Genomic DNA, 117,690 nt, shown 5'->3' on the forward strand with positions numbered 1-117,690 from the left:
TCACCATTCACTTGCATTGTATGGACCTACAGAGCTGAAATATTCTTCAAAAAATCTTCATTTGTGTTAAGCAGAAAAAAAAAGTCATACACATCTGGGATGGCATGAGGATGAGTAAATGATGAGAGAATTTTCTATTTTGGGTGATCTATCCCTTTAAACTGCCCAGAAGTTGAGGCATGATCAACTTCATTCTGTTTGTTGACTGAAACCACATACTTCCAGTTATTTGCTAACTATACTGGTTTGGTATGCATTAAAGATTAAGATAAACCATTAACCATAATATTTTCATGTTATTGTTACATCAGACCCAGATATGTGCTCAATTTTTGTTAAACCATGTTAAAATGTAAGGTTGCTTCATAAAACTAATTAGAGAATGGCCCATGATGTAACAGTCTACAAAAACTGTGAAGGAACAGATACAGCCAAAACATTAAAATACAGTATAGGCAACACCTTTTTTACACTTCAGTAAAAGGTTTTCCTATTATAAATGACAGGTTTTATAAGCAGTTAAAATTGTTATCTCAATAGAAACATTATTCCAGCATCTTCCTTTTAATAAAACAATTGTTTGAAGTTAACTGGAATTTGATGTGATCTCTTCCCCACAAATATCGTTTTAACAAATAAAGTAAAAGAAACTACTTTTAAAATACACAAATGTTATCGTAATATTAAGATGTTCTGAAAACACTGAAAGAGCTGAGAATATTATCTTTTTTATAATATTATATCTTGTAACAGAAATGTAAGAGGTTCTTGGCATTAATATAACAATGTTCACTTTCTTGTTGGTCCGTTTTTTTTATTTAATTTTTTTATTTTCAGTAATTTTATGGGGACTGTTTGGAATGAAATTACAGCATGACAATATTGATCATTCTCATATATATATATATATATATATATATATATATATATATATATATACACACACAGGGTTGGGGAGTAACGGGATTACGTATTTAAAATACAAAATATAAGTAACTGTATTCCACTACAGTTACAATTTAAATCATTGGTAATTAGAATACAGATACATTCTAAAAGTATTTAGATTACTGAAGAGATTACTTTGCATTTTATTGTCATTTGTTTCATTTAATATTTAGTCCTTTCAGATGGAAAACATTTATACATATAAATGATGCGATCCAAAGTGCATTTGAACAGCGGTGAAACACTTTCTTATGATGTGTTACATTCATACGAGCAGACAGAGAAGTAAGTTTGAAGTAAGTTTGGAGCAGAAGAAATAGAAATAAACCTTGTGTAAATTGTCAGCTTTATGCTAAACTAAAATGTTATTTCTAGCCATTTTACATGCACATGTTATCAGGCTCGATCATATTTTTTTATCAAGAAAATTCACGTTGGATCATAATTTCCTTTTTTCTAGTAAGACCTTTGATATTAGGGCAAAAATCTTATTCTTGATAATAATTTTTGTATTGTTTTCCTGTAAAAATATCTAAAAATCCTTAAAACAAGATCAATTTGATTTATCTTGTTTTAGAAACAACACTGCATAAGATATTTAGGTTTTTCAGAGAATGTATTTTTAACGTGTATTTTGGCAGAGTTTTTATAGTCAAAACAAGTGAAAAAATCTACCAGTGCTGAAGAAGTAATCCAAAGTATTTAGAATACGTTACTGACCTTGAGTAATCCAACAGAATACGTTACAAATTACATTTTACAGCATGTATTCTGTAATCTGCAGTGGAATACATTTCAAAAGTAACCCTCCCAACCCTGTATATATATATATATATATATTCCTTATACAATCAACATACACAATCTACAATGGAAGGCTCTGCACAAAACAATATATATAAATAGAAAAGAAGAAAATAAATAAATAAAATAATACCATCAAAAAGTAGAATGACGGGGGAGCTTTTACAACAAATGATATTTTACAATAAATCCAATAATTTTAATGTTTATTTATATTTCATTCTTATCAGGGCTTCTGTGTCTTGTTTTAATTCATTCTTAAAAAGTAGGGGAGATATAAAAAAATTAAAAAAACGCATTTATGGATTTCATATCTTTAAAAGAGAAAGTAACATCAATCACATCTTTTTCTATTAAACAATTCTGTGCTCTTTTTTCCATTTGTTCCGTAAGCTCAGAGGAATTAGAGTTTACAAAGAGCATTTTCAACATTTAATTCCTATTGGTCCATAACGTGTCATATTCATGAAAGCAACGTCATCAAATCCCGCCAATCAGCGATAAATTCCGAGCCGTTTCTTCCCGCCTCTCTCACAGGAGCCTGTGTCCTGCCGCTGCGCTCACATGACTGGTCTGTTTCCACAAACAACAACAACAACAACAACAACAACGTTTGCAGCATGTCTGGAGTAACTGCTTACAACATAATGGGAAGCTTTGAGCGTTGCGCACCACTCTGTATTTACGTGGCGTTTGCTCGCGCGCTGCGTCGCTGATCAAGTCTCGTGCAGTTCTGACGATAAAAACCGTCGCCTCGCTTGACAGCAAGAGTTATTACGTCACAGCGTGGAAACGGGGTCAGGTGAGCAGTTTCTGAAAGCAATAACAGAAGCTTTATGAACTTGTCTTGGTGGATATTCTGTATTTTATGGTGACACCTTAGCATAAAGCATCCTAAAGCGGCTGTACATTGAAAAATGTAGCATATACTTATTAGACGTCAAAGATTTTGTGACAGCTGAGGGGAGATATAATCAATAAACTGCTAGTCATGTTACTGCTATGGCACTTTGAAATGTCTGTAAGTGATTAAGTATTAAAATATAACATTTCTTTCACTCTAGGGTGGTAAACTTTCAGTTTTGATTTTTGTGTTTACCTCTTCGAGATGGCGGGGGGCATTACAGAGACAGGGGAGCCTTACTCACCTTTTGTAAGTATTCTTTATAATCCTGAATTTATAAATGTTAACAGACTGAGCAGTACTATTCTGTACATAAACTACACAGCTGTATGTGAATGAAAAAGTACTATGGTGGTACAATGAAACTGTCATGGGTAATATCATGGTACTGAATAATGACTATATTCATATTAAAGTATTAGTTCACCCAAAAATGAAAATTCAGTCATTGTTTACTCACCCCTGTGTTATAACCCCGAATGACTTTCTGTCTTTTTCTTAACACAAAGGGAGAAGTTGTGAAAAATGTTGTGCTCATTGATTTCATACAGAGGCAGTTTATGGTGACCACCTCTTCAAGCTTCAAAAGGACAAAAAGTATAATTCAGAAGTCTAATAAATTATTCCATGAGATTCATGATTGTTATGAAAGCTTACGATAAGGTTTGGTGTGAAACAAGCTGAAATCTAATGTATTATTTAGTGAAAATGTTCACTGACCGATGATCTCCTGTGCACGTTCATGATAGGACACGAGAGCAACAGTTCATGCAGCACCCTCGTGACACTGGGGCGTTAAAACGAAAATTCGTTTATCTAAAAACAGGTCTGTCACAGCGATAGGGACAACAGAACAGAACACAACACAGCTGCACACAAAACAGAGAATGGAACTTACTAAACATGTCTGAAGAGTTTGTAGTCGGAAGAATTGGTGCATTTCTATTAATTTCGGCGAAAACAAGCGATCGATAAAATGTAAAGTCACTCGTCACTGTTGGTTAGGACAAAAACTCATAGAAAATATACCTTTTATCGCATGTCGTTTGCCGTCAGGTTAGGACATGGTGTGACTGAGGCTGCCTGTAGCCTCTTCTATGTTTCTGTTTGATTTCCGAGTAATCCGTTCAAAAAATAATAATAAGGCTGGGCATAGAAATGCATCAATGTTTTAACTACAAACTCTTCAGACATGTTTAGTCAGATCTGTTCTCTATTTTGTGTGCAGCTGTGTTGTGTTCTGTTGTCGCTATCGCTGTGGAGGATCTGTTTTTAGATAAACAAATTAGTTTTCGCTTGAACGCCCCATGTCGCGAGGGAGCTGCGTGAATTGTTGCTCTCGTGCTCTATCATGAATGCACACAGCTGATCATCGGTCAGTGAACATTTTCACTAAATTATACATTAGATTTCGGATTGTTTTGCATCAAACCTTATTGTATGCTTCATGGAATAATTTATTAGACTTCTGAATTATACTTTTGCATTCTTTTGAAGCTTGAAGAGGTGGTCACCATAAACTGCCATTTGTATGACTTCACTGAGAACAATTTTTTCACAGTTTCTCCCTTTGTGTTAAGAAAAAGAAAGTCAGTCATATAGGGTTATAACAACTCAGGGGTGAGTAAACAATGACAACATTTTCATTTTTGAGTGAACTAATTCTTTAACATGTTATTTAAATAGTGTTCCAAGGTACATGTCATGTCATGGATGTGACATGTTTTTGTGTTGCCTGTTTGCACTCTAATGAATGTTTCATGAAATAATTTGAGATTAGAATAGTAATTCTTCAATAGCAATGTTAGACACAGTCTGACATACTCATGTAAGTCTCCTTGCACCCCGTTTCAAGCTTTGATAATCAAAATAATGCAAGTTAACAGTTGTCATAAAGGCTCAGTGTGCTTTTACCTAACTGTCATGTGATTTTGAACCACATACTTTGTGTTACTCATTTAACTGCCACTAAAGAGGAAATGGGATCACGCAAGTGACTGGGGAAGCTTACAGAGTCACAAAAGCGGAGTGAAAAGGTGATGTTTCCTGCAAAAAAAAAAAGTGTTTCACTGGCTTAAATCAGCAGAAAACAATGTATGATCTAGACATGAGTGTTTTTAGCTTGTTCAGTAGCTTGAACTCGTATTGTCAGCTGGGAATATGAAGCTTAAAGGAATATTCCAGGTTCAATACAAGTTAAGCTCAATTGACAGCATTTGTGGCATAATGTTGATTACAACAATTTATTTAGACTCGTCCCTTATTTTCTTTAAAAAAAAAAAAAATTTGAGATTACAGTGAGGCACTTACAATGAAAGTGAATGGGGCCAATTTTTGTAGGGTTTAAAGGCAGAAATGTGAAGCTTATAATTTTATAATATCACTTAGGTTACATTAATTCTTCTGTTAAATCTCGTGTATTGTTTAAGTTCAGATTGTCATATATACAGTCATTTTAGGGTTTGTTGTCATTACATCGTCATGGCAACAAAGTTGTAAAATTGGCTATAACTTTATACAGAAAAGGTTAGTAAGCGATTTTATCATACTGAAATCATGGTAACATGCATATTGTTTATGTCTTGTGGCTATCATTTTGAAACAGTGAGTATTTTAACATTTACAGTTTGGCCCCATTCACTTCCATTGTAAGTGCCTCATTGGAACCCAGATTTTTGCTTTTTTTTTTAATTTATTTTTTTATGTATATTTTATCCCCTTTTCTCCCAATTTGGAATGCCCAATTCCCACTACTTAGTTGGTCCTTGTGGTGGCGTGGTTACTCACCTCAATCCAGGTGACAGAGGACAAGTTTCAGTTGCCTCGGCTTCTGAGATCCACGCATCTTATCACGTGGCTCGTTGTGCATGACACCGCGGAGACTCCACATGTGGAGGCTCATGCTACTCCGTGATCCACGCACAACTTACCACGCGTCCCATTGAGAGCGAGAACCCCTAATCGCGACCACGAGGAGGTTACCCCATGTGACTCTACCCTCCTTAGCAACCGGGCCAATTTGGTTGCTTAGGAGACCTGGCTGGAGTCACTCAGCACACCCTGGATTCGAACTCGTGACTCTAGGTGTGGTAGTTGGTGTCAATACTCGCTGAGCTACCCAGGCCCTAGATTTGTGCTTTTTTTTTTTTTTTTTTTTTTTTTTTTTTTTTAAAGAAAACAAGTCAGAATTAATTTTTGTGGTAATCAACATTATGCCACAAATGCTGTTGATTGAGCTTAACTTGTACTGGAACCGGAATTTTCCTTTAGGAACTTTTCAGACACCCATTTTAATTTTAAGATGGATAAGGAAATCAGACAGTGACTCCCTATAAACATTCTCAGAGTGCATCACATTTAGCTGATTTTAATTTAAAAAAAAAATTACATACAACAGATAGTATGCCAAAATATGCAATACTGTCTTCATTCTATAGCATTCAAAATCAGTTAAACTAAAACCCTGGTTTTATTTATGGATTATTTACAAACCAGAATAAAAGGGAAAGTATTTAATACTGTATTTAACTGTATGTTCAGTACCCACAATTTTCATTTTGGCTAGCATTGGGTAATGCAATGGATTTAAAAGGTAATCAATAATGGAAATCCTCATCAGTTCCTAAAGAAAGTAACAGTTGATACAGTATATCTATATTAAGTTGACTATATAAAGTGATTTGCTTGAGTGAGAGGAAATGCAATGCTGGATTATTTTACACATTATCTTATTAAAATACATGGTGATGATACATTCCAGCAATATCCACTATGCAGGAAAGCAGAACAAATAACAAACGAATGGATTAATAATGGGACTTTGCTGTGATTAAAAAAATATATATATACACCAATCAGTCACAACATTAAAACCACCTGCCTAATATTGTGTAGGTCCTCCTTGTGCTGCCAAAACGGCATCGGTGTATATATATCACAAAATTGCCTCCTTATGATATAACATTTATATCTGTGAAGACTTTTGAATGTGGTTTAGAATTGATCTACTTCTGTTTGTTTGTCTTTGTGTAGGTTGGCCTGGTGTATATGTTCAATCTGATTGTCGGCACCGGTGCCCTGACGATGCCCAAGGCTTTTGCAACAGCTGGTTGGGCAGTCAGCTTGTCCCTCATTTCATTTTTGTCTTTTATGAGGTATGTTTTTCCTTCCACTTTTACATCTCATTCTTTCTTTCTTATGATCTCTCTTAAGTCCTCTCTTGACATTCAAAGAAGCTTGTTATTGCCATTAAAAATCAGGGTCTGTGTTGCCAAAGCATTATAGTAATGGGATCAATGATAATTTTATTTAGAATATTACCGTGCTGTGTACCATTTTGTCCTGCACCGCTATTCAGGGCTGCTATGAATCTACATAGCGTCACAACAAAATAAGACAAGTTGTGAGCTTGCAATCTGAATTAAATGTTGATGAGATGAAAGACTTGATACTGCAAAATAATACAATGACATGTGTGTGTGTGTGTGTGTGTGTGTGTGTGTGTATGTATGTATATGTATATATATATATATATATTATACACGTATATATGCGTATATATGAAGCCAGACGGGCTGGTTTGAGTATTTCTGTAACTGCTGATCTCCTGGGATTTTCACACACAACAGTCTCTAGAATTTACTCGGAATGGTGCCAGAAAAAAAAACATCCAGTGAGTGGCAGTTCTGCGTATGGAAACACCTTGTTGATAAGAGAGAGGTCAACAGAGAATGGCCAGACTGTTTAGAACAGACAAACCCAACGGTAACTCAGATAACCGCTCTGTACAATTGTGGTGAGAAGAATATCATCTCAGAATGCTATTCTGAGATGCGGGTTGGTGCTGTTTTTGCGGCACGAGGGGGACCTACACCATATTAGGCAGGTGGTTTTAATGTTGTGGCTGATTGGTGAGTGTATATATAATATACATACAGTTGAAGTCAGAAGTGTACATACACTTAGGTTAAAGTTATTAAAACACATTTTTTAACCACTCCACAGATTTCATATTAGCAAACAATAGTTTTGGCAAGTCATTTAGGACATCTACTTTGTGCATGACATGAGTAATTTTTCCAACAATTGTTTACAGACAGATTGTTTCACACTTAATTGACTGTCACAATTCCAGTGGGTCAGAGGTTTACAGAAGTTAACTGTGCCTTTAAGCAGCTTGGAAAATTCTAGAAAATTATGTCAAGCCTTTAGGCAATTAGCCAATTAGCTTCTGATAGGCTAATTGGCTAACTGGAGTCAATTGGAGGTGTACCTGCGGATGTATTTTAAGGCGTACCTTCAAACTCAGTGCCTCTTTGCTTGACATCATGGGAAAATCAAAAGAAATCAGCCAAGACCTTAGAAACAAAAATTGTGGACCTCCACAAGTCTGGTTCATCCTTGGGAGCAATTTCCAAATTCCTGAAGGTACCATGTTCATCTGTACAAACAATAGTACGCAAGAATAAACACCATGGGACCACGCAGCCATCATACCGCTTAAAGTTGACGCATTCTCTCTCCTAGAGATGAAGGTAGTTTGGTGTGAAAAGTGCAAATCAATCCCAGAACAACAGCAAAGGACCTTGTAAAGATGCTGGAGGAAACAGGTAGACAAGTATCTAAATCCACAGTAAACGAGTCCTATATCAGCATAACCTGAAAGGCTGCTCAGCAAGGAAGAAGCCACTGCTCCAAAACCACCATAAAAAAGCCAGACTACAGTTTGCAAGTGCACATGGGGACAGAGATCTTTCTTTTTGGAGGGATGTCCTCTGGTCTGATGAAACAAAAATGTAACTTTTTGGCCATAATGACCATTGTTATGTTTGGAGGAAAAAGGGTGAGGCTTGCAAGCCGAAGAACATCATCCCAACCGGGAAGCATGAGTGTGGCAGCATCATGTTGTGGGGGTGCTTTGCTGCTGGAGGGACTGGTGCACTTCACAAAATAGATGGCATCATGAGGAAAGAAAATTATGTGGATATATTGAAGCAACATCTCAAGACATCAGCCAGGAAGTTAAAGCTCAGTCGCAAATGGGTCTTCCAAATGGACATTGACCCCAAGCATACCTCCAAAGTTGTGGCAAAATGGCTTAAGGACAACAAAGTCAAGGTATTGGAGTGGCCATTACAAAGCCCTGACCTCAATCAGATTTGTGGGCAGAAACGAAAATGTGTGGAGGCAAGGAAGCCTACAAACCTGACTCAGTTACACCAGTTCTGTCTGGAGGAATGGGCCAAAATTCCAGCAACTTATTGTGAGAAGCTTGTGGAAGGCTACTCAAACGTTTGATCCAAGTTAAACAATTTAAAGGCAATGCTACCAAATACTAACAAAGTGTATGTAAACTTCTTACCCACTGGGAATGTGATGAAAGAAATAAAAGCTGAAATAAATCATTCTCTCTACTATTATTCTGACATTTCACATTCTTAAAATAGTGATCCTAACTGACCTAAGACAGGCAATGTTTTCTAAGATTAAATGTCAGGAATTGTGAAAAATTGAGTTTAAATATATTTGGCTAAGGTGAATGTAAACTTCTGATTTCAACTGTGTGTGTGTGTGTGTGTGTGTGTGTGTGTGTGTGTGTGTGTGTGTGTGTGTGTGTGTGTGTATTATAATATATTATAATATATATATATACACACACACACACACACACACACTAGATGGACAAAAGTATTGGGACACCTACACATTACACCTACAAGAGCTTTTATGACATCCCATTCTAAATCCAGAGGAATTAATATCGAGTTGGCCCCCCTTTGCAGCAGATTTTGGAGTTTGTCTGTTGGAATTTTTGCCCATTCTTCCAGAAGAGCATTTGTGAGGTCAGATACTGATGTTGGCCGAGAGGGCCTGGCTCACAATCTCCATTCTAGTTAATCCCAAAGGTGTTCGATTAGTGTTGAGGTCAGGGCTCTGTGCGGGCCAGTCAAGTTCTTCCACACCAAACTCATCCAACCATGCCTTTATGGACCTTGCTTTGTGCACTGGGGCACAGTCATGCTGGAACAGAAAAGGGCCTTCCCCAAACTGTTTCCACAAAGTTGGAAGCATAAAATTTTCCAAAATGTCTTGGTAAGCTGAGGCATTAACATTTCCCTTCAGTGGAACTAAGGGACCTAGGCTAACCCCAGAAAAACATCCCCACAGCATTATCCCTCCTCCACCAAACTTTACAGTTGGCACAGTGCAGTCAGGCAGGAAACGTTCTCCTGGCATTCGCCAAACCCAGACTCGTCCATCAGACTGCCAGATAGAGAAGCGTGATTCGTCACTCCACAGAACACGTTTCCACTGCTCCAGAGTCCAGTGGTGGCGTGCTTTACACCACTCCATCCGACGCTTGGTATTGTGCTTGGTGATGTAAGGCTTGCATACAGCTGATCGACCATGGAAACCCACGCTATGAAGCTCCCGGCGCACAGTTTTTGTGCTGATGTTAATGCCAGAGGAGATTTGGAACTCTGCAGTTATTGAGTCAGCAGAGCGTTGGCGACTTTTATGCACTATGCACCTCAGCACTTGGTGACCCCACTATGTAACTTTACGTGGTCTGCCACTTCGTGGCTGAGTTGCTGTGATTCCTAAACGCTTCCACTTTGCAATAATACCACTTACAGTTGATCATGGAATATCTATGAGGGAAGAAATTTCATGAACTGACTTGTATTACAGTACCACGCTCATTCAGTGAGCCCTTTAGAACGACCCATTCTTTCAGAAATGTTTGTAAAGGCAGACTGCATGGCTAGGTGCTTGATTTTATACACCTGTGGCAATGGGACTGAATGAAACACCTGAATTCAATGATTAAGAGGTGTGGCCCAATACTTTTGTCCATATAGTGTGTGTGTGTGTGTGTGTGTGTGTGTGTGTGTGTGTGTGTGTGTGTGTGTGTGTGTGTGTGTGTGTGTATATAAATAAATATATATATATACACACACACACACATACATACACTGGCGGCCAAAAGTTTGGAATAATTTACAGATTTTGCTGTTTCGGAAGGAAATTGGTACTTTGCCACTTTGGTGAATTAACTGATCACAAAGTATAGTCAGGACATTACTGATGTAAAAAAAACAGCACCATCACTATTTGAAAAATGTCATTTTTTATCAATTCTAGACAGACCCCATTTCCAGCAGCCATCACTCCAACACCTTATCCTTGAGTAATCATGCTAAATTGCTAATTTAGTACTAGAAAATCACTTGCCATTATATCAAACACAGCTGAAAGCTATTTGGTTCGTTAAATGAAGCTTAACATTGTTTTTGTGTTTGTTTTTGAGTTGCAACAGTATGCAATAGATTGGCATGTCTTAAAGGAATAGTTCACCCAAAAATGAAAATTTGCTGATAATTTACTCACCCTCAGGCCATCCAAGATGTATCTGAGTTTCTTTCTTCATCAAAACAAAATGTAAGACTTTACTCATAATACTTATACAATACTTATATACTTTTTAACTACAAATGTTCACTTTCATACATCTCTGTGACCTGTGCTCATGAGAGGGATGACGTAAACTTGTTGGGAAGGTCACACGTCACGTGACGGAATCAGGAAGCGCGTCGTTGTTTACAATAGAAACTTGCACAGACCAAGCGCCATTCACAAACCAGAACAGTCCAAAACAATTTCAAAACAATATAAAATAAAAGAAAATATTTTCCAAATAATAAAAAAAAAAAAACAATGTAAACAATGACACGCTTCCTGACTCTTCCACGTGACGCGTGACCTTACCAACGAGCTTACGTCATCCCTCTCATGAGCGCACGTCACAGAGATGTACCGAAGTGAACATTTGTAGTTAAAAAGTATATAAGTATTGTTTTGTTTCTCAAAATAATCAATCATTTGTGTTCAAAGAACTTTATTTCTTTGAGTCATGTGAATTATTTTGATGCACCCTAAATATGCATTTTGGACCGTCAAAAAATGGAGTACATTCACTTGCATTGTTTAGAGGAGGAGGCCTGAAATGAAATCCTTAAAGTCTTAAATACATCTTGGATGGCCTGAGGGTGAGTAAATTATCAGCAAATTTTCATTTTTGGGTGAACTATTCCTTTTAAGGTCAATATTAGATCAAAAATGGCAAAAAAGAAACGGCTTTCTCTAGAAACTCGTCAGTCAGTCATTGCTTTGTCGAATGAAGGCTAGGCAATGCTTGAAATTGCCAAAAAACTGAAGATTTCATACAAAGGTGTACACTACAGTCTTCAAAGACAAAGGACAACTGGCTCTAACAAGGACAGAAAGAGATGTGGAAGACCAGATGTACAACTAAACGAGAATAAGTACATCAGAGTCTCTAGTTTGAGAAATAGATGCCTCACATGTCCTCAGCTGACAGCTTCATTGAATTCTACCCACTCAACACCAGTTTCATGTACAACAGTAAAGAGAAGACTCAGGGGTGCAGGCCTTATGGGAAGAATTGCAAAGTAAAAGCCACTTTTGAACCAGAAAAACAAAAAGAAAAGGTTAGAGTGGGCAAAGAAACACAGAACTGTGGATTAATAACGATGTTCGTGCGGCACTTAATGCATGGACCTCCGCTTTTAATTCTGGGAATGCCGAGGAGCATAAACAAGCCAGTTATGCCCTTCGCAAAACTATCAGAGCAGCCAAACGCCAGTACAGAGACAAGATTGAAGGACAGTTCAACAGCATCGAATCTAGAAGCATGTGGCAGGGAATTAATATCATCAAGGACTTCAAACGGAATAAAAACTCTGCCATCCTTCCGGATGAGCTTAATACTTTTTATGCTCGTTTCGAGGGAAATAACACCGCCCTCGCAGAGAGAGCTCTCGTGGCCGAAGCTACAGAGGTTAGTTCACTCTCCGTCTCTGTAGCGGATGTAACCCGATCCTTCCGACGGGTGAATATCCGTAAAGCCGCGGGTCCAGACGGCATTCCGGGCCACGTCATTAGAGCGTGCGCGAACCAACAGGCTGGTGTTTTTACGGACATTTTCAATCTTTCCCTCTCCTTGTGGTCCCCACATGCTTTAAAACGTCCATCATTGTGCCTGTACCAAAGCAATCCAAAATCACTTGCTTAAATGACTGGCGTCCTGTTGCTCTGACCCCCATCATCAACAAATGCTTTGAGAGACTAACCAGAGATTACATCTGCTCTGTGCTGTACTCCTCACTGGATTCACTGCAGTTTGCTTACCGCAACAACTGCTCCACTGATGATGCCATTGCATTTACACTACACACTGCTCTCTCCCACCTGGAAAAAAGGAACACATATGTGAGAATGCTGTTTGTAGACTACAGCTCAGCATTCACCACCATAGTGCCCTCCAAGCTTGATGAGAAGCTCTGGGCTTAAACCGCTCACTGTGCAGCTAGATCTTGGACAGATGCCAGGTGGTTAGAATGGGCATCAACATCTCCTCATCACTGACCCTCAATACTGGAGCCCCGCAGGGCTGTGTTCTCAGCCCACTCCTGTATAACCTGTACACACATGACTGTGTGGCAACACATAGCTCTAATGCCATCATTAAGATTGCTGATGATACAACGGTGGTAGGTTTGATCACTGACAATGATGAAACAGCCTACAGAGAGGAGGTGCACACTCTGACACACTGGTGTCAGGAGCACAACCTCTCCCTCAACGTCAGTAAGACCAAGGAGCTTGTGGTGGACTTCAGGACAGAAAAGACAGAGAACACAGCCCCATCACCATCAATGGAGCACCAGTGGAGAGAGTCAGCAGCTTCGAGTTCCTCGGTATCCACATCACAGAGGAACTCACATGGTCCGTCCACACTGAGGCCGTTGTGAAGAAGGCTCATCAGTGCCTCTTCCTGAGATGGCAGAGGAAGTTTGGAATGAACCACCACATTCTCACACGGTTCTACACCAGCACTGTAGAGAGCATCCTGACTTGCTGCATCACTGCCTGGTACGGCAACAGCACTGCCCTCAACCGCAAAGCAGACGGCCAGATACAACATCTGAGGTGAGCTTCCCTCCCTCCAGGACATATATACCAGGCGGTGTGTGAAAAAAGCTCGGAGGATCATCAGAGACTCCAGCCACCCGAGCCATGGGCTGCTCTCACTGCTAACATCAGGCAGGCGGTATCACAGCATCAGCACCCGCATCAGCACCTGCACCAGCTGACTTCATGACAGCTTCTTCCCCCAAGCAATCAGATTTTTGAACTCTTGATCTCTCACGATCAATATACATCAGCACTGCACTTTATTAATCTCATTATCTCGCACTGGACTGTCATAAATTATATTCTCTCTTAACAACACACTGGCAACTGACTATCAGCCTGAATGTCAGTACAGCACAATACAACCTACTGTATATTTGATATATACTATTTTTATTGTATACTATGTATTCCATATTGTGTGTATCATATACTGTATACTGTACATTGTATATTATTTTTGTAAATTGTGTTGTGTAAATGTATGTCTCATCACTGTCATGACTGCTATGTTGCTCGGAGCTGCACCAAAGACTTTCACCCACTGTTGCACTTGTGTATATGGTTGAGTGACAATAAAGTGATTTGATTTGATTTTAAAGATATTGGAGTTGAGTGCAGGCAAGACAGAAGTTTCTGAGAGTGATTTCACTGTACTATATGATTTGTCTGTAACCACATACTTTGATATAATAAAATGATGCGTGGAAAAGAAACTGTCGGCAGACTGAGTGAGTTTGATTCATACATTGATAGATAATTCGACTTGTTAACGATATGATGCATTGAGCACTGCTGTAGTTTATATAAAAACACTCTCCACAGCAGAATGTGTGTTTTCAGGGACAGTAGAACTCATTCCTTGTCAAATTAGAATGTTATCTTAGTTTTACTGGCAGTATATCTCATCTGTGATCACATTTTCTAAAGATATGGCCAGACGTGAAGTCCACCAATAACGTAGGAACGCTTACTAGCAACTTCACAGTACAGAGACTAGTGACATCAAGCGATAAAGTGTGTATGGGGCTTCAGTCAAAAAGACAAGTTCATGAGTTATCAGTTTGAATTGTTCCAACGAAATAGCTTTATCCATCAACTTACAATGGAAGTGAACTGGCCCAGTCCATAAACAAATAACAATTTTTTTTTTTTTTTTTTTTTTTTTTTTGCTGTTTGATTTGCTGTTGTTAAATTGTATTATGTTTATCAACATTTATATCAGCATCGGCCATTGAAAAACCCTTATCGGTCGACCACTAGTAAACATTATACATGTCTGTGTAAAATTATATCCAATACCGGGATTATAGTGTTTCGATGCCATTACAATTAAATTGTAATATTGGATATAACTTTACACAGATAAAGTCACACTAAAATCATGTTAACACGTGCAGTATAATGTTTACGTCTTGTCGATATACTTTTGAAAGAGTGTGTATTTTAATGTTTATGGACTGGCCCCGTTCACTTTCATTGGGTTAAGTGCGTTACTGTAACCACAATTTATATTGTATTTTTATTTTTTAAATAACTTATTTTATTTTGTGTAAATCAAAATTATCCTTCTGAGACCCGAGCGTGACTGCTGTGTGAATTTACCATTTCCCTTTTTGATTTGTAACTAGTTGCACCTAATAAACAAGCAAATAGTTTTGTTTTTTTCATCCCCTTTTCTCCCAATTTGGAATGCCCAATTCCCACTACTTATAGGTCCTCATGGTGGCTTGGTTACTCACCTCAATCCGGGTGGCGGAGGACAAGTCTCAGTTGCCTCCGCTTCTGAGACAGTCAATCCACGCATCCTATCACGTGGCTCGTTGTGCGTGACACCGCGGAGACTCCGCATTTGGAGGCTCATGCTACTCTCCGCGATCCAAGCACAACTTACCACACGCCCCATTGAGAGCGAGATCCACTAATCGTGACCACGAGGAGGTTACCCCATGTGCCTCTACCCTCCCTAGCAACCGGGCCAATTTGGTTGCTTAGGAGACCTGGCTGGAGTCACTCAGCACACCCTGGATTTGAACTCGTGACTCCAGGTAGCTGAGTTACCCAGGCCCCACTAAGCAAATAGTTTTTCTAAAAATTGATGTCCAAATATGTGGACAGCGGTACTAGAGACTGATTTATACTTCTGCGTTGACCCTACGGCGTAGGCTCTGCGTAGGGGCCAACATATTGGATTGAATTTATAGTTCTGCATTGGTGTCTGCATCGTTCTGCAATTACACAGCCAAAATGCTATTTATACATAAATAAATAAACAAAAGCAATGTAATTTGTTGATTCAAAAGTATTTATTTAATTATTGTAAGATTAAAAATGAGATTAAAGTATGTGAACATGTTTGAATTTAGGTATGCTACATATTATTTATGATACATGTTGCCTGTATTGTAGGGAGCAAATAAGTAAGACAAATACTGTATGCTTACTCTTGAGTTGCTTAAATAATAATAAATTGTTTTGGCATACTTTTGACGTTCCATGCTGAAAAAGAAATCATCAAATTAATTAATAACTATACCTCGCTTGGCGTACACTTAATGGGTGTTGTTTTAAAGACTTTACAATGCATTTAGGCAATATAACCAACTCTTATCAAGTTCTTTCTAATTTGCTGACAAATTAGAAGTGAATATGATTATTTACTTTACACAATATTGTCAAACACATGGTCAAATCATTGTGCAGATCGGAAAGGTTGCGAGTAGAATACAACACATAATGTTTCACACACATATCAAATTAATATCAAGTAAAAGCCCTGAGGGGAAAAAAAAAGCTTTTAGAGTTTATAAGCTGTTAACAAATATCTTTTGTAACTTCTAACTTCATGAAACACAAACAGAACGTAAAAACAACAGATGCTCCTGATTGAGACAATTGTTTTAATTGTCCAGAGTCCAAATACAATGTGATATGATGCATATATATTAAACTAATCTAGGTAAAATGCGACGCTTCCTCAGATATTGTTGTTATCATCCTGGAGGGCGGTCTCTGGTTACAAAGTGCACCAATAACAGCTGTTGTGATCTGCACCGCCGTAGCTACGCAAAGCCTACAGCATAGGTTCGATGTAGAAGTATAAATCAGCCTTAAGTTGTGATTTTAAATAATATCAAGCTATAGAAAGTCAGATTTAAAAAAAAATTTTTTATCAAATTGTTTGTGTTTCCTGGAGTGATGGTTATTCATATTTTTGAGACGTTAAAGACATAAAACATTTGCATAATTAATTCTGATTCAAAGTAATAGCCAGCATTATCCAATCACTGCCAACCATGTTAAAATAAAATTATACATACTGAATCTATGCACGGATTATCATTGCCCGATGTCTGCCAAACATGTGGAGTCATCCAAACATCATCTGCAGCCTAAACTGAACTTTTGGTTGGATTTTAGGTGTGAATGCACTTAGCTGCATAAAGAGCTATAGCATGCTCCCTTGCTCCCTATTTAGTGAATGATTTAACCTCCAGTGTGCTGTTTGTCTGCACAGTTCGAAATACACCTTATTTTCATCCTTACTCCATATAAAGCCTCTGAAAGCAACATTTATCTGCTTTTAGATAAATGTGAGAATGCACAGTGAATATAGGAATGCATTTACTAATATTAATGAATAGAACAGTGATAACAAAATAAAATATAACAAAATATATATTCAAATGAAGCGACCCACAGATGTGTTAATGTTGGAAGTTATTCAAAATAAAATGTTTTTTTCAGATTTTGAGGGAATAATGTCCCAAAATCCATGTATGTGGTCATCATGTTTATCAGCGCACCGGCACATGAAAAATTAATACATTTTTTAAAGCAGCATATATTAAACGAAACTATAGATGCTACTCTACACCCAAACATTTTTCAATGAAAAAACGTAAAGCAGTTTCTTACCAGGGGCACTTCTGTTGGCTCTGCGCCCGTAGAAGGGTTTCACGGATATCGACTTCATGTTGCTGTGGCACGTGACACGTGGTGCGCTTGAAGTTTAACCCTTAAATGACAGTCTAGAGTGTTGTGAGCAGTATTCAGTCAGTTTAAATTAATTTCAATTATATGGATATTACGTTGTGTATAGTAAAGCCAAAATACAACGTCCACGCATGTGGATGTGGGGACGCACAAGGTTATGTTTCAAATGCAGTAAATTGAACTTAACTTGTATTGAACCTGGAACATTAAATATACATTTACATTGTACTCAGTGGTATTTGAATAACAAAAAAACATTCAAATATGTTATTAAAAATAGTATTGTTTTCTTTATGTAGTTATGTAGTAGAATTCTGTTGGAAACTGCAGTGTAAATCACAGGGTTAAAAGTGTTTAAATCAAGGTTAAAGTTAGACTTGAAAACATGTGTTAAATGCAGATATAGGTCACTGTGCTGTTTGCTCACCTCTAGTTTTCTTATACTGGGCCTTACTTGCATGCAAGGCAAGGTGTGCATTTACTGGGGTATCACCTGTTGGGTTTGGGAGGATGTAGGTATTAGATTTCCATTGAAATGCATTGTAGTTGTGCCAAAACTGGGGATTAAATGTGTCCCCAGTTTATGTCTACATGGGGCATGAATTTAAGAAGTACAGCTCTGTTTATTCTTTGTTTTCTGTACAATAACAGCACAACATGTCTACATTGGTAGCCAGACGTCTATATCTGTAGACTTTCTCTCTCTCTCTCTCACTCTGTCTTTCACTCTGTCCTTCTTGCACACTATTTCTCTGTCACTCTCTCATCTTTAGCTCACCTCTCAACCCCTGAACTGCTGCCGCTGGTACTGTGGCCATCATAAAACATTTATCACTGCTGTTCAGGGGAGAGTTATGAATGTTTAGATGAAATGAGATGGAGCTGTTTATCAGTAATACAGCAGAGGAGAGACCAGACAGCAGCAGTCTTTAAATACAGGTTGTGAGGGACGAGATGTCCAAATGAACTTGACAACATGTGTATCATGTGCAGCTTCACATACATAAGTCACACAGAAATGGTAGAAATTCATGAAAGAACGTTGACAACACCAGGGTTTCCGCGGGTCCTTAAAAAGTCTTAAGTTTTAAATTTACTTTTTTAAATTTAAGGCCATAAAAAGTCTTAAATTACAAGAAGTCTTAAATTTAGTTTGCTGAGGTCTTAAATTTTGGGGCGTGAATAGAGGAGACGCTTAAAACAGCAGAATCTGCGTGAGTCAAAATTCTTTGTCTCTCTCGTGCATTTAGCAGCTGACGCTTGAGTTTAGTGTGAGTGCGCGCATGGAAGCGCATTTTTACTGAACTTACGATGTTACACGTACAAATCTTCAGAAACCCGTTAATCATAAATGCAAATGGCGTTATTTTGCGTCTCTGTAAGCGAGCGATGCGCTAACACTATCGCTCCATCTTATAATCGACAAAGCTGTCAAAGTGACAATTTGCAAGCGCGTGATGTTGGAGCGGTCTTTTGACGCCTTTCAAATTTTGGCACTTCCCTATTTTACACTATACCTTTGACAAGAATTGTAAAGCTAACAGAACTACTCAGCTGCAGAGTTACACTTGTTATATCTCTCATCTCCATCTCTCTAGATCTCCATCTGACATATACAGGTATTTTCTTGCCATCTGAATCAGTCAATTTAAAAAAAATTGTAATATACAAAACAATAATGATATAAATTATAATATTAATAATATACATAATATGAAAATATGTTATCTATATTTAATATTTTGTAAATAATCCGTTTTCAATATACATCATAACTAATTATGCAGCACATTTCTCTTTCATAACTTAATCTGTTAACATTTTCAATACATAATTTCAACTTTAAATGGCCATTTTTAAGGTAACTGACGAGTTTTGACTTTTACTTGAGATATTTCACAGCAGCGCCATATTACATTTTTGACGAGAATGACAACGAGGCTGTGAGGGATAGACGTACAGTCTCTTCGATGGGCTGCACTGCAGTTTAAAGTGTTTTTGGATCGTTCCACAGACAAAATATTGGAAAAATATCTTTTCAAGGGCACTCAGTAGACAAAAAACTCCAGGCAACATGAGTTGTGGAAAATCAGATGGGATATTGGAGCTTTTTACAGATTTATACCGTGCATGCCATTGAAGAGATGGTAAGTCTATCCCTCACAGCTTCATTTCCATTCCCATTAAAAATCAAACATGGCGCCGTTGTGAATAAGTTCTATAGACCAATCCTCTTGTTTACAAAAACGTCAGCGCATGCGCAGTAAGTGGTGGCAGAAAACCCGCTGACTGTTGTTAGATTTGACGGATTAAATGATTAAACGAAAGACACAAAACCATCATAAATACAAACATATTCTTAGCAATACATTTACTATAATAAAATGAGTTAATAACAAACATGTAACCATGTTTGCTATACATTTTTGCTGCAGAGTTGTGAGTTGAAATTATCTCAGTCCAGTCAGCTCTGTTGATGGCTTGAAGCCACAGCAGTCAACGAGAGCCCTCGGAATCATTTTTCAACAACGTAATCTGATAAAAGTTGCTTTTTGCCACCACTTCCGTGTTTGACATAAGCAGTGACATTGCCAAAGCATTGGTCTATTGCATCACGTCTTGCTGGAAAGCAAGTGATTAAAGAGAAGAATCATAATATAGGCTACATACATTAGGCTACATGCATTCTTAATGCTTTCATTTAGAGTTGTAATGTTGTATTAACTTCTTTAAAAAAAGGAAACATATAAATGCACAATAAAATATAAAAAACATGTCCAGAGACATCCAAGTAGTCTCAGTGGTTTTGTATTTACCAGCTAATTAATTATTTAATGTGTTTTTTATTATTATTATTATTGCGAAAGTGGTCTTAAATCTTTCTTTTATTTGGCCCTAAAAAGTCTTAAGTCTTACATTTCATTCCTTCGAACATGCAGAAACCCTGAACACACTAAACTAGGGTTTAGAACAGAACAGGATCCATTTAAAAAAAATACCAGAACCAGATGATTTTCATCACTTCATTAGTTTTGTTGTAATTTAGTGGTATTTTATATAAAAATGAATAAAATATCTTAATGAAAAAAATAGTCTTTTGCAAGAATCTGTTCTGTTAATATATGAAATAATCGCATTATTTTGTAACAGGCTGCTGAGGGCAGTAAATCCAATAAGATCAATAAATTCAATATTTTTTCTTCAAAAAACCTAAAATAATCGTTAAGGGAACCATTAAGGACCTGTTAAGAGGAATCGGAACTGGAATCGTTAAATTCCTTACGATTCCCAATGCTACTAATCTTCTATAATGTGTAAAGTGTGTAAAAATTTACGAGTGAGAGAATAATTAGCGGGAAATAATCTAGGGCGGGACTTGATTTTGTCCATTTGTGTTTGATTGGATCTTGTTAGGCTATATGATATTATTTATTTATATTGTTTTTCCCACCCACTTGGCCTTGATTACATCATTTAAAAAGAAAAGTTGTTAAGAGGTGAAAAGAGTTTTTACATTTCATCGCAAAATTATGAAAACAAACGTTTTCTTTAGAATAACATGCACTCATGAATTACGCACAATAATACCAGGAACATTTTATAACAGTTTTCAGTTTTCTTTTCTTACTTTACTAATACTCTATAGATGAAAGTAACATGTCTTTTTTTTATCCGTTCTGTCTTTAGTTTCATGACCACCACATTTGTAATTGAAGCCATGGCTGCTGCCAATGCCCAGCTGCGCTGGAAGAGGAGAGAACAGGAAGAGGTCAGTGACTGCACCACTGTAATGAAGACTCATTCCCTACGAAAATTACACTGTTAATGTAAATGTTGTGCTACGCTCAAGATATAATCAAGCCAAAAAGTTGATGAAGCATCCTGCTTTGAATAGGACTGACCTATCAGTGAATTAGGGTGTACTCACACTAGGCAATCTGTACCGTGCCCGAGCATGTTTGACCCCCAAAGTCCAGTCCGTTTGACTAGTGTGATCACTCCGTACCGTGCCTGGGCATGGTACGCTGAACCGTGCCTTGGCCCGTTTGAAGAGGTGGGCTTGGGCACGGTTCAGTTGGCTCAGGCATGGTACGCATCTAGTGTGAACGCTAACCGTGACCGAGCACGGTAACTTGAAACATGACGTCAATGATGCGACTGGGCAAAGGGATCACTTTGGTCTATGGCATAGGTGTAGTGTTTACTGGAAATTTGGGCAGACGAGAGTATACAGGAACAACTGGATACAAAACACAAGAACTACGAGATATTTGGTAAAATTCGCGACTATCTTCGAGCTCGTGGATACCAAAGAACCATTGAGCAATGACATGATAAGCTGACAAAACTTTGGGTTCAGTATTTGAAGGTACGGAATGCACTCCATAAATCTGGCTGCTCGTCGGATGAAAAGGATAAATTCCAGTGGTACGATGCTGTCGACAATTAGGCATGCGAGAGGGCCGTGTGTCACCACACCCCAAACGACTCAAAATAAGCCACAAAGTAACGTTACAATGATGGACTGGATTTTCTTCCAGTTTTCTTCAAAACAACAAGTTGCATCGTAATGACATAAGTGTGCTCAGGCCCGGAATGTTAAGAGCAATGTGAATGCAGGCCAGCGAAGAAGTAGGGAGGGGGGACAGTCATGCTTGGGCACGGTACAAGGCAACCGGGCCTAGTGTGAATATGCCCTTAGTCAAGGCCATATAGGACAGACATACTAAAATGGTACCATTGAGTTGAAGCAGACTCAGAACAAGGCTAGTGCACAGCTCGTGTTTCTAGTTCTTTGCAACCCATACAAACAGAATATTGGAAATTGAATTCTTTACTACAAACAGTTATGGTCTATAAAATGATAAAAACCTATATACCACATTTCTGTTTTGGTGGATGTTCTGGAGGATTGCACACTTAGCAACAGTGAAGCTCTTACAAAAATGTTCACATGGTTTTTATTGTCATTCCTTTCATACAGCCTATGTGTTACTGAAAATTAATTAGATGTTTTTCAGTGTTTTATTTGTTTTTTTTTCAAATATTGATGACATTTTAAAATTGTTTCGGTGCTTTTTTTTAAAAGAAATAATAAAAAAACATTATTCCAAACTAATTACAGTGCATTCAGAAAGTATTTAGACCCCTTCATTTTTTTTCCATTTTTTTTAATGTTGCAGTCTTATGTTAAAATGCTTTTAATTATTATTTTTTTTTACGTCAATCTACACTCCATACCCCGTAATGACAAAGCAAAAACCAGATTTTTGATAACTTTGCAAATTTATTAAAAAGAAAAAACTGAAATTTCACATTGACATAAGTATTCAGAACCTTTGCAATGACACCTGAAATTTAGCTCAGGTGCATCCGATTTCTCTGGATCATCTTTGAGATGTTTCTACACATCTGAAACACTGTACAGAGCTCAGAGACAGGATTGTGTCAAGGCACAGATCTGGGGAAGGCTAAACATTTATTTTTTTTTTGGCTACATTGAAGGTTCCCAAGAGCACAGTGGCCTCCATAATTCTTAAATTGAAGAAGTTTGGAACAACCAGGATTCTTCCTAGAGCTGGCCGCCTGGCCAAACTGAGCAATCGAGGGAGAAGGGCCATGATAAGAGAGGTGACCAAGAACCCGATGGTCACTCTGGTTGAGCTCCAGAGATCATGTGTGGAGATGGGATAAACTTGCAGAAGACAACCATTACTACAACACTCCACCGATCTGGGCTTTATGGCAGAGTGGCCAGACGGAAACCTCTCCTCAGTGCAAGACACATAAAAATGCACCTAAAGGACTCTCAGACTGTGAAAAACAAGATTCTCTAGTCTGATAAAATGAAGATTGAACTGTTTGGCCTCAATTCCAAGCATCATGTCTTGAGGAAACCAGATACTGCTCATCACCGGTGCAATACCATCCCAACGGTGAAGCATGGTGGTGGTAGCATCATGCTGTGGCGGTGTTTTTCAGCAGCAGGGACTGGGGGACTGGTCAGGGTTGAAGGAAAGCTGAATGCAGAAAAATACAGATATTCTTGATGAAAACTTGGTCCGCTCAGGACCCCAGACTGGGCCGAAGGTTCACCTTCCAACAGGACAATGACTCTAAGGACACAGTCAAGACAACGCAAGGTGGCTTAGGGACAGCTCTGTGTATGTCCATGAGTGGCCCAGCCAGAGCCTGGACTTGAACCTAATCGAACATCTCTGGAGAGACTTGAAAATGGCTGCCCACCGACAGTCTCCATCCAACCTGACAGAGCTTGAGAGGATCTGCAGAGGAGAATGGCGGATCCCCACATCCAGGTGTGCAAAGCTTGTCGTATCATACCCACAAAGACTTGAGGTTGTAATCGCTGCCAAAAGTGCTTTTAAGTATTGAGTTAAGGGTCTGAATACTTATGTCAATGTGATATTTCAGTTTATTCTTTTGAATAAATTTGCAAAGTTAGCAAAAATCTGGTTTTTGCTTTGTCATTATGGGGTATGGAGCGTAGACTGATGTGAAAAAAAATAAAATAAAAAATAAAAATAATTTATAGCATTTTAGCATAAGGCTGCAACATACCAAAATGTGAAAAAATCAAGTGGCCTGAATACTTTCTGAATGCAGTGTATGTCAACATTCATTTTTTCCCCCAAGAATTTCAATTTAATAAGACTTATTTATATAATTATTTTTGTCTTTAAAAGTTTAGACCTCTTAGACATTTTTTACTTTAAGCCCCAGAAAATTATCAAAATGACTTTGAAAACATGTTCACCATAGTAGAGCTATTCCCCATAGACATCCATACAACGGTGGCCCCAAAGACTTCAATTGTAAGTGCATTTTTGTCCTTTTTTTTTTTTTTTTTTTTTTCAAACTGAGATATGAGTCAATTCATTTTCGAGTGCAGTCTGAGAGAGGTTCACAGATAAGATGAGAACCTCACTCTGTAATGATAACCAGAACCATTTCGGTGGAAAAAAGTGGTAGAATTTTTTTTAAGTATCTAGACATAATGACTCCAACCAGGTGTCCTAAGCAACCAAATTGACCCGGTTGCTAGGGAGTGTAGAGTCACGTTGGGTTAACCTCCTCATGGTCGCTATAATGTGGTTCTCGCTCTCGGTGGGGCACATGGTGAGTTGTGCGTGGATGCCGCGGAGAATTAGGTAACGCGCTCAACAAGCCATGTGATAAAATGTGCGGATTGACGGTCTCAGACACAGAGGCAACTGAGATTCGTCCTCGCCACCCGGATTGAGGTGAGTAACTACGCCATCACGAGGACTTAGAGCGCATTGGGAATTGGACATTGAATTAGAGCTGAAATTGAGCTGAAATAGTTTTAAGAGTTGTGGGCTGCCTAAATGCATTGGTATCAAGGTTTTGCGGGATGGTTCTGGAAGAAATGGTTGTATCTTGTGAAATTTAACTATATATTTGCTTGTAGCAATCTAGCATATGTAAATGTATGTACAGTGTTGTAGCAATCACACATATGTAGATGTTGAAGTTTGAGAGTTTTTTTGTTTGTGAGCATTTTTTTTTTTTCAGAGCATTAGTGAACTAACCAGGTTTTCTGTTATGACCGTTTTTAGATCAATGACAGCGACTCCAGCTCGGACTGTTCAGATGACGAGGTCATTATCCATGGATGGTCAGAACCCGTAGAGACGCGGCCCATTCTCTCAGTCCGTAAGTACTGTGTTTGCATTTTATTGTCTTTGTCAATGCAATGTTATTGTGTAACAATGCCTTGTTGCCCAATTTCAAAATATTAAACAAAGTTCATTGTTGTTTCGTCATCTTATATAACAGAGCGTGCCGCCAATTTAGACCAATTTGACATTGTCGAGAGAGTCGAGATGGGACAAATGGCCTCCATGTTTTTTAATAAAGGTAAGAAGTGTTATGTCATTATGTGCTACAAAGTGAACTTCAGTTAAGACATTGAGTTTTATAAGGCTATTAAGCAAGACTTTTAAAAGATGGTTTATGAAGGTCATATAGCAACTCGAGCGAGTTTTGCTTTAATGTTCAATAACAGTGAGTGAGGTTATTGGCTGCTAATGGGGTGTAATTACAAATGGTTAAATAGCTTTTGGTTTTAATTACTTCACTACAGAGCATAATCTGTTATCCTCACTTGCATGAGGCTTGCGTCAAGATGGACAATCCAGGTAATGAGGTAATGTTCCTGCTTAAGATGAATATGAACAAGAGGTGTTCACCTTCAACTTGAAACAGAAGCATAATTTTTACACATCCGTTTCCTATTTTTACTTTTCTATTGCTCCATCAGGGTTCTCGCCCTTCTAAGCATCATTTCACTCACAGCGCTACACAATAGCTGACTCTGCAGTCCCCTGGGCAGCCTTGTAATACCTCAACAGCATTGTTTTTGGCATCTTGTCCAACCGAAAAAAAAATAAAGAAAGGGACAGACAACAGAAATGCCCTGCTGTTAGATCAGTGTTTCTCAACCAGGGGGTTGGTGCTGACTAGAGGGCCTTAGTAAACTTCCAAAGGGGCTACAAAATGTCTTAAAAGTATTTAAAGGATTAGTTATACCAAAAATGACATTTTCAAAATGTTGTTTCAAACCTGTATGATTCTCTTTCTCCAGTGGAACAGAAAAAGAAATGTTTGGCAGAATGTAAGGAACTGACCACCTCAGTCACTGTTCACTTTCATTGTAAAGAGAAATAATGAAAAAATGACTGACTAAGAAAAGTGAATGAAATGTGAATGAAAGTGAAGTGACAACATGTTGATGTAAATAATGACAGAATATTTATTTTGGGGGTGTACAATCCCTTTAAACTGGAATATTTAAATAATTTACTAATTAAATGCTATATCTGCTAAAAAAAAAAAAACTGTCTCTCTCTCTCTCTCTATCTATCTATACTACCAGTCAAAAGTTTTGAAACACTTATTCTTTATTATAATTTTGTTTTTCTTCACATTTTAGAATAATAGTAAAGTCATCAAAACTATGGAATAACATAAATGGAACTATGGGAATTATGTTGTGACTAAACAAAATCCAAAATAAATCAAAACTGTGTTATATTTTAGCATCTTCAAAGTAGTCACCCTTTGCCTAGAATTTGCAGACAGATTTTCTCAACCAACATCTTGAGGTATCACCCTGGGGTGCTTTTAAACAGTATTGAAGGAGTTCCCATCTATGTTGGGCACTTATTGGCTGCTTTTCTTTATTATTTGGTCCAAAAAATTTTTTATTTTAAATTAAATGTTAGTTTTATAATGAAATAAATTAATATGGTTTTCTCAATCAGCCAAAACATTAAAACCACCTGCCTAATATTGTGTAGGTCCCTCTCCTGCTGCCAAAACAGCACCAACCCGCATCTCAGAATAGCATTCTGATATTCTTCTCACAACAATTGTACAGAGTGGTTATCTGAGTTACTGTAGACTTTGTCAGTTCTAAACAGTCTGGCCATTCTCTGTTGACCTCTCTCATCAATAAGGCATTTCTGTCCACAGAACTGCTGCTCACTGGATGTTTTATGTTTTTGGCACCATTCTGAGTAAACTCTAGAGACTGTTGTGCGTGAAAATCCCAGAAGATCAGCAGTCACAGAAAAACTCAAACCAGCCCATCTGGCACCAACAATCATGCCATGGTCCAAATCACTGAGATAAAAATTAGATAAATTTTTTTTTTTTCTCCATTCTGATGGTTGATGTGAACATTAACTGAAGCTCCTGACCCGCATCTGCATGATTTTATGCACTGCACTGCTGCCACACGATTGGCTGATTAGATAATCGCATGGATGATTGTTGGTGTCAGATGGGTTGGTTTGAGTATTTCTGTAACCGCTGATCTCCTGGGATTTTCACGCACAACAGTCTCTAGAGTTTACTCAGAATGGTGCCAAAAACAAAAAACATCCAGTTAGCGGCAGGTCTGCAGATGGAAATGTCTTGTTGATGAGAGAGGTCAACAGTGAATGGCCAGACTGGTTCAAACTGACAAAGTCTACGGTAACTCAGTACAAGTACTCAGTACTCTGTACAATTGTGGTGAGAAGAATAACATCTCAGAATGCTATTCTGAGATGCGGGTTGGCGCTGTTTTGGCGGCATGAGGGGGACCTACACAATATTAGGCAGGCGGTTTTAATGTTGTGGCTGATCGGTGTATATAAGTGCAACGTATAGCATCATGTTTATAACTTGGGAGAAAAAGCAAGAACTTTACATGTACCGCTGAGCTCTCGCACTGACAGTTCACAGTAAAGTACAACCTTGACAAACATAATTACCTTTAAATATAAAAACATTTTTTATCCCCTTAAACAATTTTCAGTATATCTAAAATGTTTGAATTGTCAAATTCTGTTTAATTTATTCATCAAATGTTATTTTATCTTTATAAGATATAGGACTGTTGAGCAGAGCGATTAGCAAGTTTTAAGGAACCAAGAATGTCCGCAGTAATAAATTCTGCTTCTGGAGAAATTTGTGTACATATTGTGTACATATTTTTTTTTTCTCCTTCAACCTCTTCAACCAGCCGGCGGGTCCAAAAGGGGTCGCTATGTCGCAAAAAAATGTAATGCTTAAAATGTAAAGTCTCTAAACAAAGCATCGGAAATATATTTTATCGACTATTGATGATCAAATCTCAAACATCATCACAAAGGGGAGGATATCCGCTTTCTAATGACACCTAGATTGAGCTGAGCTATTCGATGAAACAATGGTCAGTGGTGGATGAACTGAAAATTAGACTGAATGTCTATGGATGAGCACATCTCTGAGTGCTAAAATTAGTTGTTTCAACATGAGTAAAATGAGCCACCTACATTTCAGATCGGCATTTTGTGGCTTAAGGTGTTAGATGAAAAAATATTTTTTCTAGTACTTGCTGAGATCTAGTGGAATAAAATAAGATGTTTTGGAGGGAGATGGAGGGAACAGAACCAGAATTACATGCTTACAAAGTTAGGAAAAAAAATAAAAATAAATAATATTTATACATTTTTAAATTCTTTTCATCATAAGGTTGTAAATATGTACAATGTTATTTATCAATAATTGGTGTCTTTTTTTTTTTTTTTTGTTTTTTTTGTGGGGGTGAGGGGAGGGGTGTTTCTGAGTAAATGAGACCAACTTTTGGCAATTAGTCCACAGTATGTGTTAATGGTGAGCTTTTACATTTAGAAAGCGTGAAAAATTGCAGGTGGCAGCCCAGTTAAAGGAAAATGTTAACATGTAAAGAGCAAAAAAAAGATTTTAAATTCAGTCCTTAAAATTAATAAATTTTATGTATTGATAGCCTTAGTTTCTGTTAATATAAAAGTTTGAAAGTTTGTTATTTTAGCAGAAGTGCTAAAAATCACAACCTGTGTATGGGGGCCTTGAAATATTGACTTAAATAATGTGGGACCTTGAAGATACAAAGGGAGAATCACTTGCTTGTTATCCATTAGGTGGCGCACTTGTTACACTCTCACACAAACCAGAACAGACTCTGGCGCTAATGCACTGCAGGCACCCATGCTATGTGAACGTAAACACGCTGGCTTAGAGCTTTCTCTGCACGGACATCACTAACTTTCTCTGTAGACTCTTTGTTATTCTATTAAGTTTGATGTGTTAAAATAGCCCACTATGATGTGACCTTTCTCAGCAAAGGATGGAGTTAAGTGCCCACTTTTCCTCATGCAGGTGCGCTGGGGAGAGACTAAATGACTACCTGAGCTGCCTAGGAGACTCGTAAATATATTTAATGGCACTGTAACTCACCATGACTGAGATTCGTTTAGTTAGTGTGACTTTAGTATTGACTGTAGCTTTTAATAGAATGCAAGGACTCATTTGCCCTCCTGTCTTAGGGCATGATGTGTTTTAAAAGCTAGTGCAGGTGTTAAACGCACCTTTTGTAATGGGAGTGATCAATCCATGAGCTGTCATTTAGTGGAAAAGAACAACAGGCTTATACTCCAAAATGAACTGTAGTTAAAGGCTTTAATGTTCATGAATGGACATTAGGATTGTCAAGACAGATGAAAGTTTATTTTCTTTGCAGAATGAATGCACAGTAAGTATGTTGTTGAAATTATTTGGGTGCAGTTGTCGAAATTAAAGTTAAAAATGGATCAGTTCTGGTCTGAATGAAGAAACAGGAAGTCAGACGAGTTTGGCCAAGTTTTGCACCACTCACATTTTTTTACGAACATATTAATATCTAGTTTACCTAGCTGTAACATCAACTTTCAGATTCTGATTAAAATCTTTAATGCTTAAACATATTTTTTAGTTTCTGGTATTCCCGTGTAGCAATACTGCATTTAAATGCATGTGTGTGAATAAGAATAGCTGCTTTCTTTTATACCTTTTCAGTAATGTTGAATTGTAGCCTAAAAAAGCAAGCAGGTGGGTTTCCATTTAAATCTGGGCAGTTTAAGAATGGCTTCAAACTATATTTTAAGGAAAAATGAACATTTCCATATTTATTTCCATAAGTGATGAACTTACTCTAGTTCCCTCATAAATTGTGCTGAATGAATTGTAAAAAGAGCACTGCAATTGAATTGGCATTCATAATTTCCCATGTTTTCTGCCAACATTTGGCCATTCATCTTAGTAAAATGGCGTGGAACTGACAACAACATTTGCCACTTTTTATTGTGGGTGGAAAGATGGCTCAATTAATCATGTAAAATAGCGTTAGGTTTTTTTACATTTTAAATGTAGTTTTAATAGCCTGTTAGCTCTCGTCAACTTCAAAGTAATGAATGAATTGATTGGTCGGTTGGACCGTTTGAGATCCTCATAGGAGCTTTGGTGAATGATGAACGAGTTTTGTGGTGAGCGGGTTTGTCTTTCGTCCTCAATGCTCTCCATCTCATCTCCAACTGGCACGGACTGAGTAATGGATGAATGGTGAAGTGGTGTGTGGAATGTGGAGTGTGGGATTAAAGAAGAGAAGAGTTGGGGGATAGTTTTCATAATGAAGTGCTTGCTTCTTTAATTAGGGTGATTTATGCTGCTCTGATGCAGCCTCTATGCCTATACAACCTACTTTCTTCACCAGTTGAGGAAGTTCAACCTGCCACAGGAGCTGCTGACACAGTTCTACTCAGCCATCATTAGATGTCGACCGATAGTGGATTGTACCGATACAGATAACTAAATTGGGCAGTATCTGCCGATAACAGATTAATCAACCGTTAATTTTTAAAACTGATATTTTATGAAAAAATAACACTCAAGGTAAAATAGTGCTGAACTTTATTACAAAAATAAACAGTACTGACTGAACCATGAAAATGTATTGTACCTTTTTAAATGAAATAAATAAATAATATATATATATATATATATATATGAACTAATATTCAAATTTTAAAGTCAGCTGATTTTTAAATTGATATTGTTTCCTTAGTCCACAAGAGGGTGCAATAAATACATAAACCATTCAGCACTGTTATTTTATTGCATAGAACATTTCATTTTCAACTAATGTGCATAAAATAAATAAAACGTTTTAGTCGGCCCATATTCTCAAATGCTAAGTCAAAAGTAAAATGAGTGGGGAAAATGCTTCAATAGACAGTTCACATGATGTTACACTTGCACTGATTCCTACTACACCACATTGTTTTTTATCAGTACAGTTGTATGTAGAGTAGCAATATTCCCAGATATCAGTGGTATTCGGCTAAACTTGGTGGTGAAGTGGCTCAGACTATGAGCCCAGGCCAGGGGCTGTTCAAACAGACAGAACACAACAGACTGGAACCGAACGTGTGGATCTAGAGACACACACTTCCAAATTGAACATCTTTCCTGACAAAGCATTTAAACAAGTCATTGCTTAATCTGAGAAATGCTTATAAGAAAGCAAGATGCAGCGGCCAAAGACCTCCACTAACTGTAAGGGGCTGTTCACACCGAATGCTTTTGCAACCATCCATTTGTTTTTCTATGTAAACGCGAGCTAGACGAACGTCTTTTTTTCCCTTTGTTATAGTTTATTCAGTGTCTCATGCAGGGGCGCTCTTTTGTAAATGATGTGTCTAATTAAAAAGAACTTTAAAAGCATATTGATACACCTGCTTTCTGTTAAACTGTATTTGTTGCGCTGTGTCTAGCCTTTTTTAGTGCAAGAATGTGATCGATCTGAAGTCATCGTATTACAATGAGGATAAAAAATGTAATTGAAATCAGATGCATTTCTGATTTGTTTATACGTTTCTCTCGGCTGTATGAAGATATTAATTTGCTTTCTCACATCACTAGCTTTAAATATGCAACTTAGCTGGATAACAAATGCATAATCGTGACCAGCTTGATATAAACTAATGCAAATAGATGGTAACAATCGTGACATTTAAACATTTGGGTAGGACTTGCTTGTATTGCATTGTTCTAATCGCTTGAGGTTAACTTTAATGTTAGCGTCCTCTCAGCCTTGTCTGCAAACATACTGCTGTTCTCTACTAATGCAGCATCTAGTCAACAAATTAATTACTTTTTAATGATATGACGTGTGCTGTAGTGTACTGTACACATACCTTTTCATTGTTAATGTTTTAAATCCATATCTGAAGTGTTCCGCTCCATGCAGAGTGTAGTTTCACGTATCAAAACAAACACCACAAGGCATCAGTGAAGTTATAGTTTTTATTTCGCCTCTAGAGGCCGCTCTCATACTGTATAACGATAGTGGACCCTTCCCAGCCGCTCCATCACCGGACACAACGGGGAAAAACTAGTGGTGTGTATTTTTGCAGATAACTGATAGTTCCACAAATCTGTTATCGGTACCGATTAATTGGCAAAACTGATTTATCAGTTGACCCCTAGCTGTCATTGAGTCTGTCCTGTGTACATCTATAACTGTCTGGTTTGGTTCAGCCACCAAATCAGACAGAAGGAAACTACAACGGACAGTCAGGAATGCTGAGAGGATTATTGGTGCCCTACTGCCCATCTTCCAAGACCTATACGTCTCCAGAGTGAGGAAACGTGCAGCTAGAATCACTCAGAACGCCACACACCCTGCCCACTCCTTCTTTGAACTGTTGCCCTCTGGCCGGTGCTATAGAGCACTGAGCGCCAGGAAATCCAGGCACAAGAACAGTTTTTACCCTCAGGCCATTTTCCTCATGAACATTTAAACTGTCTCAGGACTCCCCCATAGTGCAATAATGTATAAATATGTCATGTAAATTCACTCATATTTAATTCAATAACTTTACATACCCCTACCTTGCACATACATTATCAATTGCACATGTACATATGCCATTCTGTTATATGTCCTATTATTTGTATGTCTGTTTATACTCTTACCTTGATTTATATTCTGTCTCTCACTATAAAGTTCTGTGTGCACTTCTCCTATCACCAAAAAAAATTCCTTGTGTACATGAGAACACTTGGCAATACAGCTTATTCTAATTCTGATAAGTGGGTATAGAGCGTTAAGGAAGAACATTGGAATCTTCTAGGGATTGATGCTGCCCATCTACATGTTCAATAAACCACTCCACCTGTTTTGTATTATGTATTTAAAGTGATATTTTATTTAAAGTTGTCAATCTATAGAATTACATCTGAGTCTTGTTCCTGCAGTTGGTGTCAACATGTTCTACATCTGCATCATCGTGTACCTGTATGGAGATTTGGCCATTTATGCCGCTGCTGTACCAGTATCTCTTATGGAAGTAGCTTGGTGAGTTTAAGTTCTCACACTTTACAGATCTTGTTCTTGAGTTTAAATAATAAAACGTCAACGTGACTTTTCAAATGATGACATTGCAGAGCAAAAATTCAGTTAAAATTGCCAATGGGATGCTTCAACCCATAAGAAATGTGTCTAGTTGGCTAGTAGTTAGAACACGAATAATTGGTGTTTCACCAATCTTCAACCAATAAGGAATTGCCCAGTTGTCTGGTTGTTAAAACTTGATTGATTTCTTATCAAGGCACTTCAACCAATAAGAAAGTGCTTCAACCAATACAAAGTCTTTCAGTCGTTCAGTCAATAGAACTCGATTAATTTCTCATTGAGGCGTTTAAACCAATAAGATGCTTCAACCAATTTAAAATACATCCAATTCTCCTGTCATTAGTACTCGATTAATTTCTTATCGAGATATTTCAACCAATAAGAAGATGCTTCAATCAATATGAATGTTTAGCTGTCTAGAACCTGACTAATTTTGTAAAATTAAGACAGTGAAAAAACATTTTGAACCATTAAGAAATTCATCCAGTTGTCCAGTTGCTTGAATCATTTTGTTATCAAAGTGTTTCAGCAATAAGATTTTGCTCAACCCCCAAAAAAATTTGCCCAGTTGTCCAGTCATTAGATCTCGATTAATTTCTTATCAAGGTATTTCAACCAATAAGAAAGTGCTTCAAGCTAAACAAAATTCTTTTAGTTGTCCAATTGTTAGAACTCGATTAATTTCTTATCAAGGCGTTTCACCAAATTAATATGATTTTGATTCAACCAATGAGAAACAAACTTGATTAATTGCTCATCGAGTTGTTTCAACCAATAAAAAGAGGCTTTAACCAATAAGTAATTTGTCCAGTTGTCTAGTCATTAGAACTTAGATAATTTCTTTTCAAGGCATTTCGTCAATAAAATTATGCTTCATCCAATAAAAAAAAAGCTATCCAGTCTTTAGAACTTGATTCATTTCTTGTCAAGGCATTTAAACCAATATGATGCTTCAACCACTTAGAAATTCTTCCAATTCTCCATCGGCGATTTAATTTCTTATCAAGATATTTCAACCAATAAGAAGATGCTTCAATCAATATGGATGTTCAGCTGTCCAACCATAAGAACTTGACAAGACAGTGAAAAAAAAAATAGTTTTGAACCAGTAAGAAATGTGTCCAGTTGCTAGAACTTGAATAATTTATCAGTGTCTCACCAATAAGATTTTGTTTCAAGTCCAGTTGTTCATTTGTCTAACTAATATCATTTCTTATTGAGGTGTTTCGCCAGTAAGATTATGCCACCAATAAGAAATTAGTTAGAAGATTAATGACTGAATTTTGCATAACTTTTTACTAATTTTACCTAAAGTGAATTTCACAACACTTATTTTACACAACATTTACTCCCTATAAATGTTAATATCTAAAATTCTTCCAGTCATTTCGGACTTAGTTATTAGAACATGGATAATCTTAAAATGGTCATTAATCGTCCTGGGGCCTGGGTAGCTCAGTGGTAAAAGACGCTGGCTACCACCCCTGGAGTTCGCTAGTTCCCAGGGCGTGCTGAGTGTCTCCAGCCAGGTCTCCTAAGCAACCAAATTGGCCCGGTTGCTAGGGAGGGTAGAGTCACATAGGGTAACCTCCTCGTGGTCGCTATAATGTGGTTTGTTCTCGGTGGGGCGCGTGGTGAGTTGAGCGTGGATGCCGTGGTAGATGGCGTGAAGCCTCCACACGCACTATGTCTCCGTGGCAACGCGCTCAACAAGCTATGTGATAAGATGTGCAGGTTGGCGGTCTCAGATGTGGAGGCAGCTGGGATTCGTCCTCCACCTCCCAGATTGAGGCGAATCACTAAGTGACCACTTAAGGGGACTTAAAAGCGCACTGGGGACTTAAGGGGACTTAATTAGGATTTGGGCATTCCAAATTGGATGAAAAAAAAAAAAAAGGACATTAATCATCAGATTATTTGGACTGGATGAAATATCGGTCCATCACTACTCCAAAGACATGCTGAGTAGGGCAGAATTTCCTAAACTTGCCGGAGTTTCATCTATCTGTACTTTACCAGATACGAAGGCACTATGTATTCTAGTATCTTGTATAAATCAATTTGTTTGTCTTCCCACAGTGGGAATTTCTCATGCAGTGCAGGGAGTGTGAAATACAATGATACAGAGTCATGCTGGGGACCCGTAAGACGTAAAGACGCCTACAGAGTGTTTCTGGTGAGTGCAGCCGTGCTCGCTACACAGTCGAACATCACACCTCATTGACAGCACTTACATCTCCGCAGGGTGCTGGACGGACACCAACTGAAGGTACTGAACAACTGCAGCGATTCACATAAAGGTTGAGCAAGAGAGTGGAAGACAGATAAGACACTTAAAGGGGCAGTTCACCCAAAAAAGAAAATTCATTTTTTAATCGCCCTCATGTTGTTCCAAGCTTATGACTTTCTTTTCTGGAACACGAAACGTTGGGCAGAATGACTGGTTCAGTCATCATTCACTTTCTTTGCATCTGTTTTTTCATACAGTGATTGGTGACTGAGGTTGTCATTTTTTGTTCCACAGAAGAAAGGGTTTGGATTTGAAATTACACTAGTAAATATAGAATTTTCATTTTTTTGGATAAACTATTCCTTTAATACTCATAATCTCTGTAGACTCCTCACCATAAGCATTTTTGGAGGTGTTTTGAATGCCCTTGAAATTCACGTAGAGGCACAGCACAAGACGCCAGTGTGATTTCCTGCTTGCCTTTTGCATTTCATCAGTGATGGATGTGCTGATTCATTGCACTCCATCTCTAGAAATAGAGCGAGGTGGTTGTCCCGTTTGCCAATATAAAGCATTATTTTAGCTTTTTTAATATCCTTGCTTGGATAAGCCTCTTATTGCATGTTAACCACAGGAAATTATGCTGATTTTAGAATTTACGCCAAGATGTGCCTACTTTACCCATGTGTAGGGGTAGGATTCAGAAGGAATTTAATGGTTCTGGTTCCGATTCCACTTAATGGGTCTGGGTCTTTAAAGGTAAAGTAGTATTTTTTTTATATTTTTTATAAAACCGGTTCTGAATAAAAACCTGTTCTTGGTTCTCAACCGTACTGAGCTGATGAGAAGCATTTTTCTGTACTTGGTTTGTCATATGTTGAGCTGAGATGAGGTCACACACATTACGCTTATGTATATTGTGTATGTGCTGTAATTTGAATTTATTAGATAATTTCTTTACAGATGCTTTCAGGCAGCTGGAAGACACAACCCACCTCATTCTTCCCCAAACCCCACCCCTTTTGACTAGAACACCACCATAAATTCTCCTCTCAGACATGCCCTCAAATAAATCATGTTTATTATTGATGAAAGATTAATCCGGTCGGCTTATAAACTGAGTCGCTGAGGCTGTCCTCTCTCTCTCTCACTTTAGAGTGTCAGTGCACTTGTGGTGGAGGAAAATTACCCAATTTTGAGTCTGGGGATTGGGACATGTCCGAAGGGGCCGACTGTCTTAGCCACCAACTTTATGAGCTTTATCAGACAATGTGTGTGTCCCTGTTGAGTCTGTGCCACAGGATGTTGTCTACCCCAATCATTTAGCCAAGCGCTTGTGATTTCACTTGGGCAGTCCCTTTGAATCACAGTTTAATCAAATAGAATTAAAGTAAAATTTGTTTATTTTGAGTTATGCATTACGGAAATAACAAATCATGGATGAATTGCCATTTAACTGAAAGACTGTAACTTGAAATGGCAGGTGTAATTGTTTGCAGTTTTAGCTGTGCATGTCAATACCCTTGACATGTTTCTTTTTTTTTTTTTTTGCTTTTGTTTTTGATATTTTGGGAAGGATCTCAAGGAATCTGTCAAGAACCTGTCTGGGACATATTTCTCCTCAAAAAGAAAAAATAAGAAATCATATTTTGTATAAAGAAAATGGCATATTAAAGGGTCATTAATAGGGATGGGATTTTATATATAGAATTTCAATATATCGCGAACCAAAAAAATGACAAACCATAACGAGGCAAAACTCAATATTTCGAAATCTGCAACATCATTTTCTGTCCATGTGATCATAAATTAAATGACCCGTCAAACAGCATAATCCCTATCGCTTAATTTGACCGCTACTTCGCTTTTCTTCACTGTTTATAGGGATCGAACAAGGTCCTTGATGGGCTTAAATGCTTGAATTTAGCTTTTAAACATTTAAGTACTGGAATACCTGGAAAAAAAGCCTTGTTTTGTTGATAAGTGCTTAAAATTAAAACGGACCATTTCTTCCATGTAATGTGTGTCCATCAAATATAAAATCCATGCACTCCACTTTTATTATATAATGTTTCTTTTAATATCCTTTCTGTTCTTTACAGTCAGATATAAAAGTAAAAATAAATATACATTTTTAATTACAGATAGCACAGATGTGCTAAAAAAAACAAGACTTCTCTCTTGTTAATAAATAAACCGAACACTTGTGCGCGAGTTTGTGAGATACACGTTGAACACTTAAAGTGACTGTAACCTTTTTAGAGCTTATGAATGAATGTAAACTCAATTTTATTTCTTGTAAATTGTATACATTATTTCAAACATTGATACCTAATTTCATTATTTTATATATATGCAGGCTGGCTGGAGGGCGGGCGGGCGGGCGGGCGGGCGTTGACCGATGTGGGTTTTTTTTTTTTTTTTTTTTTAATGGCCGATATTCAGAGAGCAGGGTGGCTGATAGGCTAATACAATGCTGATATAGCACACAATTTAAAGGGATAGTTCACCCAAAAATGTAAATTCAGTCATTGTTTACACACCCCTGTGCTGTTATAACCCTAGATTACATTCTTTCTTTTTCTTAACACAAAGGGAGAAATTGTGCAAAAATGTTGTTCTCAGTGATGTCATACAATGGCAGTGTATGGTGACCACCTCTTCAAGCTTCAAAAGAATGCAAAAGTATAATTCAGAATGTTCATAATTCAAGACTCATGATTGTTATGAAAGCATACGATAAGGTTTGGTGAGAATCCGAAATCTAATGTATTATTTAGTGAAAATGTTCACTGACCGTTGATCTCCTGTTCACGTTCATGATAGGGCACGAGAGCAACAGTTCACGCAGCACCTTCGCGACATTGGGGCATTCAAGCGAAAACTCATTTGTTTATCTAAAAACAGGTCCTCCACAGTGATGGCAACAAAAGAGCACAACACAGCTGCACAAAAAACATGGAACAGAACTTACTAAACATATAAAAAATTATAATGTGCATTTTGTGCAATCAAAAATGTTCTGTCATACTTTCATTTAAGTGTTATTATATCGAATCGAGATTATATAGAATCGTGAACCTCTTATCATATATCAAACCGAACTGTAAGATAACCATATCGTCCCATTCCTAGTCATTAAGATTTCAATTGCGACGTACTTGTATTTTATTTTTAATTTAAATATTTATACATCATGATGGTATTTATTTTACTGAATTTATTTTATGCTGATTTTTTATTTATTTATTATTATTTCACTTAAAGGGATAGTTCACCCAAAAATGCCATCCCAGATGTGTATGTCTTTCTTTCTTCAGCAGAACACAAACAAAGATTTTTAGAAGAATATCTCAGCTCTGTAAGTCCTCACAATGCAAGTGAATGGGCACCAAAATTTGGAAGCTCCAGAAAGCACATAAAGGCAGCATAAAAGTCATCCATAAGACTCCAGTGGTTATGGTTTTTTATATATATGTGTGTGTGTGTGTGTGTGTGTGTGTGTGTGTGTGTGTGTGTGTGTGTGTGTGTGTGTGTGTGGCGATATAATGGGTGTGGGTGAGAAACAGATCAATATTTAAGTCCCTTATTAATATAAATTATCTTATGTTCGAAGCATGCAAGTTGCCAAAAACAAAAGAAGAAGACTGTGAAAGTGAAAGTCGGGATTGATCGTAAAAAAGGATTTAAATGTTGATCTGTTTCTCACCCACACCTGTCATCACGTCTGAAAACATGTACTATATTATGGATTACTTTTGTATTATTTTTTTATGCTGCCTTTAAATGCTTTTTGGACCTTCAATGCTTTTTGGACACATTATTATTTTCTTTTAATTTTGGGTTGAAATATAAGTGGATATTTTTAATGTGATTCACCTTTGAGACTGTGCCATATGGAAGTTACCATGTCAGCGAATTTACACATGCATTGGTGCTTAAATGTTTTTACATTAACATTTTATCTGAAAAATGTCAGGTCACATTTGCATGCAAATGAATGACATTTACATAAATCCACTGTCTTTTCTCTTTGTTTTCAGTTACAGCTTAAACCTCGTCTATACTTTCAGCAAAACCATCATTTAACTGATTTTTGGTTATGTTTGATTGCATTTTAATTGCTTTATATGTCAGCGATTCCTCTATTTTCATTTTACCCCTTAAATTGCCTGAAATTAAACCAAGCTAGGCTTGGTCTAACCAGAATCAGCCATGTTACTTATATGGTGCTGATCATGCTGTCTGCTGTCCTATTTAGGAGAAATCTATTATTGAGCATTGACTATTAGAGTCGTCGTGATGTGAGAAAAATTAGCAGATCTAACAGTTTTAGCTGTTATTATATCTTAAATCCTTAAACTTATTCATAATGAGTTTTGGTTTGAAATTCAGTAGGCCTTGTTCGCTGGGGCATCACATTGCTAGGACATACAGTTGTGCTCAAATGTTTGCATACCCTTGGAGAATTGGTAATATATGTACCATTTTTAAAGAAAACATGAGTGAGCAGGCAAAACACATTTCTTTTATTTCTTATGGGATTCATATTCAACTGTAGGTTATAACAGAATGGCACAATCATTAAACAAAACATGGCAACAATGAAAAAAATGAAATAACCCCTGTTCAAAAGTCTGCATACCCTTAGTTCTTAATACTGTGTATTGCCCCCTTTAGCATCAATGACAGCATGCAGTCTTTTGTAATAGTTGTCTATTTCTTGAGGCCCCAAATTCTTGCAGGTGGTATAGCTGCCCATTCGTCTTGGAAAAATGCCTCCAGGTCATGCAAAGTCTTTGGTCGTCTTGCATGAACCGCACATTTGAGATTTCCCCAGAGTGGCTCGATGATATTAAGGTCAGGAGACTGTGATGGCCACTCCAGAACCTTCACCTTTTTCTGCTGTAACCACTGGAGGGTCAACTTGGCCTTGTGCTTAGGGTCATTGTTGTGCTGGAAAGTCCAAGAGCGTCCCATGCGCAGCTTTCGTGCAGAAGAATGCAAATTGTCTGCCAGTATTTTCTTATAACATGCTGCATTCATCTTGCCATCAATTTTCACAAGATTCCCTGTGCCTTTAGAGCTCAGACACCTCCAAAACATCAGTGAGCCACCACCATGCTTCACAGTGGGGAAGGTATTCTTTTCACTATAGGCCTTGTTGACCCCTCTCCAAACAAAGCGCTTATGGTTGTGACCATAAAGCTCTATTTTGGTCTCGTCACTCCAAATTACATTGTGCCAGAAGCTGTAAGGCTTGTCAAGATGTGTCGGGCATATTGTAACCGGGCTTTTTTGTGGCATTGGCGCAGTAAAGGCTTCTTTCTGGCATCTCGAACCTGCAGTTAATTTTTGTTCAAGTATCGTCGTATTGTGCTCCTTGAAACAACCACACCGTCTTTTTCCAGAGCAGCCTGTATTTCTCCTGAGGTTACCTGTGGGTTTTTCTTTGTATCCCGAAAAATTCTTTTGCCAGTTGTGGCTGAAATCTTTCTTGGTCTACCTGACCTTGGCTTGGTATCAAGAGATCCCTGAATTTTCCACTTCTTAATAAGTGATTGAACAGTACTGACTGGCATTTTCAAGGCTTTGGATATCTTTCTATATCCTTTTCCATCTTTATAAAGTCCCATTACCTTGTTACGCCGGTCTTTTGACAGTTCTTTTCTGCTCCCCATGGCTCAGTATCTAGCCTGCTCAGTGCATCCACTTGAGAGCTAACAAACTCATTGACTATTTATACACAGACACTAAATGCAATTTAAAAAGCAACAGCTGTGGGAAATTAACCTTTAATTTCCATTTAAACCTGTGTGTGTCACCTTGTGTGTCTGTAACAAGGCCAAACATTCAAGGGTATGTAAACTTTTGATCAGGGCCATTTAGGTGATTTCTGTTATCATTATGATTTAAAAAGGAGCCAAACAACTATGTGATAATAAATGGCTTCATATGATCACTATCCTTAAATAAAAGACAGTTTCTTGCATGATCAGTCATATTTTCAAAATCAATGCCACAATTTCTGCCAGGGTATGCAAACTTTTGAGCACAACTGTATTCTAGATTGAACTGTATCTAAGTGCCTATTTGCCCTTCAAACAAATGCAAAAGTTATACAAAATGTATAAAGTATTTAAATCTTTAGCAGACAAAGTGAATTTTGTCTAGGTGTAAGTCATGATGGTCAACAAATCATCCAACAATCAACTAGTACATCTATATGTGTGTGTGTGTGTGTATATATATATATATATATAATATACACACAGGGTTGGGAGGGTTACTTTTGAAATGTATTCTACTACAGATTACAGAATACATGCTGTAAAATGTAATTTGTAACATATTCCGTTAGATTACTCAAGGTCAGTAATGTAATCTAAATACTTTAGATTACTTCTTCAGCACTGGTAGATTTTTTCACTTGTTTTGACTATAAAAACTCTGCCAGTACAGTAAGACAAAATACACATGTTAAAAATACATTCTAACCTAAATATCTTATGCAGTGTTGTTTCTAAAACAAGACAAATCAAATTGATCTTGTTTTAAGGATTTTTAGATATTTTTACAGGAAATCAATAAAAAAAAAAAATTTATCAAGAATACGATTTCTGCCCTAATATCAAAGGTCTTTTATGAAATTATGATCCAACGTGAATTTTCTTGATAAAAAAAAAGATATGAATGCGCCTGGTAACGTGCATGTAAAATGGCTAGAAATAGCATTTTTGCTTAGCGTAAAGCTGACAATTTACACAAGGTTTATTTCTATTTCTTCTGCTTCAAACTTCTCTGTCTACTTGTATGAATGTAACTCACACACACACACACACACACACACACATATATATATATATATATATATATATATATATATATATATATATATATATATATATATATATATATATATATATATATATATATATATACACACACACACACACACACACACACACACACACACACACACACACACACACACAGGTGCTGGTCATATAATTAGAATATCATCAAAAAGTTGATTTATTTCACTAATTCCATTCAAAAAGTGAAACTTGTATATTATATTCATTCATTACACACAGACTGATATATTTCAAATGTTTATTTCTTTTAATTTTGATGATTATAACTGACAACTAAGGAAAATCCCAAATTCAGTATCTCAGAAAATTAGAATATTGTGAAAAGGTTCAATATTGAAGACACCTGGTGCCACACTCTAATCAGCTAGTTAACTCAAAACACCTGCAAAGGCCTTTAAATGGTCTCTCAGTCTAGTTCTGTACGCTACACAATCATGGGGAAGACTGCTGACTTGACAGTTGTCCAAAAGACGACCATTGACACGTTGCACAAGGAGGGCAAGACACAAAAGGTCATTGCAAAAGAGGCTGGCTGTTCACAGAGCTCTGTGTCCAAGCACATTAATAGAGAGGCGAAGGGAAGGAAAAGATGTGGTAGAAAAAAGTGTACAAGCAATAGGGATAACCGCACCCTGGAGAGGACTGTGAAACAAAACCCATTCAAAAATGTGGGGGAGAACCACTACGCACAGACGTATGCAAGACATGGGTTTCAGCTGTCGCATTCCTTGTGTCAAGCCACTCTTGAACAACAGACAGCGTCTGAAGCGTCTCGCCTGGGCTAAAGACAAAAAGGACTGGACTGCTGCTGAGTGGTCCAAAGTTATGTTCTCTGATGAAAGTAAATTTTGCATTTCCTTTGGAAATCAGGGTCCCAGAGTCTGGAGGAAGAGAGGAGAGGCACACAATCCACGTTGCTTGAGGTCCAGTGTAAAGTTTCCACAGTCAGTGATGGTTTGGGGTGCCATGTCATCTGCTGGTGTTGGTCCACTGTGTTTTCTGAGGTCCAAGGTCAACGCAGCTGTATACCAGGAAGTTTTAGAGCACTTCATGCTTCCTGCTGCTGACCAACTTTATGGAGATGCAGATTTCATTTTCCAACAGGACTTGGCACCTGCACACAGTGCCAAAGCAACCAGTATCTGGTTTAAGGACCATGGTATCCCTGTTCTTAATTGGCCAGCAAACTCGTCTGACCTTAACCCCATAGAAAATCTATGGGGTATTGTGAAGAGGAAGATGCGATATGCCAGACCCAACAATGCAGAAGAGCTGAAGGCCACTATCAGAGCAACCTGGGCTCTCATAACACCTGAGCAGTGCCACAGACTGATCGACTCCATGCCATGCCGTATTGCTGCAGTAATTCAGGCAAAAGGAGCCCCAACTAAGTATTGAGTGCTGTACATGCTCATACTTTTCATGTTCATACTTTTCAGTTGGCCAAGATTTCTAAAAATCCTTTCTTTGTATTGGTCTTAAGTAATATTCTAATTTTCTGAGATACTGAATTTGGGATTTTCCTTAGTTGTCAGTTATAATCATCAAAATTAAAAGAAATAAACATTTGAAATATATCAGTCTGTGTGTAATGAATGAATATAATATACAAGTTTCACTTTTTGAATGGAATTAGTGAAATAAATCAACTTTTTGATGATATTCTAATTATATGACCAGCACCTGTGTGTGTGTGTGTGTGTGTGTGTGTATATATATATATATATATATATATATACACACATACATACAGTGGTGTGAAAAAGTGTTTGCCTCCTTCCTGATTTCTTATTTTTTTGCATGTTTGTCACACTTAAATGTTTCAGATCATCAAACAAGTTTAAATATTAGTCAAAGATAACACAAGTAAACACAAAATGCAGTTTTTAAATGAAGGTTGTTATTATTAAGGGAAAACAAAATCCAAACCTACATGGCCCTGTGTGGAAAAAGTGTTTGCCCCACCTGTTAAAACATAACTTAACTGTGGTTTATCACACCTGAGTTCAATTTCTCTAGCCACACCCAGGCCTGATTACTGCCACACCTGTTCTCAATCAAGAAATCACTTAAATAGGACCTGCCTGACAAAGTGAAGTAGACCAAAAGATCTTCAAAAGCTAGACATCATGCCAAGATTCAAAGAAATTCAGGAACAAATGAGAAAGAAAGTAATTGAGATCTATCAGTCTGGAAAAGGTTATAAAGCCATTTCTAAAGCTTTGGGACTCCAGAGAACCACAGTGAGAGCCATTATCCACAAATGGCGAAAACATGGAACAGTGGAGAACCTTCCCAGGAGTGGCCGGCCGACCAAAATTACCCCAAGAGCGCAGTGACAACTCATCCAAAAGGTCACAAAAGACCCCACAACAACATCCAAAGAACTGCAGGCCTCACTTGCCTCAGTTAAGGTCAGTGTTCATGACTCCACCATAAGAAAGAGACTGGGCAAAAATGGCCTGCATGGCAGAGTTCCAAGACGAAAACCACTGCTGAGCAAAAAGAACATTAAGGCTCGTCTCATTTTTGCCAGAAAACATCTTGATGATCCCCAAGACTTTTGGGAAAATACTCTGTGGACTGACGAGACAAACGTTGAACTTTTTGGAAGGTGTGTGTCCCATTACATCTGGTGTAAAAGTAACACCGCATTTCAGAAAAAGAACATCATACCAACAGTAAAATATGGTGGTGGTATTGTGATGGTCTGGGGCTGTTTTGCTGCTTCAGGACCTGGAAGACTTGCTGTGATAAATGGAACCATGAATTCTGCTGTCTACCAAAAAATCCTGAAGGAGAATGTCCGGCCATCTGTTCGTGACCTCAAGCTGAAGCGAACTTGGGTTCTGCAGCAGGACAATGATCCAAAACACACCAGCAAGTCCACCTCTGAATGGCTGAAGAAAAACAAAATGAAGACTTTGGAGTGGCCTAGTCAAAGTCCTGACCTGAATCCTATTGAGATGCTGTGGCATGACCTTAAAAAGGCAGTTCATGCTCGAAAACCCTCCAATGTGGCTGAATTACAACAATTCTGCAAAGATGAGTGGGCCAAAATTCCTCCACAGCGCTGTAAAAGACTCATTGCAAGTTATCGCAAATGCTTGATTGCAGTTGTTGCTGCTTAGGTTGGCCCAACCAGTTATTAGGTTTAGGGGGCAATCACTTTTTCACACAGGGCCATGTAGGTTTGGATTTTGTTTTCCCTTAATAATAACAACCTTCATTTAAAAACTGCATTTTGTGTTTACTTGTGTTGTCTTTGACTAATATTTAAACTTGTTTGATGATCTGAAACATTTAAGTGTGACAAACATGCAAAAAAATAAGAAATCAGGAAGGGGGCAAACACTTTTTCACACCTGTGTGTGTGTGTGTGTGTGTGTGTGTACATGTATATATGCACACATGCTGGTGGCCAAAAGTTTGGAATAATGTACAGATTTTGCTCTTACGGAAAGAAATTGGTACTTTTTATTCACTAAAGTGGCATTCAACTGATCACAATGTATAGTTTGGACATTAATAACATGAAAAATTACTATTACAATTTGAAAAAAATGTTCAGAACTTCATAAACTACTTCAAAGAGTTCTCATCAAAAAATCCTCCACGTGCAGCAATGACAGTTTTGCAGATCCTTTCATTCTAGCTGTCAGTTTATCCAGATACTCAGGTGACATTTCACCCCACACTTCCTGTAGCACTTGCCATAGATGTGGCTGTCTTGTCGGGCACTTCTCACACACCTTACAGTCTAGCTGATCCCACAAAAGCTCAATGGGGTTAAGATCCATAACACTCTCTTCCAATTATCTGTTGTCCAATGTCTGTGTTTCTTTGCCCACTCTAACCTTTTCTTTTTGTTTTTCTGTTTCAAAAGTGGCTTTTTCTTTGCAATTCTTCCCATAAGGCCTGCACCTCTGAGTCTTCTCTTTACTGTTGTACATGAAACTGGTGTTGAGCGGGTAGAATTCAATGAAGCTGTCAGCTGAGGACATGTGAGGCATCTATTTCTCAAACTAGAGACTCTGATGTACTTATCCTCTTGTTTAGTTGTACATCTGGTCTTCCACATCTCTTTCTGTCCTTGTTAGAGCCAGTTTTCAACTGTGTTTGATATAATGGCAAGTGATTTTTCTTGTACCAAATTAGCAATTTAGCATGATTACTCGAGGATAAGGTGTTGGAGTGATGGCAGCTGGAAATGGGGTCTGTCTAGAATTGATAAAAAAAATGACATTTTTCAAATAGTGATGGTGCTGTTTTTTACATCAGTAATGTCCTGACTATACTTTGTGATCAGTTGAATGCCACTTTGGTGAATTAAAGTACCAATTTCCTTCTGAAACAGCAAAATCTGTACATTATTCCAAACTTTTGGCTGCCTGTGTGTGTGTGTGTGTGTGTGTATATACATATATAATGGCAGTGTTTTTAGTGACTAATCAATTAGTGAGATCAAAGTCTGGTAGAAATAGATTTTTTATTTTTTTTGCATCTGCTTTAATTAGCATGCAGTACATTAGCTATTAGACAGTTTACCCAGTAAAACAGTAAATGAATTTATTTATTTTTATTTTTTATTTTTTTTATTCATCCCCTTTAACCCTTAAATGCACGGGAATTTCATCAGAAAAACTGCACAGAAAATCAACATGATATAGTATTTATATAAATATAGTACTCATGTCTTTTGTAATAAACAAAGAACTAGATATCCTGTGATAGTAAACTTATGTTAATAATCATAAATATATAATTTTATAGAAGTGCAATAAAAAATAAAAAAAACGACACTATTATATACCTAGATTCTCTAATGACCCTATACACTTTTGGTACTTAAGCCATTATAAAAAAGATTTTTTGCAACTTTGGCCTTTTTTTTTTTTTTTTACACTATAAGAGAAATATTAAGGAATAGGTTTGGGCACAACTCCAAAAAATGGAAGAGGTACAGGCGGTGGAATGAGGTCCCGGGTCACTAAAGACCTGAGGTTTGCGTTTAAGGGTTAAAACACCTTTGGATGTTGCTTCATGTCTTGCACTATTTTTTAGCGTCCCACCATGAGTTGTGTTTTTAAGATTGCGCTCTGTTTTGAATGCAAAAAAGTAAATATCCCCTAAAATATGTGTCCGATCAGGGGCAGGAAGATTAGCCGTTCAGACAAACTCACCGACTTGGTGATTTTGAAAATGTGTCGTTTTTGCACATCCCAAACTATGAAACTATCTTAACTCTTTTTGGTATGTCCTGACTTTTGACTCCTGGTTGTACAAGGTACGCTTGAGAGTATTTGCAAGCATCAGTCAATTGTATCCTCCCATGGGAAGCAGGATTGATGTCTGACACATTAGTGCAGCCTCATGTCAAAAGCTTTAGTAAAGAAATGGGGAAGATTAAGAGGGATATTATCACATAACACTGCTGTAATCCCTTAGTGGGTGGCAGGCTGTGATACTGTTGTTTCTCTGCCTGTGACACTCAGAGATGTTATGGATGCCTTTCTTCAGGGGAATGTGGCAGAAGAGTTTCCAGGAATGGAGTGTACTGGACTAAAGTCTTCTCAAAAAGCACACCTCAGCAATGACGGTCTGTCTTGCCTTTATAGCAAAGACTGCTGTTCAGTTTTGGACTGCCTAACTGCCATCCATTACAAAACGGCCTTAAATCAAGTAAAACCTCTTGCCTTTGAGTTAAGTGTTCTATCTAATTCCATGCTATTCTTCTTGAAGGATTAGTTAACCCAAAAATGAAAATTCTCAACATTTGCTTACCCTCATGTTGTTCAGAAACCCATATGTCTTTCTTTTTTGGAAAACAAAAATGCAGATTCTGCATTGTTTTTAGCACTAAATGCAAGTTCTCGCATGAACATGCAAGATGCCGGGTTTAGAACTACATGAGGGTGAGTAAATGATGGCAGCTTTTTGGTTTTTTGTTTAGATATGCCTAAGATTTAAATTATGTCAGCAATACACAAAGTTGTTTTAGAGATGAAGTTTATGAAAACAAATTTTTTTCTGTAGAATAACATGCACTAATGAATCCTGTATAATAACATCAGGGACATTTATTTATGTAAGTAATTACGGTTAGTTTGGATTTCGTATCTCTTAATTTACATTTGATCTAATTTACACTCCGTGTTTTTATGACTCGCATCATGTTAGGTCTCATAATGAAATGCATTTGTAACAGTGTGGGCTTAATTTGTTTCATACTCTTCATACTTTTCTCCCTTTAGTTGTTTAAGTAGATCACTGCGGTCACATTTATATCCCATCATTTCAAAAAAAATATTCCAGCACTTGCCGTTCTTGAGGCATAGCAAACAAAGAGCTATTTTTAAACTCTGGCTCAACAGCTGTCCCTGAGCAATGCTATATTTTTAACGTCCAAGATAGACGACACACTAAACCTAAAAAATGTCAGGATAAGGACATAAAAACAGACTGAGATGAGTCATTTTTTTCCTTTAATTAAGCAGTTTTATCAATTATGAAACTGTTTATTAATGGGTCTAATTGGATTTTCTGAAATGGGTATGACTACAGGGCCATTTACACAGTTTTTGGATTTGTCTACTGTTTTTTTAATTTGTATTTCTATGTAAACATGCGCTAGACGAACGTCTTTGACTGAGTAGGACCGCCAAGTTTTTCAACCACCTTGTCAAGTTAAAAAGAACTTCTCAAAGACTCCTGCATCTCATTCCATTCACTGCACTGGAATTAGCTTTTTTTAACGTAAGAGAATGTTCTATCTCAACATCCCCCATGATGCAATCTTTATTGTTGGCTGACAAAGTTAAAATGGCCTTTCTGCCTGGCAAGAGGCTGCTTTGATCAGTAGTAAAGTTAAACATTGCCTTATTTATCCATCATGTTCACTGAAAGCTTATAAGAAGATCAGTAGACTAAGACTTCATCTTCTGTCGATTCATTTCAGTGTCCAGTTTAAAAGGCTTTTTAAAGAACCAAGATCTCTGTTCAGGCTTTTGTGTTTTTTTTTTTTTTTGTGATTTGTGACTGAGAAGTTATCAAACAAGTGCTATAAAGTTGAATGTTTGACTAAGATGCACTTGAATTCAAGTCCATTTAGGGAATGTATGCAAGGTATTGAGAGTGTTCCTTGGATGTATTTATATGTAGAAGGGAGGCTGTACATTGTTGCAAGAACAGGAAGGCGTCGTCCTCTTCACATTGGGATGGTAATTATTCTGAAGGGGATGTTTTATTAATGTCTGTACAGGATCACTCCTTGTTAAATGAACTAATTCCCTTAATCATGTTAATGGGAGTAACCAAGTCTTTACCAAAAAGACTTGCTTGTAAGCTAATTTCTCATAATTTTCTCATACATTTCTGAAGGAGTCATATGGTGTCCATTTAACACGTTATAGACTGTTCAATAACGTTTCTTTGATATTTTGTTTTTTTTCCCATAAGTTGGGTTTTAATATTAATTAAGGTTGTAATATTAGTGAGTTAATATTTCCTCTAAAATGGCTTAAAAGTGTGTGGTTTTTTTTTTTCTGTTCTCAATCAGAGGACTTATAATTTTGACCAAATAGACATTGTTGCTGTTGTACAGTCAAGACATGTTATTTATATGTACTGATATAACAATACATAGTAACAAACATCGATTATTTACATTTGTATTAAACCATTTTTAATTGTTGACGCAGATGAACTGTATTTATGTTATCAAAATAAACTGACTATTACAAATTTTCGTGATAATGGCTGAAGCTTTTAGCGTGGTATTATATCACGTTACAAGATGAGTTGAAAGAAATGTTTTGTTCTTAATGGCTAGTTTAATTGATTTTGTTTTTTAATACCAAATTTGCGTTCTAAATGAAAAGATCACAAAGAAAGTAACTGAAAAAACCTTGAACATTTAAGAAACTAAATGAACAGTAAAAAACACCAAAAATTATAATAAAGGAAATAAATATTAAATACGTTTTTGGAAAATAAATATACAATCAAGTGGTTGCTTTGTCTTAAAATATTTCTTCAACTTTACCCTAGAAGGGGATTAATAAAATATTATAATTATCCATAAATTGTTATCCATCCATAAATAATTTGTATTGTCCATTAAACGATATTATATAAGGAATATTTCATATGTGTTTCCATATGGAGTTCTGGAGAAAAACTTCTGATGATACATTTTCCACTGAAGTTAGCTTTTAGAAGTCTTGCAGCTTCTGAAAACAGATGTTTTCATGAATAGACAGTTTGAAAATGTGTCTTTTTAATCACTCCTATCATTTGCATCTGCAAAGGTTATTATAGAAGGGAATTGTAAGATTAATATCCCTCGCTTATGTTCTCTAATAAAGTTATAAAGTCCCTAAAACTGTATACGTATAAGTCTTTGATTTGAGTAGCTCACGAACACATTAGCAAGGGGCCAACTGTCATTCTTACAGTTTTACAACCGTTCGCTGGTGAACAACTTTATTTTGCTTTTGCTGCTTGGACAGTGTTAATTTTGGTCCCTGCTTATAAATCTTGACTTCTGAATGGAAGCTATGGTGCATTAAGAAAAATCTAAACAATATGGCTAATAGATAAATCTCCACGATAAAATAACTGTGCATGTCAATTAGTGCGGTATACCACGTCTAATTGAAACGGATAGTTCGAAAGAACAGAATCACTGAAATGAATTGTGTCCCACTCTATAGACATGTTTGCTACTGTTTAAACAGCTGCGATGAAAATATCTCTGTCTTAGCACTCTCGTATTCATGAGTCGTGAAAGAGAGCGGGCGCAACACTGGCCTACTAAAATGGTATTCAGGACACTTGATGATCAAAGCTAAAACATGTTAAAATCATTGTAATATTCATGGCAACATTTATTGCCAACAAAATAGTAAATATTTGCAATATCAGCTCAGCCCTATAAGAATCAGTATTGTATAAAGTATCCATTTGTCATACTTGAGTAAAAGTAAAGTCACCTTCATGGAAATTGACTCAAGTAAAAGTATTAAAGTAACTGATATTACATTTACTTAAGTATCAAAAGTACAAATAAACTGCACAAATTACAGAACAGTTCATTAAACCCATGGCAACTTATTTGATTGGTGGTGCTCATCATTTACTCACCCTCATGCCATCCCAGATGTGTATGTCTTTCTTTCATCTGCAGAACACAAAGATTTTAGAAGAACATTTCAGCTCTATAAGTCAATTCAATGCAAGTGAATGGTGGCCAGACATTTCAAGCTACAAAAAGCACATTAAGGGAGCATAACGTTATCCATACTACAACAGTGATTAAATCCATATCTTCTGAAGCGATTCAGTTGGTTTTGGGTGAAAACAAACCAAACTGTAACTCATTTTCATTGTATACCTTGCCATTGCAATCTCTAGGCATGATCATGATTTCAAGCTTGATTTCACTTTCTTGTGCTTGATGCATGTGCACAGCCCTAGGTGGCGCTATAGGAAGTGTAATTGAGCTTGAAATCCTGATCGCCAAGAAGATTGCTAATGTCAAGATTTATAGTCGAAAAAGGAGTTATATTTTGGTCTGTTCTCACCCAAAAACCAATTTGATCTGTTCAGAAGACATTGATGAGTCGTATGGATTACTCTTATGCTGCATTTATGTGCTTTTTGGAGCTTTAAAGGTCTGGCCACCATTCACTTACATAGAATTGACCTACATAACAGCAATATTCTTCCGAAAATCTTTTTTTTTTTTTTTGTTTGTGTTCTGCAGAAACAAAAATTAAAGTCATACACATCTTGGATCGAATGAGGTTGAGAAAATTATGAGAGAATTTTCATTTTTAAATGAACTATCCCTTTAATGGCACATTCAATTCACATCAGAATGATCATATTTATGAGATTATGGAGCCAATAAGCAACCACCCAGAACACCCTGGCAACTGCACAGAAATGTGCTGAAACACAGTTAAAAAACTTAACAGCATAGCAACAACCTGACAACCACCTAGAACACTCTGTCAAGTGCAAAGCAATGTGCAAAAAACACAGAAAACAACTTAGCAACAGCATAGTAACAACCTGGCAACCACATACTGTAGCAATGTGCCAAAACACACAGCAGAGATCACCTTGATAACTGCATAGCATGCCCTAGCAACCATCCAGAATACCCTAGTTACCACATAATGTAGCATAAATGTGCTACAAAGCAAATATAACACTTTAGCAACCACCAGAAAACTAGTTTTTCTTCGGCAAAGACCATTCACATCTTCATAAAATATAAAAATAAATATTGTTGGACATTTTCATGAGTGCTGGTAATTATTCATACACATCATATCTTGTTTAAATGTAAAAGCATGTGATTGACTTTTATATGAACAGGTCTCTTGAAAAGGCGGGAGACTGATCGCACATTACTTCATTATTTCACAGTTTTCATAATGTTTAAGCCTAAACTTATATATTTAATTAGTCGGAAAAAAAATGAACTCACATGAGCCGTTTCTTGTCTTCCCTTGTGGAGACAGACGACGGAACATGTAATAGGTGCGAGCTTCGCTTGTCATTTAGATTCGTGATTCGCTGAACCGCTTTTTGAATCTTTTTGTTCAGTTCAAAGGAATCCAATTTAAAAGATTCAACTCAAATGATTCTATCAACGAATCACACATCACTATTGCCGATCTGCATGCATTTTTGCACGTACTGCTGTCATTTGTTTTATTTCTTAGGTGTTCAGTCGCAAAAGTAACGAAAGGGTCTGGAGAAATTTATCAGAGTAAAAGTATCAATTTTCTCTTCAAAATGTAGTAAAGTGAAAGTCCAAAGAAATATTTATACTCAAAGTACAAATATTAAAAAACTGTACTTAAGTACAGTAACTAAGTATTTGTTATTCTGATAAGAATACATGGATGGTTTAGTGAATATTAGCACAGCTGGTGGAGGAGCAATGGCCCACCAAGGGAAAAGTCCACTCTATTCCAAAGTGGGACCATCATGCCAGTGTAAACACTGGCTGACCCACAGTCACACTAGAAAGTCTTGCCAAAGGAAAGATTTGTGAGGAGGACTTATGAAGTGCTATGACAGAAACTTAAAAAAGATAGACAGGAAAGGATCTACAGATAGAATAGACTCAGCCTTGGGTTAAGATCATGATATACCACGACTGTTGCAGACTTAAAAGCTTTTTATATCCCCTGTAGGATATGCAAGGATGCTTCTGTCACAATGCTATAAACATGGCAGTAACTGATGTTACAGCTTAAGCTCTGGTCTTAAAAGCTTTAAAGCCAGACTTTTCTACCAGGGGACCATGAAGATAAAGCAGAGGGTCAAAGGAGAAGATATATAAAACCACAGAATAATACTAAAAAAAAGATTACATAGCATTTCTCTCTGTTTGAATGAACATTAACTAATGGTGTTTTAAGCACTATATGTAAGCATTAATAAAAAATAGTTACAGTAATGTTCTTAATGAAAGTTCATGAGAAAGTCAAACTTTTTTTATATTCGGGGTCCCTGGCTTGGCTGAGAGTCTGGGTGGCTCCAGGGGTCTGTAAAGATTGAAAATAAAAAAATGCCTTTGATCCCAAACCCAGCTGTCACCCCATGTATTGTTGTGCCTCGTTTTGAAATTAGTGGTGAAGCCAATCATAAATATTACACTATTTTCATGAGAAATCAAATTGTCCTTGATCTTTTGACAAATAAGTTTGACATACGTTTATTGTACTATAAAAACATGCAATAAGTTTCAGAACTCAAATCTTCCTCCCTTGTCCAAAAAGAGCATTTATTGACACCAAACAGCAAAAGTGGCATGTTCTTTACTTCTGCGACTTCCCTACGTCACTAGGGGGCCATCATTAATTCATGACTGTCTCCACAGCAAGAGATCAATGCCTCCTTTTACATCATCACCTCTGAGGTCTGCCCACTGGTGCGCAGTCAGAGTGAATTATGAGAGAGCTGGATAGGTAGCACAAAGCCATTGCTACACACCTAGAGCGACCATTGCTGTAGCTGTTATTTAACTAACAAAGGATTGCAATGTCAGGGAAGATAGCATCTCTGCATAGCCTTCCGAAGGATGACAACATTAGGAAAGAGTGGCTGATCAATCAGTGTGGGATTATATATTTTGTTCCCACATTTTTCTAAGGATTCTTGTGAGAACTATTATGATTCAGACTTTGCAAAGAAACGTATATGGAAAGATGGAGCAGTGACAACTATATTGGACAAGACAGTAATCCAAGTGAGTTGCCAATTTAAAGGGGTCATGAAATGGAGAATCAAATTTTCCTTGATATGTAGACATACAAGTGGTAACTGTACTATAAAAACAAACTTTAAATGTCAGAACTCAAAACTTCCTCCCCAGTCTAAAAAGAACATTTATAGTTACCACCCTGCTGAAACATCTTGTTTTGAAATCTGTGTGTTCGTGACGTCACGAGACATTGCTCATTTGTGTTTACACATCCCACAACATGCGTCATCGCACCCTTGGCCCCACCCACTGGCGCTCCGTTCGAGAGAGCTGGACAGACAGGCCTGGTGTGGCTAACTATTCCTGAACACCAAAGGGGACCCATCTGGACTATTTTAATTATTTTTGTATATAAACATGCACTATGCAGACGTATTTGATCGCTGTTCTGTATCTTGCCACTTTTAAAAGACATGGTGTCAGGTTTCGTGAAGCCCCTCAAATACAGCCATATTTGAAACTCAATCTGAAGAGCATGAACAAGCTCCACAACATTAAAAACTAAATTTCAAGGTTAACAGATGACACACATCCAACACATTGCATCCAAATATATTCATCTCAAGCACAACTGTTAACACTCAGTACCATAAACTATCAAATTATCATGACATTTCAAATGGAACGGTTATCATGAATGGAACGGTTTACTTACGGTTTTGCGATCGGGTCCAAGTGTTTTTAACTGCCCCATCTTTCAATAACAGTTCCTTTTCAAAGCTTGATTTGTATTATTACTGGTTCACAACCAATCCATGCTGATATGAGCCGAAAAAACATGCAATCCACGCTGATATGAGCCGAAAAAAATCCACACACATAGTCTAAAGCACAGTGAAAAGATGCACACACTGAGGTGCACAACTCCGGAAACACATTGAAACAGTCAAAGAAGTCCATCTAGTGCATGTTTACAAACACCAACAATTAAAAATAGCGCAGATGTGCGAAAGAACGTGTCCGTGTATGTGCTCAAAAAAAAAAAAAAAAACAAGAGGCAGAGCAGCTGAATGAAAGAGAATGGCTTCTTTTCTTCAGAGTTGATGCTAGCCAATCATAACAGTGGGCGTTTACGTTGAAGTTTAAAGGAGGCGCTGAGGCCAAAACTGAGCGTTTCAGACAGAGGGCAAGAGACAGGGTGGAAAAAGATAATTTAAGGCGTAATATGGTATGTTGTTTTTGGGGGGGGGGTGCAAAAACCTTTATTATAAGTGAACCTTAAGGAAAATTATAAAGAAAAAAAAATGCTTGACATGACCCTTTTAACATGGAGTTCGGAGCGCACCTTCAGTGGAAACGCTAAACAGGTGCCATAGGGGGCCGAAGGTCGATCACCTTGTGATATTGAAAAGGCCACTCCTGTGACCTTTAATGACCACCTTCCTGACATCCTAACATCTATCTCTCTGTAATCTTAAAGCAACCACTCTCATAGTCTTTAATTAACCCCCACCTTTCTCTGTATTTAAATGAAACAGTGATACAGTGCAATCAGTATGAAAAAGAAACAATAAAGGTTTTGACACCGAGTTTGGGCGCCCCTTGTCTGAGTAGAAGCACTGAACAGGTGACATGGTCTGAAGGTTAATTATCCCATAATATTGAATCCACCCCAATGACCTTTAATAACCACCTTCATGAGGTCCTAAAGTCTATCCCCCAGAGTTGGATGCAGTGGAAAAGCAGCTGAAGTACTTTTCCGTAACTATTCCTGGACCATTTGTGCTACGGACATCATTGAAACATTAAATTGTTATAGAAAATTGTACTAAGCAATAACTTTTCTAAGCAATATGACTGACAATTTTTCACTTGCCGCATGATAAAATGAGCAAAAATTTATCATAAACTTAAATTAAAAGGTGGGAACCAAGCCATATCTAGGGACAAAAATATCATAGAGACTTGGAGATGGGCTTCTTTGAGGTCAGTAGCAACACCCTACAGTAGCAATCGCATAGCAATGCCCTGGCAACCACCCAGAAAATCCTAGCATCTTGGCGGTGAGTTTTATTTGAACTTTGTTAGGCTTGGCTTGCTGTTGCCAACTATTATTAATTATAATATCCTGTTAGTCAGTTTTAGGGTAGTTTTTACATGCCTAACTTCAGTTATGAGAATACTGAACAGCTTGTGTGTTCAGTGGCCGCTACCTGCTGGGTACAATATTGTTCTCCGTTCGGAAAAGCTGTTTATCTGGTCCAAGGACATCGCAGAATGATGTAATGGTCTTCCTCGGTGGGTGTCAGGATGAGGCTGTACGTGATTTCCATGAAATGAAATCCACAAGCACAACCGATGTCTCGTTATCAAAACACCCTTCTGTGTCTCGCCCTACACACAGCAGCTCTTTGTTTGACCTTCATCCTCATTTTGGTGGATTTTTTATTTTTTTTTTGCCTGAGGGGCTTGGATGACCGTATAGGACTATTTTTGTATTAAAAAAATATTTATATTACAAGATTTGAGATAATGGCAGTTTAAAAACGTAATTTTTGGCTGTCGGTTACTTTAGCGTTAGTTCTGTACTTTCCAGTTTGTGAGAACGTGAGGATCATGTTGTTTATGCACCTCCTCAAATGATGTTTGTATAATTTTTTTTGTAAAGAAGTTAATCATGTATGAATTCACACCAACACACTGAACATGCATCATGATGATGCTGAATGAGTCATTTAGAGCTCCAGAGAATTTTGGTGCCGAATTACATATTTGGTATTGAGCTGAGCATTTTGGCTGTCACAAAGCTACCAGAGTCCTCTGGCGCAGTCAGATGTAGTTTAGGACTGTATTGTGTAATAAATGAGCCAATGTTCATTTTTAAATATTATTGTTCTTTGTTAGTTCATAGCGCAAGGTTAATAAATGCTGTAGAAGTTTTGTTCAATGTAGATCATGTTAACAGATCATTGAACTGTGCCAGAGAATTGTCGTTGCTCTGTATTAGCCAAAATGCTAAGTTCGACTATTCCGATAACTTCTACTTTGCCCTGTGGAACACGGAAGCGTGACCTTTGACTTAGTTTGTTTATGATCTGAATTTAAAATATTTATATTTTGAGTTCTGAATTCTGTTCTTTTACAGGTAATTCCACCTCGAAAATTCTGCTGTTAAAAAAATACACCACAAAAATCTTAAATTTAGTAAAGGTCACATGTATATAGGATTCAAATAAACAAAATTCTGATTAAAAAAATACTTCTAGCTCCATATTCACCATATGAGATTCGACAAAAACAAATATTGTCATTGTTTTCATCAGGGCTGGCTCCAGCCAGCTATGCTAGGGTGGGCTGGGGGATATTATATGTGGGCATTTGGGATTGGGGGGGTTACTCAGACTACTAATTTAATGTCTTTAATTGGCGTGACATGGCATAATTGTCAAGATCATAAGGCCCAATATAACTATATTTTACACTTACAGTCATGGGAAAAAGAAAGTACACCCTCCTTGAATTCTATGGTTTTACATATCAGGACATAATAAAAATCATCTGGTCCATTGCAGGTCTTAAAATTAGGTAAATACAACCTCAGATGAACAATAACACAGGACATATTACACAGTGTCATGATTTATTTAACAAAAAAGCCATGTGTGAAAAACTAAGTATACCTTATGATTCAATAGCTTGTAAAACCACCTTTAACAGCAATAACTTCAAGTAATCGTATTCTGTATGACTTTATCAGTCTCTCAAATCATTGTGGAAGAATTTTGACCCACTCTTCTTTACAACGTTGCTTCAGTTCATTGAGGTTTGTGGGCATTTGTTTATGCACAGCTCTCTTAAGATCCTGCCACAGCATTTCAATCGGGTTGAGGTCTGGACTTTGACTGGGCCATTGCAACACCTTGATTATTTTCTTTTTCAGCCATTCTGTTGTAGATTTGCTGGTGTGCTTGGGATCATTGTCCTGTTGCATGACCCAATTTCAGCCAAGCTTTAGCTGTCGGACAGATGGCCTCACATTTGACTCTAGAATACTTTGGTATACAGAGGAGTTCATGGTCGACTCAATGACTGCAAGGTGCCCAGTTCCGTTGGCTGCAAAACAAGCCCAAATCATCACACCTCCACCACCGTGCTTGACAGTTGGTATAAAATGTTTGTGCTGATATGCTGTGTTTGGTTTTCGCCAAACGTGCTGCTGTGAATTTTGGCCAAACATCTCCACTTTGGTCTCGTCTGTCCAAAGGACATTGTTCCAGAAGTCTTGTGGTTTGTTCAGATGCAACTTTGCAAACATATGCCATGCTGCCATGTTCTTTTTAGAGAGAAGAGGCTTTCTCCTGGCAACCCTCCCAAATAAACCATACTTGTTCAGTCTTTTTCTAATTTTACTGTGATGAACTTTAACATTTAACATGCTAACTGAGGCCTGTAGAGTCTGAGATGTAGCTCTTGGGTTTTTTGCAATTTCTCTGAGCATTGCACGGTCTGACCTTGGGGTGAATTTGCTGGAACGTCCACTCCTGGGAAGATTGGCAACTGTCTTTCATGTTTTCCACTTGTGAATAATCTTTCTCATTGTGGAATGATGGGCTTTAAATTGTTTGGAAATGACCCTGTAACACTTCCCAGATTGATGGGCAGTAACAATTGCTTCTCTAAGATCATTGCTGATGTCTTTCCTCCTTGGCACTGTGTTAACACACACCTGAATGCTCCAGACCAGCAAACTGCTAAAACTTCAGCTTTTATAGAGGTGGTCACACTTGCTGATGATCAATTAATCAAGAGAATTTGATTAGCAGCACCTGGCTACTACTTATCCTCTTAATTCCTGTGGAAGCAGTAAGGGTGTACTTAGTTTCTCACACATGGCTTCTCCTTTTTGGCTTTTTGTTAAATAAATCATGACACGGTGTAATATGTCACTTTTTGTTGTTCATCTGAGGTTGTATTTACCTAATTTTAAGACCTGCTAAGGACCAGATGATTTTTATTATGTCCTGATACGTAAAACCATAGAATTCAAGAAGGGTGTACTTTCTTTTCCCATGACTGTATTCCCCATATTAAAAAATATATTGAAATAAATAAACTGATAAACATTGTATATAATCATATGATTGAAGTGGGCCCTGACAAATTTACACTTTCAGAGTGATTAGAATTACAGCCTTAAAGCAAATTACAAAGACAAATCAGAGTCTCCACGAATGCAAGGATGAAGTGGAGAGAAATAATATCAAGGAGGAAAGTAAGGATGGAGTGAATGGAAATATATTAAATAGAGAGATGTTGGGCCCCATGTATTCAGATAGAAGACAAGGGCAGGCCTAACACAGTCATAAAACCTAACTCAGGCCCCCACATAACAAGTCATAAATCTTACAGATAAAAACCGCGCCAAAATCAAACAAAGGGAGTCCAAAACAGACTAAAAATCCCATGAAGCCTTGCTCACTAAAGGATCGAACTCTCAACTCCTATTGGATGAGTCACACAACAGAACACACCTCAAACATGACATCATCAGGAGTAGAAATACCTCTGAAATGCTTCCGGGATTTGCTTCCAGCAACTTTGCTCGCCGTGTGTAGATGCAGCTCATCGCTGCTCTCAGGTGCAGCCTCGTGTCACAAGGAAGTAACATCTGACTTGAAACTGTGGCCATACAATCTCCATCTCGCTGGACGAGTTGAGATTACTCTTGTGTTCCACCAAACACTCTAACGGATCCGAAGGAGACCGCCGAGCAATCCGCATCTTCATCCGTTTGCCTGCAGAAGTGAAGAGAGAAAAGATTTCTCTTCCATCTTCAATCAAGTCGACGTTGCTTATTTCTCCGCCAGCCCGCCGATAATCAGCAGCCGTACCGCCCGCCGAAAGAGCGAGGAAACGGCCTCCCGTCATCACCCAAGCCTTGAGGAACCGAGTCTGAGTTAAAGGACGGATGAACACACATTCTATGTCCTGATGCGATTCAAGTAAGAGGTTTACGTCTGGGCAGAGATAGAATATTATAGTGTGTTATTCTTGTGTATCAAGGTCATTGCTTGTACAGTTTACGGACCGCTCATTATTAATACTCGGGGTATTATTACGAATTTGATTTGCTGTATTGTGGTCCAACCACATTGGACTGTTGTGCATTTCCGTCATCGTGGGCGAGACCGGCAAACGAGTTTATCCATTAAAGAATCAAAGACCGCGGGACGGTTTACGAGCCGTCCACTGCATCTCGGAGTGATAAACTAACAGCTGCTTTCTCTCCCACGATCGCGAAACCGGCTTTGGGGCCATCACTTAATTCTCTCTCTCTCTCGTACTAACACACACACCTGAGGTTGAAGATAGCTTCGTGATAAAACTGGTTTCTCTCCGCCCGCATTCGCGGCCATATTCTCTGGCCGGAAGTCTCGCGTGACATACTCTCCACGAGAGTCATGTCCGCCATTTTGTGTGCGTCCCTCCACACACACACACACACACACACACACACACACACACACCCTCGTGTTATAGGATTATTTTGATTTCCATGTCTAATCATATCACTGTTTAGTTTGTAGTTGTAAGTCGGAAGTTTATTGACTGCATTGTATTAATTATTAATTGATATTACTGCATAAGTAAACTTTGTTATATTACAAAGAGAAGTGTTTTGGTTTGTTTTGCATACACCATGCTGTCAGGATGTCAGTGCTCAGATTCAAGCCTTCATTCATTGTTTTTTTTTCCTGAAAATCGATATTCTACGATGTCGATTTTCATAAGAAAACAATCTACTGTTGAGACTGTTATACTATCTGGTTATTAGTCCCTGATATTAATCCTTGTTAATATTCTATTGATTTTTGATAATTGATAATTATCTTTGATGATTGTTGAATTTGAATGATCAATAAGCTAGTGTTAATTGTAATTAATGTTTCATTGATGTTAACAATTAACGATTATCTTTGATAATTGTTGATTTAAAGGATTTTAAAAAGCTAACATTGATTCTCATCAATGTTCTATTGATTTTAATAATTAATAATTATCTTTGATAATTATTAATTATTGCTAATAACCAAACCCGCTCCTAAACGTAGCACACTACATTTATTGGAGCCCCATATGAGGTTTTAATGAGTTAGATTCAATTAATTAATTTAAATATTAATTAATAACTAAAGAAATAATTAATTATTTCTGATAGTAACACTGATTTAAACAACCAGTAAAGCCCTACAGAGATCAAGATTAAGAAGAACCTAAAATTTGACACCGATGGGAATTGCTTAAAGATGATGATGATTCTTTCTGTTTGACTTTACTGTTTGACAGAAATGAAATAAGTAATGATCCTGCCCCACAAAGGCAGAAGGCAAAATAGAGTTATGAATGAAACGGGTTTCTTATGATCTGTCCGGTGACAGATGAGTTTGTCTAGTTTGCTGAAATTCAGAGTAACCATTGTGTGAAAGTGCAGTAACAACAACATCCACATAAAAATAAATCAAGCAATTTTTCTCAGTTTCAATGATAGTTCATGAGTATGGCCTTTGTAGGGTAGTAAAGGGTATTGATATTTTTACCAGTGAAACTATGTGTAAAGTCATTTAGGGAACACAGGTATTTGGATGGATGGATGGATGGATGGAAAGTAATGCCATGTAAGCACCAAAGGTTATTTTCATGGCAAACAGAGTTGCTTAAAGTGCAGTGACAAAAAATAAATGGCATTTCTTATCGACACCGAATTAACAACAGGGGAAACAGAAGCACACGTCCCGCAAAACAATGTATCCAGCTATGAATCGTGATCACGTATGGTTCTATCAGCTAATATTGGCCACGGAATCAATGGAACCCGGTGCAACAGAGTGCGGCACAGGATGATGTGTGTGCAGGAGTGGGGGAAAGAAATGACTCGCGGGATTGTTTGGCAATGTTAGGGTGATGACAAAACTTGTTTTTTTTTTTTCTCTCTCTTTACAGTTTTTGGTTGGGAATTGTTAAAAAAAAAAAAAAAAAGCCTGATACTGGAGCAGGACAGAATCTTAGGAGACCGGGACTGAAAAATTTGCGCAGACCACTACCTGCGGGAGCGGGACAAAACGTAAAAGCTGCAGGCGGGAGTGGGACAAAATATTACATATTTTTTTGCGGGAGCAGGACAGAATCTTGCGGGAGCGGGTCTGAAAATCCATTCCGAGCGGACCTCTACCGTATAATTCAGGTCCAGTATTTCACGAACACCCGCAGTGTAATTTTGGGTAGCTGATGTGGAGGGAGAGGGAGATATTTAATAAGAGGGAGCCTGTGGTACATTAACAGCAGCCACATGGTCACAGCACACTGAGACAGCACCAGGCTTCTTTATGGGCATTAAACACCTATGCATTGCACAAAAATATCTCTTCTTACCGTTCTCGCTCGTGTGATGTCTCGGACTCTCTGGATTGCAGCAGCCTCTTGAGTGTGTTGTTGCATTTGGCCAATGACAAAAATAAAAAACACTACACATTTCCTGTGCTGTTTTGTGATTGGTTGGGCTGTCTGCAGCCCACCCTTAATGTTTGCAACACACGGCCTGCCCCAATATTGCTTTTAACCAATGCACAAATTAATTGATTTAATTTAAAACCATGTTTCCAAAATGTTTGATTGGGTGGGCAAGACTCACGTTTGGGTGGGCTCAGCCCACCCCTGCCCATGTCTACATCCGGCCCCGGTTTTAATTAACTAAGTTCAGATGATCAGACAGTCTAGACATAATTAGTAGCAATAGTGCAAATTGGATACCTTTCTTTCTGTCTGTCTTTCTTTCTTTCTTTCTGTCTTTTCTTGGTTAAACGTAGTAGTTATAGGTCTGGGCTACTAACCACAAGTTTGCAGGTTCAAACCCTGCAAGATCCTTGATCTCACCATTATGACTTTTGAGCAAGGCATGTAACCCCAAGTTGGTCCAGGGTTCTGTCCCATTAACATGGTGACATGGCATGAAAGTCATGTCAGCCCCGATTATGGCAATAAATTGATCCCATTCTATTTGGCTAAATTGGACAAACAAAGAGCTCTACGGTTACAAGAAAACTAAGTGCTGTTGTGAACTTGACACAGTGTAACAAAGTCACGAGAATTAGATCTGCTCCTTAGTGGCTCCCTCTGTTTTAGAAAGGTTTCAGCTTTGATTAACACCATAGTTGCCAGTGTAATCATGCTGTAAATTACTCTTTAAGCTTGACCGGTTTCTTAAAAAATATTCTTTACGAAAGGCCTCTGTTAGACAGTTGGTAACCCATGAATAGCAGAGTAAAGCAACCGTACAGCCTTAAAGGGATAGTTCACCCAAAAATGAAAATTCTCTCATCATTTACTCACCCTCATACTATCCCAGATGTGTGACATTCTTTCTTTTGCAGAACACAAATTAAGATTTTTTTAAAAGAATATCTCCGTCCATACAATACAAGTGAATGGTGACCAGACCTTTGACCATCTGTAACCGCTTTGTGTGGTGAGAAGAATAGCATCTCAGAATGCTATTCTGAGATGCGGGTTGGTGCTGTTTTGGTGGCAAGGGGGGACCTACACAATATTAGGCAGGTGGTTTTAATGTTGTGGCTGATCGGTGTATGTGCGAGAGCTAGATGAGTTTATAGTAAAATACACAAGTAAAGCATCAGTTGCACATCTTTTGCTCTTTATTTTGTTTAATTATCACTAAAAAGCCTGTCTTAGTAAGTAAAAAATTTAATTATATGTGAAACGGTCCAATGCGTTTATTTCAACCAAAATCATTTGAATGCACATGTTTTAATTATTAATTTCGAAAGTAGGAACTTCCTAGGAGGACTTGAAGGATGCATATTTCTTAGCCATTGTAACATGTTGGGGCGTACACACTGGATATCACGCTGTGCGTGCCATGGGATGAGACCAATAAGCAAAATATGTCATGGCCAAAAAAACTTGTCAGTCGCTTGGCTTACTACTGTCAGATTCAAGCAGACAAAACCAATGACCTCTCTGAAACTTCGGTTTCCATATTGATTTTCTGACACTTCTTGTCTTAATATGAAATTCCACCAGGACAATCTCAGCTTTGACAGATTTCTGGACATATTTTCTGCTTTTTATTTAATGGTTGCATGGTTAGTTTAGTGGGGAGGGCTTTTTGGCCTTTTTAGATGGTAGTTTACTTTTTTAAAGCCACTCGTAAAATTTAAAACTCTTGTTTTAGGTCTATTATGCAGTAACTCTCCAACTTTTATGTTTTAGTCACATTAATAGCTGATTGAATTTCATGCCCATCCGCTTTCGACATTGCCATGAAATATGAAAATTAAAGGTAAGAAAATGAAGTGTTCTGCTTTTCCTTTTCCCCAAAACCAGCAGACAGATATTCTCACATAGAGGAAAGAAGAAGAAAAAGCACTGACTCTTGAACACACAAATCTCTGTAGTAGTGAATTGATGCTTGCTTGTGTAAAGGGCAGTTTTGTCTGTATAGTTAAATATTATTATTTAATCAGTCAGCTCTGTTAGCTGATGTAGAAGAGCGTATCTGCTTTCCTTGTGTTGATCCTGTCTCAAAATCATGGCATGTCTAGCAAAGATTAGCACTGGACACAAATGGCATGGGATTTTGGCACTGTGGGGATTGGAAATATAATCCCTGTTTTGCTTGTTACTGTCAGTTGAATTATAATCCTGCATTCTGTGCTGCCACATGGACTCTCCCAGAGTCCACAGACAGAAAATGTTCCTTAGAGCCAGTTGAAAGAGAAAGAAGGAAGAGGGAGAAGTTATCATATAGAACTGGTCCAACAAGCAGAGCAATGTTCTTATAGCACCACAAAGCCTGTGTTTCAACCTGGTCTCACAGAAACGCATTACTTTACCTACATTGTTACGTTGTTCGTTGCACATATCATGACACTTTCCTGCTAAAATAAACACAAGGCGCTAAAACAACAATGACTTATTTTCCTTTTACACAAAGTTAAAAAACACAGCTACACAGCTCCTGATCCAAGCGTTGGTCATTTCAAGACTGGACTACTGTAATGCCCTGTTGGCTGGTCTGCCAGTTGGTACGATTAAGCAACTGCAGATGGTCCAGTACGCTGCAGAGCATATGGTCTTCAATCAACCAAAGAGGGCTCATGTCACCCCTCTCTTGATTTCACTCCACTGGCTGCCAGTAGTTGTTTGCATCAAATTAAAGGCTGTGAATCTGGCCATCAGGACAGCCAATAGAACAGCACTTTCTTACTTCAATTCACTCCTCCAGGTCTATGTCCCAACTCACTCTCTGCAGTCAATGAACAAGCGGCACTTGGTGGTCCTGTCGCAAAGAGGCACAAAGTCAATTTCTTGATCATTCACTCTTCCTACTCTTCACTTCCTCTGTGGAGGAATGAGCTTCCAACCTCCATACGATCTGCCGTTACGATCTCAGCATTCAAGAAACAGCTGAAAGCACATCTGTTCTGTGAGCACTTAACCAATCCACACTAAATGCAATTGCTATTTAACAATTGAAAACCTATGAACTTCCTCCAGAGGCAGCATTTTAGGACATCATAGGCGCGCTCCCTTCATGAAGTCTGTTCAAAAACGTAGGCATCTTAATTATGCTGCCTCATAAGATACCTCGTTTTTGACAAATTTTAAGGTAGCATTGTAGGTATCATTCCCCAGGTAGGCGATCCCACCGTGATGAGCTCGATGGAAAAATAAATCCAAGATGGTGGATGAAGCGAGAGAAATTTTGATTATAAATATACTTCTAATACATTCAAAACTGAAAAGTATTGATAAATTGTTTAATAATATAAAAAACTGACTATTTCACCCAAAATGTGCGTACTCTAATGAGCATAAATATGCATAGTATCGCATTTCTGCTCTCTTGTCACCTCTATTGAAATCAGTTGCGAGTCGATTCTTGTGTGCGCTGCGAGTGACGAGCGCTATTTGAATGATGTGCGGAGCTGCCACCTATGTAGAGCATTCCAAATCCCTCTCTTATGAGGCATCATTTGAGTAAGGATGCTGCCATAGTCAGCTGCCTATGTAGGCAGAAGACAGCAAGGCAGCTCACTAAATGTTTGGACAGACCCGTTGTCTGTCTCTTTCTTCTGCGCTAGCTTTTTCCACCACACAGTGGACATTTCACCTCAAAACTGCCGCGATATGTGTCAGGAACCACGTAATATTTTGCAAAAATGTCACCACAGTCATGGAATTTTCATAAAATCAGTCTCCAGTGTTTACATTCTTCAGGAATTCAAACATCGAATGGTTTACTTACAGTTGTCTGTGCAAATTAAACTGGGATTGGAGAATGTATTTTATTAATGAAAAAATGACACACCAGCTATAAGGTTACACTAATATCTCACTCACTCCGATGTTTGCTAAACTGAAAGTGACGTCTTGCGACATAACAGTGTCAGCATCTCCTGATAATGAATAACGGTCATTGACTGTTGGTTTTATTTCCCTCGTATTGATGTGATATGTCAAGTCCTGGTCTTCTGTCAGGCTATTCACTATTGCATTTTCTCATTTGCTTTTTTTCCTTATCTCATTTCATTCAAGTGTTGAATTATTGCTGAATTTGTTATCTGATATTGCTTAGAAATGTCACAGTCATCCAAAAGAAGATACCCAAATATGTCAAATGCCCCACCAACCACAATTTTTGGCATGCGAAAGAAGGAATAAAATTACCATGGAAATTGACTCAATGTTTACGCAAATTGTTTTTCACCACAAGAAAAATTTAATGAGTAGCGTTAAATGAGCCATTTCTTTTTAAGAAAGGAATAATAATAATTTTAAAAAAAGCATTCGAAATAGCATGCCATAATAATACTTGTACTATTTTGCATTTTCTTTTTTTTTTTGGTGACAAATTATACAGAAACAATATTAGCCACAATTTTAACATTTACTTTCTTATTGTTTAATCAGACTAATGTAAGACAAAAGTTTAAGGCACATTAGACATTTCAGAAAAAACGATCTTAATGTGGTTATGGTTATTTTATATACATTGTAGATTTCCAAACATTCCTTTTGCAAATAGAATTAAATAGAAGTAGAACAAGGAGTCCTGCAACAGATGGTATGGCCCCCACAGAGCCTGGATCACAACATAATTTTCCACAACTGCCTAAAAATTTTGCACAGTACTGTATTTACACAAAATTGTTAAAAATGCAAAAAAAAAAAAAAAGTATGTTCAAAAGAGCACCCTTTTATCCAATACATTGAGAAAAGGCACCTTTTAGTGCAAAAATATTTAATAATTGATACAAGTAATATAATGATTATAATGTAATTACTATTTGTAGCACAACCTTTAATTGAAACGCATACCATGTGGCAACTTTTTGCATAACTGTGTTAGAAATGAAACAGGCAAATAGGTGCAGTAATAGTAATAGACAGTGTTGTATAAAGTATCCATTTGTCATACTTGAGTAAAAGTAAAGTTACCTTCATGGAAATTGACTCAAGTAAAAGTATTAAAGTAACTGATATTACATTTACTTAAGTATCAAAAGTACAAATAAACTGCACAAATTACAGAACAGTTCATTAAACCCATGGCAACTTATTTGATTGGTGGTGCTCATCATTTACCCACCCTCATGCCATCCCAGATGTGTATGTCTTTCTTTCATCTGCAGAACACAAAGATTTTAGAAGAACATTTCAGCTCTATAAGTCAATTCAATGCAAGTGAATGGTGGCCAGACATTTCAAGCTACAAAAAGCACATTAAGGGAGCATAAAGTTATCCATACTACAACAGTGATTTAAATCCATATCTTCTGAAGCGATTCAGTTGGTTTTGGGTGAAAACAAACCAAACTGTAACTCATTTTCATTTAGGGCTGGGACGATTCATCAATGTAATCGACGTCATCGATTACAGAAATACGTTGATTTGCATAACATGCATCAGCGCATCACAATGGAGTAATTAAAATGGCAGCGCCCGGTTTAAGTATGGATTCCCCCCAAGAACAAGCTGCAGCTAAAAAAAACTCGCCTACGGTCATCTAAAGCGTGGGAGTATTTTAGTCAGAGACCCAACAGTGTGGTGCTGTGTAAGCTAAGCAAATTGGAAATGGCTTATCACAGCAGTACAACCGCCATGAACAAACACTTGAAGCGAAAGCATCCCGGAGCACTTTGTCAAGACGGAAGTACAGGTGCATCTCAATAAATTAGAATGTCGTGGAAAAGTTCATTTATTTCAGTAATTCAACTCAAATTGTGAAACTCGTGTATTAAATAAATTCAGTGCACACAGACTGAAGTAGTTTAAGTCTTTGGTTCTTTTAATTGTGATGATTTTGGCTCACATTTAACAAAAACCCACCAATTCACTATCTCAAAAAATTAGAATATGGTGACATGCCAATCAGCTAATCAACTCAAAACACTTGCAAAGGTTTCCTGAGCCTTCAAAATGGTCTCTCAGTTTGGTTCACTAGGCTACACAATCATGGGGAAGACTGCTGATCTGACAGTTGTCCAGAAGACAATCATTGACACCCTTCACAAGGAGGGTAAGCCACAAACATTCATTGCCAAAGAAGCTGGCTGTTCACAGAGTGTTGTATCCAAGCATGTTAACAGAAAGTTGAGTGGAAGGAAAAAGTGTGGAGGAAAAAGATGCACAACCAACTGAGAGAACCGCAGCCTAATGATTGTCAAGCAAAATCGATTCAAGAATTTGGGTGAACTTCACAAGGAATGGACTGAGGCTGGGGTCAAGGCATCAAGAGCCACCACACACAGACGTGTCAAGGAATTTGGCTGCAGTTGTCGTATTCCTCTTGTTAAGCCACTCCTGAACCACAGACAACGTCAGATGTGTCTTACCTGGGCTAAGGAGAAGAAGAACTGGACTGTTGCCCAGTGGTCCAAAGTCCTCTTTTCAGATGAGAGCAAGTTTTGTATTTCATTTGGAAACCAAGGTCCTAGAGTCTGGAGGAAGGGTGGAGAAGCTCATAGCCCAAGTTGCTTGAAGTCCAGTGTTAAGTTTCCACAGTCTGTGATGATTTGGGGTGCAATGTCATCTGCTGGTGTTGGTCCATTGTGTTTTTTGAAAACCGAAGTCACTGCACCCGTTTACCAAGAAATTATGGAGCACTTCATGCTTCCTTCTGCTGACCAGCTTTTTAAAGATGCTGATTTCATTTTCCAGCAGGATTTGGCACCTGCCCACACTGCCAAAAGCACCAAAAGTTGGTTAAATGACCATGGTGTTGGTGTGCTTGACTGGCCAGCAAACTCACCAGACCTGAACCCCATAGAGAATCTATGGGGTATTGTCAAGAGGAAAATGAGAAACAAGAGACCAAAAAATGCAGATGAGCTGAAGGCCACTGTCAAAGAAACCTGGGCTTCCATACCACCTCAGCAGTGCCACAAACTGATCACCTCCATGCCACGCCGAATTGAGGCAGTAATTAAAGCAAAAGGAGCCCCTACCAAGTATTGAGTACATATACAGTAAATGAACATACTTTCCAGAAGGCCAACAATTCACTAAAAATGTTTTTTTATTGGTCTTATGATGTATTCTAATTTTTTGAGATAGTGAATTGGTGGGTTTTTGTTAAATATGAGCCAAAATCATCACAATTAAAAGAACCAAAGACTTAAACTACTTCAGTCTGTGTGCACTGAATTTATTTAATACACGTAGTTTCACAATTTGAGTTGAATTACTGAAATAAATGAACTTTTCCACGACATTCTAATTTATTGAGATGCACCTGTAAGGCAGCACCGTAAGTCCTGTTTACTTTTTGTCCCCACCCAAGCATGACATATTAGTATTACAACACGTGTTTCTGTTAGTAGTAGTCACTTAAAATTGATTTTCTAAATGTTTCCTCATCGCCCCCATGTTAAAAGTAATTTCTGCACCGCTGCTAACGTAGGGTGACCATACGTCCTCTTTTTCCCAGACATGTCCTCTTTATCGGACCTTAAAGCATCCGGCTGGGATTTATAAATTTGCAAAAATGTCCGGGCTTTAGTTGCATTATGATGTGCATGTCAAGATTTATAGTCGAAAAAGGAGTTATATTTTGGTCTATTCTCACCCAAAAACCAATTTGATCTGTTCAGAAGACATTGATGTATGGATTACTCTTATGCTGCATTTATGTGCTTTTTGGAGCTTTAAAGGTCTGACCACCATTCATTACATTGAACTGACCTACATAACAGCAATATTCTTCTGAAAATCTTTTTTTGTTTGTGTTCTGCAGAAACAAAACTTAAAGTCATACACATCTTGGATCGAATGAGGGTGAGAAAATTATGAGAGAATTTTCATTTTTAAATGAACTATCCCTTTAATGGCACATTCAATTCACATCAGAATGATCATATTTATGAGATTATGGAGCCAATAAGCAACCACCCAGAACACCCTGGCAACTGCACAGAAATGTGCTGAAACACAGTTAAAAAACCTAACAGCATAGCAACAACCTGACAACCACCTAGAACACTCTGTCAAGTGCAAAGCAATGTGCAAAAAACACAGAAAACAACTTAGCAACAGCATAGTAACAACCTGGCAACCACATACTGTAGCAATGTGCCAAAACACACAGCAGAGATCACCTTGATAACTGCATAGCATGCCCTAGCAACCATCCAGAAAACCCTAGTTACCACATACTGTAGCATAAATGTGCTACAAAGCAAATATAACACTTTAGCAACCACCAGAAAACTAGTTTTTCTTTGGCAAAGACCATTCACATCTTCATAAAATATAAAAATAAATATTGTTGGACATTTTCATGAGTGCTGGTAATTATTCATACACATCATATCTTGTTTAAATGTAAAATGTAAAAGCATGTGATTGACTTTTATATGAACAGGTCTCCTGGAAAGGCGGGAGACTGAGCGCACATAACTTCATTATTTCACGGCTTTCATAATGTTTAAGCCTAAACTTATATATTTAATTAGTCGGAAAAAAAAAATGAACACACATGAGCCGTTTCTTGTCTTCCCTTGTGGAGACAGACGACGGAACACATAATAGGTGCGAGCTTCGCTTGTCATTTAGATTCAGATTCATGAATCATTCAGACCGCTTTTTGAATCTTTTTGTTCAGTTCAAAGGAATCAAATTTAAAAGATTCGACTCAAATGATACTGTCAACGAATCACACATCACTATCGCCGATCTGCATGCATTTTTGCACGTACTGCTGTTATTTTTTTATTTCTTAGATGTTCAGTTGCAAAAGTAACGAAAGGGTCTGGAGAAATTTATCAGAGTAAAAGTATCAATTTTCTCTTCAAAATGTAGTAAAGTAAAAGTCCAAAGAAATATTTATACTCAAAGTACAAATATTAAAAAACTGTACTTAAGTACAGTAACTAAGTATTTGTACTTCATTACTATACACCTCTGGTAATAGATCAATACCAATAGAGATAATTGTTGGAAAACATCACTAATAATGGATCGTTCTACTCCATGAATGTGGGTCGTGCTTGGCTATTTTACACTCGCTGTTAGTGTTAATTAGTGCTGTGATAACAAGTACAGTACTGTATATCACAGTACCTCTCTTCTCTCTCTATGTCATGTCTGAGTCACCCAGCACCCCATTGCTCTTGCTTTCTCCTTCCCCTGCTGCCCTCTCTGCCTGGACCTGCTCCTCCATTTCTCCCTTCACACCCATCCACACTAAATTTCCTTCCTGTTTTAATTTCCTGGCGTGCGTGTCCTACCAACATGCCAATGTTGTGCCATTTTTACTACCAGCCCAACAACAGCCTAAGAAAGGAATATGAGAAGCCAGTGGCCCTTTTCAGATCGGAAGCTGAGACGTATGTTATATGTCAGGCTTTTGATAAGGAGCTACAGCACACCCAGCCATCAGAGTTGAGATTGGCTGATGTGTTAGATTACACATGGCCTCCCATAAAGAAACTGTTGTACTGTTTTTTTCTATTTCATTTTTGTGTTGATATGAGATTGCTTTTGGTATTTTATGGTCACTTTGGGATTTTGGAGTTCTAGCTCAGTGAAGAAATGCATGCTCAGCATTTGGGTCGTAGGTGTTGTAGACCATTTCTGTGTGGTGGGAGTGATGAGCAAACGTGCGATAAGTGTGAGAACTCATATTGACAGCAGTGCATTATGGGAATTTATCAAGGTGGATTTCTTTTGCTAAAATGTCACTCATTTCTCTTTTTTTTTTTTTTTTTTTTTCTAGGTCATTCAGCATAATTGGTTTCTTTGTTCCTTATTAAAGGAATGTTCAGGTTTCAATACAAGTTAAGCTCAGTCAACAGCTTTTGTGGCATAATGTAAATTACCACAAAAAATTATCCTTGTTGTTTATATATATATAAAAATAAATAAATAACGGTTATAGTAAGGAACTTACAATGGAAGTGAATGTGGCCAGTCACTGCCAAAACCAAGCAACTTCCTATTGGTCAGCACTGCGAATTTGCCTGTTAAAGTTCACCAAACACAAACTGCATGTGAAATTAGCGAGGGGAAATTCTTCGCCACCGGAAGTCCATTGTGTGACATTCACGATCATGCGGATTCCCATTGAAATGACTGTATTCCGCCATGCGAAGGTAAATGTGACCGAGCCTTAACCTCATCTGTGTGATGTTACAGTATATACTTTTGAAACTGTACCCTGTTCACTTCCATTTTAAGTGCCTTTACTGTAATGGCAGTTTTTTTCCTTTTCTTTTAAATATATACAAGACGAGACAAAAAATTTTTTTTTTTGTGGAAATCAACATTATGCCAAAAATATAGGCATGTAAAGATTTCATGATATGATACAATAAAAAAAAATGAAAGCGCCCACAAATGTTTCACTCAAACTCATTCAAGAATTCAACATAAATGTCTTTTAAATCATAAATGTCTAGTGTAGAGAGTTGTTGCGCTCCCAAAAATGGAAAATTCCTGCAGGTGTGTGGAGCCAGAGAATCTTGCAGATGTTTCAGCACATGCTTTCTGTGAGCACTGAAGAAAGCATGTGCTAAAACTTTTGCTCCGTTTTAACTTCACTGCACTGTGCGCTTTTTTCTCACTATGGAATTTTGTAAACAATAAAGATGGATAATTTTTTATAAGACTATAATTTTTCAGTGTGCGGACAGCAATCTCTAAAATTTGGACAAATCATAAATGTCTGACATTGGCAACAAAAAGCAGAGCTCTATAATAAAGTAACTTAAACAACAGCACTGCATTTATTTTGTTTGACTGTAATGAGAAAAATTCATATAAACTCACAATTTTCATGTTTTTCTTGAGAAAAATTTGTTTGTCAACACGCTAGTCATTTATATTTGTATAGCACTTTTTACAATACACGTTTCAAAGCAGCTTAATAGAAAATCATGCCTTAATGTCTTAAAGTGATCAAGCTAAAGTGACTGTAGCAAGGAAAAAACTTCTTTCAGTGTTATTTAGTGGTGAATGATTTATTTATTTATTTATTTTACGCCTCTGTGCAAATTGAGTTGAACTTTTATTGAACATCCCTTTAATGTGTGTAAATAATGACTTGAATGACACATAGTAAAAGTTGATGTCAGCTATTAATTGTTAAAAGCTATATTAGCAAATATGGACTTTTTGATTGAAAAAAAAAGTCATAATTAAAAAGAAGTGTTTCCAGGTTATGTGTCGACACTGTTACCATCATCATGCCATAGTATTCCATTCCATAATGCAGTATTACATTGATAAGAAACTGTCATAATGACATAATCCTTTCAGGAAGTGAATGCTGCAAGGGCAAGTAAATGTCTCTTCTTTTTAGCACTTTATTTTACAGTGTGTGTGTGTGATTATATATACTGTTCAGCCACAACACCTGCCTAATATTGTGTAGGTACCCCACGTGCCGGCAAAAGAGCGCCAACCCGCATCTCAGAATGCTATTCTGAGATGATATTCTTCTCACCACAATTGTACAGAGCGGTTATCTGAGTTACCGTAGACTTTGTCAGTTCGAACCAGTCTGGCCATTCTCTGTTGACCTCTCCCACCAACAATCATGCCATGCTCCAAATCACTGAGATCACATTTTTTCCCCATTCTGATGGTTGATTTGAACATTAACTGAAGCTCCTGACCCGTATCTGCATGATTTTATCCACTGCTTCCACACGATTGGCTGATTAGATTATCACATGGATGATGATTGGTGCCAGATGGGCTGATTTGAGTATTTCTGTAACTGCTGATCTCCTGGGATTTTCACGCACAACAGATTCTAGAATTTTCTCCGAATGGTGCCAAAAACTAAAAACATCCAGTGAGCGGCAGTTCTGCGGATCGAAATGTCTTGTTGATGGGAGAGGTCAACAGAGAATTGCCAGTCTGGTTCAAACTGACTAAGTCTACAGTAACTCAGATAACCGATCTGTACAATTGTGGCGAGAAGAATATAATCTCAGAATAGCATTCTGAGATGCGGGTTGGCACTGCTTTGGCGGCACGAAGGGGACCTACACAATATTTGGCAGGTGGTTTTAATGTTGTGGCTGATCGGTGTGTGTGTGTGTGTGTGTGTGTGTGTGTGTATGTATATGTATGTGTGTATATATATATATATTATAATAAATAATATTATTATTATTTTTTTTTTGTAGTACTTGGTTTGTTAGAAACTATCAACCCTGTCACCATGATTTTGTCTGGTCATCAGCTGATTATTGAAAACTGAATAATTGTGGAAATATCAACATTCAGTTCTTTCTAAGAAATGCCTTGAAGTGTCATGACCTTGAGACTAGATATGGTGAAATAAATGGTAAAACTTTCCACCCTGTTAATTTTCTGAAGGCTTAGTTATAGCTTCGCTTGCATTAATTGATTTAGCTTGAGACAACACAGTGCAATTTATTAACACTTAAATACTTATATTTTTTGACTGAGAGAATATTTAAAATCCTTAAATCAATAAAATATTTAAAGAAATGTACGGACCCACTTTATATTAGGTGGCCTTAACTACTATGTACTTAACCATTTGATACAGTGTACTTATGTACATACATGTTGTTGCATTGTAATTACATTTAAAGTATTTGCATTTAATTACATTTGTAGTTACACTGTTAACTTTACCCCTAACCCAACCCTTACCCCAAAACCTAACTCTAACCCCTAATCCTAACCCTAAACCTACCCTTACTCCTAAACCTACACGTACCTCAACCTCAGTAGCATCAAATGTGGGCATTTTGCAGAACAACATGTAGTTACACAGTAAATACATAGTCTTGTATGTATTTAATGTTAGTAGATAGTATTTAAGGCCACCTAATATAAAGTGTGACCAAATGTGCTTTAAAATCACCTTTTTCAAATGAAAAAGGCAACTCTTTAATAGAAGAACCCTTGTTTCTCTCTTCAATTTCTGTTATTAATTTCCACACCTTTGCAAACTTGTACCTTCACTGCACCTTTTCTTGTTCACTGTCACATTTTCATGCCATATTGTTTCATTTCCCATTACAACCCTTTTAGAGGAACACCACATGAATTTAGAAGCTTCCATTCTTTTCTCTCTGTTGCTTCAGGGCTTTAGCCTTTGCCAGCCTCTCTGTCAGCTCTTTAATCAGGATAGACGTTCAGGCATGATGATGGACTGTTATCTCATTCTCAGTGGTTTATCTGACTATACAAATCAACACACTCCTCACCTCTCAGGATAAAATATGGCCGATGTCACTCAAATTCCATTTGACTTATATTTCACTCTTTAATGAGAACTTTGTGCAGTGTATCATGAAAAACAAAATGCAGTGTGTAAATCTCTTGATTATTAATCTCACTTGATTTAAGTCAATTTGTCTATTTACTTTCTTAAAACATGTAACAGGTCTTATTGTGAATGACATATTAGTACAGGTTATTCCAATAAAAATACATAGTTCTTTTTTCTTCGCTGAATATCCTGTTTCATTCAAAGTACATCTTATTAGAGAAGATGTTTTGTGAGTTGTGAACACCGTTTTATGTTACTGTTGTAATTCATTCTAATAGAGGAAAGTTTTTCTGCTACTGTGATAGAAAATGCAGAACATGACTATATACTTGTTGCCAATAGCTGAAAATCCAAATCACCATATGCAAAATAGTGTGTCAGAACCTCCGTAACATACCAGAAGAGGGCAGCTGAATCAGATGTCTACAAATTCCTTTTTAGAAAATATTACCTCTGGGGTAAACAGACATATGAGTGAGCAATATTAAAAATATTCCAGCCTCCAGTTGCCATAAAGGGAAAAACACAAATCGGAATAATCAATCACTCAAAATAAACAATAATTAGTTACCATAAGGATATAAACAAAACTATAAAAATGATGAAGTCTCTGCACAGTCATGCTTGAGAGGTTTACTGTCTTCTTTCAGAAAGATTTATACACTCTTTCCGTATCTGATGTTTGTTTTTTAAGTGGAAATTAAAAGACCCTTCCTACAAACAGAAATTTGTTTCATTTTCACAGGTGACATTAGATACACTGTTGGCCAAAAGTTTGGAATAATGTACAGGTTTTGCTGTTTAGGAAGGAAATTGGTTATTTAATTCACCAAAGTGGCATCAACTGATCATAAAGTATAGTCAGGACATTACTGATGTAAAAAATAGCACCATCACTATTTGAAAAAAAGTCATTTTTGATCGAATCTAGACAGGCCCCATTTCCAGCAGCCATCACTCCAACACCTTATCCTTGAGTAATCATGCTAAATTGCTAATTTGGTACTAGAAAATCACTTGCCATTATATCAAACATTGCTGAAAGCTATTTGGTTTGTTAAATGAAGCTTAACATTGTCTTTGTGTTTGTTTTTGAGTTGCCACAGTATGCAATAGACTGCCATGTCTTAAGGTCAGTATTATGTTAAAAAGTGCAAAAAAGAAACAGCTTTCTCTAGAAACTCATCAGCCAATCATTGTTTTGAGGAATGAAGGCTATACAATGCTTGAAATTGCCAATTGAAGATTTCATATAAAGGTGTACACTACAGTCTTCAAAGACAAAGGACAACTGACTCTAACAAGGACAGAAAGAGATGTGGAAGACCAGATGTACAACTAAACAAGAGGATAAGTACATCAGAGTCTCTAGTTTGAGAAATAGACGCCTCACATGTCCTCAGCTGACAGCTTCATTGAATTCTACCCGCTCAACACCAGTTTCATGTACAACAGTAAAGAGAAGACTCGGGGGTGCAGGCTGAGAAAAAGAAAAGGTTAGAGTGGGCAAAGAAACACAGACACTGGACAACAGATAATTGGAAAAGAGTGTTATGGATCTTAACCCCATTGAGCTTTTGTGGGATCAGCTAGACTGTAAGGTGCGTGAGATGTGCCCGACAAGACAGCCACATCTATGGCAAGTGCTAAAAGAAGTGTGGGGTGAAATGTCACCTGAGTATCTGGACAAACTGACAGCTAGAATGTCAAGGATCTGCAAAACTGTCATTGCTGCATGTGGAGGATTTTTTTGATGAGAACTCTTTGAAGTAGTTTAAGAAGTTCTGAAATTTGTTTTAAAATTGTAATAATAATTTTTCACGTTATTAATGTCCTGACTGTACATTGATCAGTTGAATGCCACTTTGGTGAATAAAAGTACCATTTTCTTTCCATAAGAGCAAAATCTGTACATTATTCCAAACTTTTGGCTGCCAGTGGATGTTTGAGCAATTATTAATAAACTATTGGAAGGACATTCTGATGCCAATTTACCATATTTTTTACTATTTTGTAAGCTTAAAACTAGGGCTGAACGATTTGGACGAAAAATCAAATTGCAGTTATTTTGAAAAAATATTGCGATTTGCTATTTTAACAGCAATATGATTATTAACATAAAACTAAAACCTAGTAAGTGTTTCCTTTTGACCAAATTTAAGTCATGGGCAAAGATGCTCTACTGCCAATAGAAGTACTGTTCAAGAAAGGCTGTTCACAGTTGAGTCCTCTTAAAAAGAACCAGACTAAATAAATAAATAAATAAAATACAGTAAAACATAGAGAGGAAAAAAATAAAAATATTCACATCACCTTCACATTGTATCTGTTCACTCTGTACCTGATTTTGTCCAATTTGTGATAGGGTCTCTGTACCATATTTATGTATTAATTTTTTAACTTGCATGCGGTATTGCTATGTGTTTTGGTTAAACCCTTAAGCCTTTATTTTGGCAGAAGCTTTTATTTTGGCGGAACACTGAAGGAAGACATTTCTGTTTGTGGTTGAGTTGCCGATGGCCTTTTAATGCAGAGAAATGCTCTCATCTGCTCTTCTGTCCACAAACTGTGTTATGAGGTTACTTAAGATTTGGATAGTAACTTTTAGCAGCCAAGCATATTTGGAGTTATGCAAATGTACAATTAGTCAATCTAGAGAGCTGTAAGATATACATTGCGCTCACTCATTAGCCTCACTCTTGCTTTGAGGATGTGTAAATACACTACAGAGAACAAAGCTGCACGCATACAGCAAGCAGCAGTTTATTTAATTAAATCGCAACTATTGTGGTTTTAGAATCGCACTACGTCATATCGCGATTTCTATTTTAATTCGATTAATCGTTCAGCCATGCTGATAAAGTTTGTAATATACATATCAAAGTGTACGACATGTCGGATATGCACAAGTGTATGATGGTGAGGAACGTTTCTCATCCACACTCAACCCAATATAGTTTATTAGAAATGAGTCATGAATCTTCGTGCCTGTGCAAAGAAATGCATCAGAAATCAATTCCTTTTCACACACACACAAACAAGACTTTTTTATTAGAAGAGCTACAACTTTGCTTGTTTGCATAAATGTATTCATTTATACACTTGTTTTGTTGTGGTTATATAATATATTGCAATATCGACATTACTTATTATACTGTTGACCATTTAGTAGTACAGTTGGCTTGACTACTTTAATCTCCTTTTTCGGGATCATGTAATATACAGTTGAAGTCAGAAGTTTACATACACTTAGATTGAAGTCATTAAAACTTGTTTTTTTTTTATCCACTCCACAGATTTCATATTAACAAACTATCATTTTGGCAAGTCGTTTAGGATATCTACTTTGTGCATGACAGGAGTAATGTTTCCAACAATTGTTTAAAGACAGATTGTTTCACTTTTAATTGACTATATCACAATTCCAGTGGGTCAGAAAACATACACTAAGTTAACTGTGCCTTTAAGCAGCTTGGAAAATTCCAAAAAATGATGTCAAGCCTAATTTAGTTTCTGATTGGTTAATTGGAGTCAATTGGAGGTGTATCTGTGGATGTATTTTAAGGCCTACCTTCAAACTCAGTGCCTCTTTGCTTGACATCACGGGAAAATCAATGAAAATCAGCCAAGACCTCATAAAAAAAATTGTGGACCTCCACAAGTCTGGTTCATCATTGGGAGCAATTTCCAAATGCCTGAAGGTACCACGTTCATCTGTACAAACAATAGTATGCAAGTATAAACATCATGGGACCACGCAGCCATCAAACCACTCAGGAAAAAGATGCATTCTGTCTCCTAGAGATGAACATAGTTTGGTGCGAAAAGTGCAAATCAGTCCAAGAACAACAGCAAAGGACCTTGTGAAGATGCTGGAGGAAACAGGCAGACAAGTATCTATATCCACAGTAAAATGAGTCCTATATTGACAACCTGAAAGGCTGCTCAGCAAGGAAGAAGCAACTGCTCCAAAATTGCCATAAAAAAGCCATACTACAGTTTTCCAGTGCACATGGGGACAAAGTTCTTACTTTTTGGAGAAATGTCCTCTGGTCTGATGAAACAAAAATGTAACTCTTTGGCCATAATGACCATCGTTATGTTTGGAGGAAAAAGGGTGAGGCTTGCAAGCTGAAGAACACCTTCTCAACCTTGAATCATGGGGGTGGCAGCATCATGTTGTGGGGGTGCTTTGCTGCAGGAGGGACTGGTGCACTTCACAAAATAGATGGCATCATGAGGAAGGAAATTTATGTGGATATATTGAAGCAACATCTCAAGACATCAGCCAGGAAGTCAATGCTCGGTCGCAAATGGGTCTTCCAAATGAACAATGACCCCAAGCATACCTCCAAAGTTGTGGCAAAATGGCTTAAAGACAACAAAGTCAAGGTATTGGAGTGGCCATTACAAAGCCCTGACCTCAAGCCGATAGAAAATTTGTGGGCAGAACTGAAAAAGCGTGTGTGAGTAAGGAGGCCTACAAACCTGACTCAGTTACACCAGTTCTGTCTGGAGGAACAGGCCAAAATTCCAGCAACTTATTGTGAGAAGCTTGTGGAAGGCTACCAAAAAAATTTGACCCAAGTTAAACAATTTAAAGGCAATGCTTCCAAATACTAACAAAGTGTATGTAAACTTATGAAAGAAATAAAATCTGAAATAAATAATTCTCTTTACTATTATTCTGACATTTCACATTCTTTTTTGGATTTTCTCCCCTTTTCTCCCCAATTTGGCATGCCCAATTCCCAATGTGCTCTAGGTCCTCGTGGTGGCGGAGGACGAATCTCAGTTGCTTCCGCCTCTGAGACCGTCAATCCGCGCATCTTATCACATGGCTTGTTGAGCGCGTTACCGCAGAGACCTAGCGCGTGTGGAGTCTCACAACATTCTCCGCAGCATCCACGCACAACTCACCATGCACCCCACCGTGAGCGAGAACCACATTATAGCGACCATGAGGAGGTTAACCCAACGTGACTCTGCCCACCCTAGCAACTGGGCCAATTGGTTGCTAAGGAAGCCTGACGAGTCACTCAGCATGTCCTGGATTCAAACTTGCGACTCCAGGTGTGGTAGTCAGTGTCTTTACTTGCTGAGCTACCCAGGCCCTGACATTTCACATTTTTAAAATAAAGTAGTGATCCTAACTGATCTAAGACAGAGAATATTTCTACAATTAAATGTCAGAAATTGTGAAAAACTGAGTTGAAATGTATTTGGTTAAGGTGTATGTAAACGTCTGACTTCAACTGTAAATGAAAAAATAGTCTGCATGCCTTCGCTTACTGTATGTTACTTACTGTACTGTTCTCTGTAGTGTATTGCAGTGTTATAAAACTACTGCAATATAATCCATACAAAATCTGTAAAATGTATTCAATAATATGGTAACATTACAATGAACACATAGTCTGTGACTGTATTACAAACAGTCAGTTTAAGACAGTTACAAGTATTATGCGGTTAAATCTCAATACAGCGCTTCTGAACTGTTTAATTGACCTAAAGTCTCTTAAAGAATTTTCCCTTTTACCATACACTAGAGTTGTGTGGGGTGGGGGTAGGTTAATCTTGATGTGCTGTGATGTCACAATTGAGTTGCATTTTGGGAGATGGAGCTACCTGAAGGGTACATATGCTTTGTCAAAATTGAGGGAATGAGGGTCTGTCGGCAGAAACTTCCCCCGCCTGCTTAGCGAAGCTGAATGGACTTCCACAATGGCGGCGGGGATTTCCCCATGGGAAAGTCTTAGGGACGAAAGCGAGTTTATGTTTAGAATGAAGTGGGAAGGAGCCCAAGGCCATTTTCAACTCAACCACAAACAAATCTTTTCCTTTGGTGTTCCGCTAAAATAAAGGCTTAAGCTGCCTTTTCACTGCATTCGACAAATGATAGACTATAGACCGGAAGACATTCATTTCCAGTGAAGAGTCGCACGGGGGCTGCATGTGGTTCCAACCATCTCCGGATGCTACATTTCCTGATCCAATTTGAGCTTCAGCCGTGTTTAAATATTTCAACTTGTGCAATCATGCCGTATGTGACCGCATGACCGGATATGATATATTCAATTAAAACTGTGCAATTTTGACCTAAACTTTATTCTAAACACCTGTACTTCTGTATTTTGTACCATTATGAATGTAGAAGTCAGAATTTATTGTTTACGTTGCAAATATATGTATATAAAAAAATTGCTACTGCACACACAAAACCTACATGTTTAATGGCTTCCTTTTTGCTAAATGTTGCTTGATGCTGTTATCTATCATAATAAAAACAATAACACAGTATTATTAATAAATAATACTATTAATAATAAATACTGAGTGAATGTTAATTGTGAACTTTATTGAATTCGTCCATCTGCTAAAAAAAAAAAAAAAAAAAAAAAATCACACACAGTAATGTCATTCTGAGGCAAACCTTTGGTAGCTTCTCCTTTAATTAATAAAATCCATTGCGTGCAAAATTACAATTCATCACGGCTGCCACTAGGGAGAGAAATATGACAGTCATATGTGAATGGCGGAGACTGTGGAAAAGGTAGCTTTAAGGGTGTAACCGGAATGCATAGCCATGCCGCATGCAAGTTATGAAATTATTATAATCAATATGGTACTGTTATATAACAATAATAATAATAATTATTATTATACAACAGTTAGTTCAGGTCCTCGAATCTGATTGGATGAGAGGCATTCCAAGAGTACTGTTTGCTCACAGCAAACAGCTTTACTGTTTGTATCATGCGTCTTGTGTTCGTGGCATTCAAATTGTGTAAGAGCAGCTAAATGTATGAATTTTCATTCATTCCTGTGACATCAAAGATTTAAACAAGCAAGTGGCTATAAAAAACTGTCTTGTGTGTGCTATGTGTGAGTTGAGCTGACGTTGCCAAACTGTGTGTGGTCAGTCAGTGCGCAAATTTCACTCCATGATCGCTCGGATTACTACTACACTATGGCTGAAAAATAGAGAGAAACTAACAGTTTCAGCATTACTGCTGATCAAAGCTGTTGTGTAAACTGTGTACTGAATTAATCTTATACTGATGCGTAAGTTATGTCCAATTTGAAATGAAATAAGTGCTGTTGATGTCTCACAAGCCTGAAGCCTAACATTAGACTACATAACAGTCTAAACTGTCTCTTTAACTGTTACTGTCATGTACGGCTGGCCGATATGTCTTAAAAAATTATCTCTATTTTCAGCCTATTGATGATATTCGATATACGTATATCTTGATAATTATGTATTTGCTCTAAAATGGCTCATGTTTGTTTTTTATCAAAGGAACCAACATTTCATCCAAACAGCCATTGTAGCCAAGTAGATTCAATATTTTAAAGACATTAAATAAAAATCTATTTAAAAATAATTAGTTTTTCATTAAATAAACAAAGGGTGAATGACATTTTATTGATATGAATTTTATATTTATGTTTTGCTACACAATGATACATAGTAGCAATAAAAAGCATTATTTACCTCCAAATGTTTTTACTAATAAATTTTTGTGAAAAACAAGGTGTGCAAAGTTACCTCACTGACTTATTTTTGAAACCCCAGTTGAACATTGCATCATACTAAATTATTACTGACACGTCAGGTTTATTATTATAATATAATGCTGAATTATCATTATTATTCTGATTATTAGATTTGTGTTATACAAAAGTAATATATTTCTGTCCTGTTTACTTCATCTTCACCTGGGGCTTTTATTTTGACACTGAAAGTGCTGTCGTATTTACTTCAACTTCATAAGGAGCTTTTATTTAGACACAGGAAAGGCAATGTGTATTTGACAGTTTACAGTGTTCTGCATTTCCTGAAATGCTGTAATCTCCGTTACTTCATTACTTTGATTTCACAATGCACGTGAACTGATCTGTGACCGCCGCCGTGCGCGTGCATATAGATCAGCGCATCACTGGTTTGTTCTGAATCACACACAGACCATCTTTAAATCACAGCCTTTTGTGGATTAATAATCACATATGACCAACTCGCCGTTTTGATGTTATTTTTGATTAATTGTGCAGCCTTGAAGGATCGTGAAATTAGTCTACTGATGAGCTGTTTATGGAACTTAATGGTAAAATGAAAGCACATTAAAATCATGGTGATATTCACGATATTGGTCAATCGTCATCGTCAGCAAAATTATCTCGATTATATTGTTAAAATTCTATATATCGCCCAGCACTACTGTCATGTTGTTCTTTAGATCTGTTATTGATTGCTTGTTTACATAACAGTGTGAAGTTACATATACACAAGTTTTGTTGTAATAAGTGGAATTTGATAAAATAATAAATGCTTGAATGAAGTATGCTATCACATTTTTTGTTTGTTTAGAATTTTAATTTAAAATATATAGTACTGTGCAAAAGTCTTAAGGCACATATGATGTCTTAAGATGGTTATTTATATCTTCAGCTTTAGTGTGCCAATAGGAAATATAAATGTTAGACTCCCAGACATTTCTTTTGCAAATAGAAATGATTAGAACAGAAGAACAGGGAGCCCTGCAACAGATGCCATGGCCCCCACAGAGCCCCCACTGAACATCATGTCAGTCTGAGATTACATAAAGAGACAGAAGCAATCGAGACAGCATAAATAGATAGAAGAACTGTGGCGAATTCTCCAAGAAGCTTGGTACATCCTATCTGCCAACAACCAAGAAAAACTGTGTCCAGGTGTACCTAGGAGAATTGGTGCTGTTTTAAAGGCAAAGGTGGTCACACCGAATATTGATTTAGCTTTTTTATGTTTACTGGACTTTGTATGACATTAAGTGATAAATGAAAACTATTTATGTCATTATTTTTGAAGACATCCTCTCTATGCAACATTTTTTACAAGTGCCTAAAATGTTTGCACAGTACTGTAGTTTAGAGGATCAATTATTGTATTACATTTAAGCCTCGAAGTCTGCAACCAATTTTTTTTTTTTTTGATTTATTTGTTATACAATTATAAAGTTTTAAATATCATTTAAAATATGTATTTATTGTATCTGCTCTGTAGAAATGATCTCATTATTTGGCAACAGACTGCAAAGAGCAGTAAATGCAATAAGCATCTTTTATTTCCAAATAATACTGCCTCAAAAGTACTACAAGAATTGAAACTGGAATTGGTACTGGAACCGTTAAGAAACAGGAATCGGAACCAGAATCATTAAATTACTTACAATTTCCATCCCTACTTATTATTGGGTTCCAAAAGAATAATGATGAAATGTGGGCTGAGATCCTATCACAAAGTGTGCAAAATCAGGTACGGAGTGAACAGATACAATGTGATGGTGATGTGAATTTGTTTTTTTCCTCTCTGTGTTTCACTGTTTATTTATTTATTTATTTAGTCTGGTTCTTTTTAAGAGGACTCAAGTGTGAACAGCCTTTCTTGAACAGTATTTCTATTGGCAGTAGAGCATCTTTGCCCATGACTTGATTTTGGTCAAAAGTTCAGCCCTATGACATATACTAGAATGTTTGCCCATATAAGTTGGTGTACAACTTGCTGCACACTGCTGTGACCCAAACGGTTGTATGGTTTCATAGACTTTCACTGACATTCTTCTCTTTTTTTTCAGGCTATCTTCACACTGTTTTTGGGGCCCTTCGCCTTTTTCAATGCACAGAAGACCAAATACCTCCAGATCCTCACCTCTGTCATGAGATGGATTGGTAAGTTGTTCACACTTTATTTTTTATTTATTTAAAATGTATTTAATAACATTGTTGGGTAACGTTACTTTTAAAAGTAATTTGTTAGAATATTGCATTACTCCTTAAAAACTAACTAAATTAATGAAAGTTGCTTTTTATGAAAGTAAAGCATTACGTTACTTTTGCGTTATTTTTGCATTACTTTTTTCTGACAGCCACTTTCTCTTCTGCTATGCTGCTATGCATTCCATACAAATAAGCCTTGCATTGCATACATGAGACAGGTCATGCTAGCTACTGTACAACACTCATGTCAAAACAACATGGTAAACAAACAGATATTTAGAAAGTCTACAATCAGTAGGTCTTTACATCATATTTATTATAATGAATCAATAACATGAATATGCATGATTTGTTTTTCCATCGACATGGCTTCCAATATGAAGAATGAAGTATGAAGAATAACCACTGTCTTACCTAAAGCAGCAAAGTCCAGTCGACAATGCCAGAGTCAACTTGAAATATTTTTTAAAAGTCAGGATAAAATTCAGTGGGGAATGCCAGCCTAATATGTTCAAGGAATGTGTCTGATAATAAAATTATATTTTTCATTTAAGTCATATTAGTGCAAGCTTGTATTGTGTTGATCCATGGTGCATACAGACGCCACTGGTTGATCGCATACAGCTTCAACGACGCATATTGATACAACTTGAATGGAATCGTTTTTAATGCTACTAAATTGTCATAAAAACAGTTTGTTTCATGAATCAAACTACTTGTTTATTATAAAACAAAAATGTAGAATCATTTTAGAAATTAAGACATTTTCTCTGTGTACACAAACAGTGTGTAGAACTTTGCTCGGAGCCACTGATCCAGTGTCAGCTTTTCTCATCCCATTCTCCCAGTTACGGGGAGCTGTAACACAGAGCAGTTCGGCTGCATAAGTCAGTAAATTAAGTGAGTATTTCACCCTGCATATCATGCCGTGGCCAGTGGAAGACTAGTCTTATAATCCCTCTGCCTAAACGCGTTTACTGATTTTATTTTATTTATTTATTTATTTATTTAATGCAGCATGTATATACACATGACTAAATCGCGTTTCACCATTGAATGTTTAATGTTAAATGCTTTAACGCGGAGCAGTTTGGATGCAAACTGATCCTAGAGCAGTGGTTATGGCAGCTTTAGAACAAAGCAATTCGGATGCACAAACAGTCAGTGATCATTCACATTATATGCAACTGTATAATCATGCCGTGGCCACGGGAAGACTTCTCCGGGCTTATGCATGTGCTATATTATACCATGAAAAAAAGTTTACACACTTTTAAATGCAGCGTACATTAATCAGTCACGGAAAAACTACGTTTCACTTACCACTTTCACGTATGAGGACTCATTTTTTAACTCTCGGTGTGATTGTCATGACAATGGCTCCAATGCACAACAAATCAGCTGCTGCAAATGATGAGTTCAACTGAATTCCACTGAAGCGTTCAGATTTATAGTCCTTTACCAGCAATATTTTGCAGTTTTTAAAACATAAATCTCAAGGTGGGCTAAAAGAAGACTTATTTTGCTCTGTCCATTGCTGATAAGCATGGCTCATACTCTCTTGAACTACAATACCCAACATGTGTACACATACTACAACTTCATTGTGCATCTCTGGTAATCAAGCCTCAAACTCTCTAGAACTAAAATGGCCATCAATCACTACGTCTCCTCCTCGAGGTTTGCACACTTTTGCTCCTGATTTCTTGCAGTACGGGGAAAGCAGGTGTACAAAAGCAACGCGTTACTTTGTTTAAAAAGTAACTCCGATATTATAGTCTAAAATAATAAAAATATTGCGTTACTTATTACTTGAAAAAAGTCATTTGAATATGTAATGCGCGTTACTTGAAATGCGTTACCCCAACACTGTTTAATAATATATATGTATATATATGTGTGTGTGTGTATATATATATATATATATATATATATATAAATGTGTGTGTGTATGTGTATATATATATATATATATACAGTGGTGTGAAAAAGTGTTTGCCCCCTTCCTGATTTCTTATTTTTTTGCAAGTTTGTCACACTTAAATGTTTCAGATCATCAAACAAGTTTAAATATTAGTCAAAGATAACACAAGTAAACACAAAATGCAGTTTTTAAATGAAGGTTGTTATTATTAAGGGAAAACAAAATCCAAACCTACATGGCCCTGTGTGAAAAAGTGTTTGCCCCACCTGTTAAAACATAACTTAACTGTGGTTTATCACACCTGAGTTCAATTTCTCTAGCCACACCCAGGCCTGATTACTGCCACACCTGTTCTCAATCAAGAAATCACTTAAATAGGACCTGCCTGACAAAGTGAAGTAGACCAAAAGATCTTCAAAAGCTAGACATCATGCCGAGATCCAAAGAAATTCAGGAACAAATGAGAAAGAAAGTAATTGAGATCTATCAGTCTGGAAAAGGTTATAAAGCCATTTCTAAAGCTTTGGGACTCCAGAGAACCACAGTGAGAGCCATTATCCACAAATGGCAAAAACATGGAACAGTGGTGAACCTTCCCAGGAGTGGCCGGCCAACCAAAATTACCCCAAGAGCACAGCGACGACTCATCCAAGAGGTCACAAAAGACCCCACAACAACATCCAAAGAACTGCAGGCCTCACTTGCCTCAGTTAAGGTCAGTGTTCATGACTCCACCATTAGAAAGAGACTGGGCAAAAATGGCCTGCATGGCAGAGTTCCAGGACGAAAACCACTGCTGAGCAAAAAGAACATTAAGGCTCGTCTCATTTTTGCCAGAAAACATCTTGATGATCCCCAAGACTTTTGGGAAAATACTCTGTGGACTGACGAGACAAAAGTTGAACTTTTTGGAAGGTGTGTGTCCCCTTACATCTGGTGTAAAAGTAACACCGCATTTCAGAAAAAGAACATCATACCAACAGTAAAATATGGTGGTGGTAGTGTGATGGTCTGGGGCTGTTTTGCTGCTTCAGGACCTGGAAGACTTGCTGTGATAAATGGAACCATGAATTCTGCTGTCTACCAAAAAATCCTGAAGGAGAATGTCCGGCCATCTGTTCGTGACCTCAAGCTGAAGCGAACTTGGGTTCTGCAGCAAGACAATAATCCAAAACACACCAGCAAGTCCACCTCTGAATGGCTGAAGAAAAACAAAATGAAGACTTTGGAGTGGCCTAGTCAAAGTCCTGACCTGAATCCTATTGAGATGCTGTGGCATGACCTTAAAAAGGCAGTTCATGCTCGAAAACCCTCCAATATGGCTGAATTACAACAATTCTGCAAAGATGAGTGGGCCAAAATTCCTCCACAGCGCTGTAAATGACTCATTGCAAGTTATCGCAAACGCTTGATTGCAGTTGTTGCTGCTAAGGGTGGCCCAACCAGTTATAAGGTTTAGGGGGCAATCACTTTTTCACACAGGGCCATGTAGGTTTGGATTTTGTTTTCCCTTAATAATAACAACCTTCATTTAAAAACTGCATTTTGTGTTTACTTGTGTTATCTTTGACTAATATTTAAACTTGTTTGATGATCTGAAACATTTAAGTGTGACAAACATGCAAAGAAATAAGAAATCAGGAAGGGGGCAAACACTTTTTCACACCACTGTATATATGTGTGTGTGTGTGTATTTGGTCAGTTGTTCATATTTTGTTTTGTTTGTACTTTTTTAGGGGGTTTATTTATTTAAAGATGCACTCAGTAACTTTTGTCTTTCTTTCATCTTGGGCTTAAAATGACACCTAGAGGCTTAAATCCTGCATCATTTAAAATCAATAGTTTTCAGTTTCAGATGCATTGTAGAAATTTAGTATTCACAGTCAGTCAAGATATCTTTAATCAATGAGTGAAAGTGTCAAATAACAGGACGGTTACTGAGATTAAGCGAGTAATATTTGGGTGGTCATGTGATTCTAACATGGCAGCCCCCATGTGCGGACCCTCTCCATGTAGAATAAAACAGCTTTTATAAGGTTACTGATATGACTGGTGTCTTCATTTTAATGTGAGAGGTCATGATTTCCAACATATACAGCTCTGGAAAAAATTAAGAGACTACTGCAAAATTAATTGTTTCCTCTTAATGTCTTTAGTAGTTAACTTTTTTAATGAGGGAAAAATTACTGAGTGCACCTTTTAAAAAAAATAATTTAAAAGTAATTTTTGGTTTATGTTTTTTACTTTTTTTATTTAATATAAATATATTTAATATATTTAATTCAAACATATGTTCATATATTAATATATTTAATTTAAAAATCTTATTTTTGTAAAGTAAAGCCTTCTAAAGCTCAGAAAATCAACAGTAGTATTCAAGATTTACTTAAGACATGAAAAATATGTTAGTGTGTAAGCATTTCTGCAAATAGCATTTTGTGAATAACACTGCAGAAACAGTAGTACAGGACAAGGTTATTAGCCAATGTAATTGTTTTGTCCAATATCTGCCTCTTCAAGCTGCACCACTGTGGTCAGCACGTTGTTCCCCTCCTCTGTGATGTAGCTAGGGTCCGTCCATCATAAAAGTGTCCTGCTTCGTGTCTCTGCCTTTTGTCTCCCTCATTCATCAGCCTGACATCCTAGACAAGTCATCTCAGGCGTGATTGGGCAGTCACTTACCAGGCGACAGGACCAAAATAAAACCGCCTATTCTCACCCAAATCACAACCGCACTGAATTGTGGCTTCTGTCCTGTGTGCATGCAGTAGTGAATGCACAAAATTAATACACGGAAAACACATTCTGGTGCAAATATTCTAAATGGTCATTTAGTTTTGAGGAAGCTCCTGTCTGCCCCCTTCATCCCATTGATTCTACATGTTACAATGGCAGTCCTATGGGGTCTCAAATTTTTGGACCCCACTGTATGTATCAGTAAATGTAAAGACAGACTGCAGATATTTGCTGATTAGCATGTATACCATATTTTTGCCATCTGCATTGTAATGTACTGCCATTTAAGGTACTATAACTTGAAGGGTAAAGTACCTCATCCTGCTTGCTTCAGCAACAAATTGCTGTTTGAAACTGATGAACTTCACAGCCATGCCGCTATTTCTCACACTGTTTATCCAGAATGTATTCCTGCTCTATTAACCATTTCAATCAATATTGGGTCGTTTGTACAATGTATGTATTATGTATGATTCCTCTCAATCGTGAAGGAGACATTGGTCTAGCTGGTTGCTTTTGTTTTGTATTGTAGTTTCTCTTTTTGCTGGTATACTGTATATGATGGCGGCCCTGCAGCAAAGCAGCCTTCTTTTTTTCATGTGCCCTAGTCTTATCTTTGTTCTTTGTTGCTGTTTTTTCTTAATCTATTTTGAACCTCAAGAGGCCTGAAGTAATTATTTGATAATGCAGTCTTCTGATTTTTAGTCTATAGTTCCTGTGATTTTTTTTTTTAAAGCTAGGTTCAGCGGAGTTGGCTTTAAACCGTTGGTAAAATGCTGTCCCCTTATAACAAGGTGTATTTGGGAGTTTTAAGTATCAAATTATGCCAGATAATTGTAAAAACACAAAAACAAATATAGATCTTATATCTTTAAACATAACCATATAATGTTATACATAGTGGTGTCCTATTTCTGTATTTTTTAAATTAAGGTGTTTATTTGCATTGATTCACATCAGCTGGTTTTGACAAGGTTATTCCAGTATTCTGCATGGGCAGTTACCTTACAAATTCATTGTTTTGTGGCTGTACTTGTTAGTAAGGCTCCGGGGCACGGTAAATTTGATTTGCGGGCAAAACAAACAAACGTATGCCCTCATCATGAAGAAAACATCATGTCTGTAACAGAAATCTTCAAACAAGAATTCATTCAAGGGTTTGTTCCTTTTTTCTCTTATTAACATTTGACAGTGGTTCAACAAATTAGACATACACCAATCAGCCACAACATTAAAACCACCTGCCTAATATTGTGAATGTCCTCCTCGTGCCGCCAGAACAGTGCCAATTGTACAGAGTGGTTATCTGAGTTACCGTAGACTTTGTCAGTTCGAACCAATCTGGCCGTTCTCTGTTGACCTCTCTCATCAACGAGGCCATCCACAGAACTACCGCTAACTGAATGTTTTTTTGTTTTTGGCACCATTACTGCTTAACTATAAACCAGTAGATACAGGCCCTGTAATTTTCCCTGAAGAGAAATTCAGGTTCAAAATAGCAGCAATGTCAAATGTACTGATACAGTATAAAACTATACATACAAATTGCAGGACATTACATCAAATCATGTTCACAATGCAGTCTCTTTTCATTTTATACACAAATAATTTGTCAACTAGTGGTATCATACAGGTGTCCCTATTCTTAAATCATACCAGACATATATACATTTTTATGGGTGCATGATATATCGACGTCCGATATATTATTAGCCATTAACTGGGAACATTAAAATATTATTATTGTGCTGATAGTGGAATTATCCTCAATATTTTCCCCGATAATTTGATACGGTTTATATGTTTGCGGCAGAGAATCTCTGACTGCCTGTGGCTTCTCATCTTGTCAAGCAGTCTCAAGTGTCAGTGCGCATGCAACAGAAAATAGTGTTGAAATCCAAGCTAGAACGTCACATTGCTCTGTGAGAATTTTTTTCAACATCTATGCACATTATGCTGTTTTTGGGCGGCTATAAGTAACGATATGCCATTTCCCATATTGTTTATTTTTTAGAGGTAGACAAATATATTGGTTTTACCGATTAATCGTTGCAGATAGTTGCTTTTTGGGACTATTGGTTATCAGCAAAAATCTATGCTCATAGTTGCGATATTTTTTTTTTCGTGTTCCTCTGTGGCCGCGCTGTTTTGATTTGATAATAAAGTCATCTAAATTGAAGCGAGGTCATGCAAAGGAAAATGTGACTGTATGGAAATGTGCCCTATCAGCACATACATTGTGTCTCCAACTTCATATCTTGTGAATGATAATAAACCTTATTCCTCATTAAACCTCATCTGGTGACTATATAGACTATAAAAAGCTTAATTTGGTAAATATTTAGTTATAGAGCATTGTAACCAAGTCCCCGTCATTTCAAGATAAGAGCCTCTTGTTTGTTTTGGGCTTGTTTACAGTTAAAAGTTCCACAATATGAACCAAATCATTTTTTATTTATTTATTTTTATTTTTATTACATTTTGGTTGAACAATAAATTGAATCTGGGATTTTATTAATTTTGGTCTCTTGTAGCCTGTGCCTGTCATAGCATTCTTTAAATCTAATTTAAAAATGATCGGCTGATAAATCGGTTATCGGTATCGGCAAAATCCACTATTGGTCGACATCTATTATTTTTTATTAACTAATAAGCGAAAACGGCAAAAACATAAAATAATTGTATGCTACTTAGGGGCAATCTTTGCTGCATTTGCACGTATTCATGAAACATGAGCAGAATATGGGAAATGGTATATCTTATCATTACTTAGAGCAGATTATCCCAATTAAAACAAGCCCAAACACAACATAACACGGTTCATAGATGTTATAATAAAATAATCCTCACAGAGCGATGTGAAATGTTTACTTCGCAAAAAACACTAGTTTGTTTGTGAAACTAATGTGCTTGTTGTATTTTACTAGTTCAGACTTTACCAACATTGTGACAGAAGATTATCCGATACTTATGATGTTTTACAGTTACATGATCATATTGGCCAAGTTTAAGGTTCATTACACGCTGATAGTTTATCTTCTAATTTTGGTTTAATTCAATATTACATATGGTTGGAAGTTCGTTATTCTCTCTCTGTTAAATTTTAGAGCAATATGTCAGAATTAACGTAAATATTCATGTAAATGAACACGACACAAGAATTACCATAAATACTGATTTATGTGGATGCAATAAAAGTGAGTGTTTTAAGTGAGTAGTTTTTAATTAATTCGCTAACAGCTTCAGTTTAAAGGGTTAAAAGGCGAAAAGTTTAAATATTGGTTATTGGTATCAGCCACAATGAGCTGTGAATTATCAGTACTGGCACAGAAATTCTATATCGGTGAATCCCTGCCGATTTCCATGGATTAATTCGTTTAATTTTTGAGCGTTTGTTGAAATGTGGCCTATCAACTATTTCCCTCTTTTCATCCACCCTTTCCACACTACCCTTGATCAGCTGTGCTCTTAGTCATTACACACAGCAGGACAAGCAGGCACGTCCCTTGTGTGTCTCCATTCACCCATAATGCACAGAGAGAGAAGCCGTGGCTGCTGCTTTGTCAAATGAGATGTGGTAAGTAGGGTTCGCTTCAGTTGGTGTCAAGGGAGCCACTTTGTATTGTAGCCTCAATGCCACCTACTGCCAGCACCGTCATTCTACTGATATCATATAATTACCTCAACGACCACGACAGCCTCATGAGCTAATACTGCTGTTTGTTGTTTCTTGTCTCGGTTGCAGACATTTATCTGTCTCTATATTTTGTGAACCGATATAAAACTTCAGCTGTCTCAAAGCCCATAGACTCTCCCTTTACAACCACTTGCATGAAATGCATAAAGCCACTTGTTTACCGGGAACACAGGCATAGCGTCTTGTATGCAAATCTGTGGGTCTTTGCATGCATTATTTAGAAGGCCGTTTTATTGCTTGGGTAATTTAAATGGGAAGGATCACCTCCTCTCCTCTCAGCACTGAAGTAGAGAACATTTATCAGCTTTTGACATCAAGAGCGAAATGAGTCGGTATGGTTGCCACTTTAATTCATATTTGGTGTGAATGCAGAGGAACAGACAAAGAGCTTGTGATTACTCCCTGAAGATTAATGACTTCATCTTGCTTTGCTCTGTTGAGCTACAGTGCGTTTTAGAGAGATTGTCTTGCTGTTGCTAGAACTGGGTCTGCAAGCCACCCAATCTGATATGTTGTTCAGGTTGATGACACCGTTGCATCATTATCTATTAAAGTGATGGTTGTGCAAGGGCAGCCCGTTTCGAAGAATGAAGTGTAGATACTTTATGTCAGAATGATCCAACTTATGAGATGAGTGCACATGAATGCCACCAAAATGCAGTAATTTCAGAGTTGGGGGCATGTCAGTTAAATAATCATGATGGATGCAAATTGGTATGGATTGTGAATGATGATGACTTTACAGTTTACTAGGTATGCATTTTGTTTGTTTTTGAAGAATAACTTAAAAACGTTGTCAGAAAATGCTACTGTATAGTTTGTTAGGCGACAGGTTTATTTGTTGTCCCATTTTTCTTCGGAAGTGTATAGAACTAAAAGCAATATGAAATTTGAAAATGGACCCAAACCAATCCATTTAATTCCGACCAGACTCACTTTACATTGTAATAACCATTTCATAACTTGTAAATGGAAACTTCTGAGGACTTATGTGGCCTTCAACTGCTGTTGAAAATATAATTAATTACAAGTTACGTGCACATGAATGACCAAGAGATATTGTATTTACCATAGTGTTCCTAATAATGTGCTCCGTGAGCGTATACTCTCAAATAATTTAAAGATAATGACTCTGTTAGGGTTGTCACAATAACAAAATGTCAGTAGTCAGTACCAATACCAGTGTAGTAGCGTGGCTTCTTTTTAATATTGTTGTTTGATTAAAAGTAACAACATAATGTACAGCCACACCAAGGTTTAATTCTAAGATCCAATATTTGGACACACACCTCATTGTTTTTGTTCCCTCTGTTTGAAATCACTCAATTGTGGTCACATTAATACCACGTTGGACAGCCATTTTAAAAATGAAGCACATTTGACCGTTCATGCGCACAGCCGCGTGATTGTATTTTTTGGTGAGTAGCGAGTGCTTTTCTTCTGATCGCTCAGTTCCTCCAGTCGAGCAATGGCTCTGACAGGGCAATCAGCACCTTTTCAGTGTAAAAGAATTAAGACCAAGTGCTTAAATAACCTTGTGAGTATTTTTTTATTTATTTTACTCTTGACTTGGAACCGAAGTACCAATACTTATGACATCCCTACACTCAGCCTTCATGCTTTGCTTTATGCAAATTAATTCATTAATTATTTGTTAGATATTATGCATAAATCATATGGGTTATGTAAAAGTTATGCAGGTCTTATCCACTGGTATAACAGAAAAAGAGCATTTGCCTTTGTTCATTGTTTATTTGTTTTTGTTTTGTCTTTTTCTGTATTTTTTTTATTATTTTATTTTACTTCAAAGTATGACAAGTTGTAATAATAACTGCCCAATTCAGACATAGGGGCTTCCCAGGTGCACTTGATTGCAGCATTAGACAGAAAATGTGTGAAATTAATCCATGCCTGGTTCTCTGAACTCCTGACTACAAACCTTACAAAATACTCTAATATAAACATTAAAAAAAAAGCTTCAACTAGCCACCAGCAGACCACAGTGATGTAGAACATTACCTCTTAAGAATATAGGTACTCTTTTAAATGTTAAGGGTCACACACAGTTAACATTCATCTGTTGAAAAAACTGGACTTTATGGTGTTTTCATAGGTTGAATATAAAAGGGCTTGGGTCCCAAACAGCATAAGCTTGAGGATATTCTGCAGCAGTGTAGTCTCGAGGTATTCTGAAATATAGCTGTGCCTTAATGAATACCCCAGGCAATGGTTCAGCTCAGAGAGCCTGAAAATTGCTCTCAAGGAAAATGAATTGGTGCCTCTCATTTAGCAGGGCTTGCAGTATGGACAAGCCACAAAGCATCATACACGGCTTTCCTTAACAGACCATAAAACCCCTTGCCCATTTGCTTTAGATTTCTGAGGATCATCAATTGGACTATATTAGACAAAATAGGCTTTCCTTAGTGTGGATTCTCTCTACTGAGTTTTGTACCTGAATGTGAATTGTGTTAAAAGAGATCTAGAGAGTCTTACATTTTGCACTCCCTTAGGCCTACTATATATTGATGTGCACATTTAACTCTTTAATGAGTCTATTAAAACTTCAATTAAAAAACAAGGTAGAGAATAAACTTTAGGCTGATTGGATAACATACACCAATCAGCCACAACATTAAAACCACCTGCCTAATATTGTGTAGGTCCCCCTCGTGCCACCAAAACAGCACCAACCCGCATCTCAGAATGCTATTCTGAGATGATATTCTTCAAACCACAACTTTACAGAGCGGTTATCTGAGTTACTGTAGACTTTGTCAGTTCGAACCAGTCTGGCCATTCTCTGTTGACCTTTCTCATCAACAAGGCATTTCCGTCCACAGAACTGCTGCTCACTGGATGTTTTTTGGTTTTGGCACCATTCAGAGTAAATTCTAGAGACTGTTGTGTGTGAAAATCCCAGGATATCAGCAGTTACAGAAATACTCAAACCAGCCCATCTGGCACCAACAATCATGCCATGCTCCAAATCACTGAGATCACATTTTTTCCCCATTCTGATGGTTGATGTGAACATTAACTGAAGCTCCTGACCCGTATATGCATGATTTTATACACTGCACTGCTGCCACACGATTGGCTGATTAGATAATCGCATGGATGATTGTTGGTGTCAGACGGGCTGGTTTGAGTATTTCTGTAACTGCTGATCTCCTGGGATTTTCACACACAACAGTCTCTAGAATTTACTCAGAATGGTGCCAAAAACAAAAAAACATCCAGTGAGCAGCAGTTCTGTGGATAGAAATGTCTTGTTGATGAGAGAGGTCAACAGAGAATGACCAGACTGGTTCGAACAGACAAAGTCTACTGTAACTCAGATAACCATTCTGTACAATTGTGGTGAGAAGAATAACATCTCAGAATGCTATTCTGAGATGTGGGTTGGCACTGTTTTGATGGCATGAGGGGGACCTACACAATATTAGGCAGATGGTTTTAATGTTGTGGCTGATCAGTGTATATACCCTATATATTAACTGACTATTGGATGACTATTTTCTATCAATAAATAACAACCACATTATTTAAGACTAAAGAAATATACCAAAGAAATGCAGGTGGTTAGTGAATAAAATGCAGCTTTTTGCACTTTATATTGATGTGCATATTTGCCTCTTTAATGAGTTTAAATTAAACTTTAATTACTTTAAAAATAAGGTGGAGAATGGTGCAAAAGGGCGCAACTGTTTAGTGAATTCGCCTCTAAATTTCTGGATGATAATTTCACGGATGGGATGTGTAGCTTTGACATCTGCTTAATGTTCTTAGTACTCAAACTTCTTCATTGACACTTGATGGTCACAGTTAGTCATGTGACTTAACCTAATGAGTGCTTTCAGTTACGAGGAGTGTCCTTCAAAACCCAACACACTGCCCTTCAAAAGGTTCAGCAGTCATTTTAGTTGTAATGCCATTTTCTATTCCCTAACGTCTGTGTTCTGCTTTGACTTTGCTGTCTGAAATTATTAAGGCCTCTTTTCTGTCCTCCTTGTCTGGCTTGGAGAAAACTACCTGTGTGGCTTCTTCAACTGGCATTGGTGTCAGATACAAACATATCAAGATGAATAAGACTTGAAGACAGAGATACCAGTGACATTTTCAATGGCCGTCTGTAAGGCACGCTGAGGGAATTGATGTTGTGTGATGAATCGCTTGCCATGTGTGTCTGGACACAATCACATCTCATCCCTAAACAACAAAGGCCTCTGAGCTGAAGGTTAGGCATTTATACAACAACTTGAGTTGTGTTGTGAGATGTCAGAAGTATTTGGATTAAGTGTGCCCTTGATTTTTTTTTAAATTTTTTTTTTTATGTGATTCGGTGCTTCTTTATACTGCTACTTTTATGGAGAAGAGTGATGCATCTCAACTCAGACTACATTTTATCCATGTCTGTGCCCTCTACAGTTGGTTCATAGTGGTTATATTAGCTCTCTTTGAAGTTTTCTCCTGTGATTTGCAGTTCCATCAATACATATGTCCGCTTTTGTCCTTGTGCAGCTATAACATATCTGTTTTGCTATATTAAGCATGTTACACACTGAAGGTTACCTGTTATTGTGCGATTGTTGCTGCTTTGTCTCGGTCTTCATTATTGTTCTGCCTTTTGTACCTGACAAATCTGTAGTGCTTTTGGAGCAGGTCAGATGTGAATTTCTAGACATTCATGACATGCAGTAAATGACATTACTACAAGGATAAGTCATAGATCATGAACCTAATTTCTTGTATCAAAAAAGCCTCTCCAGTTGGACATTGAATGATGATTCTTGTAGCTATAGTTCACCCAAAAATGAAAATTATTTCATTGTTTACTCACTCTCATGACGTTCTAAACTGGTATGACTTTTTCTTTACGTGAAACACAGAAGTTTAGCAGAATGCTCCGGGTGCTCTTTTCCTTTAACCTCCTGAGACCCGTGTGTGACAGCTGTGTGTGTTTTACATTTCCCTATTTGATTTGTAACTAGTAGCACCTAATAAACAAGAGCTAATAGTTTTTGTGAAATTTTAAATAAGATCAAGCCATAGAAAGTCATATTTTTGGTTATTCATGTTTTTGAGACATTACAGACATTACTTCAGTAATTAGCTTAATTAATTCTGATTCAAAGTAATGGCCAGCATCATCCAATCACTGCTGAACATGTTAAAATAAAATTACACAAGTTTTGAATCTATGTACTGATTACCATTGTCCCATGTCTGTCAAAACATCATCTGCAGCCTGAAACTGAACTTTTAGTTGGATTTTAGGATTGAATTAACTAAGCTGCATAGAGAGCTATAGGATGCTCCCTTGCTCCCTATTTAGTGATTGACGTAACCTTCATTGTGATGTCTGTCTGCACTGGTCTCAGAACAGTTTGAAATGCACTTTTTTTTTTTTTTTTTTTATCCTAACTCCATATAAAGCCTCTGAAAGCAACATTTTTCAGCTTTTGGATGAACCCATTTATTCTCAATGTGAAAATGCACAATGAATATAGAAATGCATTTACTAATTTTAATTAACTGGGGGTGAATTACAGAAAACTTCCTATCTAAAGTTAGAATTTTTCACATTAATATTACATAAGCAAATCCTAACTATAATTAAGATAATGCACTTAATTGAAGTGAAAATGATTCATTTGTTACAAGACATGGGTCAACCAATAGCGTTAGGCATCAATGACCCTGTTCACACCTGGTATTAAGATGCGTTTCAGGGGATCTGATCACAAGTGTTCAGCGTTAAATACAGGAGTAAATGGGGTGCAAAACGTTTTGTGATCGGATCACAAAAACCACATATGGAGGTAGTCAAAAACGCATGTGACCACATAGCATTTGAGGTGTAAATGCTAATCCGTCCTGAATGCATCGCTGAAGAGCAGTGAAGCGCCACCCCTCACCTGTCCATAAATCGCTGTGCTAAAACAAGAGTTTAAGCTTTGGCTTTAAAAGGAACTAACTGACGCTGACTACCACACCTGGAGTCGCAAATTCGAATCCAGAGCGTGCCGAGTTGCTCCAGTCAGGCTTCCTAAGCAACCAATTGGCCTGGTTGCTAGGAAGGTAGAGTCACGTTGGGGTAACCTCCTCGTAGTCGCTATAATGTGGTTCTCGCTCTCGGTGGGGCACGTTGTGAGTTGTGCCGCGGAGAACAGCGTGAGCCTCCACATGCTAGGTCTCTGCGGTAACGCGCTCAACAAGCCACATGATAAGATGCGCGGATTGACTGTCTCAGACGCGGAGGCAACTGAGATTCATCCTCCGCCACCTGGATTGAGGCGAGTCACAACGCCACCACGAGGACCTAGAGCGCATTGGGAATTGGGCATACCAAATTGGGGAGAAAAGCCCCCCCCAAACAAGGAACTAACTGTCCGTTTGTCAAATTTGAAAAAGTGAATACATATACAAGCAAGAGAACTGCACAGATCTTCTTCAGTGTATCTGATATCAACATGCAGCAACAAAGATGACAAGCACACACATGTGAAGCTCAGATTAATACAGGTAACTCCTCTAAAACACAGGATAAATAGTTTGCCGGGTTTATTTGCATTTTCTTTGTCTTTTATGAAATTTTCAGAACGCAAGTGGGCACAGGAGACGCATTTAAGCGACCAGGTGTAAACAGCCATGTGTCTTGTCTGACCACATGTGATCGGATCACCCGAGATGCATCTTAATACCAGATGTAAACAGGTCATTGACTTCAAATCTGGAACAAAACATCTTTGAATTTAAATATATGTGATTACAATCAAATTAGTCATATGGGTTAAATAATTTGATGAACTAAGTACTGCCACATTGACAGTAATGACAGTGTGATTTGGTCATATGCTGTGTACATGATATGGTCGTCTGTGATATCTGTAGTTGCTTTTAAACATTTAAGGTTTGCTTGAATTTATTAGATTTGCTCCAGCTTGTTTGACACTGTGCTTTTGTCCTCTTTTTGTGTTTTGGTCACTTAAAGGACCTTTATTTGTACTGTAAGTTTTAATGGTTTTATTCTTTTTGTAATTAAAATTAGGTAATTTGAGTTTGCTTCACGCTCAATGAGAGGGTGGCAGCATGCTCTTCCTCTATTTCTAAACTCTTTTCTCTGAAACGTGTACCCTTGTACCATAATGCCACATTAAATTCTTCTATTCTTTGTATCTAGTGAATTATTTATTCCCCTTACATGCGACTGCTGCTGCTGTAGCACACTGCCCTTGATTAATAGACTGAGATTAGTGCAATCTGCACTTTGCCCCTTGTTTGCTGCCGGAATGTTTTACTCCAGCAGGGGAAAAGGCATCTTTTTAAACACTGAATGAGCATGTTGCAGGAAACCTTTGATGTTAAGAGACCTTTGGGTCAGAACTGTTGTCAAGAGCACCTTTATACCACCTCAGATTAATTGCGCATCAACTGGACTGTAACATGTTTGAAAAGACCCAATCTGTTTGCCCTAGCATGTCACATTTACTCAGAGCTTTACTCAGTGCACACATGCACAAGATTTCACCTGTAATGACAATAAGACTTTTGCCCCTAATCTAGCAAGGTGAGGCATTTTGAAAGACGAGAGAATTGGAAGAGGAAAACTGGCACTAATCCTCCTTGTGAAGTTTTCATTGAGGAAAGCATGTGAAGGACATACAGCTCTATAACAAGAATGCCAAGCTTGCTCTGGCCTTCTCTTGAGACTTTGGCACACTGTTAATCAATAATGATGCATTTATGTCCTGTCAGCTAGCAGCAGGAGGCTAGGATAGGACGGTCTTTAGCAGCTACAGTTGAAGTCAGAGGTTTATATACACCTTAGTCAAATACATTTAACAATTCCTGACATTTAATTGTAGAAAACATTCCCTGTCTTAGGTCAGTTAGGATTACTACTTTATTTTAAGGATGTGAAATGTCAGAATAATAGTAGAGAGAATTATTTATTTCAGCTTTTATTCTTTCATCACATTCCCAATGGGTCAGAAGTTTACATACACTTTGTTAGTACTTGGTAGCATTGCCTTTAAATTGTTTAAGTTGGGTCAAAAAAAATGTTTTGGGTAGCCTTCCACAAGCTTCTCATAATAAGTTGCTGGAATTTTGGCCCATTCCTCCAGACAGAACTGGTGTAACTGAGTCAGGTTTGTAGGCCTCCTTGCTCGCACATGCTTTTTCAGTTCTGCTCACAAATTCCGCACCAAACTACGTTCATCTCTAGGAGACCGAAAGCGTCTCCTTCCTGAGCGGTATGATGGCTACGTGGACCCATGGTGTTTATACTTGCATACTATTGTTTGTACAGATGAACATGGTACCTTCAGGCATGAACCAGACTTGTGGAGGTCCACGATTTTTTTCTAAGGTCTTTTGATTTTCCCATGATGTCAAGCAAAGAGGCACTGAGTTTGAAGTTAGGCCTTAAAATACATCCACAGATACACCTCCAATTGATTCCAATTATCCAATCGGAAGCTAAATTAGGCTTGACATCATTTCTTGGAATTTTCCAAGCTGCTTAAAATCACAGTTAACTTAGTGTATGTATTCTGACCCACTGGAATTGTGATATAGTCAAAAGTGAAACAATCTGTCTGTAAACAATTGTTGGAAAAATTACTCGTGTCATGCACAAGTTTTATTGACTTCAACCTAAGTGTATGTAAACTTCTGACTTCAACTGTACCTTGTTTGGGGGATTAGAAGTTGATGTGGTGGCCCCTTGCTGTGTAACCAATCTGTCAGTGTGTAACCTGACAGTACGTTTACATGCACTTAAAAAGTTAGATTTCAGTTGGACTAAAAAACAAACAAAAAAAATAATCTTTTTAAAATGTAATTTAATCGCTTAATTTAAACTGAAATCACACCAGTCTGATTTTTGCAATGTCGGACTAACAGACCTAGATAATGTGATCAGTGCTGGGTAGATTACTTCAGAATTGCAATTTCTTATTGATTACAAATTACATGACTAAAATTGCAATAGGTTTCGTAATCTCTTGGATTATATTTTTTAGGTTATCTAATTTTATTATTTTTGGATTGCTTTTGGATTACCTCTGACCCAACTCTAGTTTATTTGATGTCATATCCATTTAAGTAGGAAAGTCGTAACTATTTTGATTTAATGTTGCATAAACGCATTTAAGAAAGCCTAATAATCAAAATATAAGAATTGATATTATTTTTTCATTTGCTATTCTGGCCAAGATGGCAGAAAAAGATGGTGTGAATTACTCTTATTAAAGAAAAATAAGATATTTCTTTAACTATTGTCTTCCAGGTTTTTAATTTTTTTGTGTCCAGACTTCCAGAATCAATGATAAGTGAAGGTCACTGGATATGATGTAGACATAGTATTTGACAGCTGATTTACTGCTGCCTGAATGTGTAATCATGTAATCCATCAAAAAATTAAACTGATTACGAGTATTTTAAAATGTAATTTATTCTAATTACAAGTGCATGGTTTTTGTAATCTGATTATGTAATCCAGATTATATGTAATCCGTTACTACCCAGCAGTGAATGCAATTGTAGCTCGCCTTTGTTGGTATGTTTACATTCACTTTAAAAGTTCAATTTCAGTTGGACTAAAACAATAATTAGTCTTTTTAAAAATGTAATGTAAATGCTTTAGACTGAAATCAGATTTTTGCAAAACTGGACTAACAGACCTACTGTGGCAAGAAAAAGTATGTGAACCCTTTAGAATTACCTCCATTTATGTATAAATTTGTCTCAAACTCTAAGTTACAATAATGAACAAACACAATCTGTTTTAACTAATAACACAAATTGTTGTATTGTTCTTGTACATATTGAATATATCATTCAAGCATTCACAGTGTAGGTTGGAAAAATTATGTAAACCCCTTGGCTAATGATGTCATCAAATGCTAATTAGAGTCAGGAGTTGGCAAACCTGGCATCCAATTAATGAAACGAGATTGGAGGTGTGGGTTAATGCTACTTTGACTTATAAAAAGCACTCAAACATTTTGAATTTGCTATTCACAAGAAGCATCTGCTGACGTGAACCATGTCTCGCAAAAAAAAGAGATCTCAGAAGACCTACGATCAAGAATTGTTGCTTTGCATAAAGCTGGAAAGGGTTACAACGTTATCTCAAAGAGCTTAGTGCGGAGTTACAAAAATTGTCTATAAATGGAGACGATTTAGTACTGTGGCTACTCTCCCTAGATGTAGCTGTCCAGCCAAGATGACTCAAAGGTCACACCGCAGAATGCTCAATGAGGTTAAAAAAGAACCCTAGAGTGACAGCTGAAGACTTGAAGGAATCATTGGGACTGGTTAACATCTCTGTTCATGAGTCTACTAAACGGAAAACATTAAACAGGCATGGCGTCCATGGCAGGACACCATGAAGGAAGCCACTGCTTTCCAACAAAATCATTGCTGCGCACCTGAAGTTTGCCAAAGATCACCTTGACACTCCACAACGCTACTGGGAACATGTTTTGTGGACTGATGAAACTAAGGTTGAATTGTTTGGGAAGAACACGCAGCACTATGTGTGGCTTAAAAAGGGCACCGAATACTAACATGAAAACATCATCCCAACGGTAATGTACGGTGGAGGGAGCATCATGATATGGGGCTGCTTTGGGGCCTTGATCGATTGCCATCATCGCAGGAAAAATGAATTTACAAGTGTATCAAGATATCCTACAGAATCATTTCAGGGTGGCTGTGTGCCAGCTGAAGCTCAGTAGAAGTTGAGTGATGCAGCAAGACAATGACCCTAAAGATTGAAGGAAATCCACTACAGAATGCACGCAGTATAAGCATGGCTCTATGCTAATATTTACATTTTAGGGTCAAAAATGTTAAATTACTGTTAAATATTACAACAGCATTCAGAAACAAAAGATTCTTGATACAGTACATGACAAAGGACACCTCTGATAAACCTTTTTTAAACCTGTATTTTTAGTTGTAACTATCTCTGTTAAGTGTTGTATAATGCAGTAATGCTTAATGTTAAATAATGATATCATTTCAAAATGCTGTCCATCATTTTGACAAAAAAAAAAAAAACATCCAAAAATCTCTGCTTAAACCATCTTTAAGTTTTATATATGTCTATGCAGCTTCACAGCCATGTGAGAGTGAGAACATTGCGCTCTTAATGCAAAAATAATGTGCCAATTTTAAAAGTACTTTGCATATGAGGTTAGATGCATTAGGGAGTTTTTATTCTGATGGTTGGCTAACAGTATGAGTTCATAAGTTAGGGTGTTAGATCAGCTGTTACTCACACCAGTGCGGCCAAATAATTTTCGAAATTCGCACGCAGTAATTTTCACTCTCAAATGCTTGCAATATAGAGCTCTGAGTGTAAGCACGGGTTTCATTCGCCTAGAATGCTTTAGTTTGTTGACGAGAAAAAAAGATTGGCTTCTTCCATTGTATAAATTAAGTTTTACCCACCCCTAAATATCAAAAAGACAACAAACTGTGGTTGGTCTCTTTACATTTTAGTCAGAAGCGTTAGGGTTAGGGTTAGGGTTATGTTTTCCCCCTTCCTGTCACAGTTGGACAGTTCTTGGACAGAGTAAGCAGCAATATGAACAACTTTATTCCTGTCAAAAGTCTGGCTACTGGAGTCTAGCCGGAAGGTATCTCCATGAGCATGATTTCTGCTCATTGACTGAGATAACAAATGGATGTGATTTAGCAGTTGGTTGGGGCTTTTCACCATCAGCCACCCGTGTTCATCACTCTACCTGGTTGTCCATGCAGGGGACAACAGCTAGGAGAGTTATTGGTCCACCTCAGCATTTTCCACCAGCCCATTATGTCCTTAACAATCCCATCCTGTTCACATTGATCACAACATTGATCAGATTACAAATACGGAAAGACAAGCATTTTAAAATGTTTTTTATTTCTTCTTTAAGTTCAATGTTATAGAAGGAATGAAGGGAGTAAAAAAGAAGAATGGGTAATTAGGGGCTTAATAAAAGGACTTTTGCTCTGATTCAGACCAAAGGCTGTTTTTGTTTACAAACCAATTAGTCATGGCTAATGAATATCCATTGGTACACATGTTTCCTGATACAGTCAGTGCAAGTCTACTCCATTTTTATGATTCCCATATGATTTTATTTACGATGGAAGTAAATGGGACCAATCCGTAAAAGTTAATAAAATACTGTTTTAAAAGTATAACCACAAGACGTAAATAATATGCATGTTAACAAGATTTTAGTGTAAAAAAAAAAATGTTATGTCCAATTTTACAACTTTGTTGCAATGATAACATAACGCTGTAAACCCTGTAACACTGGTAACTTGGTAAACCACTCCAAAACAACAATTTAAACAGCTTCACAGCGCAAATAATACATGAGTTTTAACTGAAGAATTAATGTAAGTGCTTTTATAAAATTATAATCTTCACATTTCTGCCTTCAAACCCTCCAAATTGTCCCCATTCAATTCGATTGCAAGTGCCCTGATTTTTCTTTTTTTTTTTTTTTTTTAAAGGAAGGACGAGTCGAAATTGTTAGTGGATTTAGTAAAATCAGTTTTCATGCTTTTTCCTGTTCAGGCTACAAAAAAAGATCTGAATTTGAGGCAGTTGTGTTTAGAAAATCGAATTTGAGGTGCCAGTTGTAACAAAGCCATAGTATGATCTCATCATGACATAATCCTGTTAAAATATGGGATTAATGTACAGCAAAAAAAGAATTAAACAAAATCATATTTTATTGCATTCAAATGTTCATAATGCTATTTTCTCTTTCTCTCTCTCAGCATTTACCATGATGATAATCCTGGCTTTGATCCGTATCGGCAAGGGGCACGGTGAGGGCCACCCACCTGTGGCACAGATCTCAGGAGTGCCCAACCTTTTTGGGGTTTGTGTCTACTCTTTCATGTGCCAGCACTCCCTGCCTTCACTCGTGACGCCCATCTCCAATAAACGACGCATGAGCGTCCTGGTCATGGCCGACTACATCCTCATCCTGTGCTTCTACAGCCTTCTATCCTTCACAGCTATCTTTTGCTTCGATAGCTCCCTGTTGCGTGATATGTACACGTTAAATTTCACAGATAACTGTGACGTACTGGGAATTCCAGTGTTGCGCTACTTCCTGGGTCTCTTCCCGGTCTTCACCATAAGCACCAACTTTCCCATAATAGCTGTCACTTTACGCAACAACTGGAAAACTCTCTTCCACCGGGATGGCGGCACCTACCCTTGGGTGGTGGACCGCATTGTGTTCCCACTCATTACTCTGGTGCCGCCCATCATTGTGGCGTTTTGTACCCATGATCTGGAGGCACTTGTGGGCATCACTGGGGCGTATGCCGGCACAGGCATTCAGTATATCATCCCAGCCTTCCTCGTATACTTTAGTCGCCGTCATTTAGAGCCTGTGCTTGGAAGGGATGCCGTAAATAAACACAAGTCACCGTTCCGGCACACATTCTGGGTGTGGTTTGTGATATTGTGGGCAACGTTCTGTCTAATGTTTGTTACGGCTAATATTGTCCTTACCAAAACCAAGAACTGAATATAAATACATTTTCTTTGTCCAGCCATTTTTTAGTTGAAGGGTTGAAGCCTTACTGGTTTGTTGTAAGATTATACTTAGAAACGGTGACATTAGCTGAAATTCAATTCGGTGTTAATTGAAAAATGTTTAAAACGGACCAAAAGTAGTTTTGGAATTACTTTAAGAGATTGCTTTTGTTAGGAAAACAATGGAAAGGCAAGGAGCCTTAATGTTTGTTGTCTCACAAATCCACAAATCCTATTAGCAGAACTGTAACCATTCTAAAACCATGGAGTGGCTACACTTACTCGTTCGAAACTTGTTTGAGTCTTTGTTGTTTTTTCTTGTGTCATTCTTAGTCGGGTGAATCTCACGGGGGAAAAAAATCATATTTCACACCAAAAAATGTAAATTAAGAAATTGTATTTTGCATATTGAAAATAAAGCCTATTTATAGGACCATTAAGATGTTATGCAATGTGACATTTTTGACAATAGAGCATGTTTCTCTCTCCAAATATTAATTATTGTAATTCAAATGTAATACAATTATTATTTTAATTAAAATAATGGCTCCGTCTGAAATAATTACAGATCGTTAGCGCTTCACGGCTGGCATTTTCAGTGCTCCTAACTGGTGGCTGACACCTCGCCGTGTCTCCTGCGGTGACTGATGGTGATTCAGACCTTGAGTTCAGTCTCAGTTCATCAGCAGATTGATAGAGGCATTGAATCCTTTCATATGTTCTCCATGTACTGACATCCTGCTGGTTCTCAAACGGACCCTTTGGGAGACAGGAGTGGAAGACAATCCAGATATTGAATGGATGCGTCAGCCTCATGATCTATAGAGACAGATGTTTATCTCAATCAATATAGAGCACCTTATGCCTAGAAGGAGACACTCGTTTATACATGTGTGTCAGTTATCAATGTAACTTACTCTACGAAATCGGGGGGGGGGGGTGGGGTAGTTGTTTTGTGTTGTCACAAAGCTCATTTGTTTGTCATTTAACATGATTTCCTTTGTATTTTAGACAGTGGTTGATTTGTTTGATCATCGGTGACTTGTTTGGCACTATAAACTGATTGCTGCTCTCTATGAGAGTGCTGCCACCTGATTTAAATGAAAATGGCATCAAAACCAAGACTGGTCTAACCCAAGGCATTCTGTCTCTACTTATGGTTTTGTGTTCAAACGGATATTGATTTTGAGGGAAATACGTCAGCATGATGTTTTGTGGACAGAACGGAAATCTCTTTTTCTATTCAGTTCTTACTCTGATACTGTTTTCTAGAAACATTAAACTGTGAAGAATTGTAATTGGAGATAGTACATGCATTGGCATTCATGTCTCCCTATTAAGCACAAAAAAAGTAATTTCACTTGAGTGAAATGGTAGAGTATTACCAAATTATGCTTGTGTAATATGTCAATGTCTGTTTTTCAATTAAACAAATGTGCCTTCTTTCCAGGGATCTTCTTATGTTTACCTGAATGGTTATATCTCTCTTTCTGGTTTTTCTCTGATATCAAAATGTCTTTCATGCCTTGGTGTTGTGTAGCCCATTAAAAATACTTGCATGTAAGTCTCTTCAGATACAAGACAATCACTGTCTACCAATGTCTCGTTAAAATTAACATGGAAATAAACATGAAATACTCTTTGATCCTTGAGATTGACTTATGCATTTTGTATATTTTTCTATTCATTTTATTTTGTACTGTATGTTGCTTCACAGGGGGAAAAAAACTGTAAAATATTTTCTATCATATCAAAAACATTATATCGTTGCTGTCTGATGAAAAACGAGTATCTCCACTTTAGGCAATTTTGACTTTTTACCATAGATGGAATGCGCCCAATGACCTCTTCCTACTGTTTGAATTGAGCATCGAATGACCAGTGAAAATATGTTTAATCTGTTTAACAAATATCTTGTAAGATTGCTTATGAGATAACTTTTCCATGCTATTGAAAAATATGTAAATATACACTGCTTGGCCAAAAAAGTTGCATACTGTTATATTTCGTTGGACCGCCTTTAGCTTTGATTACGGCGTGCATTCATCGTGGCGTTGTTTCGACAACATTATGCAATGTCACAACATTCATTTTTTTGCCAGAGTTGCATTCATTTTTGGCCGAGATCTTGTATTGATGACGGGAGAGTCGAACCACTCTGTAAAGTCTTTTTTCCAGCACATCCCAAAGACTTTCAATGGGTTTACGGTCAGGACTCTGTGGTGGCCAGTTCATGTGTGAAAATGATTCCTCATGCTACCTGAACCACTCTTTCACAATTTGAGCCTGATGAATCTTGGTATTATCGTCCTGGAATATGCCCGTGCCGTCAGAGAAGAAAAAAATCCATTAATGGGATAACCTGGTCATTCAGTACATTCAGGTAGTCAGCTGACTTCCTTTTACTGCTGCATAATGTTGTTGAGCCTAGACCTGACCAACTGAAGCTACCCCAGATCATAGCGCTGCCTCCAGAGGCTTGTACAGTGGGCACTATGCATGACGGGTGCATTCATGCGCTTCCCTTTTTACCCTAACGCGCCCATCGCTTTGGAATAGTGTAAATCTGGACTCATCAGACCACATTATCTTTTTCTATTGCTCCACAGTCCAATCTTTATGCTCCCAAGCAAACTGAAGTCTTTTTTTTTTTTTTTTTTCCAATATGCCTCACTAACAAGTGGCTTTCTTGTGGCCACACAGCTGTTTAGTCCCAATCCTGAAAGTTCTCGTCACATTGTGCTTGTGGAAATGCTCTTACTTTCACTATTAAACATAGCCGTGAGTTCTACTGTCGATTTTTTTACGATGTGACTTCAAGTGTTTATCTCCCGATCACTAAAATAAATATTTTAATAGTTTTCACAGATAAATATTTTAGTCCATTTTTACTATAAATTCTCCTCCCTGCTCAGTCAATCTCCACTTTAACTTTCTTCTTTTGTGTTTTTGTTATTCACATTCTTCATGCATACAACCCCCTACTAGGCAGGGAGAAGAATTTCTAGCAAAAATTGACTTTTATATTGATCTTTTTCTCACGCACACCTATCATATCACTTCTGAATACATGGATTTAACCACTGGAGCCATATGGATTACTTTTATGCTGTCCTATATGATTTTTGAAGCTTCAACATTTTGGCACCCATTCACTTGCATTGTATTGTATCTTCATTTGTGTTCTGCAGAAGAAAGTCATATGCATTATCTGGGATGGCATGAGGGTGAGTAAATGATGAGAGAATTTTCATTTTTTGGTGAACTATCCCTTTAGTGTAGTTTGATATTTTAGCATAGTCCACTGTTTATTTCGATAGCTAAACTGAACTATTGATTTTGCTGCTTCCCCTCACAGTGAATAAATAGATCAGCAGATTTATTTTTTGTATTATTATATATGACTGCTCCATGGTTTTATTGATCGAAATTTTGTTTATTTTAGACAAATTTATTGCATTGGGTTCAATGAACATTGTTTGCACCATTTCTCTCAATTTTAATGGATGTTATGGGATGCGTGTAAAAGGTTGTTGTATTTATTCCAGACAGTTTAACCAGCCTTGTGCTGTCATTCGGGACACAAACACACAGATATGCTTCCTTGAAAGTTATGTCAAAATGATTGCATGTGAACTCAAAAACTCTGGATTTTCTTTGACTTTGCTTGACTTCCAAAGTTGCATTGTCTGACGGAGCGCTGCTGCATTTGTGCCCAGCATGGAAGATAAGGCCACACTTAAACACATGAGTGGTTCTCATAGTTGCTTTAGAATCATGTTACTGATTTGATGTAAGTGGGTGATTTCTCATAGTTAATTACAATGGAAAATCAAGTAGTTTTATTGATTAATGGACCTTTTGCATTTGTACCTTTTAACATTTGTGTTATGATATAAAAGGTCATTGGTGTTGGAGTGGTCTAGTGGTTACTGTACATGTTCCGTGCACATTGAGCCATGGTACATAAGTGGAAAACTTAAGTCCAGTAGAGATACAGTTCTATCAGTAAAAAAGTTGCAAAATCTTGCTCTCCATCATATGTGCTATGCATTTAATTCAGAACATTCAAATACAAAAAGATCTGTCATGAGATGTATGGAAACATATGGGTCATTGACAAATAAGGTTGTTCAAGGTGATAAAAATCAGAAATCTTTTAAAAATCTAATTTATATCACACAAGTGACATTTGTAAAAATGTAATCTTTGTGCCCAATTTGGCTACATACATTTTTTAAAATACATTTATTGCATTTTCTATAAATAAATTTGATTAATGACTTTAAAAATGTAATGTGGTGCAATCATCAAGTAAAACGACCTGATTTTGTCACATGAAAACAAAATGGCTACAGTTCTGCAGAATGCACAACACGTCGAACCTTCAGGCGAATGGGCTACAGCAGCAGAAGACCACGTCGGGTTCCATTTCTGTCAGCCAAGAACTAAAAGCTGAGGCTTTTGTGAATCACAGAGTGGTTATCTGAGTTACTGTAGCCTTTCTGTCAGCTCGAACCAGTCTGGTCATTCTCCGTTGACCTCTCTCATCAACAAGATGTTTTCGTCTACAGAACTGCTGCTCACTGGAAGTTTTTTGTTTTTGGCACCATTCGGAGTAAATTCTAGAGACTGTTTTGTGTGAAAATCCCAGGAGATCAGCAGTTACAGAAATACTCAAACCAGCCCATCTGGCACCAACAATCATGCCACGGTCGAAATCACTGAGATCAAATTTGTTTCCCCATTCTGATAGTTGATGTGAACATTAACTGAAGCTCCTGACTTGTATCTGTGTGATTTTATGCACTGCACTGCTGCCACACGATTGGCTGATTAGACAATTGCATGAATAACTAGGTGTACAGGTGTTCCTAATAAAGTGGTCGGTGAGTGTATGTATCCCTTTGTTTTTTGAACAGCAATGGATGATGCGATTTAAACAAACTAATCAATTTATCTTGAAATATTGAGCACATAATTGAATGTGGGCACATGAAACTCATGGCCAGTAGATGACATGTTTGCAATGCAACAGATGGAGACATTAAAAGAAACAAAAACGATTTTGTAACATGCACAAGTCAAAGTATTAAAAATATTTTGTGATCATTTCCATTTCGTTTTAGTTAGTTCTGAAGCAATGTACGATAGTTTCAGTTTAGTCTAAAATTTTTGTTTTAATTTAGTTTTTCAAGGTTATTTTTTGGAATGTCGTTGCAGTTTCAGTTAACTATAATAACCTTGGTGCAATGGGAAAACTGGGTGTGTAAGAACTGAAGCACAATAAAATGACATAATAAATTGATCGTTAACAACCACTGCATCAATGTCTTTTTGCTATAATTCTTTTTTTAACCCTGTATTACATTTTAATGACTTAACTAAACAAACTAATGAGACTCAGACTTTTATCAATGGAGTAGTTTGATCTTTAAACCAAGCAGGGTCACAGAATTAACAGCTTAATGGCATGTAATAAATGGGGAAGAAAAGAACAGCAATTAACTTATTTTTCGTATATGGACACACGCAATTATGAATAATGAGGCTGTACTCTGTAGCATACACTTTCTTAATTTAAAGTGCGCGTTTGTTTCCTCAGTCACCCTGCGTCTGTTGGGAGAGTGCGCGTGTAATCTGAGACAGACTCTGTAACACATTGGGTATTATTATAGTCACTATAATCTATTATTTAATTCCGCCATCAATGCATCGAAGTTTCAGCATTATACTGATACATTTCCCAACCATACATACTATAATTAAGCATCATAAAATCCGTAATTTTATTTGGGTGTGCATCCTAATAAAAATAAAATGTAGCATTATAAGATTCTGAATCCTAACCCTAATCATATTGTACAGCGATAATGAAATATAAAAAAATGTATATTAAAATCAAGTGAAATGACCCACAAATGTGTTAGACTTGAAAGTTATTCAAAATAACTAACATGATTTTTTTCTACTTTTGAGGAAATGCGGTGCCGATTTCCACATATGTGGACATCGTGTTTATCAGCACGTTGACACACAAAACGTTATCGATTTTTTTAAAGCGGCATATCAAACGAAACTAGAGACTCTACTCTTTACAACAAAAGAGGTCTCAATGGAAAAACTTACCATACCAGAGGCACTTTTGTTGGCGCTGCACCCATAGGAGCGCATCACTGAAATCGAAGACATGCTGTTGTGTCACGTGACTCGGTGTGGCAAATATTTAACCCTTAAATGATACGTTGCGTATAGAGAAGCCAAAATACAACATCCACGCATGTGGTTGAACCAGGCACCACGTGTTTTGAACTACCACATTTGAATGTGCACAAGCGCAAATGAGATTTGATATCTACAGTGAAAGGTAATATTTTCAGTAAATAACTATCTAAATTTAATATTGTTTCTTTTTGGAGTTAGACAATGTGAATTACAGTCCATATTCCATTAAAGGAAAAGAGCAGCTTGGACATTCTGCAAGAGACCTCCTTTTGTGTTCTACAGAAGAAAGAAATAGGGGTTTTTGAGCAACATGGGGGTAAGTAAATAATGACATTTTTCATTTTTGGATGAACTAAAAACATCCTTTCAGTGAAACCTCATACATTAAAAAACAGCCCCAGACCATTATTCCTCCTTCAGACTCTCTAGCTGGCCTTATTGTTCTGTTCCAAATGGTGCCTTGAACCCTTACGGCCATTTTCTTAGTGATGTAAGCCAGTGCAGGCCTCAGGACCCTTTTGGACCTTAAAATGACAAATGTGACACCCTATAGTTTCATGGTCAAGGTCCCAATGGACTTCATGGACACCTGCAAACGAAGGCCACGAGTCCACATCAAGTGTACTTGGCACAAGACCAATGTTCAGGCAGGACGAGTTCTGACGAGAACAGTCTGTCGGAATGCCAGATGGTGAAGTTTAATTTATCACTTCAGATAACACGTTTCCACTGTTTCACAACCAAAGGGTAATGAGCTTTACCTAACTTCAGCTATTTCTTGGCACTGTGCATGGTGACCTCAGACCTGGGTGCAGCTTTATTCAGCTCCTGACCTGCTGGTTTTTTACTGATGATGTATTCTGTGAGATTTTGGAACTTAGTAATGTGTTGCAACCGATGACAGATTATGCTTACGCATTACATAACACAACAGATGACTCAATGTTTATCCACCTGTTTGTGTTTATGCATCAGCACACAGTAGCCCGTCTGTCATTTTATGTGGCTGACCTCATTATGGCTGAACTGTTGTTGCTTCACATTAATGGCACAGGGCAATCATTTCAGAAACTGGCTTGTTGGAAAATTAGCATTCAGTGATCATGCCATGTTGGCATTTAGGCCTATTGTATTAGCAATACACCAGTAATGCCAGTGTTTGTTTAAAGATGCTATATGGTTGTAGAGGGTGTGGCTAAAGCCGTCAAATCCACCATTATAATCGTGTCCTTGGAGATAATTTTTGCCTTGTGGTACAGTACTGTACTGTAAGTTAGCACAGCTTTGCCAACCTAAATGCATAAGCTCTGTTCCCTTAGCACCAGTTCAGCCTAAATAGGCAGCTGCCTTCTAAAGTAAATTCCTAACCAAAATGGGACCTCATAAATAACTGATTTGGAAGGTTCCTCATAAGTAACAACTCCACACGGCACACAAATAGTCCTCATGTGTAGTGCACTTTTGCCTTGACTCACATTTGATTCCAATCCACCTTTTCCCAGAACGTGGAAGTGTTCCATTATTCCTAATGGAAGCCTGTTTTCATTTTCCGGTCTCTCTAGTTTTTCTATCCCTATCGGCTTCTGTTTTTTGCGGATAATGTGATTTGTAAATGTTTAGTGTATGAAATTTGTAAAAGTTGACAATTAAAAAACTCGTGGAAGGGGGCTCCACAGTGCCGATACTTTACAAAGTTGCGATGACCGTCTTTAGACAGTGCCTCACCTGAGTGTGTAGATGACATGAAGCGACGGCCCAAGGTTAGTTATGTTGAAATTATTTACTACTTGGAGCTGCTATGACACAAGCACAAGTTGAGTCTGAACAAATTTTTAATCCAACACTTAAAATGGTTGTTGTTCTCCATCTGGATTGCGCATTTCTGTAGTTTTTACATTGCTTCATATGGAGACTGGAACCAGAAAACCAGAGAAGGGTCTGTCTGCATTCTACAAGACTACTACAAGTTATGCCCCCTTCAAATAAGAGGCGAAATGCTGAAGTTTTTGTAATTGCAACAGTTGGATATCACATTCATACACTTTGTTTGTTGTGTTTATCTGGAGTCCCGCAGCAAACCAGCACTGTACCTAACCACAAAGATTAAAAAACTAAATGTTTGTAAAATTATTCAATATACCACAACATAAACATTCTATTGAATACAATCACACCGTCGTATCACTAGGTGACGTCAGTGAGGAGAAACATGGTGAAAAAGAGTAGAAGAAGATGCTAATATAATAGGCTAACCAGTTAGCTTGTGAGCTAACTGAGGGGGAAAAAGAACAGAGAATGTTAAATTTCACCATTTATATCTTCGGTTTAATAATATGATGTGTGAAATAATTTAAAAGTTATTCTTTGTCATATTTACATAGTTTAGACAACATGAATCATACAGTGATTGCATAGGATTTTAAGAGTTCTTTTAGTCAATAGAATCACTTTGTAATACAAGGGGGGCGTTACTTAGAGTGGGGGTGCCATGTAGTGGGTGTTCCTTGTAGTCTTGTGGGATGCAGTCATCATGGCGCTGCCCAGTGGCTGCTCAGGAGAACTGTGGATAGAGTTTTATATTTGTTTGTTGCTAAGCTAATGACGTGATACTCTTATATAGCACACAAATGTTGAGTAAAATAATCCATATGGAATTAGATTCTGCATTGAATTAAATATGTTTATAATCAACATTTCTCTGGACTCGTCCACCATCTTGAGTAAATAACTTCATGCAGTGTTGCCCTCAGTGACATTTACCTTTGCACAGCGAAATTTCGCAAGCGAAGAAGGTGTGGGCAGATGTAAAGCGAATATAAAACCAGCAAAAACAACACTCCAAAAAAGGATTTTTGCTGTTTGTGCAATTTACTTAATTGAAATTAACTAAAGCAACACAATTCTTGAACATTTTGTCACAACTTGATTTCATTGCATTCTATCCATTTAAATTTGTAAATAGAAGTTTACTTAATCCATTTAAGTTGGAGCTACAAGAAAACTTTTTGTGGTGTTAATGTAGCATTGACTAATTATCAGTGATCAATGATCACTTCGCTGAGCAATTGCAGTGCTAACCATAGCATAGTTACTAAACTACAATCTGTAGTGCTTCCAACCAGCATGTATTTAGCATGCTAACATTCACTTTCACTATTAGTAAATAAAGATTTATCTG

At 37.4% G+C, this 117,690-nt stretch overlaps 1 protein-coding gene across 1 annotated transcript; it reads left to right on the forward strand.

Moving 5' to 3' along the window:
* The first annotated feature begins 2,249 nt into the window (after positions 1-2,249).
* On the forward strand, positions 2,250-109,939 carry LOC127451117 (transmembrane protein 104-like). The gene is made up of 10 exons (XM_051715554.1): positions 2,250-2,554; positions 2,817-2,905; positions 6,689-6,810; positions 21,338-21,419; positions 25,249-25,345; positions 25,469-25,549; positions 33,275-33,374; positions 35,511-35,607; positions 86,219-86,312; positions 107,516-109,939. The coding sequence occupies exons 2-10, from the start codon at positions 2,861-2,863 to the stop codon at positions 108,277-108,279; spliced, it is 1,482 nt and encodes a 493-aa protein (XP_051571514.1). The 5' UTR covers positions 2,250-2,554; positions 2,817-2,860; the 3' UTR covers positions 108,280-109,939.
* The last annotated feature ends 7,751 nt before the right edge of the window (positions 109,940-117,690 follow it).

This window comes from Myxocyprinus asiaticus, chromosome 14 (assembly GCF_019703515.2).
Source record: "Myxocyprinus asiaticus isolate MX2 ecotype Aquarium Trade chromosome 14, UBuf_Myxa_2, whole genome shotgun sequence".
In the NCBI taxonomy this organism is placed as follows: Eukaryota; Metazoa; Chordata; class Actinopteri; order Cypriniformes; family Catostomidae; genus Myxocyprinus; species Myxocyprinus asiaticus.

Excerpts from the sequence above, each read along its gene's own strand:
- LOC127451117 (XM_051715554.1), top strand. The coding sequence starts at position 2,861 with ATGGCGGGGGGCATTACAGAGACAGGGGAGCCTTACTCACCTTTT. Across the intron at positions 25,346-25,468 it reads GCGGCCCATTCTCTCAGTCC|AGCGTGCCGCCAATTTAGAC; the intron begins GTAAGTACTGTG and ends CTTATATAACAG. Across the intron at positions 86,313-107,515 it reads CTCTGTCATGAGATGGATTG|CATTTACCATGATGATAATC; the intron begins GTAAGTTGTTCA and ends TCTCTCTCTCAG.